The sequence below is a fragment of the Ovis canadensis genome, chromosome 17, assembly GCF_042477335.2.
Source record: "Ovis canadensis isolate MfBH-ARS-UI-01 breed Bighorn chromosome 17, ARS-UI_OviCan_v2, whole genome shotgun sequence".
NCBI lineage: Eukaryota > Metazoa > Chordata > Mammalia > Artiodactyla > Bovidae > Ovis > Ovis canadensis.
The window spans coordinates 82709516-82842936 of NC_091261.1; the positions used below are offsets into that span (position 1 = coordinate 82709516).

Consider the following 133421-nt stretch of genomic DNA (forward strand, 5'->3'; position numbering starts at 1 on the left):
TTCCCTGACCAGCGGCTGGTCCTGCGCCCTTGCAGTGGAAGCGTGCAGTGTCAGCGCTGGCCCGCCGGGGGCGTCCCCAGACTGCTTTTGCGCTATTAGCGGCTTCTCCGCGCGCGGTTCTCGGCTGTGGCAGCGCAGGAGTGGCCGCGGTTTGCGCTTAAGGTACGCTTGTTGCTTAGCTGCTAGGTCACGCTGGACTCTTTCGGCCCCGTGGACTGTAGCCCACCAGGCTCCTCTGTCCATGGGGTTTCCCAGGCAAGGATACTGGAGTGGATAGCCATTCCCTTCACCACAGGCTCTTCCTGACCCAGGGGTGAAACCCCCATACTCTGCACTGGCAGGCAGATTCTTGGAGGACGTCTGAGACTCAGAGCCAGGCAGAGCCGTCTCCGCTGGCCCCGAATACGGCCCCACAGTAGGCTGCTCGAGGACGCTGGATCCCAGTGATTCCAGGTGGGGAATGCTTCAAGCGTGTCCTTATTCCCCTGGGGACCAAAGACGTCCAGCTAGGAGGACCTGGACTGACACAGCTGTGGACTGAGCCGAAACTCTCTGCGGAAGCGCTATTCTGAAGATTATGACTCAAACGCTGAGGAAGCTAAGGTGACTGGCGGTTAAATGAGTCAGAACATGTATAATTTCTTAAAAATTTATTGACAAATAATTTTGCCTATAATAAAGCCCTTTACACGTAAAAATAAAGTGTGTACATGCAGAGAAAAAACGAGAGTAAACGCATCTCCAGGCCATGGCTGTGAGCTGAGGGTTGTTTTAATTCTCGTACACCTGATTGCCATCCCCCAATTTCTCCCATATACACGTGTTATGTGTATGATGAGAACACAAAGTTTGTATGTAAATAAAAGAGCATTGAGACATCAACGGAAGGCGGGGACAAAGGGTATTTCCAACAGTTTTCTTGAAGAACAGTAATAACATGTTCCATATCAAAATTTTTAAAGAGATGGGAATACCAGACCACCTTACCTGTCTCCTGAGAAACATCAAGAAGCAACAGTTAGAACCAGACATGAAAGAACAGACTGGTTCCAAACTGGGAAAGGAGTACGTCAAGGCTGTGTACCATCACCCTGCTTATTTAACTTATATGCAGAGTACATCATGCGAAATGCCAGGCTCAATGAACACAAGCTGGAATCAAGATTGCCGGGAGAAATATCAATAACCTCAGATATGCAGATGACACCACCCTTATGGCAGAAAGTGAAGAGGAGCTAAAAAGCCTCTTGATGAAAGTGAAAGAGGAGAGCGAAAAAGTTGGCCTAAAGCTCAACATTCAGAAAACGAAGATCATGGCATCCGCTCGCATCACTTCATGGGAAATAGATGGGGAAACAGTGGAAACAGTGGCTGACTTTATTCTCTTGGGCTCTAAAATCACTGCAGATGGTGAGTGCAGCCATGGAATTAAGACGCTTGCTTCTTGAAAGAAAAGCTGACAAACATCAAGTTTATTGAAAAATAGAGATGTTACTTTGCCGGCAAAGGTCCATATAGTTAAAGTTATGGTTTTTCCAGTGGTCATGTATGGATGTGAGAGCTGGACCTTAAAGAAGGCTGAGCGCCGAAGAATTGATGCTTTCAAGCTGTGGTATTGGAGAAGACTCTAGTCCCTTGGACTGCAAGGAGATCACCAGTCAATCTTAAATCAGTACTAAATATTCATTGGAAGGACTGAAGCTAAAGCTCCAATACTTTGGCCACCTGATGCAAAGGACTCACTCACTGGAAAAGACCTCGATGATGGGAAAGATTGAAGGTGGGAGGAGAAGGGGATGACAGAGGATGAGACGGTTGGATGGCATCACTGACTCAATGGACCTGAGTTTGAGCAAGCTCCAGAAGTTGGTACAGGACAGGGAAGCCTGGTGTGCTGCAGTCCATGGGGTCAAAAAGAGTCAGACACGAGTGAGCAACTGAACATTATGAAAAGGTGTTGCTCGAAGCGGTAAGATGCTGCCGTTGGCTGAGCGCGCCAGCAGCCCCACCGGGCAGGCAGTAGCAGCGTGTGTATATGCTAATTTGTATGTGAGTTTCTTTTAAACTAAGAAGTATGGTAACAGTCAAAGCTAGATTCTACTTGTTTTTTGCCAATGAAGTCGTCAGAGCTTCCGTTTGCCGCAGGGAAGGGCTTGCAGCCAGCCTCAGGGACGCTGGAGGAGCAGTGGGTCGGCGCCGCGGGCCCAGAAGCCAGCCTGGCAGGACCAGCCGGAGCCTCCAGGAGCGGGTGGCGCCCGACCAGTGCCGCCGGCTCTCAGCATCACTTTGTTCTGACACAACCAAAACCACACTGGAATGACGCAGCACGTGGTGCATTTCCTTTGTCGTAGACTGTCACCTCTGGCAGTCTACCGTAGGACCGTGTTGAGGAACGCAGAAAGATGGCGTATGAAGGACGGTTTATAATAGCGACAGCTTGAAAGTAACTTTCGCGTCCAACGGAACAGCTAACAGGACAGCCCGCCCTACCCAGAACCTCAGCTCCAAAGACAGCAGGCTCTGCTGGAGAGGCCGGCCATGCGGTGAGGACGCTGGGGGCCGAAATGACAGGCCGCGCACCCCGTGTTTGCAGAAACGTGAAGACGCACCATCAGAAAGCAGAAGGTGGCGCACCAAGGCGCAAAATGCAGCTTTATTGAGAATTATGGGTGTCGCTTCCCTTAATTCCTATTTTCTGAAACGTGGTCATTCAGCCTCCATACATACTTTAATGAAAGTGTGAGAGAGACTCAGGCGCTCTGTACGGACGTGAGCCGGCAGCTGGTCTCTGCTCTAAACTGAGCGGGATGGCCGAGTCCCAGAGGGACGCCACCTCTCCCCGTCTCCGGGGCCACCAGGTGCGCCTCCTCTCAGGGGCTGAGTGCGGTGCGGTCGGCGGCAGCCCCGCAGGTGGCCTCACCAGCTGGGGTAGAAAGCCCGCTTCCGCCATGGACGGGGTGGCCAGACGGGACGCTGGGCTGCACGGCCACTAACGCGTTAAGTGCGGCGAGTCCAGGGAACTTGCTTCTTCCCAAAGGCCCACCATCTGAGCCTACTCTCCCCTCCCGCAACAGCGTGTTCACTTAGAAGTAATACTGTCTGTAATTCTGTTTTCTCTCCCCTTTAATTATCATGTTAAAAGAGTTTACAGAAGAAACTCGGGATGGAAATCGAGGAGGCAGCTGTCCAAGGACTTGAGGACAGGGTCCCCCCTCACCTGAGAAGAGCGCCCCTCCCCGCCTTCTGAACATCAGCAGGAGGACAGGATGCCCTCGGCGCTCTCCCACCAGCTCCCTCTTCAGCAGCCCACGACCTCTAGGTGTGTTTCAGGTGGGTGTGTCACACACGTTAATTTCCGGGGTTGCTCCCCAGCGGGAAACTCCTGCCGCTCGAGGGCGGGGCCACACCCCGGAGCTCGGCCACGTCCAGGGCAGCGACCGGGCCCACGCTGCCCCCGCCCGAGGCTCCCGCGCCCAGCAGGCCGCCAGGCACGTAATAGGGGCTCAGAAAGCGCTGGTCCAACTGGACGGCGAAGGGCTTCTCGCCGCCGTGGAGCCTGCGGTGCTCTGCCAGGGGCCCGCTCCAGCCGAACACCTCGCCGCACTCGTGGCACTTGAAGGCCTCCTCGGCCGAGTGGGTCTTCTGATGTTTGAGGAGACAGTGGTTCTGGCTGAAGGCCCGGCCGCACCGGCCGCACCGGTAGGGCTTCTCGCCCGTGTGCACGCGCCGGTGCACGATGAGCGACGAGTGGCAGCTGAAGGCCTTCCAGCAGCGGCTGCAGTCGAAGGGCTTCTCGCCCGTGTGCACGCGCCGGTGCACGGCCAGGTACGAGTGGGAGCTGAAGGCCTTGCCGCACTCGTCGCAGCGGAAGGGCCGCTCGCCGCTGTGCGCGCGCTGGTGCACCGCCAGGTACGAGCGGCAGCTGAAGGCCTTGCCGCACTGGCCGCAGCGGAAAGGCTTCTCGCCCGTGTGCGCGCGCCGGTGCAGCGTCAGGCGCGAGCGGCTGCTGAAGGCCTTCGGGCAGTCGCCGCAGCGGAAGGGCTTGTCGCCGCTGTGCAGCTTCTCGTGCACCGTCAGCGACGAGTGGCAGGCGAAGGCCCGGCCGCACGCAGCGCAGCGGAAGGGCTTCTCGCCCGTGTGCACGCGGTGGTGGCGCGTGAGATGCGTCCGCTGGTTGAAGGCCTTGCCGCACTCGCCGCAGCGGTAGGGCCGCTCGCCCGTGTGCACGCGCCGGTGCATGCCCAGCAGCGAGCTGCAGCTGAAGGCCTTGCCGCACTGGCCGCACTTGTAGGGCCGCTCGCCCGTGTGCACGCGCCGGTGCACATTGAGGGACGAGCGGCAGCTGAAGGCCTTGCCGCACTGGCCGCACAGGAAGGGCTTCTCGCCGGTGTGCACGCGCCGGTGCTCCAAGAGGCTTGCGCTCCAGCTGAAAGCCTTGCCGCACTCGCCGCACTCGTAGGCCTTCTCGCGCGCATGCCAGCGCCGGTGCAGCGCCAACGCCGCGCTCCGCTGGAAGGCCTTGCCACACTCGCCGCAGGAGAACGGGCCGCTCCCCGCTCCCTGGCTCCGGCGCCGGCTTCCGGCCCCGGTGGACCGCACTCTCCCCGGCTGGCCTTCCGGGGAGGCGCCTTCTGAGGGAAGGCGGGGCTGGGCCGGCAGGGCGCTCTGCAAGCCAAGTGCCTCCTTGGACTCACAGTTGCCCCGCCAGCGCTCCTCGGCGGACCCACCACTAGCGTAGGCGGCTTCGCCTCGGGTCAGAGCAGTCGCCGGGCCCCCCCAGGTACACCCGTTGCCGAACCCAGGGTTGTGCACACCAGTCCTCGCCAGCCCATCTGCGATCGGCTCCCAGGGCGGCTCGTCCTTGTAAACAAGCGTCTCCTCCGCCTCAGGCCCGGGCTCCCGTCCTGGTTCTGGAAGGAAGGGAGAGGCCACCCTGAGAGCATGCGGAGGGGCAGCGCCAGGGCTCAGGGCGGGGCGTGCCAAGAGCGCAGGTGCTGGAGGGACGCAGGGGCAGGGCGGCGCGCATGGGGGCGGGGCGGAGGCGGGGCGGAGGCGGGGCGGAGGCGGGGCGGAGGCGGGGCGGAGGCGGGGCGGAGGCGGGGCGGAGGCGGGGCGGCCGGAGTCTCGAAGAAGCCAGGCCGCTCTGTAAGGAGCCGGAGAGCGGGTGGCGTCGTCCCTGGGGGCCGAGTCCACACTGACCGCCCACGTGTGAACACCCCACGTGCAGATGCTCCTGTCTCCCTCCGGCTCAAGGCAACCGGCTGTGTGCGTCCTGGTCACTGTGCTCCCAGCACGGGTGCTGGCACACAGTCGGTGCTCAATGTGTGCTCGGGGCGGGGCGGCAGGAGGGGCTGAGCAGGCGCAGAGGGAGCAGCGGGCCGCAGGGGCGGCGGGGAGGGGCTCCGCCCCCGCGCCCCGCTCACCTGGACCGGGCCCCGCAGGCCCGCCTCTGGGAGCCCGCCATGGCTCCTCGCCTCGCTCCAGGTGGGAGATGACGTCCGGCTTGCAGACCGGAGGCCCTGCGCGGGGAGGAAGCAGCGTGGCTCTGGGCGCTGGGTGTGCCAGCGCTGAGGAAGGGGGCTCAGAGGAGGAACCCATGCTGACCTGCGGGTCTGAGGACCCCAGAGAGACTGACGCCCCCTCCAGGGAAGGCTGGGGTCGCGGGGGCCTGTCCACCACCACCCCCACCTCCAGGCAGAGATGGCAACACAAGGGCCCAGGGCAGACACAGGAGGCCTGCCAGGCCCAGCCCCGAGGAGAGATGCCCGACCCGGCCCCCTCACCTTGGGCGCCGTCTTACCCAGGGAGAGAAGGTTCTGGTAGTTTTCCAGCATCACGTCCCGGTACAGGGCCCGCTGGGGGGAGCCCAGCTGGCCCCACTCCTCCTGGGAGAAGTCCACGGCCACGTCCTTGAAAGTCACGGGCTCCTGGAAGGACACACGTGTTCTTTCTCTCACCCCCACCTGCGATCCTGGGTGATGGAGAGGCTCAGCAGCGGAGACCTCGGGAGCCGTCCTGAGTGTGGCCGAAAGGCTGCGCTGCAGACAGAAACGGCCCCGGCCCCGGCCCCAGACAGGCGCCGCACTGCGCCCTGAGGGCGGACGGGACCCCTCCCTGTCCTTCCTGCTTGCCCCCCACTTCTTCCCGCCAGGGCGCCTGCTCTCCCTGGGCCCCGTCCCTGCCCTAACCTGCTCCTGCCCTCCCCCAACGCCGGCCCCTGCTCTGCGGTGCCCTCTTCGGTCATCCCAACTCCGAGCATCCGGCAAGGCCCAGTGACTGACTCTGCATGACTCTGGTCTGGAACTCCGGTGTTCTGGGCAAGATTAGCCGGAGATTAAAGGGTTCTCCGGGCTCACACCGAAACCTAAAAGTCTCAGAAAGATCCAACTGCACACGAAGGAATTTCCCCACATCCGAGAGCACGGAAGGAGTTAGACCCAGCACTCACTCAGACGCCAAAGGGGAGAAGGGGGGGCGGAGGGGGAGACGGGGGCTGACGCGCACACGCTGCTACGTGTGAACCTAAGTGAGGATAGCCTATGCTGCAGCTCAGGGCACTCCGCTCAGTGCTCTAAGGCGAGCTGGACGGGAAGGAAGCCCACCAAGGGAGGCTGCGTAGGCACGCGTGGCCGACTGCTCGACAGCAGACCAGCAGCGCCGCGCAGCGAGTGCGCTGCAGCAGAGGCTTCAGAAGCCCACTCCGTCCAGATCCAACCAAGTGACCAAAAGGGAGAGCCAATAAAACCAGAATTACGGTAAAGCAGAACTTGTTTACCTCAAAAGAAGGGGTTAAGGGTGAAACAATCAAGAAGATACAAGATGGAGAGAAGACACAGCGCAAGGGCAACTACACAGTCAACCCCAGCAACAACCGAGGGGCGCGGGCGGCCCGGACAGCCCGGGAAACAGGGGTGCGAGCGGCCCCAGCAGCCCGGGAAACGGGGGACATGAGCGACCCGAGCAGCCTGGGAAACGGGGGACTCGAGAACCCGGACAGCCCGGGAAACGGGGGACATGAGCGACCCGAGCAGCCCGGGAAACGGGGGACTCGAGAACCCGGACAGCCCGGGAAACGGGGGACGTGAGCGACCCGAGCAGCCCGGGAAACGGGGACGCGAGCGGCCCGAGCAGCCCGGGAAACGGGGGACATGAGCGACCCGAGCAGCCCGGGAAACGGGGGACTCGAGAACCCGGACAGCCCGGGAAACGGGGGACGTGAGCGACCCGAGCAGCCAGGGAAACGGGGGGACATGAACGACCCGGACAGCCCGGGAGACGGGGGGCCGCCAGAGTGCAGCGGAGCAGCAGAGCCCAGCCGCGCCGGGACGGTGCGGGGCACACGCAGAGACCAGAACAGCCTGGAAGGGGGCGGGACAGGGGCAGTGCACGCCGCCGGTGGGTGGGAGCTGAGGCGGCTGTGTCAGCAGCAAAGACTTCAGAGCAAGGGGCACCAGAGATGAAGCATGGTCACGTGACTCTGCAGTGATCTCACTACAGGATCAACTCAGGAAGAGCTCACAGGAGTCGCAAACAAAGCTGGACCTGTCAACAGAGCCTCAGGGCACACAGAACAAAGCCCGACAGGACTGAAGACAGGCTCCCGGTGGCGCCCGGCAATGACTCTGCTGCCAGGCCTCGATCTAGGAAGACCCCACGTGCCACGGAGCAACTGAGCTCGTGCGCCGCAGCCAAGAAGCCTGCCCACCCAGGCCCTGCTGCTGCTGCTGCGCCGCGTCAGTCGTGTCCGACCCCGTGCGACCCCACAGACGGCCGCCCACCAGGCTCCCCCGTCCCTGGGGTTCTCCAGGCAAGAGCACCAGAGTGGGTTGCCAGTGCCTTCTCCGCTAGGGCCCACACTCCACAGCTCGAGAGCAACCCTCACCCGCCACCACCAGAGACAGGCCCGTGCAGCGACAAGCACCCAGCACACAAAAATAGTTAAAAAAAGAAAACAGAAGCAGACAAACCCACAGTTACACAGATGATCTTACCACAATCTTCCCGTAACCAACACAATATTCAAGCAGAAATGTCAGAACACAGAACACCCGAGTAACACCACGACTCAGTGTTGACTCGGCATTTACAAAACACTCTAGCCAACAAAAGCAGACGTGCGTTCTTCTCAAGTGCACGCAGAACGCTTACCAAGATAAACCACACGCGGGGTGATAAAGTAGCCTCAGTGAATCTGAAAGACTTCAAACCACACAGTTCCCTCTCTGGCTGCAGCAGAATCAGGAACAACAGAAGACACCTGAGAATCCTCCGCCTACTCAGCACTGACAGACTCCGAAATGACACGGAGCTATTCTCCACTGACCTCCAGTAGCGTATTGGGCACCTGACGACCTGGGGAGCTCCTCTTTTGATACCCTATCATTTTGCCTTTTCATACTGTTCATGGGGTTCTCAAGGCAAGAATACTGAAGTGGCTTGCCATTTCCTTCTCAAACAAGAGATGGCAAGGGTGAACGTCGACATTCTAGGAATCAGCAAACTAAAATGGACTGGAATGGGTGAATTTAACTCAGATGACCATTATATCTACTACTGCGGGCAGGAATCCCTCAGAAGAAATGGAGTAGCCATCATGGTCAACGAAAGAGTCCGAAATGCAGTACTTGGATGCAATCTCAAAAACGACAGAATGATCTCTGTTCGTCTCTAAGGCAAACCATTCAATATCACAGTTATCCCAGTCAATGCCCCAACTAGTAACGCTGAAGAAACTAAAGTTGAACGGTTTTATGAAGACCTACAAGACCTTTTAGAACTAACACCCCAAAAAGATGTCCTTTTCATTACAGGGGACTGGAACGCAAAAGTACAAAGTCAAGAAACACCTGGAGTAACAGGCAAATTTGGCCTTGGAATATGGACTGAAGCAGGGCAAAGACTAACAGAGTTTTGCCAAGAAAATGCACTGGTCATAGCAAACACCCTCTTCCAACAACACAAGAGGAGACTCTACACATGGACGTCACCAGATGGTCAACACTGAAATCAGATGGATTATATTCTTTGCAGCCAAAGATGGAGAAGCTCTATACAGTCAACAAAAACAATACCAGGAGCTGACTGTGGCTCAGATCATGAACTCTTTATTGCCAAATTCAGACTTAAATTGAAGACAGTAGGGAAACCCACTAGACCATTCAGGTATGACCTAAATCAAATCCCTTATGATTATACAGTGGAAATGAGAAATAGATTTAAGGGTCTAGATCTGATAGATAGAGTGCCTGATGAACTATGGAATGAGGTTCATGATATTATACAGGAGACAGGGATCAAGACCATCCCCATGGAAAAGAAATGCAAAAACGCAAAATGGCTGTCTGGGGAGGCCTGACAAATAGCTGTGAAAAGAAGAGAAGAGAAAAGCATCTGAATGGAGAGTTCCAAAGAATAGCAGGAAGAGATAAGAAAGCCTTCCTCAGCGATCAAGGCAAAGAAATAGAGGAAAACAACAGAATGGGAAAGACTAGAGATCTCTTCAAGAAAATTAGAGATACCAAGGGAACATTTCATGCAAAGATGGGCTCGATAAAGGACAGAAATGGTCTGGACCTAACAGAAGCAGAAGATATTAAGATGAGGTGGCAAGAATACACAGGAGAACTGTACAAAAAGGGTCTTCACAACCCGGACAATCACGACGGTGTGATCACTCACCTAGAGCCGGACATCTTGGGATGAGAAGTCAAGTGGGCCTTAGAAAGCATCACTACGAACAAAGCTAGTGGAGGTGATGGAATTCCAGTTGAGCTGTTTCAAATCCTGAAAGATGATGCTGTGAAAGTGCTGCACTCAATATGCCAGCAAATTTGGAAAACTCAGCAGTGGCCACAGGACTGGAAATGGTCTTCATTCCAATTCCAAAGAAACGCAATGCAAAAGAATGCTCAAACTACCACACAATTGCACTCATCTCACATGCTAGTAAAGTAATGCTCAAAATTCTCCAAGCCAGGCTTCAGCAATACGTGAACCGTGAACTCCCTGATGTTCAAGCTGGTTTTAGAAAAGGCAGAAGAACCAGAGATCAAATTGCCAACATCCGCTGGATCATGGAAAAAGCAAGAGAGTTCCAGAAAAACATCTATTTCTGCTTTATTGACTATGCCAAAGCCTTTGACTGTGTGGATCACAATAAACTGTGGAAAATTCTGAAAGAGATGGGAATACCAGACCACCTAACCTGCCTCTTGAGATATCTGTATGCAGGTCACGAAGCAACAGTTAGAACTGGACATGGAACAACAGACTGGTTCCAAATAGGAAAAGGAGTACGTCAAGGCAGTATATTGTCACCCTGCTTATTTAACTTATATGCAGAGTACATCATGAGAAACGCTGGACTGGAAGAAACACAAGCTGGAATCAAGATTGCCGGGAGAGATATCAATAACCTCAGATATGCAGATGACACCACCCTTATGGCAGAAAGTGAAGAGGAACTAAAAAGCCTCTTGATGAAAGGGAAAGAGGAGAGTGAAAAAGTTGGCTTAAAGCTCAACATTCAGAAAACGAAGATCATGGCATCCGCTCCCATCACTTCATGGGAAATAGATGGGGAAACAGTGCAAACAGTGGCTGACTTTATTCTCTTGGGCTCTAAAATCACTGCAGATGGTGACTGCAGCCATGAAATTAAAAGCGCTTACTCCTGGAAGAAAAGTTATGACCAACCTAGACAGCATATTCAAAAGCAGAGACATTACTTTGCTGACTAAGGTCCATCTAGTCAAGGCTATGGTTTTTGCTGTGGTCATGTATGGATGTGAGAGTTGGACTGTGAAGAAGGCTGAGCGCCGAAGAATTGATGCGTTTGAACTGTGGTGTTGGAGAAGACTCTTGAGAGTCCCTTGGACTGCAAGGAGATCCAACCAGTCCATTCTGAAGGAGATCAGCCCTGGGATTTCTTTGGAAGGAATGATGCTAAAGCTGAAGCTCCAGTACTTTGGCCACCTCATGCGAAGAGTTGACTCATTGAAAAAGACTCTGATGCTGGGAGGGATTGGGGGCAGGAGGAGAAGGGGACGACCGAGGATGAGATGGCTAGATGGCATCACTGACTTGATGGGCGTGAGTCTGAGTGAACTCTGGGAGTTGGTGACGGACAGGGAGGCCTGGCGCGCTGCGATTCATGGGGTTGCAAAGAGTCGGACACGACTGAGCGACTGAACTGAACTGAAATAATACAGAGCTGAAGAAGAAATCACCAAAAAATTGTAGAAACTTCTTTGAACTGAAACAGGAAAATAAAACATATCAAAATGTTCAGCAAAAACCTAAAAAGGACCTAGAATGAACTTTATAGCAGTGAATCCTATGTGAGAACTGGTATCAAAACAATACTTAAGTTTCAACTTGAAGAAAGTGAAAGAAAGAAATAGCGAAGGCAAGAAGGTGAAGGAAAGAACGAATCAGAAATCCATGGAGAGAGGAAAGAGAATCCACAGAGAACAGCCAACAAGAGCAACGGAGGGCTCTTTGCATGACGGCCCCCCTCGCCGCGGGACCCAGCCATCCCACTGCCAGGCCCTCACGCCAGAGAGAAAGCACACCTGTGACCGGGGTGCCGCTATTCATAGCAGGCTTACGGTAACAGCCCAAACCTGGACTCAGCCCCTGACCGTTCATGAGCTGGTGAGCAGATAAACTAACGGTGGGGTACATATACAATGCTGTTATGCGTGGAAATTAAGTTTGTTGAAGCCCTAAGCTCCATGTTAGAATGTGACTCGAGCTGAAGATGGGGTCTTTAAAGAGGTTATTAGAATGGGCTCTGAGTAAGACTAGCGTCGTGATAAGGAAATGAAACTCGGACACAGATGCGCACAGAGGGAAGGACGCGTGAGGAAAAGCGCCGTCCACAGACCAAGGAGAGCAGCTCAGAAGAACCCACCAACACCCTGGCCTCAGACTTCTGGCCTCCAGAACCAGGGGACACGGCACGTCTGCTGCCTGAGCCACCAAACCTGTGGCATCTCCACAGGGCAGCCCAGCAGCCTAAAGCGGGTGGGGTCTCATTCAGCAGTCAAAAGGAGCAAGCTGCTGACGCACGTCAGGACACGGACGTAAGAGCATCACGCTGAGTGACACGGATCAGAAGCAGAATCACATGCACAGGGGCGTCCCTGGTGGCCCAGCGGCTGAGACTCTGCGCTCGGCCCCTGGTCGGGAGCTAGATCCCACGTGCCACGAGTCTGCATGCCACAAGCAAAGACCTGGTGCAAATAAAGAAGTATTTTTAAAAATCACATATGTAATTCCATGTGACATTCTCCAAAAGGCAAAATTATTTTGGTTGCCAAGGGGACAGGTGGGGAAGACGGACTGAAAAGGGGCATGAAGGGACTTTCTGGGTGACGCGGAAGCGCTGTCCCAGCTGTGGTGCTCACACAGCGGCATGCATGTGCGAAACTCTCCAAGTCCCAAGTGCATAAAACTCGAGCGCTCTTCTGTGTATAATCATACCTCAGGAAGTCTGACCAAGAAGGCTGCCCGCCAAAGAATCAGTGCTTTCGACCGTGGTGTTGGAGAAGACTCGAGAGCCCCATGGACTGCAAGGAGATCCAACCAGTCACTCGTAAAGGAAATCAACCCTGAATATTCATTATAAGGACTGATACTGAAGCTCGGATACTTTGGAAAGACTAGAGATCTCTTTAAGAATATTAGAGATACCAAGGGAACATTTCACGCAATGTTCCAACCAGCTCACCCTAAAGGAAATCAGTCCTGAATATTCACTTGAAGGACTGGTGCTGAAGTTGAAACTCCAATACTTTGGCCACCTGATGTGAAGAACTCACTCCTTGGAAAAGACCCTGATGCTAGGAAAGATTTAAGACGGGAGGAGAAAGGGACGACAGAGGATGAGATGGCTGGATGGCATCACCGACTCAATGGAGTTTGAGTAAGCTCCGGGAGTTGGTGACGGACAGGGAGGCTGGGCGTGCTGCAGTCCATGGGGTCGCAAAGAGTAGGACAGGACTGAGCGACTGAACTGATTTCATGCAAAAACAGGCACAATAAAGGACAGACCCAGCAAGGCTCTAGGAGACGCGGAAGACGTCACGTAGGGGCAGCGCTGCCCAGAACTGCACAGACAGTACTCCATGGCCGGCCGGCCACGGCGGCGTGCGCACTCACCCAGCGCCAGACGGCCCGGCGCGCGGGGCCTCGGGAAGCATCGCTGCAGACTCGAGGAGGTGACGCAACTCCAGCCGAGCTACTTCAGATCCTGAGAGACGCTGCTGCGCACTCGCTATGCCAGCAACTTCGGAGAAGTGAGCAGTGGCCACAGGGCTGGAAAAGGTCAGTTATCATTCCAATCCGAAAGAAGGGCCATGTCCAAGAATGTTCAGACTACCGCACAGTGGCACTCCTTTCACAAGCTAGCGAGGTGATGGTCAAAATCCTTCAAGCCAGGCTTCAACAGTATGTGAACCGAGAACCTCCAGATGCACAAGCTCAGTTTAGAAAAGGCAGAGGAACCAGAGATCAAACCGCCAACTTCACTGGACCACAGAAAAAGCAAGAGAGTTCCACAAACACCTGCTCCTGCTTCACTGACGACGCTAATGCCTGTCACCGTGTGGATCACAGCAAACGATGGAAAAATCTTAAACAGATGGAAATGCCAGACCACCTCAGGTGGTCTCTCCTGAGAAACCTGTATGCAGGTCAAGAAGCAACAGTCGGAACCTTACATGGAGCAGTGGACTGGTTCAAAGTTGGACAGGGAGAGCATCAAGGGTGTATATTTTCACCCTGCTTATTTAGCTTACATGCAGAGGACACTGTGAGGAATGCTGGGCTAGATGGATCTCAAGCTGGTATCCAGACTGCCGGCAGAAATAGCAACAATCTCAGATATGCAGATGATAACTCTATTGGCAGGAAACAAAGAGGAACTAAAGAACCTCTTCATGAAGTTGAAAGAGGAGTGAAAAAGCTGGTTTAAAACTCAAGATTCAAAAAACTAAGATCACGGCATCCAGTCCCTTCACTTCATGGCAAACAGATGGAGGAAAAATGGAAACAGTGACACACTCTATTTTCCTGGGCTCCAAAATCGCTGCAGATAGTGCCTGCAGCCATGAAATTAAAAGACAGTTGCTCCTTGGAAGAAAAGCTATGGCCAGCCTAGGCAGTGTATTAAAAAGCAGAGACGTTACTTTGCTGACGAAGGTCCGCGTAATCAACGTTATGGGTTTTCCAGTAGCCATGTGTGGATGCGAGAGCTGAGCGTTAAGGCTGAGCACAGAAGGACTGAAGCTTTTGAACTGTGGTGGTGAAGACTCCGACCCTGAATATTCGTTGGAAGGACTGATGCTAAAGCTGAAGCTCCACTATTTTGGTCACCTGATGCAAAGAACTGACTCACTGGAAAAGACCCTGAGGCTGGGAAAGATTGAAAGCAGGAGAAGGGGACGGCAGAGGATGAGACGGTTGGATGGCATCACCGACTCAGTGGACATGAATCTAAGCACACTCCAGGAGACGGTGAGGCACAGGAGAGGCTGGCATGCTGCGGTCCACGGGGTTGCTGAGTCGGATGTGTCTCAGCGACTGCACAGCAACAACCCTGATGGACTTCAGGGAGACAAAAAGGTGGGGTGAGAACACACGCTGAGCCCGAGGCGCTCAGGAGAGAAGCGAGACGGTGCCCGCGGAGAGGAGGCGAAAGGGGCAGAAACAAGACCTCAGACCGCGAAGCTGCTAACAGAGCTCTCAGCGGCCACGTGACTTCAGTGCGGGGGTGTCCACAGGCAAGAGCAGGATCTGAGCCACGTTGAGGCCTCTCTAGGGGCACTCCCAACCTACCTGCCCACACCCCGTGTGTCTTCATTTTGCAGGGCAGGGAGCAAAAGGGTGTGGAATCAAAGGCAGACTTGGTAATGCAACCGCAAAGGAGTCAGAACAGACCACGCAGGATGTCCCAGCAGGGAAGAACCCTCGCCACAGCACGAGACTGCTGGGGGAGGAGAGCACTTCAGAGAGAGGACCAGCAAGTCAAAGCCCTGGGAAGCTGGTGTTTCAGGATTAACATCTGCACAAGAAGGGGAGTGCCTCCGAGGTGGCGCTCTCAAAACACACCCCGCTTTTTCCTCCATTTCAAGGCTAGCTGCAGACATCAGAATGTCTCGGCCTACATGCTTCAGCCTGCACTTATCATGGATGTTCTCTACACAATCACAGTGCCATCGTCACACCCACGAAGTTAAATACTGACACGACGCGACCCGAAATACGTCTACAAATGCCTCTGACAGGGTTTTTGGGTCTGTGACCCACTAAGGACCATGGACCTATCTCACGTGCTCGTCATGTCTCCTGAGTGTTTTACAGAACATTCTAACATTACAGAAGCTGGGCCCGTCTCACCATACGTGTTTTACAGTCATTTTCTACCTTTCAAGTGACAGGTTAACAGAATTACCAAGTCCTAAAAATGACAAAGGACTCTCAACTCTTCAAGCCTTTCACCCATACTGTCTCTATCAACTGCACCTTTCTGAACACTGGGAAGGACAGACAGGAGTGGGCGGTGGAACAAAATGATGAGCAAAAACCCAAAGTCTGTAAAGGAGTGATTTGTGCTGCACTCAGCTGCAGAAGTGGAGAAGGCCACGGCCCCCCACTCCAGTGCTCCTGCCTGGAGAATCCCAGGGACGGGGGAGCCTGGTGGGCTGCCATCTATGGGGTCACACAGAGTCGGACACGACTGCAGTGACTTAGCAGCAGCAGCTGCAGAAGCGGCCCCAAGGCCAACTCCCTTCACAGCCCCCAAAGCCTCCGTAATTCGTTTTTCCACGAAGGCCTTGTGTCAGGAACTGGGTACAGAGAAAAAGCATATCGGGACACACGCTCTACCGTCACTCTGACCCCCAGCGCTGCAACCCAGCCCTCCCATCAGCTGTTCCACATCCTCCTACCTAACTTACTCCCAGGAAACGCCCCGAAACAAGGATGAACCGCAGCAAGCATCCCATGGGCCTGTGTATGGAGATGAGCCAAGTGGTCTCACGGGAGCTGCCACCCACTAGGTATGCGTGGCACTAAAACCGCCACCCAGCGCTCCTGGCACAGTGCTGGGCACACAGCAGTCCCGAGCGACGGACCGCGGCTGGGCTGCGCCAGGCTGGAAGCGACACTCGCCTGGAGGGCGCACTCGGGCGTCACCGGACCTGTCCCCCAACCACCCGGGCCCAGAGCCTCCTGAGGACTGGAGCACAGACACCCAGATCGGGGGCCCTGGATGACCAACGGCCTGGATGATGGAAGGACGATGCCAACCCTCCTCATAAAAAACGAGATGTTCAAAGAAAAGAAAAGACGAGACAGCCACTCACCTCAGACCTGGCTTCCAGGAGACCCTGAGGCAATGCATCTTCTGGAATCTCTCTGAGGGGACGAGCAGGCTCTGGAAAGGACGAATGAGTCAACGGGGCACCGGGCACCCCCGGCACAAGGACAATCAAGGGCAGTCAGAGGCGAGCCCCAGCTTCGGCACAACCAGAGGGAACCTGGGGCTAATCCTGCTTTCCGGCGTCTCGGACACCCCACTTACGGAGGAAACGCGCCGCCGTCCCCGTGCCCGTGCCCACCGCGAGGAGGCGGCGGCGGCGGCGGCCTGACTCCGGGGCGCTTCCGCGAACCCCGCCCGCCCCCCCCGTGCAAACCCAGGCCCGCGGCGGACGGGCCAACCGTACCTGCCCCCCGGGTCTCCGAGGTGTCCATGGCGCCCTCCCTCGACGGCCGCCCCGGCTGGGGCCGGGCTCCCGGGGCCGGGGACGCTCGCGCAGCCCCGCGGGGTCGGCGTCAGGCGGGCTCCGCAGGCGCCGGGCGCGTCCGGCTGCGCCCCCGCCCCATGGCGCGCCGCGCCAGCCCGTCAGTCACGCCTCCCGGGTCCGCGCGGGCCGACCAGGCCTCGGGCTTGGCCGCCCCGAGCTGGGGGTCGCGAGGGTGGCACAAAGGCGGGGGGCGGACGGGCGGACCCACGAAGCCGGAACGCCGAACCGACCCGCCTCCCACGGAGAGCGCGGCCGCCACAAAGGAAGGCGCGCGCGGCGCCGCGGGGTGCGCGCATGCGCGGGACGCGCGCGCACCACTCCCAGGAGCCTTTGCGCCGCGCCGGGGCGGCGGGGCCGGAGTGCCGCACAGCCTTCTGGGAAGCGTAGTTACGGGCCCAGGAACGCTGCGCCCGGCCCCGCCCCCCCCCCCCCCCCCGCGCTGCCGCTGGTGCTCAGTCGCGTCAGTCGTGTCCGACTCTGTGCGGCCCCATAGACGGCAGCCCACCAGGCTCCCCCGTCCCTGGGATTCTCCAGGCAAGAACACTGGAGTGGGTTGCCATGTCCTTCTCCAGTGCATGAAAGTGAAGAGTGAAAGTGAAGTCACTGAGTCGTGCCCAACTCTCAGCGACCCCTTGGACTGCAGCCCACCAGGCTCCTCCGTCCATGGGATTTTCCAGGCAAGAGCACTGGAGTGGGGTGCCATTGCCTTCTCTCTCCCCCTAGGCTGCGGAAATCACCTGCATCTGGGTGTGTGTGTGGTGTCTGTGTGTGCGATGTGTAGTGTGTGTGTGCGCGTGCGTGTGGTGTGTGTGGTGTGTACGTGATGTGTGCTATCTGTGCGGTGTGTGTGTGTGTCTGCGTGCGGTGTGTACTCGCGGTCTCTGTGTGTGACATTGTGCTGTTTGTATATGGTGTGTGTGGGGTGCATGTGTGGTGTGTGGGGTGTGTGTGGTGTGTGTCTGTGTCTGTGTGGTGTGTGTCCGTGTGCGTCCTGGCGCGTGAGCGTGGAGAGTTCCGGCTGGACGGCCTCTGAGTGGGGCTGATGCGGCTCCAGGGCGCCTTGCCCAGGGCCACCGGATCGGGAGGGCAGGGCCCGCTTCTGATGGGGCCTGGGGATCGTGGCCGCCTGACCATCCGCGTGGAGACCCCGCGCCGAGGGGCCGGGAGCTCTGGGGCTCCGCCGCCGCTGGGCCCGGCTGGGAGCCGCCCCGTGGGGGCCGGGTGCTGCGCGCGCGGGGCCGCTCCGGGAGGGCCGAGCGCCCGGGGCGCGGGCCCGGGCCTCCAGGACCTCAGGCTTCTCCGCGATGGAGGAGCTCGCCCGGGCGTCTGAAGAGGCCGCGGTGGTCGTGTGGGTCCGGGCCCTCGCCCTGCGGGGTGTGGCGCCGCCTCGGGGCGCGCAGTGCCGCCGGCGGCGAGTCCTCGGCCGCCCGCCTGTGCTGGAGTCGGTTCCCGGGGGAGGCTCCGCGCAGGTGGGCGCAGGAGGGCGGTGCTGTCTGCAGGGAAGGGAGAAGAGCAAAGACGCGCGGGCGCGAGCGGGCCTTGCTCCTCAGGCAGGAACACGCGGAGACCCCTCTTCACACCTTCCTGAGGAGCGTCGTGACCTGAGGCTCCGGGGGCAGCTCACACCGGCCCAGGGGCAGGAGGCTCCTGGCACGGGGGCGGGCAGGCAAGTCCCTGCGGCTGGCCGGACCTAGCCTGAGCTTTGTGCAGGGGGCGGGCAGAGTCCGGCCGAAGCAGAGGCCTCGAGCAGTGGGCCTGGTGGAGGCCCTGGGGCGGCCCACAGGGCGTGAGCAGAATGGCACGGCCAGCCTGTCGGTGCGGAGAGATCCTATGGGGACAGGTGGTGACCCCCGGCCATGGGGCGAGGTCAGAGCCACTCCAGGCCAGACAGTGAGGGCCGCGGACGCCAGGGCCAGGCGGACAAGGCCATCTCCAGGTACGGAGGCCGGCCAAGGTCAGCGCTGGGTGGTGAGTTGCTCCCTGTGGAGCCAGCTGACCCAGGGCGGCTCCCAGGGGATGCCGGGGCAGCCAGGGCCTCCAGGAGGCCAGGGCCCAGTCCCAGGGCCTGGTGGGCAGGGGGCGTTCCGAGGCACACTGGGCCCGGGTCCCGCCCCCACAGGAAGCCTCATTCCTGCCCTGGGACCCTGGGCGAGTCACTCCCCCTCTGACTCTGTCTTTAAAGGAGGTGCTGGTCTTGGAGGGGGCGGCCCTCGGGCCTCAGGCATCCTGGGCTCCGACGTGGGTCGGGGGTGGGAGAGACAGGCCAGGCCCCAGGGACCACCCGTGGCCTGTGAGGCAGGATGAAGCGGCCTCCTGTGTGCGTGGTGGGTCGAGCCAGACCTGCAGCTAAGCCTGCCCAGGCCCCGCGCCTCGATCTGCACCCTGGGTACTGCAGGGCACCACAGCCTTGCCTTCCCTCCTTGGAGGGCCCTTGGTTCAGACCTTGCCCAGCCGGCCTCACTTGCTCACCCTCCAGAATTCCCAGATGGAGAGTGCCACCCCCGCCTAGAGCCCGGCCCACACTGTGCCCTCCAAGACCAGCTCCGAGACCACCCCCCACGGTGGGTGCCCTGCTCAGAGGTCCTGTCCCCCTCGGGCCCCTGTGCCGTGTCCCCGCCGGCTTCAGGACCACCTGCCTTACCGTGTACACCGGCTCTGCTGAGAAGCGTTCAGGCACCTCCTCTCTGCCTCCTAGCGGGAGGGCACCTGCACCTCAGACACTGGCCTGAGGACCTTGACGTTACAGCCCCGTGGCTGCGCCCCCCACCCCCACCACCAGAACTCCTCCAGCAGGCGACACTCCCCTGGCTTCTGAACGCCCTCGGACCCCGGGAAAGAAAACCTCCAGGCTGGGTGGCCGCTCTGAAAACAGCACGTGGGGGGGGACCACAGGGAAATCCCAGGGCATGACAGCCCCCCTCTCTGCACGGAGAAGCCCAGAGCCCTCTCTGCTCCAAGCTAATGGGCAGCTACTCGCCCGCCGGGCCTGGTGGGAGGGCCAGTGAGGCCGAGCCGGGCTGGGGACGCCCAAGCTGGCGGCTGCCCACAGACATGGCTGGCCTGGCCCTGGCACTCGGCCGGGGACGCAGTCGGGCACAAGCTGGGCCTGTCAGCACCTCGGTGCAGGGACCCCCCTTCCCCGGGCAGGCCCCGCCCTGAGGAGCTCCTGGGAGGAACTGGAGAGCAGGCCTGGGTGTGGCCCCTGCCCCGAGCTCCGTCCCCCGCAGGGAAGACAACAGTGGGCACAGCCTCGTCTGGGCGCCCCGGCCCGCCCCTTGCCCCAGGCCTCGCCTTCGCCCTGGCCCTGCCCTATGAAGCCCGGGCTGGGGTCTGCACAATTGGCTTCCTGACGAACACAGCCTCTGGGGATCAGAGCTGCGCTGACCGCCTGGCCTGTTCACCCTGGCCGACACCTCTGCGACCTCCCAGGACCCACGGGTCCCCCAGGGCCTCTCCTCCCGTCTGTCTTTGCGCCTGTCACACCCGATCCGCTGGCCTCTGTCTGCCCAGGGCCCAGGCCGCCCACCCGCGCCCCTCACGGCTCCCACATTCCCACCTGCCGGTCAGCGATCCTGGAGTCTCCCCCACGCCCGCTCACACCCTCAGGGCCTCCCTGCAGCCCCCTCCTGGGGATCTGAGGGCCTCCTGGGTGCCACGGGCGAGATTGAGAGGGCAAAGGCCTGGGTCACACCAGCCGGGCTTGGCGGGCCTGGGGACGCCATCCAGGGCTCCTGTGTCAGCCTTATTTTAATTACGGAGAGGAGGTTGGGGGTGGGGTATGGTTAACGAGGCTCCAGGGAGCAGCTGGGCCAGATGCTGGGTGTCCCCGGGGAGCGGGGTGACTCAGCAGGAAGGGGGGGCTGGGGGGTGGACCCAGGGCTAGATTCTCCCCTCCCCCTGTACCTTCCAGGGTGACAGGCTCCAACAGATGGGCTAATGAGTGAATGAGAGGGTGACCTGGGCCCAGGGCTGCCCGTGGACGGGGTCGACTGCACCCCCAGTCAGACACACACAAGCACAGAGCTGCAGAGAGTCCCTGGGGGCGGCAGGAACATAGGCTCCAGCGGCCGTCTTGCCATCTCCCTTCCGAGGCCAGCCTGGATCCTCGCCAGGCCCTCCCCGCCCACAACTTGCCAGGGTGGCCCCAGGGCACCCACAGCCCTAACGAGTCCTTGGTGCCTGAGCACAACGTGGCCCGGGGGCCCACGGTGCCCTGTCCGTGGGCCAGGGGTGGGCAGGCACAATGGTGCGGATGCCACAGCAAGAGTGAGAATGGAGGGGCGCAGCGGTGAGGAAGTGAGGGATGGGGAGCCAGCAGGGGTCCATGAGGTGCTCGCTGGCCACGGGTAGCCCCACCTGGGACCCTCAGCCCCAGGTGCATTCAGCCAAGGGCCCCATCTGAGGACATCCAGCCCGCTCAGCACCACAGGGCCGTGCTGGGGACCCTGCTGTGGATAGAGGTGAACAGAACAGAGCCGCTTCACTGTGACTGCCAGGGTGCCGTGGGGGAGGGCCCCGAGAGACCCGGTGGGGGGAGCTGGTCAAGGAAGGTTGCCCTGCCCCCAGCAGGATGCGTTGGGGCAGCCAGGAGAAGGGGACCCTGGGGTTCCCCCCAGTCGGTCGACGCAAAGGCCTAGGGGGTGGAGAGGGCCGCTAGGAGGAGGAGGACGGGACCAGCACACAGACAGCGAGAGATGGCGCGACCTCCGGCAGCCCCCCCGCAGGCGGGGGCCCAGCAGAGCGCACCAGGGACCCTGCGGAGCTCGAAGGCTGGGGCGGCGGTTCACTGGAGTGAGGGGGGTCCAGACAGAGCCCGGACCTGGTGTGGGAGGAGGGGCTTCGGCCAGTGGGCGGGGCTGGGGGCCCGGACCGCGCTTGCCTTCCTGCCCGGACTGGGCCGAGACAGTGGCTTTGAGCCGAGGATGTGAGCCCGGTTCCCCGCGTGGCTTTGGGTGTCTCCACGTCCCCATCGCCTCTGTCTGGCGCCTGTCCATGCCCCTGTGGGGCCCCACTGGCAGCGTGGCCTCGCGGGCAAGCCCCGCACGCTTACACCTGCGGCGCTGTTCCCCTGGCTCCTTGGGTCTCGGGCCTGCCGGGGTTCCCCGGGCCCCAGGCCGGATCCCCCGAGGCTTACGGTCGTTCCCACAGCCGTCCCCCCGGGGCCCTCTCCACGGAGCGTCGCCCGGGCCCCATTGGTCGCTAGGCTGCAGGCTGGGGCTCAGGCCCGGCCGGGCTCTAGAAGCGGCGGTGGAGGCGGCAGCCAAGCGGATGGCGGCGGAGTCCCGGCGCCCATGGGTCCAGGCGCGCAGCGCTTACGGCGCCAGCGAGGCGCTACGGCGCGCGGTGGGCCGCCGGCGGGACCCTGGGCCGCAGCCCAATGGGCCGGGCCCCGAGGAAGCCCGCGGCCCGGGCCGCCTGGCTCGCTTGCGGGGCCAGCTCCGGGCTGAGGCGGCGGCGCGGGCCGAGGCGCCCCGGCTGCTGCGGCTGGTGGAGCGCGCGGGGGCCGCGGCGGGGGCGGCGGAGACCGGGGAGCAGGCGGAGGAGCGCAGCCGCAGCTCCGTGTGCTCCGTGTGCGGCGAGCCGCGCGGCGGGGCCACCTACCCGGCGGGCGTCCTGGAGGTGAGCGAGCGGCGGCTGCAGGAGGGCCTGGCGGCCGTACGCGCCGAGCTGGGCGCGGGGCTGGAGGCTCTGCGCGCGGAGCTGCGGGCCGAGCTGGACGCCCTGCGCGCGCTGCTGCCGCCTCCGCCGGCCGCCCGCCGCGAGCCCCGCGTCCCTCGAGGCCCGGCCCTGCTGCGGGCACTGGGCACCATGAACGCACTGGCCGCAGGCGCGAGGCCCACCGACGACGCCTCAAACGGCCCGGCCGACGGCGGCGCGAACCGGGCCCCGGCCAGGAAGAACCTCAAGAAGACCCCGGTGCCGCCCGGGGCCCCGCAGGGCGGCGGGGATTAAGTCTGGGGCGAGGGCCTGGGGCGGGCGCCGCCAGTCGCCGGGCTTTGCTACTCCGAAATGCACCGGGGCTCGTGGGGCGTGGCTCGGAGTGAGAAGCGTCCTCCGACGCCGCTCGCTAGCGCTCTGGCACCGAAAGGGGCTGGGGAGCGCGGCTGGTCCGGGCAGCGCTGGGGAAGGGCCGGGCTGGAGGTCTGTCAGCCTCTGGGAGACCGCGGAGCAAGAGCCCAGGGCCCCGCCCCGCCTGGGGGAGGGGTTGTACGTGTGTTTCCTTGAAGGGTCTCAGGGATGAGACCGGCTGTCCGGTGCTGGGCTGGCGAGCTTGACCCACACACCAAGTCCAACAGGCACCGGGGACAGATGGGCTGCAGGGACAGTGACCGGGACACCGGCTCCCCCAGGACAGTGTCGCTCCGGTGCACAGCGCATTCTCCTGCGGGCCCCAGACTGCAGCCTGACCCTAGCCAGCTTCACTCGCCCTGCGGTCCCCACCCGCTCCTGGACGCTAAGCCTCTGGTCAGTGCCTCCAGGACCATCAGCTTTGCCTTGACAGCAAGGCCACTCACGGACCCTCACTGCGGGCAGCCACCCGACTGCAGAGTCTCTCCAGTGTCCACCCACAGCAGCCTCCGCAGCACGCTTTACCCAGGGGCTGCCTGCCCAGCGAGGCCTCCGGCACAGAGCCAGGAGCTGGCACTGTCTCATCTCCCAGCCTCAGTGAAGTGGCAGCCAGAGGCACCACCGAGCCGCACCATGTCTGGGCTGGGCAGCCCACTCCTTTATAGAATAAATCGTGAGCTTGCAGGCACTGACTGGCAGGCAGCCTTTCTCCTTCCATCTCACCGTGGACTCAGACAAAGTGTGGGGTGGCAGGGTGGGCACGATCTCCCCTAGAGGGACTAGGGCAGTCTGGGCTTCTGGGTGAGGCTGGGGAGATCGGAGGTGCACCGAGGCTGTCCCTACCCCCAGCCACAGGAGGCCAAGGTCACTGCGTGTGTCCTGTACTGTGGGATGGGGGTCCTGCCTGTGTCCCAGGGCCCTGCCAGAGCCAGGCACCCACCGTCTGGGTCCTGACCCACCTCGGCTCCGTGACTGCCGGCTTGGGGTGACTCCGAGGTGCCCCAGGCATTCTGAGCTCTGGGTGCAGCCTCACTTCTGGGCCTCGGGGGACAGTGGCTGCCTGCTCCTGGGGGCGGGGTCCCTGACCTCTGCCGGGGACTCGACCACTGAGTGGTTCCTGTCCCATTCATGGAGACTTTGGTTCCTCTGGGGGCATCCCGTCCCGAATGTAGAGGCTCTTCATCCCTTCGCGGGGCTTCCTGGCCCTTGTGGAGGGTCTTTGGTGCCTGGATGGCGTCTCATCTCCTGTGTGGGGGTCCGGATCCTTGTGTAGGGGACTGTGCTCCTGTCGGTGGGGGGTCCTGACCCTGGGTGCTGACCCGTATGCCCATCACTCTCCAGGGTCCACGGGCCTGGAGGTGCGGAGTCAGCCTTGGAAGATGAAGAGCCCCAGAGGGGGTCCAGCTGGACCTGGTGACGGTCAATACTGATGGGGATTGGGCTGGGCCCCACGGGCTGGGGCCATCTCCTTCCAATGGGTGGGGCCAGGAGGAACAGGTTTGGGTCTCTAGGGGGACTCAGGAGACGTGAGGGCACAGAGGAAGGTGGCCCCCCCCACACACACCAGGCCCCACCGGACAGGTCACCGCTGCCCTTCCCGCCAACCTGGCCTGGGCAGAGCGCACGCAGCACTCTCAGGGCGGCCCTTCCGGCAGGTGCTCCCCAGGAAGGGGGCGGGGAGGGTCTCCCGCCCCAGGGGCCTCCACCACTGCTCCCACTTGGGCTGGCCACCCCGCGGGCTCCAAGTCCACCCGCTACAAGCAGCTTGGTGTTCTCAGCACACGTTAGGGCCCGGGAGTCGTAGCGCCAGGCACCCGCGGACTGACGCGGGCCATCCCGGCCTGAGCACCGTCCCAGCGCCGTCTCAGGGTGGGAGCCACGTCTTGGGCCTCCTCTTCCCCGACTCCACCTTCCTTCTCAAACGACGCCCCTCGCCAGGGGCAGGGCGTCACGTGGAGAAGAGAGAGCATCCCGCGAGGTGAGGATCGGAGACGAACAGGTGCAGAGTCAGAGCGCACACCGCCAGCAGCACCGCGAGGAAGGCGAGCGCCAGGGCTGGCCCACGCGGTGCGGCGGTGAGCAGCAGAGGACGCAGGCGGAGGGCAAGGGCGGAGCGTTCATCGGGAGGGTGGGCCAGGGGCGTAGCTGAGGCCTCGCGGCTCCAGGCCAGGAGGGGACCGCAGGGGCGGCTCCTCCAGCCGCGGAGACAGCTGGGCGGGGCCGGCTGCCCGCAACCACCGCCGGCCGGTCTCCACCCGAACGACTCGCTTTTATGGCCGCCCCCTCCCCGTTAGTCCCGGGTGGGGGTGCTATTGTCACGCCCCTTACAGACCGGGAAACGGAGGCTGGGGCCAGGAGCGACAGAAGGCCGCCAGCGCGGAGGGCGCTCGAAGGGGAGGGCACCTCGGGTCGCAGCGCCGTTGACTGTCGGGGGGCTGGCTGGAAAGCACGTCCCAAGACCACGGCCGCCGGACCAAAGGGTGTGGGAGGCCGCTGCGCCCCCACCCCTTTGGGCTCGGGCCCTGGCTTCGGCGGCAGCTCCGGAGGCCTCGGCACCCAGCGGATCCCGGGCCGTGGTCCGAGCCTCAGTCGCTTCGGAGGCTCGGCCGGCGGCTCGACCCCCGTTGCTGTCCGCGGTGCTAATGGGGACGCCGTCCGATCGCCGGCGTTCAGGCCGCCTCCCCAACCCCTAGGGCCCCCCCACCCAGGGCCTCTCCCAACCCCGCGCGCTGCCGGGAGGCTGGGTTAGGACGGCAGGAGGGCTGCCCGAGGCCATCTGCTGGGCGCCCGCTGGTCCCCACACCAGCCACTGGCGAGTCATTAAACAACAGAGTCAGAAAACAAGGGCCAGGGTTTCTGAGCCCCGCAGCTGTCCCGGCTTCCAGAGGCGGCTGGGGCCTCCCACCCCAGCTGGAGTCGCACCAAAGACAGCCCACACTTCTTCCAGAACACAGGTTTATTTGGCATTTGGATGAAATGGTTCTCACAGCATCTTAAGAAAAGAATTAGTGGCAACCCAACCAAAAAAAAAACCCAAACTAGGAACCCTCAGTGAGACGAAACGGGGACGGGCCTCGAGAGGGCGGGGTATGGACACTCACCAGGGACAGGCAGCTGGGAGCCCCCTGGCGCACAGGATCCTCAAGCAGGGCCGGCCAGGACTTGTCTGACCGTGGCCCCCGCGGCTGCCCCAAGACAGCCTCACCCGCCTGACTGGCCCGGCACCCTTCGGTCCCCACGTGTAATGTGCGCACGGGTCTGAGGCCTGGACCAGGCCCCTTGGGGCACCCACCTCAAAGCAAGAGTGCTCACGAGCCTCACCCGCACCAGCTGGGCCTGTAGTGACCGCTGTGCCCAGCACACAGCGGCGGCAGGATGCCCCTTCTGCTCCCTCTTCAGCAGGTCGGGCCCTCTGCGGGGGTGCAGGCCTGCAGGGCACACCGCCCCCTGCGCGGCGCAGCCTCCAGCCCTGGCTCCTGTGGGCCGAGCCATGCTCTGTGGGCAACACGGGCATCTCATGCCACCCGGGGCAAAGAGAACGGTCTCCAAGGGAGACTGTGCGGGCCCGGCACCACCCTCTCCTCACCCCCTCTCTGCTGCTGGCCTGGCCTGGCACCACCCTCTCCTCACCCCCTCCCTGCTGCTGGCCCGCCGAGGCTGCGAGGGGCCCAGGCGAGTCCCCGCGGCTGGCCACCGCCTGCAAACACATGGACACAGAAAAGGAAAAACCCAGACGCTCAACATAGAAAAGACACGGGCGTGCTGAAAACCGCACAGAGCCCACTCAATCTCCAAACCTCGGAAATGCTAAAGGGCTGCGCCAGGAGACAAGACCCCTGCCCAGAAGCAGGCCACAGGGGCCCTCAGTCAAGGCTCCCGGGGCAGGGCACCCAGCACCCTGCTGCTGGGCATGGCATGCAGCCACTGGGTTCTGAGGGTGGTGGCGCTGGGCAGACATCTGGCTTTCAGGTGGACAGCCCAGGATGTGAGCTTCAGCCCCGCCCCCCCCCCCAGGGGCACGACCCTTTATGGCACAAACAAGGTGGGGTGGGGCCGGGTCAGAAGGAGCGGGGGCACCCAGGTTCCAGCGGCGCCGAGGCCCAGGGCGGGACACCCAGGCAGGCTAGAGGCCTCGGCCTGGCTCCAGGGCTGCGGGGGCGCCATGCAGGCGCTGGGGGAGCCTCGGGGCGGGCACCGGGCTCCACTGAGCCCAGCGGGGGAGACAGCACAGAGCGGGCAGCCCCACCTCAGGGCCTCGGCAGAAGAGCCCCCGGCCAGGCCCACCGTGTGACGAAGCAGCTGGGGGCGGCCCCAGAGGAGCCTCCGAGGCACCCGCCCAGGTTGTTCCCCGTCCTCAGATAAGGTGTGCGCAGGCTGGGGCAAGTCAAGCCCAGCAGAGCCGCACAGCAGCCCGCGCGCCTCCGCCTCCTCTGTGAACTCTACCCGCCGTCCGCCGTTTAAAAAGACACAGGAACCAGAAGCTGCTCGTGTCTGAGCCCCCCCGGAGCCCCGGGGGCGAGGGGGTGTGTGTGGTGGTGGCGGTGCTCCCTGGGGACCACACGTGTGCCCGGCCCAGGTCCAGTCTGCCTCAGGTCCTCACGCTGCCCACGGGCACCAGTGTCTTTCTTAGGGCGGACAAGTGCCCGGCTGGTCGGGGCGGCAGGCTGTCCTCTACACCACGGTGTTGAGGGAACCTCGGCTGTGCCGGCTGCACCCTGGCAGCGCCTCTGGGGTGGGGGCGGCCCCACCCGGGCCGGGCTCAGGCGGCGCCAGGAGGGCGCTGCTGCTGTCGGCCGAGTCTTCCAGGTCGGCCAGAGGAGCCCCAAGGGTGCGCTCCGGGCGCCGGGGCACCGTGCCCTCCCCGCTGCCGTCTCCAGCGGTGGGAGGGGCGGCTTCCGCCGGCTCAAAGGCGTCATCATCTGCGGGAGGAGACAGGGGTCAGCGGGGCGGAGAGGCTCCAAAGGGCTCCTCCCCGCTAGCTGCGCCGTGCGGTGGCTTCGTGGGCAAGCGGGGTCCGCTGTGAGCAAAGCCCGGTGGGTGTGCGCGGCGGGGAGGCTTTGACAGCAGAACAAAAGGGGCCCTCAGGCACACGCACGAGGCCCGGGCTGGACCACAGGGACAGGTGAGGGCGACAGCCCACGCGGGGGTCCCCAGAACAGCCTGCCTGAGGGGGGCGCGGCAGCCCCGACTCCCACACGCGCGCTGGACGGGGCCCAGGGACCCAGGCTGCGGCCCCGCGCATGCACTCCCGCTGCCCCACCCAGAGGCGTCAGGGACCCGCTGCCCCAGGAGCACCCCTCCCTCTTCTCTGTCCCTGGCCCCTGCCGGCAGGCGGCGACAACCTCTCCCCAGGGCACAAGTCAGGCCCAAGTGTTTCCTGCCTATGGGGGCCGCACCCGAGGGAACGCTGCAGAGCGCGGGCCTTGCAAAGCCGCCTGCTCCGTCGTGTCTGTGCGTGTGTGTGAGCGCACAAACGGGGACTCGCTGGGGACTCCTGCGCGCGCCCCGGCCAGGGTCGGGCCAGGCTGTGGACGGCCATCCGGTGTCCCTCCGCTCCCCCCCGACGGCTGGCTTCCACAGCGTCAGAAAGACCAGACTCACTCATAGGCTCCCTTCCCACTGGACAGGAAGGCCCGCCGCGGGGCGTGGCCTCAGCTCGCCATATGTGCTCCCCGCAGGGCCCGGCTGAGGGGTCCCGGGGGCTCCCTTCCCACTGGGCAGGAAGGCCCGCCGCGGGGCGTGGCCTCAGCTCGCCATATGTGCTCCCCGCAGGGCCCGGCTGAGGGGTCCCGGGAGGGAGGCAGGGGCAGGGTGAGCCCGCCCACCCCTGCAGCGGGGCCACCTTAAGGGCAAGAATGGGGCCCACGCTGCGGCTCCCATGCCCCGAGGATCACCTGCGGGGTCGTAAAACACGCTGTCCGGGTTGATGGAGGCCTCGTAGGGTGGCGGCGGGTCATCGGGCTGGTCGATGTCGGGGTACTTGTATGCGGTGTAGGGCGGAGGGGGATCGTGGAAGTGGAAAGTCCCACCTTCCCCGTCGTCGGAAAGGTGCAGGGGCGTGAGGCCCGTGCCAAAGCCGTCGGGGCCGTAATCAAAGCCGGGGATCCTGCGGCCGAGGTTGAAGTGGTGCACTGGGCGGGGAGAGGGGCGCGGGGCCGTCACTCGGGCTGGACCCCCACAGGGGAGGAGCCGCGCACCCCGGCGACCGCCTGCCGACCCAGAACCCTGACCCCGCGCCGACGGCCCCGGCCTGAAGCCCACCCTGCAGCTCCGCCCCCAGGAGCGTCGCAAAGAGCCTCGCTGCCCACATGAGGTGGGCCCTTCACGCCTCCGGCCCGGCGTCCTGGATCTGCAGCCGGCCGCTCACCCGGTGAGGCAGGATCGCGGAAGCTACTCGGCGGGAGGGCGGACGCGCAACCACGTGCGCCTAGGGTGAGCCACGCCCCCAAGTGGCCCCCAGCCAGCCGCACCCACCCGGGTCTTCACGGCCTGGAGGTCGGCCCCCCTCCCACCACACGGACGCCAAGGGCGGGGGCGGGCAGCCCCGATTCCCTCCTCCAATGGGGGCCACGGCCGGCGGGCGCTGGGCGGGTGGGACACTCACGGTTCGCCCCAATCAGGGACTCGATGCGCTCTCGGCGCCTCTGGCGCAGCCGGTGGACCATGAAGAGCAGCAGCGAGAGGACGAGGAAGGACGACACGCAGCTGACGACGAGGCGCATCCCGCTGGCCATGGAGTCCAGCAGGCTGCCGCCATCTGCGGGCGGGAGGGCAGGGCTCAGGGGCCCCGCGCCGCCCCCCCCCAACGCCCATCTCACTGGGCTGAGCAGGACCGTGCTGGCTGCAGCGCCCAGCAGGCGAGCGTCCCCGGGTGGGAGCTGAGGTCAGCCGGGCCGTGTCAGCGTCCAAGCCTAGGCCTGGCCGCAGAGCTCTGCCCGCCCTGCACCAGTCCTCACACAGAGGCCCGGCTTACCCGGAGCCTGCAGCTGATCAGAGGGTCTGGGCGTGCCCCCTGGACCTGAGAGTCCGGGATCTCAGCCCCCACCACCCCTCGCCCGCCAGTGGCTCTTCTGACTCCTGACTTCCCGGTGCCCACTCTCCTGCTGGCCTCCTCTGGGGAGGGGAGCCGGGGCCTCCACTGCGCACCTGGGGTCTGGCAGGAGGGAGGTGGCCAGCCAGAAAGGACGTCCTCCCCCAGGTCACGGCCTGACCCCAGCAAGTCCGGCGGGGCCTGCTCTGCAGGGGAGGCCCCGGGCCCCCAGCAGCTCCCCGGGGCTGGACTGGCCCTGCACCTGCACCGGAGGCCTGGGGGCAGAGGCTCTGGTGGGCGCCGACCCACCCCGCCAGCCGGGAGTCCTGAAGTGCCCCCCTCTGGGAGGCAGCTGCTGCTGCTCTGCTACGGGCCAGGCCAGCACCTCTGCACTCCAGGGCACTGTGGCAGCGTCTGGTGACACCTCTGGTGAGCGTGCTGGGGACGTGGCTCAGCACCCTGGCGGCACCGGCCCAGGGCCTGGCCACCTTGCCTGACACACAGCAGGCCTGCTGGGCGTGGCGGGGGCAGAGGGCAGGGCCGGCAGCCCCAGGCTCCCACCCATGCAGGGGTCACGGGCATCGTGTCACAGCATTGCCCTGCCCCTGGACCCAGCGTGGAGACCAGAGGGCTTCAGGGCAGGGGTGGCCCGAGTGTGGAGGCTCTGGGCCCCCTCTCGACCCCCTGCCTCTGACGCACGGGCAGGCACCCAACTGCAGCGTGAGGACACACTGCACGGCCAGGCTCACACGGGCTCCTCACACACGCGGGCTCCTCACACACGCAGGCTCCTCAGGACAGCTGGGCGTCCTGTCGAGAGGCCGGCGAGCAGCGCGCAAAAGGGCACAGCCCCTTCAGACCCCGCCTGGCGGCCTGTGGTCAGCTCAGAGGTCCCAGCATGGGGTGCTCTCTCTGCAACGATGAATTCCTACTCGGCCCGAGGTGGACCCCAGGACACGGTCAAGGTCCCCGATGGCTGTCCCCAGCGCTTGGCAGCAGGAGGCACCAGCAGGCACACGCAGAGAGCAGCGTCCTCGGGGACAGAGGCCTCCCCCGCCCTGTTGGGGGCTTGGGCCCTGCCCGGCGGGGCTGCCTGCTGTTGTCTGGGCACAGGCAGCGGCCATCAGGCCCGGCCTCTGAGGCGGCTCTCAGACGGGCCCCTCCCCTCCGGGCCCAGAAGCTCAGCGGGGGGCGGCAGCCTGTTCCTCCCCAGGGTGGCCTGTTTGCATGTTGCTCCGCTGAGAGTCCTTCCATACGCTGCACACAAGAGCTTCGGGGTCTCATCTGTTTCTCTATTGGTGCTTTATCTCTTCATTTCCTCAAGGGTCTTCCACAAGCAGAAGTTTCTGATTTGATGAAGTGTGATCTATTAATGTTTCTTTTGATCTAAAAATGCTGTGTATCCCAAGGTCACAGAGCTTTTTCTTTTTTCTTTTAAAAGACTTAATTTTGAAAGTACGCTGGGGAGGCATCAACTGCGAGGCTGGGACTGACGTACAGACAGCATGATATGTTATCATCATATCAACGAGAACCTACTGGGCAGCACAGAAACTCTGTACGCCCTAAGAAGCTACAGGGGAAAGAACCTTAAAAAAGGGCAGTGTGTACAACTGACTCACTCTGCCCTACGCCTGAGACTGAAAGCATTGCACGCCAACTAAGCCTTGGTAAGATTTTTAAAAATTGAAAATGAAGAGTGTGTGCTTTCTTCTGCAAGCCTTACGACGGTTTAGACGGGTGTGTGAGCATCTCGGCGTTGATTCCACACCCAGCACGGGTGCAGTAGAAGGCTCACTTGATGGCTCCGGGATCTCCAGTTGTTCCAGCACGCCTGTTCCAGGTCCAGCCTGCCTTCACTGAATCGCCTGTCAGCTGGCTGCGTGCGTGGGGACTGTTTCGACTCTTCTCTTCCACTGGTCTGCGTGTCAGTCGCTGAAATCGCTGTTCAGATACTATGACTTCGCGGTAAGTGTCACATCAGGTGCCATGAACCCGCCAACTTTCTTCTTTTCTGAAACCGGTTTGGTTGTTCTATCTCCTCTGCCTTTCCACATGAAGTTTAGAATCAGCTTGTCAGCATCTACGAGTACTCTGCTGGAACTCTGGCTGAGACGGCACAGAAAGTGAAAGTGAAGTCGCTCAGTCGTGTCTGGCTCCTAGCGACCCCATGGGCTGCAGCCCACCAGGCTCCTCCGTCCATGGGATTTTCCAGGCAAGAGGACTGGAGTGGGGTGCCATTACCTTCTCCAGAGACTGCACAGAATCCATAGGTAATTTGTGGGAGAATCCCCTCCTACTGACCGAGTCTTCTGATCCATGAACATGGTATACTCACGCCTCTCTCTCATCAGCGCCTTACGATCGTAGCAGAGGGTGTGCCTACTCTATGAGACTGTCACCACAGTGTGAGCACGAGGCGGCGGCAGGACAGGTCACCACATACCACCCCGCCTGGCGCCCACCCAGGGGGCACCACCAAGTGGGGAGGTCTACTCAGGACTGTGGACAGCGCCTCATCTTTTGCTCAAGTTCCCCTCAGCACCACGTGCAGACACAGAAGCGCCCAGTGGGGGCTGGGGTGGCAGCTGGCCTGGGGGCAGGGGAGCTGGCCCTGGCCCCGCCCGGGCGCAAGCCTCACCTGGGTCCAGGCACACGAACTTGCAGCACTCGGTGGGGTCCTTGCGGTACTGCTGGCAGCCCTGCGGCCGCTCGCACAGCGCGGCCACGCACATCTCGGGCTCCCCGCCGTGGCAGGTGCAGCTCAGGCACGGGTCGTCCCCTTTGGGCGTGAAGTAGAAGCCTTCGTCCACCACGTTGTCCTTGATGTCCACACACGTCTGACCTGTGACAGGCACAGCGGACCTGCGCGTCAGCCGCCTGGGAGAGCCCTGGACCACAGGCCGGGGCCACCGGGAGCAGGCGAAGGGCTCCGGACACACGAGGCGTGGCGAGGCCTCTGGCCGCCACCGTCTCCTCACCGCACAGCCGGGCAGAGCCTCCGTCTACTCTGGGAAGGAGCGAGGGGTCACGGGGGACACTACCGCCCAGGCCCCAGGCACCCCCAGGGCAGAGGCCCCCGCCCAGTCGGGAGTGGCGAGGGGTCCCTGGGGCCCCGGGGGTCTGGGGCACTAAGAGGCCCCCGTGGGGTCGGGCCCTGGGGGGGGCCCCCCGCTCACTCCTCTTGCACAGGAAGGACGACTTGTCCTGGCAGCTCTCGGCGCGCCAGCTGTGCAGGTCGTGGTGGCGCAGCGTGGGGAAGTGGAAGCACTGCAGCTGCGCGCAGAACACGCCGTCGCCCTCCGCCGTGGCTGCCGCCAAGATGGGGTCCGGGGGCAGCAGCACCTCCGAGGAGCCTGCGGGGCGGACGGACGGCCGGCCGGCGTCATGGGGACTGCCGCCTCCATTCCTCTGCGCGCAGCTCTGCACGTGCCCGGGGGGCCCGGGGGCAGGGGCACGCTTCGGGGGTCGGCAGCGCCCGCGGGACGGGGGAGGACGCCCCTTCCTCCCCGGGGGACGCGGCCGGCACTCTGCGGGTGAGGGGCTGGCCCGGCAGCTGGGAGGGGTGGGGCCCCGCGGGCTCCGCTGTCAGCTGCGGCGCCCAAACCCCGGGCACCTGCCAGGAGAGCTCGGGCAGCAAGCCCAGCGCGCCTCACCTTTGGACGCCACCTCCCAGTGTCCTTCTAAGGAGCGGTTGCGGCCGGTGACGACGTACTGGTAGCCGACCCACAGCCTGCAAGAAGGGAGCGCGCAGGAGGCGTTGTGAGCACTTACGCTGGCCTTCACAATGGGAGCCTCAAAAGCACGAACGGCCTTTCCAAGGCTTCGTCCCTAGTTTTAATGAATGCATTAAAATAGAATTCTATACAGATTCACCGGCCGTTTTCGTCTTGGGTGACTCCGGCTGAGACCGCCCTTATCAGTGGATCTCAGCAGACAGACCCACGTTTAAGCGAAACCACCCCAGGGCCTGTGGGTGTGGGCCCTGCCCGGCCCTGGGGGTGCCCGCAGCCCCTGCAGCCCCACCTGCGTGTGCCCACCTGAGAGCACGGCCCACCCTCCCCCTTGTGCAAGCACTCAGCACCACCGCGAGCTAGGGGCTTCTAACGTCACCGGGCAGACCCCTGCAGCGCCCCCGCCAGTCACTGTGCCAGCCCCTGCCCTCGTGGGCTCTGGCCACCCTGCAGTCCACACCCCGTGGGAGGGTGCCCCAGGGCCCAGCCCGGCAGTGTGGGTGGGTCCTCAGCTCCCAGCTGCCACAGAACAAAGCCCTGAGCGCTGGGTGGGCCCAGAGCCAGGCTCAGAGCCAGCACGCGCCCTAGGCAGCCCTGGTTCCCCGTGGAGTTCCGGGAAGGGATGAGAAGGCCCATGGCAGGCACCAGGCACAGGCCTGGCCCAACCCAGGCTCTCAGAAGGGCCCGGTCCACCAGCACGTCCTGCGAGCCAGGCCCACAGAGCCCCCCACACAGAGAGGCCCATCCTGACTCAGGCCCAGACCCCGGGCAGCTGCATCAGAATCCCCGAGCGTAAGAGCGGGAAGGGCTAGCCCAAGGCACCACAGCAGGCACTGCCCCTGCCCTCCGAGAGCCACCGCCCGCTGGGCCCCCACCCGATCCCCTCCATACGCTCGCACGCCCTGGCGCCCGGGCCCCCACCCGCCGCCCTCCGTGCGCTCGCACGCCCTGGCGCCCGGGCCCCCACCCGCCGCCCTCCGTGCGCTCGCACGCCCTGGCGCCCGGGCGCAGCAGCTCACTTGTGCTGGTCCTGCCAGGTGAAGGTCCGTTCCGGCTGCTCCCACTCCTGGGCCAGCACGAAGCGCAGCTCCTGGTCGGTGGAGAAGGTGGCCAGGGAGCCGTTCAGGCGCTGGCAGGTCTGTGCGGCGTCCCAGTAGCTCTGCCCGCTCAGGTAGGCGCGGTAGCAGCTGGCTGTCCCCTCGTAGTGGTGCCAGCCCGCGGGGCACTTCCCTAGGAAGCATGCAGGGCGGGGCGGCCCCAGTCAGCACCCGCAAGGCCTCCCTACACCAGCACCTGCGCGGGAGCCTGGTGGCGGGGGGGGGGGGGGGACTCCGAGGTCGGGCGGGGGGGGGCTCTGAGGCCGGGGGGCAGGATGCTGAGGCCAGGGAGGGGGACGCTGAGGCTGGGGGGGATGCTCTGAGGCTTGGGGAGGGACTCTGAGGATGGTGTGGGGGACGCTGAGGCGGGGGGTGGGACGCTGAGGTGGGGGTGGGACGCTGAGGCTGGGGGGAGAATACTGGGGAATGCTGAGGATGGGGGGGACACTGAGGACGGGGGGGATGCTGAGGCTGGGGGGGGTACTCTGAGGATGGGGTGGGGGAAGCTCAGGCGGGGGGTGGACGCTGAGGATGGGGGGGTACTCAGGCTGGGGGGGTACTCAGGCTGGGGGGGTACTCTGAGGCTGGGGTGGGGGACGCTGAGGATGGGGGGACGCTGAGGATGGGGGGGACACTGAGAATGGGGGTGGACACTGAGGATGGCGGGGACGCTGAGGATGGGATGGGACACTGAGGATGGGGGGAACACTGAGGATGTGGGGGATGCTGAGGCTGGGGGGACGCTGAACCTGGGCGGGACACTGAGAATGGGGGGCACGCTAAGGCTGGGGGGGACGCTGAGGCCGGGGGGGGGATGCTCAGGATAGGGGGCGACACTGAGGATGGGGGCCGACACTGAGGATGGGGGGGACGCTGAGGATAGGGGGGACACTGAGGATGGGGGGGACGCTGAGGATGGGGGGGATGCTGAGGATAGGGGGGACACTGAGGATGGGGGGGACACTGAGGCCGGGGCGGTCAGGATGGGGTGCTGTGCCCCCTGGGCCAAGCGGTGGACAGCACGGTGGCCCCTGGGCGGGCGGCAGGAACACCCCGCCCAGGCCCGCGCCCGTCCGGGCCCTTCTGCCCAGGCGTCTCTTCTAACAGGCGCACGCTGCAGGGAGCTCACGAAGTAGCTTGCTACTAATTACGTTTTAGGCAGAGGCAGGGCAGCCTCCTCCATGGACCAAGGGCAGTCCCCCGGGCCCCAGGTGGCGAGCACCTTGTGGGAAAAGCCCCGGGGCCTGGTGCTCACCTCAGCTTCCCCGCCCGGCAGGGAGGCCCTGGGCAGGTCACCCTGCCGCCCCACCCACCGGAGGAGGCCTGAAGGGGTGTTTCGGGGGGACCTGTGGGGTGGGCCCCAGGTCATCGCCAGGGCAGGCCTGCAACTTACTGCTGAAGCGCACGGGCTGTGCCACGCTCATTGCGTGTGGGTGCGAGGGGTCGCCGCCACGCGCCCGGCCCGGCCTCGGGTCCGCAGCCTCCTTCCCATGGTAGGGACGGGCCTGCCCGCTCACTTCTGAAAGCAGAGAGCAGTGTCTGCAGACACGTCGGAGGGCAAGGTGCCGCAGGGAGCCGCCGGCAGGCAGAGGGCCGCGGGCGGGCGGGCCGGAGGAGCCGCTGGAGACTCCGTCTATTCAGGCTTCCTCAGAACCCTTCACACGTGCAGTTCACGCCTCACGGGTCACATGTGCGTCTCACTGAGTGCACCAGGAAAGTCTTCACTCTCCGCGCAACGGGGCCTCCGCGCTGTGCTTCCTAACAGGCCCCTGCGGGCCCAGTGCAGTTAGCCCTCCTGCGGAGCCCCCACAGCTCTGGTCCAGGGGTTCCCTGCAGAGCCCAGGCAGGATCCCTCTCTGCCTGCCCGCCCCTCCCTCACCCTCAAGGCCAGGGCCTGGGCACCCACGCAGCCCTCCCGCCCAGCAGGCCTGCAGCACGGCCCAAGTGTGAGCACGAGGCGCAGGGGGAGGCAGATGCCAGCTCTGTGTCTGATCCAAGGGTGCCTCGCAGGCCTGAGTGAGGAGGCCCAGGGGAATGAGACTCACCCAGGGCACCAGCAAGACCGTCGAGGCCGCATCCCTGGGGCGCTGTGCCCCACCCGTGGGCCCAGCAGAGGACACGGCTGCACGGCCCACAGAGCGGCCCCCCCCCGACACCCACAGACACACACACACACCAGACACCCACCTTGGTCTGCAGAGACATCCCCCCACACACACACTCTGGGCTTGTGCTGGGGTGAGCCCAGTGGGCGGTGGGAGGTGCCGTAAACCCTCCTGATTGTGGCAGCAAGACCCTAATTCTCCAAGCAGTGGGGGAGTTCGCGGTGCAAAGCACAGGAACCCTGACCACTGGACCACCAGGGCTTTCCCCGATGCTGTCTTTATTCAGTCCCTTTTACTTTTTCTCATTGTAGAATAACACACGTCCAATACAGAATATCTGAGAAGCACAGAAGTTTGGGAAGAGAACAGACCAGCTGTCACTATTCCAGAGGCGACTGCCCTCCCAAAGGCTCTTTTCTATACAGATCCTTCCTCGAATCAATCGGGACCGTGTCCAGCACGAGCTCACGGTTTGCGGTGTGAGCTTAAGACCACGACAGCTTTGATCATTTTAGGCACGGGAAGGTCACTTCTGCTGGCCCCACTCCTGTGGGATGTTCTCTGTTGGGCTCCCCACAGCTCCCGGCTGGTGGAGAGGCTGTGTCTGCACCCTGAGACCCCAGAGCTCTGTGCTGCCCACAGCAACGGCTGGGCAGTGCTTTCAGAGTTCCCACAGCCCGTGTCAGAAACAGAGAGAGCACTGCCACCCATCAACAGTGCCCCCAGGCCTGAGAGAGGCTCCAGCGTCCTCTTCCCACCCGGGGAAGACGGGGCTCCCTCCGGGGCGGGGGCCCCAGGCACACACCTGGGCGGCGCTGCTCTCCTCCTGGGGGGGAGGGGCTGTGACCAGCGGCTCTGAGGCAGGGCTAGGCTGCAGAGCCTGGGCCCAGGGTGGCAGGCAGAGGGGCTGGCAGGTCCCTGCAGGGCTCAGGGGTGCGCAGGGCACAGTGTGGGCATGCCTGGGGGCCGGCTCGGGTGTGAGGAGGCTCGCCCACGCGCCTGCACTGGACACTCCCCGCTGGCCGCTCCAGCGAGCAAGACCGTGCTTCCACTGGATCCCACCACGCAGAGTCCTGGGCGCCTGGTCAGGACTGGCCAGACTGCTCAGAGACAGGAATCTGGGGCACAGGGGAGCGGGAGGCCCAGCCCTGCCGGGAGCGCTGGGCGCCAGGTGGCCAGGAGGCAGCCTGTGGGGGGGCGGGGCAGGTGGCTCAGCGCGGGGAGCGTCCACACCAATCCTCTGCACATCCGCGCGCCCGAGTGTCCCCTCCTGGCTCCCCGCCCAGCGCCCCCCACCCAGCACACATGGCCGAGGGTCCCGGGAGCCAGGGGCCCTGAGCCCTGAGTGGGGGCCTCGCTCCTGCAGTGGGGCCGGGGCTGCTCCAAGCCTGGAGTCCAGCCCGAGCCCAGCCCTCTGAAGGGGCAGCGCTCCTCTCAAGACAGCCCGCCAGGGGCAGCAGGGGAGCCTGCAGGGCCCGGGGCGCTCGGCTGGTCGGAAGTGGAGAAGCCTTGCGGATAAAGGACAAAATGTGAGTCCACTTTGCGTCCAGACGCGCCTGTGTGGGCTCTGAAGGCGGCGCCCCGGGCTGCGGGCTCCCCTGCTGCTTTCCTGCCTCACACCAAACAGGCCGAGAACCGGGGCCCAAAATCCAACGCCTCGGTTAGCCGGCGCAGGCTTTCCAAAGCTAGAGAGCCCGCAGATACACGGTTACTAGCGGGCTTTCTGCAACTGACGCTCTCCACCCTCAGCCGGGAACAGGCACTGTGCTCGGGGGTCTCACGGTCTGGGGGGGCCCAGGGCCGCCACCTCTGTCTCGCTCCCGTGGGGACACACGCATGACGTGGACAACGTGTGCGGCACAGAGAGAAAAACTGCAGATGCGCAGCAAGCTCCAGGCTTGCTACTCCTGTGACGGCGCGGGAGCACCGAGGGGAGGAGGGGGAGGGGCGGAGCCGCAAGCACGCGGGAGCACTGCAGGAGGACGGAAGGGGCGGAGCCGTGAGCACACGGGAGCACTGCGGGGAGGAGGAGGAGGGCAGAGCCGCGAGCACGCGGGAGCACTGCGGGAGGACGGAAGGGGCGGAGCCGGAAGCACGCGGGAGCACTGCGGGAGGACGGAAGGGGCGGAGCCGCGAGCACGCGGGAGCACTGCGGGAGGACAGGAGGGGCGGAGCCACGAGCATGCGGGAGAACTGCAGACCTATGACCCCTGTCTGGTCTGCTTAGAACTGGTCAGAGCTGGCTCTTTTTCTGGACAGACCTCCTTTCGGTTTGTAGCAAGGCACGGCCTTTAGGGCTGACACCCGAACGGCGAAGGACCAGCCACGTGCAAGCATTCACTCCTAACAGCGACGCAGCCTCCCTGCAGGCCCTGCCACTTAGTGTTCAGCGAGCCCGTAGCTGGAAGACGCGTCTGTCCTGCCCGTCCCGGGGCTGCTGCCAGGCTGCAGCTGTGAGGAGCCTGGCAGCCCCTTCCCTGACGATACGGGCTCATCTTCTCTGCAGTGAGTCTTGTGAAGGTTAAGAGACAGAACCGCAAAGACAGTTTACCAGCCAAACTAGTTAAAAAGCAACCCGACGGAGTGAAGGTGAAGCTCCTGCTGACATTATGAGGTGACTCCTGAATCGGGTGCGTCCCACCCAGCAACTGTTGACAGCAGGGAGCTCCTGAGATGTGGAACCCAGGCAGGACATAGAGCCACGGCCCTGTAGCTGAGATCCCCCCGCGCGCAGGACTCCAAGAAGCTCGGCTTCCAGACACAAAGTGCTATTGAGAGAGGAACGCTCCACAGACAGCGTGTGGTCCACCTCAGAAGGCGAGAGGGCCGGCAGCAAGACGTTAAAGAAGGCACATCCACAGAGACAAACAGCAGCAGAGAGGACGACAGAGGCCTGACGACCGGAGGGCAGGACAGGCCGCGGCTCAGGGAAGGCGACCGGGGGCCCGGCCGCCCTTGCCGTTCCAGGACCCAGTCCCGTTAGCACCTGTCAGCCTCAAGCTTCGCTTACCGGACACGTAAGAATTCACATTAATGATGCCTCTCCAACCCCCCAAATAGAACAGTCTCCCCCCAACCCCACAGATGCACAGGGCTACTCACTGTGACACTGGCTATAACAGCAAACTAATGAGGCCAACGCAGAGCGCATCACGAGAAACGCCGGGCTGGAGGGAGCACAAGCTGGACTCAGGATTGCCGGGAGAGACAGCAAGAACCTCAGATACGAAGATGACACCACCCTTAAGGCAGAAAGTGAAGAGGAGCTAAAAAGCCTCTTGATGAAAGGGAAAGAGGAGAGTGAAAAAAGCTCAACATTCAGAAAACGAAGATCATGGCATCCGCTCCCATCACTTCATGGCAAATAGATGGGGAAACAGTGGAAACAGTGTCAGACTTTATTTTTTGGGCTCCAAAATCACTGCAGATGGTGACTGCAGCCATGAAATTAAAAGACGCTTACTCCTTGGAAGAAAAGTTACGACCAACCTAGACAGCATATTCAAAAGCAGAGACATTACTTTGCCCACAAGGTCTGTCTAGTCAAGGCTATGGTTTTTTCCTGTGGTCATGTATGGATGTGAGAGTTGGACTGTGAAGAAGGCTGAGCGCCAAAGAATTGATGCTTTTGAACTGTGGTGTTGGAGAAGACTCTTGAGAGTCACTTGGACTGAAAGGAGATCCAACCAGTCCATTCTGAAGGAGATCAGCCCTGGGATTTCTTTGGAAGGAATGATGCTAAAGCTGAAGCTCCAGTACTTTGGCCACCTCATGCGAAGAGTTGACTCATTGGAAAAGACTCTGATGCTTGGAGGGATTGGGGGCAGGAGGAGAAGGGGACGACTGAGGATGAGATGGCTGGATGGCATCACCGACTCGATGGACATGAGTCTGAGTGAGCTCCGGGAGTTGGTGATAGACAGGGAGGCCTGGCGTGCTGCGATTCATGGGGTCGCAGAGAGTCGGACACGACTGAGCGACTGAGCTGAACTGAACGAGAACTAAAGGCGCACACGTAAGAGCCTGGCTACATAAAACGTGGCACATCCTGAACCACTCAGCTTCACAGTGATCCAAGTCTATGCTCCAACCACTGCGGGTTCTGCGAAGACCTACAAGACCTTCTAGAATTAACACCAAAAAAGATGTGCTTCTCATCACACGGGTCTGGAATACAAAAGCAGGAAGTCCAGAGATACCTGGAGTGACAGGCAAGTTTGGCCTTGGAGTACAAAATGAAGCAGGGCAAATGCTAACAGAATTTTGCCAAGAGACCACGCGGGTCACAGCAAGAACGCTCTTTTCCAACGACACAAGAGGTGACTACACACGGACATCACCGGATGATCGATACCAAAATCAGGCCGGTTCTTTTCTTTGCAGCCAAAGATGGAGAAGTTCTACACAGTCAGCAAAAACAAGACCGGGAGCTGACTGTGGCTCAGGTCATGAACTCCTCACTGCAAAGTTCAGTCTTAAACTGAAGGAAAGTAGGGAAAACCACTAGGTCATTCAGGTATGACTGAATCAAATCCCTTATGATGACACAGTGGAGGTGACAAGCATCAGATCTGATGGTGCCTGAAGAACCCTGGACGAAAGTTTGGAACACTGTACGGGAGCCAATGGCCAAAATCAGCCCCAAGAAAAAGAAACGCAGGAAGGCAAGGTGGCTGTCTGAGGAGGTGTTACAAGCAGCTGAGCAAACAAGAGAAGCGAAAGGCAAAGGAGAGGAAAAGACACACCGAGCTGAATGCAGAGTTCCAGGGAATAGATGGGAGCGATAAGAGAGCCTTCTTCAGTGAACACTGCCAAGAAGCGGAGGAAAAGAAGAGCGTGGGGAAGACTGGAGATCTCTTCAAGAAAACTGCAGCTGTGAAGGGCACATTCCACGCAAGGCCAGGCACAACGAAGGACAGAAAGAGTGAGCATCTAACTGAAGGAGAAGAGGGTTAGAAGCGGGGGCGAGGATACACAGAACTGCGCAAAGGAGGTGGTCACGACCCGGATGCCCACGATGGCGCGCTCACTCTCCTAGGGAGAGTCCTGGACTGTGAGGGCACGGGGGCCTTCGGAAGCAGCACCACGGACAAACTAGCGGCGGTGCTGGCGTTCCAGTGGAGCGGCTTCACATTTTAAAAGATGCTGTCAAAGTGCTACACTCAGTATGCCAGCAAATTCGGAGAACTCAGCAGTGGCCACAGGGCTGGAAAAGGTCAGTGTTCATTCCAATCCCAAAGAGGGCAACGCCAAAGAATGCTCAAACTACCGCACAATTGCACTTACTCCACATGCTAGCAAGCTTATGCTCAAAATTCTCCAAGCCAGGCTTCAGCAGTAAGTGAACCGAGAACTTCCAGAGGTATCAACTGGGTGCAGGAAAGGAAAGAGAACCAGAGATCAAACTGCCAACATCCACTGGGTCACAGGAAAAGCAAAGGAATTTCAAAGCCATCGACTTCTGCTTCATTGACTACACTAAAGCCTTTGACTGCGTGGATCATAAGAAACTGGAAAACTCCTGACGAGACGGGAATACCAGACACCTTCCCTGCCTCTGGGGAAGCCCGAGGCAGCTCTGGAAGCTGTCTGCCGCGGCGGCACTGGCGCCTCCTCTCAGCAGCGCCCGGACTTGCGAGCGGCCGCAAGGGGGCTCGCTGTCGCCGGACCACCGCGGGCAGAGCGCCTCTCTGCCCGCCCCGCACCACCCGTGCTCTCGCTCTGTGGCACGCCTGACTGGCTCTTGCCCCTTCGCAGGCCTTCTTTATGTTTGCTAAACCACAATCCTCTCCGGGTTACACCATCTCCCTTGGAGGCTTGCCTGCTCACACCGTTTATCCGCACTTTTTGATAAAAGGGAGAGTTAACTTTAACCTGGTAAACCCGGTCATCTCCATAGCACCTATCTTTGGCTGTGCTGGGCCTGTGTGGCCGCCTGGCCTTCCCTCTGGCTGCGGGGCACGGGTGTCTCCCTGGGGTGGCCTCTCTCGTGGTGGAACCCAGGCTCCGCAGTCGTGGCGCAGGCGCTAAGCTGCTCTGAGGCGCATAGGATCTTCCCAGCGGAGGGACCGCACCCGGGTCTCCGGCGTCGCAGGCAGCTTCTCCTCCCCCGGGCCACCGGGACGCCCTGCTCCCATTTCCGAGTCGGCCTCTGTGACTTGAAAATGGCCCTTCCCTGCACCGAAGTCTTACGAGCACGCACCCCCCCTCCCCCCGCCTTCCAGGAGCTTGTCTCCAAGGAGCCTGGGGCTGATCTCTGTTCAGGGGCATCCAGGAGCCCAGCGCCCCAGCTGCAGCGCGGGGTCGAGGGCGCCTCCTGCCCGTGCTGAGCCTCTGGACCCCGCTTCAGGCAGCTCTTCCGTCTCACAGCCAGTCTGGCTTCCCTGTGCCAGCCGTGAAGGGAGCCGCGTGCTCGGACTCCTCTCCAAGTCCCCGCCTCGGGACCTGATCCTTCCAGATGTCTCAGCTGACTCGTCCCATTTCCCCCCAAAACCTTCCAGCGATGCACTGAGCCTACAGACCGATGGGCCGACGGGCAGCTTCATGGCGCCGAGCCTTCCTTGCCAAGAACGCCCTTTAGTCAAGTCTTCCCTAATGCCTCTTAATAAGGCGGTAACTTCTCCTCCATTAAAACCCCAACACACTGTTTACAGCCCGTTTGCATCAAAGGTTGCTCACTCAGAACAAGGACCAGGCAGCTATTTCCAGCAAAAGGGGTTTGCAACTGGAGCCTGTGCTTTCCACCAGCTGACAAGGCTGGAGGGAGCCCACAAAACAGGCGCCACCTCCAGCCGCCAAGCGCCCTCCGGGGAGGGAGGCGCCGCCGGGACCACCGCCCCCTGCAGGCCGGCCCCGCCCCCCGCCCGAGCCCCGCCCCCACATCCCTCACGCCTTCCCAGTGCCGCCTTCCCAGTGCCGCCTTCCCAGTGCCGCCTTCCCAGTGCCGCCTTCCCAGTGCCGCGGGAATGCACCCCGGGCTCAACGACACCAGCAGCCGCTGGGAGGGGCTCTGGGCACGGCGGCTGCAGCCCCCTCCCGGCCCCTGGGGAGCAGGCTGTCCGGAACGCCATCTACTTTTTGTCTTCCGAAGACACCGCTGGCACGACCAAGCCCCGGGTCGTCTTTCCCCGTCTTCTTGGTCCCTGTGGCTTTACGTCTTTAGCTGTAATTCTAGCAGGCTTTCAGCAGGACAATGAAATAGCCTCCCTCCAGGAGGCCTGCAGTCCAACCTCAGAAGCCTCCGGCCAGACATAGCTAGGCCCTCCCAAGGATTCACTGAAGCTCCCCCGCCTCTCGTGCGCACTCACCGGGACAGGCGGCCTCGTCGCTCCCGTCCTCACAGGTCGCCAGGCCGTCGCACCGCCAGGCCAGGGGGATGCACTGGATGGTGCCGCTGCGGCAGGCAAACTGCCCGGGGCTGCACCGCAGCTCTGTGGGGGCAAACACAGGGGCCCTGAGCACGCGGCCCGGGCGCTCCCAGGGCTCAGGAGGCGCGCAGGGCAGGGGCAGGGAGCGGGAGCGGTCACCGGGGCTGGAGCTCAGGCGGGAAGGTGCCCCGACCTCCAGGCACGCGTGACAGGGCACAACCTGCGCTTAATGGAGGAACAGAGAGGGGGCTTCCGGAAGCGCCTGGAACGGGACCCGACAGGGCCGACGGCCTGGCTGGGCCGGCACCTGCCTTTCGCCTGCCTGGGCTCCCCACAGGGGCGCCCAGGAGCAGGGTGGCCGCTGCCGAGTGACCCGAAGCCGGAGATCTAACTCTCGAGCCCTCGGGACGCAGCCTGCAGACTCCTGAGCTGCGGGCCGGCCCAGGGAGCGGGCAGCGAGGGCAGATCTGGCCCGCCACCTGCAGGAGAAGCAGAGCCTCGGCCCAGGGGAGCGGGGCAGCGGGGGGCTCACCGAACAGAGGTGAGCGGCAGGAAGGCAGGGCCCTCGGGCAGGAGCAGCAGCAAGGGTCAGACACTGCCCAGGCCAGGAGAACCTGCCCTGAGGACAACAGCCGGACCTCCGCAGGCACGAACGCAAAGCGCGGCTCTCAGCGTCCGGACCAGAGCCGCCTCAGTTACAGGCACCTCAGTTGCAGTTACACGCGCGAGCCGTGCCTGACTAGCGGGGAAACCTGACTCCAGGTCAAGGGCTGCCCTAGCTCTGCCTCAGTGAGCCCAGGACAGAGCCGGAGAGACCGCACTGTGTCCCAGGCATGCCCCAGAGTGAGGCTCGAGCGCACCCGCAGGAACGTGGAGAAACACGCTGAGCTCAAAAAGCCAAAACCCACAGCCTGTCGTCCGGTAAAAACTATCAGACGCGCACACGAGCACGGCTGCCACTCTGAACTTCTTCAGAGTTAGTAGGACTTCCTGACCGAAAGCTCACGGAAGGTGCCTGGGCCAACGGAAGAGAAGACGAGAGCCCGGAGCACAGCTGGCGCGGCCGCCGCCTTTCGACGGAGGTACCGACGGTTCAGTGGAGAGAGAACGTCTCAGCAGGTGGGGGGGAAAGGACTGGAAAGGGAGACACACATCCGAAGAGGAAGCTGGACTCCCAGACAAGAAGCAGGCTCGGGGCTGCCACGGGGCGGGGTTGGGGCTGGGGTGGCAGGCGGCTCAGTCCTGCCGCCACCGCGCCCCTGCTTCCTGCACTGGGCCCCAGGGCGCGGCGTGCTCTCAGGGAACAGGAGCGCGGGGCTCCCGGACGCAGGGCCCTGGGCGTGCAGCCGCGCGGCGCCGCTGGTGAGCACAGCGCACTGCATGCAGGGCCAAGCCTGCAGCGTTTCCAGGGGCATCAAATGCTAGACGTTTTGGAAAAACAATGAGGCAAGAATCCTCTGCCTCCCTCTGAAGAAAGGTATTTTGAAATCTTAGCTCTTTTTGGAATAAAAGGCTTCCCAGGTGGCACAGTGGTGGAGAATCTGCCTGCGATGCGGGAGATGTGGGCTCGATCCCTGGGTCAGGAAGACGCCCCGGAGGAGGGCATGGCTGCCCGCTCCAGCGTTCTTTCCTGGAGAGTGCCATGGACAGAGGAGCCTGGCGGGCTGTGGTCCCCGGGGCTGCAAAGACACAGACAGGGCTGAGCAAGTGCACAGCCAGCCGACAGTGAGACAGGCAGGTCGCTGCTCCCCAGGCTCCGAGTCTGCCCTTGAGGCTCCTCCAGCTGAGCTCCTGCGTGTGGGCATTCTGAGTCTCAGTGCCCCTGAGGCAAGCAGAGCAAGACACAAACCCAAGTGACAGCCGCACACAGGCCCACACCGCAGCGGGCAGGTGGCGTTAGGTCCCCAGCACCTGCCACGCCTCCCCCACAGGGCTGCCCTCTGAACAGCAGCTTCTGGAGGGAAAGTTTTGATAAGAGGTCTAATGGAAGGCGCCCTGCGGGCAAAAGAAGGCTAAGCAAAGTTCTCATAAAGGCTTGTTTAAGACAAGAATGACTCAGAGCTGCGCTGACTGACCTACAGGCCGCTCAGCACTGCCAAGTGAAAAAGCAGAACCCACGTGCCCAATACCCAACTCCATTCGCGCAACACTGGAGTTCCATATACGTGAGCCTCTCTAAGTGTGGGAGTCTGTGCTGGGCTTTCCCACAGCTCACCCCGGCCTGGACCCCTTCCCATGCAGGGCTGGCTGGAGAAGGGCCCCGCAGACGCCTTCCAGGCCCCCCGCCCTGTCCCACCATCCCTGGGGCCCCACGGAGGAGCCAGCAGCTCGTAGACGCTGGGTGCACCGGGGGCCTGGCACCTTGCGCCTCCCGCTGACCCGCCAGTGGGCCCCTGCCCAGTGCCCTAGTCCCGGGCACTCCCCACAGCGCCCAGCGCCTGAGCAGGGGGCCCAGGGAGGTAGGTGGCGTGCAGCAGGGCAGGGCTCAGGGTCGACGCGGAGACCCTCATCGTCCAGCGTCCACACAGACTCTGCTCTCTGACCCACCCTCCCGGCACGGAACTGTCCACAGCTGAGGACAGCCAGCCAGCCAGCTGCCAGTCGCCCAGCAGCCAGCCTACAGAAAAGGACGGGAAAGGGGCTGTGGGATGGCGTGCCAGGCAGAGAAGCGAAGCGCGGGAGACGGGGCTGGCCGGTGTGCCCATCAGAGGGGCGGCCCGTGCCCCGTGCCGCCGGGGACCTGACGAGCCCTCTGCGGTGAGCAGCCTTGCCCGCCCTCGCCTCTCAGGGCAGCTCTCGCCCCTGGGAGCAACCCCCCGGCCTGAGCCCCGGGCCAGCTGGCTGGGTCCCCACCGCCCTCACTGGGCAGCTGCGAGGCCCACGGGTGCGGGGAGCCGACACTCTTTATGTCCAACAGAAGGAGCCGTTTGTGCGTCGGCTCCGTCACCGATTTCCGAGCGCCCGCTCTGTGCCAGACCAGGACGGAGCCCCAGCTGAAACGTGCCCAGAGGCGAAGTGCGCCCGCAGAACAATCCCGGCCCTGTCCACGGTGCGGGGTGTCTGGGGCGTCCGGCCAGGCCCCCGCCTCCAGCCGCAGCTGGACTCACCGAGCGCACACCAGGCGTCCGCACAGCCAAGCCACAGAGCCGGCCGCCTGGGAGTGGGGGGGCTCTCCCGGGAAACGCGCCCTCGCGCACCCACCTCTCAACACTCACGGATCTAGGGAGCATCTGTCCTACATCGACAGTTCTCAGAACCAGAAGCCGAGTCACGCTGAGCCTGTGTGCCTGCAAACCACGCCCAGGTCACAGGAGAGCCAAGGACAGCGAGGGGCGGCTCCACGCAGGGCTCCACGCTCTCAAGCCACCAGCCTGCACTCGCCTCGACCCGGAGGCAGGCCCTGACCTCAGCGCCCCTCTCCCGTTGAGGCCCCGCTTCCACAGAACAGCCAACGCCAGCTACGAGCCACCCTGGAAACTAAGACGTGGTCTCGGGTGACAACTGCCTGCAAGGCTGCCCGTCACCCTGCAAACACCCAACTAGTTTGAAGTTGGCTCGGCAGCCTGACAGGGGGCGGCCGCCTCTGCACTGACTCCACACCCAGCACGGGGGCAGCCCCGTGGGAGCCGGCGGGGGCGACGCTGGGCACCAGGGCAGGGCACCCTGACGGCACGGCCGCTCCCGGGGCTGGGGGTGAGAGGATCAGGGAGGCAGGCTGTGCGGACAGCACCCTGGGTGAGGGGGGCAGAGGGGCGCGTGCCCAGACACAGCCGCCGCACGGGCTCCACCCCCGAGCCTGGCACCAGCGGGCCCCCGGCCTGACCCCGGCCCAGCGCGCCCTCACAGGCTGCCCCTCGGGGAGCAGGCCACGACGCCCGCCCCTCGCTCCCCAACAATCGTGCGTGCCCGCATCAACGCTCACGCTCACACGTGCATGCGCGAGGGGGCTGGGCACGGTAAGGCAGAGGAGGGCAGGCGATAGCAGGGAGGTCTGGGCAGATGGTGTGCCGGGCTGTTTGAGCTCACTTTCTCCCTGCAACTCTTCTGTAAGTTTGAAATTATCCCCAAGCAAAAGTTTCTTCCCTAAAAAAAAAAAAGGCTAGTGAGGTGGGAAAGAACACTACGCTACCATCCGAGTTAGAGTGAAACCGAGTGGCCAACCCAGCGCTCTGGAGGCCCACGGGACCAGCTCCGCATGGTGCGGGTCAGGGCTGAGCGCGGGCTCCAAGCTGGGGTGGGGGTGCCTGGCCAGCTCCAGGACAGACCCCACGGCGTCCAGCCAGTCTGTGAGCCACGGCGCACGGGCTCGGGACATACCCACCCGCCCCCTGGCCCCCAGCGCAGCTCTGCGGCATGCTGACCACGTGTCAGGGCCGCAGCGGCAGGCGGGAAAGGACCTGAACCAGCAGGCAGCCCCTCCCCGGGCCCAAACCCAGCCCTGCGGCTTCCCGCTGCAGCCTCAGGCCCATCGCTGGCCTCTCCTGGCAGGACAGCACGCGCGTGCCTCAGCTCACCCGGCAGGGAAAGTAGGAGTGGCAGAGGGGTCGCCCAGATGCAGCTGGGGCTAAAGCCACACAGGGTCTCCTTCCACAGCTGAGACGAGAGACAGTTTCTCGAGCGCGCCTAACCCCGCACTCCCAGAGGACCAGCTGCAGACAGAGCCGAGCCACTGGGGTGTCCAAGTCAGAGGCCCCAAGGTCCCTCCAGCTCCGTCACCTCTGGCCAGAGGCCCCAGCCTCCCTGCCTCACCAGCCGCCACTCCTGGCGCACCATCACAGCGGGGGCCCAGGGGAGGGGAGTTCTGGCGCTCAGACCAGGGCGCTCGGATGGGGGACGGGCCGCAGACCCGCCGGGAGAGCCTCGGCTGGCTCTGGGAGCAGGGGGCCCGAGGGGAGGGCGGTGGGGCTGCCGGGGAGAGGCCAGGCCTCGGGACCAAATCCTCCCCAGAGCCACCGGGGCCTCCAGCTCTATCCTGCGGCCCTCTCTGTAAGACGGAGCTAGCAGCAGGACCACCCCCACAGGGACCCCCCCGAGAGCCCTGGCACCCAGCGCGTCCTCAACCACCAAGACCACACGCGTTGCCCAAAGGCCTGGCTGGGCGCACTCCTGCAGGCAGCTCTGTGAAAGGCCCAGCCTGCGCCCTGAGGGGCCCCGGGCGCTCCACCTGGCAGGGGCCCTCCAGGGAAGCAGGGGTGCCCCGTTTCCCCCTCCTCACTCCCCAGTGGGGGGTCTGAGCCAGGACTCCAGGCCCTGGGGGAAGACTCCACTTGCTGCTGAGCCGGAGTCAGGAAGCCAGCTGGAGCGCCACGTTTCTCAGGGCAACTCCAGACACCGACAGGGGTCACTGTGAAGGCCCGACCTGGGCAGCCACGGGCGCAAAGAGCAGCTCTGCTCCCCACCCAGTCGCTTCCCTGCCCCAGCTCGGGCCTGCTGCGGGCCACCGCTCCGCTTCCCACCTCTGCCGCAGCCGGCTGGGGAACCGATTTCCCCGCCCCTGCTTTCAGCTGGAGAGCACGCCCACGAAGAGGGCAGCTTCTCTTCAGGTGAGCATCCCTAGCGACGGGCAGGCCGGCCAAGATGCTTCCTGAACTGCTGCCGGCCGGCTGGCAGGATGTGTGGACAGACGGCAAAGCAAAGGGAGTGGGGACCTCGGTCACATCCCCCGCTGGACCCAGAGCCTCCCCGCCACCAAGGACACAGGCGCCGTGTGGCTCCGCCCCTCGGAGTCCAGCCACATAACAGAAGACCCAGGACTCGGAGGGGACGACTGGCGCCTCCCCACAGGTGTAGACATGTTTTCTGAAGAACGTAATAACAAGCACGCACAAACCCGTCGGCTCTGGCCTCTCACAGCCCATACAGCACCCTCCTGCACAGGTGCCGGCTCCAGTTTCTACCAAGACCACCCCGCAGCCAGTCACCCCGCCGCCCCAGAAGCATCACTGGCCCCTCCAACTCCAACTGAGTGAGGGGTGCCCTGGCTGCCGAGGGAACCCGGGGGAGGAGGTGGGGCGCTCGGCGGCAGATGGCGAAGGGCAGCGAGGTGCAGCGCGCCCGGGCCGGGAGCCCGCTTGGGGCCTGCACCCAGCCGTGCTCCCCGACCTGCTGGGGACAAGCAGTCCCGACAGCACCCACGAAATGGGCCCCTTCCTCCACTAAACAGGGTCAAGAACCTCACTCTGCAACCGCGTCGATACAAAAACGAACGCATTTATGCGTGCGCGTTACAGCATCGGGCTCCTTCCCGCTGAGTTTAGAACCCCTGCAACCCACCGGGGCACGGCGGGCCCCGGCCTTCTGCGCCGGACGGGAGCCCTGCGTTCGGGCTCTTGATTTCTCGCGGACAGAGGTGGGGGGGGGGTGCACATCGGAAACAAGAGGTAAGGCTCGAGCGGGACCTTCTGCGGCCCGGACCCCAGCTCCCGACCCGGGCTCTCCTCGGAGGACGCCCGCCTCGGCGGCGCCTCACGCGTCCGAGGGACCCGGGCGGCCAGGGCTTCCAGGCGCCCGGGCCGAGCCCGCCGGCCGCCCCCCGGCGCGCACCTGGCCGCAGCGGCTCGGTGACCGTGAGCACCAGCAGGAAGAGCAGCAGGAACGCGCCGCTGTCCGCCTTGGGCACCATTTATCCTCCGTTCATCGTCCCCGGGGCGGCCGCGCAGGCCGGGCCGAGGGCTCGGGCCGGGCCGGGGCCGGGCCAGGCGAGGGCGCCGCGGGGAGAGGGCTCCGGGGGGCCGCGGGCGGGCGCGCGCTCTCGGCCGCCGCCTCGGGCTCCGACTCCGGCTCCGCGCAAGATGGCGGCCGTCCTGCTCGGCCCGCACCGCCCCGCCCCCGCCCGCGCCGCCGCCAGCCAATCAGCGCCGGGCGGAGGCGGGGCATGCGCATTCCGCCTGCGCAGTGACTGAGAGGGGCGCGGCCCAAGGGCGGGGCGGGGGCGGGCCGGCCGGGGCGGGACTACGGGGAGCCGCGGGCTCCATTGGCTGACCAGAGAAGGGCGGGGATCGGGGGCGGGGCCTCCTGGGGGCCTGCCGGAGCAGGAGCTGCGGAGGGGCAGGAGCGGCGCGGGGGCGCGGCTCCGAGGGAGCCCCCGGGCGGGGGCGGAGTTGGGAATCCCTGAGAAGGGCCCTTGCAAGAGTGCGTCCCAAAGTGGCGCTTTAAAGGCCGAACCGCTGCGGTGAGGGGAGAGGAGACCTGGAGAACCTCCGAGGTGGCCCCGGGAGGCGCTTCCGCAGGTGCCGCTTCACCGGCGCGTGCAACTGGAGTGCTGCATACCGACGAGCAAGCAGGCTCGAGGAGGGTCCCGCGCGGAGAGCCGACTGGGACGCCCGGTCCCCTGGAGGGGGGGCCCCCTGCACAGTGGGGACCGAGCGAGGCCGGGGGGAGACGCTGGCTCAGCTGCCGCCACAGCAGGCTCTTCCGCACGGAGGGAAGCGTTGGCCGCGCACCTGTCACCGCGGGAGGGGACCCAGCAGATGGAGTACCAGCGAGGGAGGAGCAAGCCCTCCGAAGGACAGACCACCGGCCACCACGCGCAGCAGGCCCGGCCTGGGCGTCAGGGTGGTTAGAGGGTGAAGATGGGAGCGGAGAAAAGAGGGAGGGGAGAGGCGGGGATGGGCGGTGCACCCAGACCGTCAGCAGCTGGCTCCCCAGGGGCAGTCACCCCAAGCCCCTCAGGGCACGCTCCTCCTGAGCGCCCCAGGATCCCAGCCTGGGACATTCAGGGTCATCTGAGAGAGGCACCCGACTGACCCCAAGGCTCTGCCAGGCCTGCCTGCTCCTGCCCTCCCGCACCATCCCGCCCTCCCCTACAGCAAGGCCCAGAGCAGAGAGGACCCACTCCTGGCAGGAAGCGTGGTTCCCATTCAACACTGCCCTGTTTGCCTGTCCTCAGAGGGCATTTCCGGGAGCAGCTGCTGCTCAGAGGAGTCCAGACCCACCTTCTCCCCCACCCCCAGACCTGCCCTTGGAGCCCAGCCAGGGCTATGGCAGGGCAGGCCCCCGGGAGGGGCCTCACAGCCAAGGGCAGAGACCCGGTCAGCTGTCCCCCAGCAGAGCTGGCCAGAGAAGGTTCAGAGGAGAGCAGCACGGGGCAGTGAAAAGTCCAACCAGACCACGCAGCAGGAAGGCGGAGGGGACCCTTCCTGCCCCAGCCCCCTTCTCAGTCCACCTGCCTGTGTGGACACCGCGGAGGATTTCCAGGGCCACAGGGAGCAGGAGGAGGTCAGGGAGGTTTTCTCCAGCCCCTTTCCTGGGGCAGATGACCTAGGTCACTGCCTTGGTCAAGGTGGCCCTCCGGGCACCACTGTCCCCGGGTTCCAGAAACAACTGTCCTTTCATCTAAGGGCCCATCACCCACTCGGGGTTCTGGACACGGCTCCATGTGGGGATGGGGAGATCATCCTCTTGTTAAACCCTCGCAGGCAGTCCTCACTTGAGCGTCTCCCGTTTGCTGCTGAGACCTAGATGGTTGGGACGGTTGCCCGGACTTCCAGGGATGCCCTGGGGTGCAGGAAGTCAGCCCATCGCCCCCCTGCCCCCAGCAGCCCCCCTGCCCCAGCAGCCCCCCTGCCCCCAGCAGTCCTGGCTCTGGTGTGGAGGCTTGGGCGAGCCGACGCAAGCCGACGCAGTCCCCGCGGCCCCTCCTACCTCGGCCCCCCGCGCTCCGCGGGCGTCCGTCTGCTGCAGGGTTCCAAGGTCGAGCGGCTCAGGCTGGAGACCCATTCCGCAGGGCACTTCTTCTTTATGACTTCACCCACTGAAGTCACCCAGGAAACAGTGCCGAACGTTCCACCCCAGAGTCTTGGCCTCTAGGAGGCAGGGACGGGAGACCCGGGCATCCCAGAGGACTCTGCCCACAGTGTAGATGAGGACGCGCTGGCTCATGTCCCGCAGGGATGTAGAGGGCAGCCTCAGGGGCACTGGGCGCTCCCGGCACCATGGATGACGCTGCCGTCCTCAAGCGACGAGGCTACATCATGGGGATCAATTTGGGAGAGGGCTCCTATGCCAAGGTCAAGTCCGCCTACTCCGAGCGCCTCAAGTTCAACGTGGCGGTCAAGATCATCGACCGCAGGAGAGCCCCCACCGACTTCCTGGAGAAGTTCCTGCCCCGGGAGATCGAGATCCTGGCCATGCTCAACCACCGCTCCATCATCAAGACCTACGAGATCTTCGAGACGTCCGACGGCAAGGTCTACATCGTGATGGAGCTCGGCGTGCAGGGCGACCTCCTCGAGTTCATCAAGACCCGCGGGGCCCTGCAGGAGGACGACGCGCGCAAGAAGTTCCACCAGCTGTCCTCGGCCGTCAAGTACTGCCACGACCTGGACGTCGTCCACCGCGACCTCAAGTGCGAGAACCTCCTCCTCGACAAGGACTTCAACATCAAGCTGTCCGACTTCGGATTCTCCAAGCGCTGCCTGCGGGACGACAGTGGCCGGCTGACGCTGAGCAAGACCTTCTGCGGGTCGGCGGCGTACGCGGCCCCCGAGGTGCTGCAGGGCATCCCCTACCAGCCCAAGGTGTACGACATCTGGAGCCTGGGCGTGATCCTCTACATCATGGTCTGCGGCTCCATGCCGTACGACGACTCCAACATCAAGAAGATGCTGCGCGTCCAGAAGGAGCACCGCGTCAACTTCCCGCGCTCCAAGCACCTGACGGGCGAGTGCAAGGACCTCATCTACCGCATGCTGCAGCCGGACGTCACCCGGCGCCTGCACATCGACGAGGTCCTCAGCCACTGCTGGGTGCAGCCCAAGGCCCGGGGCCTGTCCTCCGCAGCCGTCAACAAGGAGGGCGAGGGCTCCCGGGCCGCCGAGCCCCCGTGGACCCCCGAACCCAGCTCCGACAAGAAGTCCGCCACCAAGCTGGAGCCCCGGGAAGAGGCGCGGCCGGAGCCCCGGACTGAGCCCAGCCCCGAGGAGGAGACTGCGACGGCGCAGGTGTCCCAGCAGTCAGAGGCCGTGGGTCTGCCCAGCGGGCAACCCAGCAAGACCGAGGAGGGGGCGCCCCCGCAGCCTTCAGACACACATGCCTAGCCCACCTGTTGCGGCCCGGGCGGCCGGCAGGGAATGAGGCCGAGCTCAGGGCCCCGAGCCCGAGCTCCAGAGAGGCCGCGGGACCAGCCGAGAAGCAAGAGGGTCCCAGATGTGCCGCTATTTTCGTCAGTTTCTTCCCCTCCCTTTGAACTTGGTAACTCACGTGGCTAAAGAAGCAATAAATCACTATATTATTGCAGCCCCCGAGGTCGCTGTATGTGCCCTGCTGGCTTCGGTCACCCGGGGAGAGGACCCTGCACCCCCGTGGCCCCCTCCGTGGGCCACACCGCACTTCACCTCCCGCCGGGGAAAGAGCCCCATGTATCCAGCGCTGACGATGGACTCAGGCCCTGGACTGGGGAGAGCTGAGTGAGGAAGACACTGCTTCAAACGCGGGGCCCACAAGTGCCAAGCTGGGCAGGGAGGCGGCGCGGCGGCTGCAGGCCGGGAGGTCGGGGCGGGCATTCAGGGCCCTCAACCGCCCCCGAGGCTGCCTGCCTGTGGGGGCCTCCCTCGGGGCCCCTCCCCTCCTCCTGGCCTGGCTCCAGGGTCTGCCCCACACCCAGCCAGCATCCCGCTCCCCGCAGCGCCCGGAGCATCCCCGCCGGGCCCACCCCGAGGCCTGCGTGTCCCCCAGTCATTGAGCAGGGCCTCCTGCTCCTCTCTGGTCCCAGCTAGCTGTCCCGGGGCGACGCTCCCGCCAGCGTGGGTGAGCGGGTGCTGGCAAGCAGGAGTAGCAGGCCTCCTCTCACGCGTGGCCGGGGTGTCCACGGGGGGAGCAGGCCTGCAGGGGCACCGCTGGCCACGGGAGGCCCCACCCACCGAGCGGCCCTCACCTGGCTGCGCGCGGCCGCCACTTCCTCTTCCGATCTGCCTGTGCCCGGACACGCATGCACCTGTGGGTCTGACACGCCAAGGGAATGGGGCCTGCAGACACGGCCCCTCCTCCTGCCCCTGCCGGCGTCCGGAAGGGCCCTGCCCCCACCCAGCCCCTTCACAGCTACAGCCACGCACCCCTGGGCATCACAGTGTGGCCACCGCCTGGACCCCATCCCCATGTTTCCATCACCTCCCATGGTAGCCGAGGCCCCCCTCCTGCACCCAGTCCAGCTCTGCTGCCTGCAGCAAGGATCTCCACGCCTGGCCCCTAAAGTCCTCCTAGGTCTGGCCTCCTCCTGGCTGCCCGGCAGCTCGCCGTGGACCCCAGCCCTGCTGGTGGACCGGTCCCTGAGCCCCTGCCCACCTCTCCAGGCTCCGCTGAGGGGCCGCAGCCTCCACACACGAAGCCTCTGGCGGCCACTGCCCGGACAGGCAGGCGAGGGCCCAAGATGGAGCAGTCCTGGGGGTGGGGTCACAAGCCTGCACCGTGGGGGAGCGGGATTCCAGGGTGTGCAGGGCCAGCGCGGATGCATTCGCCCCAGGAGGCTTGCAAACTCCCCCTCGGGTCAGCAGTGATCATGGGGGCCTGGGGGCAAGGCTGCGGGGAGGGGCCTCGGGAAGGAGCAAAAGCTGTGTGTTTCCCAGGCGGGGGCACAGGTCAGAGGGGGCAGGTGGCCACCTGAACCCACCCAGCGCGGAGCAGGCCCCACTGCGAGGCCTTCCCGAGGTGGCCTGGGGCACCGGTCTATCCTTTGAGCCGCCCCACTGCCCCACACAGGCTCAGCCCCCGCAGCGATCCCCGGGACCCTCGTTGGGGCCTCTGGGCCAGCCGTGCGCCTCCCGCCCCGCACGCTCTCACCACCTGGCCCTGCAGACCCTCAGTGGCACCTCTGTCCCCATCCTCCACGGGGTCTGACCTCAGCCCTCAGCCTCCGCGAGTCCACAGCTGTGTGTGCCCGCCACGGCCCAGCCACAGGGCACTCACACCCTGGGTGATGCTGAGCCACCTTGGGCCCTGGGAAGGCAGGGCCCACTCCGGTCACCCGGGGCCTGAGGCCAACCCTCAAAGCTCCAAGGGCAGCGTCCCAGAGCCTGCGGTCTGGCACTCATAGGCCTGCAGCCAGGAGCACCCTGAAGCCCGTCCAGTCTGACCCCGCCCCGGGGGCTCCGGCAGTCCAGCACGCACGTTCTGGGCAGGGCCCCTGCGGCTCGCCCGAGTCTGCAGGCCTGACGTCCCTGGAGAACCAGAGGCCACAGCGTCCTGGGCGAGGGAGGGCGTGGGGAGCAGGAACCGCAGCAAAGGGCAACCCCAACAGAGTCCTGGGGGCGAGGGAGACAGGCAGGGAGGGCGCCTGGCCTGGGGGGCCTCGCGGCTGGCCCCCTATAGTTCCACTGGTTCCTACCGAAGCCCCCAGGAGACTGCAGGCGTCGGGCAGGTCCCTGCCGCTGGCCTCGGGGCCCGGCTGCCCTGCCCGGGGCCTTCCGCATGGACTTCCTGCAGGGAGCTCTGTGCGCCCGCCCGGGCGTGTGTGCGTGCTCCCCTCCCAGCAGCTGGCGAGCCCCGCTGAACCCCGGCACGGGGGTTCTGGGTCACCGCCACCCACCCAGACACAGGACGCCCCCTCCTCCGAGCACCCGTCCTGGAGACAGGCCGCGAGGGCGCGTGAACACGACTTGCGCCCACAGGGGCCTCGGCGCCCGGGCAAGAACAGAGCAGGCGGACGCCGTTTCCAGATGCAGAGACTGTCTAAGGCGCGAAGGTGGCACGCCTGCCCAGGATCCCGGTGCTCACAGAGGCCCAAGTGACGGAATTCAGGGCGCCCTCCCCAGCCCCCAGCCCCCGCCTCGGGCCCCGCCCACTGTGTGCACGCCCCACCCACTGTGTGCACGCCCCACCGGCCTGCCCCCGCCAGCCGCCTGTTGCCCGGTCACAGGCTCTGGCCGCCCTTGGCTACGTGCTCCCGCAGGACCTGTCTTAAAGCGGGGCTCGGTCCCAGCGGCTCCTGCAGCCCCCGCCCCCCGCCCCTCTCCTCCACGTCCCGACCCCGGTGCCGGGGCCCATCCATTCCCACAACGCCCACCTCCCCCAGGCCCTTCCCTGCCTGCACCTCAACTCTTCTTGCCCTCGGAACGCCAGCCCACCAGGGCTCCAGGCCACGGGGCTGGGCACTCACAGAGTCCGAGCTGCCCTCCACCCTAGACAGCCACCTTCGTCCCCCGGGATCCAGGCGGCCCCTCCCAGGCCCGGCCCAGAGGTGGTGCTCATCCCACCTCAAGGCAGTGGCGGGGAGGCAGCCCTCCCTGGAGGGACAGGATCCGCTGCAGGGGCCTGGCACGCTGGCTGGACCTGGGCGGCCCCAGCCTGACTCAGCCCAGGGCGGCACGGCGAGCCCGCAGCAGTCCTGGGCGCCGGCTTCCTCTCTTCCGGCGGGCCGCAGGGCTCTGCCAGCCCAGTCAGCCTTCCAGGGCTCCGGGGCCCGTCCCCCACCCAGTTCCCACCCTGGGCAGCCTGGCTTTGTGACTTCACAGGCTGAAGTCACGCGGGGACAATGCTGGGCGTTCCACACCTCCAGGTGCAGGCCCAGCCTGGCCAGACGGCTCCCCGCAGCGCAGTCGAGGACGATGTCCGCTGGCCCGCGTGGGGGGGGGATGTAGAGGGCGGCGGCGCGGGCCGCTCCGGGCGCCATGGACGATGCCGCGGTCCTGAGGAAGAAGGGCTACATCGTGGGCATCAACCTGGGAAAGGGCTCCTATGCCAAGGTCAAGTCCGCCTACTCCGAGCGCCTCAAGTTCAACGTGGCGGTCAAGATCATCGACCGCAGGAAGACGCCCGCCGACTTCGTGGAGAGGTTCCTGCCCCGGGAGATGGACATCCTGGCGACCGTCAACCACCGCTCCATCATCAAGACCTACGAGATCTTCGAGACGTCCGACGGCCGCATCTACATTGTGATGGAGCTCGGCGTGCAGGGTGACCTCCTCGAGTTCATCAAGTGCCGGGGGGCCCTGCACGAGGACGTGGCGCGCAGGATGTTCCGGCAGCTGTCCTCGGCCGTCAAGTACTGCCATGACCTGGACGTCGTCCACCGCGACCTCAAGTGCGAGAACCTCCTCCTCGACAAGGACTTCAACATCAAGCTGTCCGACTTTGGATTCTCCAAGCGCTGCCTGCGGGACGGCAGTGGCCGGCTGACGCTGAGCAAGACCTTCTGCGGGTCGGCGGCGTACGCGGCCCCCGAGGTGCTGCAGGGCATCCCCTACCAGCCCAAGGTGTACGACATCTGGAGCCTGGGCGTGATCCTCTACATCATGGTCTGCGGCTCCATGCCATACGACGACTCTGACGTCAAGAAGATGCTGCGCATCCAGAAGGAGCACCGCGTGGACTTCCCGCGCTCCAAGCACCTGACGGGCGAGTGCAAGGACCTCATCTACCGGATCCTGCAGCCGGACGTCACCCGGCGCCTGCACATTGACGAGATCCTCAGCCATGCGTGGCTGCAGCCCCCCAAGCCCAAGGCCATGCCCTCCGCCTCCTTCAAGCGGGAGGGCGAGGGCAAGTACCGGGCTGACTGCAAGCTGGACCCGCGGCCTGAGCACCGGCCCGACCACAAACTGGGGGCCAAGACCCAGCATCAGCTGCTCGTGGTGCCCGAGACCGAGGACCGTGTGGAGGAGCGGCTGGCCGAAGCCTCCAGGGGCAAGGACCCCCACGTCTCCGGGGCCGAGGTGGGGAAGGCAAGCACCGAGCGGTGCTGAGGGCCCGGGGGGCGTGCGTGGCGCCGCGCGGCCCCGGGGGCTGAGTGGGCGGTAGGAGCCGAAGAAGCCACAGGTGCAAGAACGAGTAAAGTCCGTCAATTAAACCGCTATTTTGATTACGTTCTATTAGCTTCCTTCCACTTAGTAGCAGAGACCTTAAACCCTGACCACCAAATAAACCACAGTGAACAGCAGAGAGGTGCGCGGAGTCTTTTTCTCTGGGACTCAGCACCCACTCCCTGCGGCCAGGGGGCTCCGGGGAGCCGGCCTTGTGGGCATGGAGTCCGCGGCCTCCCACCAGGCCCCCGCTGCCCTCCCACCCCGCTCGCGCCCCTCAGGCAGCCCGTCCTCAACGCCCGCCCGCCCTTTGGCCCTTCAGAACTTCTGGCGGCCCCCCTCCCGCCCCCTGCTCTGCCTCTCACTCGGGCCCTCCCAGACCTCCAACCCCACTTTCTGGGGCTCTCTCAGGCCCACGCCCACCCTTCCCTACTGGGACGAAGCATTAAAAGCAGCCCTTTCCTGACCCCATGGCCCCAGCCCTGCGCCCTTGGTGCCCAGCCAGGGCTCAACGTGGAGGAGCGCAGACCAGCTGGACCCCAGGGAGCCCGAGGGCGGCCTGCTGGGGCCTGCCTGCTCCCAGCATGACGGGCTCCAGTCTAAGCGGACCCCATGTGACCCCATGCTGCCTCTCTGAGCACGACCTGACCCCACCTGAGGCTTAAAGAGCCCGCCAGGACCCAGCCCACTTCCTGGGGAGCTGGCCCCAGCAGAGGAGCGAGGGGGCGGGGTCAGCCCTGCCCCGGCTGGAAGTCAGGCGCTCAGGAGGTGACGGCTGAGGCCACTGGGAAGGGCCTCCCGCAGGCCTGGCCTGGCCAGGGAGCCTGTGGACCTGCAGGCCTGATGGCTGAGGGCTCTGACCCCCGAGGGGAACGGAAGTAGGGGTCACAGGGAAACAAGGGGCCAACTCAGCTTGGAAGGCAGGCCCCCTGCCTCGTCGGCGCCACCGGATGCCACGCAGGAAAGCCTGGACACCCCAGCCGCCGAGGTTACCGCCCAGCGGCCCTGAGCGGGCGACGCAGACACAAGGGTGGCCTTGGGGCAGAGAGGCAGCCCTGTCTGGCCAGAGGCTCTCTTTAGTGACAGGTAGAGCGGGCAGGGTTCTACAGAACAGGGTGTCAGCCGGGCAGGCCCAGCACCCCGGAAAGCCGGAGTCCCGTGATGGGCGGAGAGCTGCCCTGCAGGTTCTGTGGAGCTCCAGGCCCAGCCTTAGAAGAAGTCTGAGGCCTTGCGCCGGGCAGGGAGCTGTAGCAAGTTGTCCGTGATGCAGGCTGGGTCCTGGCTGAGCGGGGTGCGTGTCGCCGAGCCGGGGGCTGGTGTGCTCGTCGGGGTCTGGGGCCCGCTGGCCGGGGTTTTGAGGTGGCTGGCGCGGGCGGGGGACGGGGTGTAGCTGGCCCGCAGGGCTCGGTCCGTGTACTTGCTGGCCGTCCTGCTCACCAGGCGCTGCAGGGCTGGGGACATGGCGGGGCTCAGGCCCTTGGGGGTGAGGCTGCAGTGGGGAAGGCGTGGCAAGAGGCAGGGTCAGGCCTGCCTGGCAGCAGGCCCCTCAGTCCCTGGGAAGATGCCTGGGGGACACGCGCATGTTCTACGCTGGGATCCTGAACGGCCGCGTCCTGGGCCGTGGGGCTGCAGGGGACCCTGACCGTCTCCAAGTGGGGCGATGACCCTGACTCCATAGGCGGATGGGAGCTACGGGGGACAAGGCGTAAAGACGTTCCCTAGAAACGTGCAAATAGGGGGGCTAGGCACGTGTGAGGGGCACTGCAGACGCAGTGGAAAGGGCCCAGCCCCCGGTGCCGAGCGTGCGGCCACAGCGCGAGGCCCGCCCCTCACCTGGCCAGGTTCTCCGTCACCCTCCGCAGGGCCTCCTGCTTCTTGGCCCGGTTCTTGGCGGCGGCCTCATTGGCCATCTTCAGGCCCAGCCGCTCCCTGCGGCCTGGCTCCAGGATCTAGAGGATGGCAGACCAGGCTCGTCGCGGGGCGTCAGCCTCCCCAGCCCCAGCCCCCTGAGCGGCCCACTCCCGGGCCGGGTTCTCGTGAAGCCGGCACTGCCCAGCCAGGCGCTGGGAGCCCCGTCCAGGAAAGGGCCTGTTCAGTCTGCTTCCCCACGGCCAGCAGCTGCGACGGCACCTGCGTTTCTTCAAGGAGCTTCAAGGGGCGCGTCCTGGCCCGAATCCCCACCGGCCTCGGGCTCCTCTTTCGCTGGCACAGCGTGCTGGCTGCGTCAGCGCATCACGCACCCTCCCACCGTCTGGGGGTCGGCCTGCAGTTGGACCTGGACGGCTCCCGCTGCGCTGAGAGGCGCCAGGGCCCAGCGCCCACACCCTCTGCTGATGTGTGCACACCCCTTTCCTGCCTCCCTGGCGTGCGGGCCCGAGGCTCACGCTCACTGTCTCGACGCTCAGCGTTCCCGTCTCCCTTGAACCTGTCCTGCCACGCACTGAGCACCTGGCTGCTCCTGTCTCCACATGACCGCGAGGAGAGGGCTCCGGGGCCCCCTGGCCCCGGACCCGCCTGGGACCCGGCATTGGGCTCGGCCCTGACCCGCTGGCCACGGGGGCGAGCTCTAGCGCCTCAGGGCACACAGCGGTGCCCCAGGCTAAGGACCTCGCGGGCGAGGGGGACCACTGCTGTACGGGCGAGCACACGCTCCCCGGCCCCTGGCCCACAGCTCCCTGCTCCCAGAGCTGCTGCTGTGACGCCTGCCGCCACCGTGACTGCGTCTCCGCACCTCACCGGGCGCTGCCAGCCCGAGGGGACCCCGACCTGCTCTGGTTCTTTGGGGCCTCGGAGCAGGTGAAGTGACCCTGGACCCTTCGGCCCCAACAGTGCCCCCAGGCTCCGGGGGCCTCCCCCACAAACCACGCGCGATCAGGCACCCGCCTTCCCAGAGCCACGTGGGCCCGACCAGCCACTTGCTGGCACCTTCCTGGGCCTCCCATCCCCAGAAACCACCTGCCACCCTGCTCCCCTGCCCACCTGGCCCACAGAGGGTCTCCCTTGTAAGTGTCCAGCCTCGGGAGCCCCCCCCCCGACTGCTCCTGGGACCTTGACCAGGGCCTGGTCTGGGTCCACTGTGACCAAGTGCTCAGCCGGGCCGCCTTCCCGGACGCTGGGGATTCGGGGCCCCTCCCCGGCCGCAGGCTGCAGCACACGGGGAAGCTCCTGGCCCGAGACCCCCGCCTCTGAACGGCCCCGTCCTGCGGGCCTGCAGGCTCACAGGGGCCACAGGGGCGCCCGACCCGACCCAAGCCCCGCCCACGGCGGTCCTCAGCGGAGGCCCAGGTGCCACGAGCAACCACGGCGCCCGCCCCAGCGTAAGCCCCGTCCGCCATGCACAGCCATGGGAACGCAGCAGACCCCGCGTCCACCCGTGCGACCCCCACCGTGACCCCCACCGTGCTGACCCACCTTGAAGGCTGGCCCCGGCGTCCTGTCCACGTAGGGCGTGTCTGACCCTTCCACCCTCAAGGGCGTGTTCTCGACTTCCCCCCAGGTCATCAGCGGGGACTCGTTCACACCTGCACGAGGAGCGCCCACGGCCGCCTCAGGCCAGGGGCCACCAAGGCGGGCCTGGCCCCCTCCTTCCCAGGGCGGGGCCCCGGGTGCGTCCGGCAGTGAGAGGGTCCACGTGGCCGGCCCAGAGCCTGGCCTGCCGGGCTGAGCCTGATGGAGGGGCCTCCAGAGAAGCGGGGCTGGGAGCTGGACCCTCAGGCTAGCACAGGGCCAGGGAGCCCCGGGTGACACCCATGGGACCCCGCCCCTAGGAAGGAGGTCCGGAGTCCTCCAGGCAAAGCCCTCCACCCCGAGCCTGGCCCGACCATGGTGCCTTCCCAGGCCCGGAAGCCAGCACACGCCCAGGAGGCCGCCCCGAGCCTCGTGACCTCCCTTAGGTACATCAGCCCCGCGTGCCCACTGGCGTGAGACCCTCGGCTGAGGAAGGTCACCAAGACTGACAAGGACCCCCGGCCGACACCCAGCGGGAGCACAGGTGGGCGGCCTAAGAAGCGTGCACGCCCCCAGGGTCCCTCGGCCCCGTCCTGCCCACCTGCAGGGGCCTCACGCAGCTTCCAGCACACTGAGCCTGGCTTCCACACGCGGGGCCACACCAGACGGGGCCCACCCGCTGCCCCCAGCACCACTGCTCGCCAAGCCAGGCTGTCCTTCAAGCTCAGGTGAGGCACAGGGACCACCCCGCAGGGCAGCTGGCCCCAGGCATCTGAGGTTGGGCCCATCTGAGTGCCCAGGGCCCACAGCCCTGCTCACTCCCGGCACTGCACGGATGGGACCCTGGGCCACGGGGTGTGGGCAGGCCCAGGAGAGGCCGCGGCCAGCTAGGCAACCCCCCACCCCAGCAGAGGGCGCGTCTCTCACCAGGGGCAGGAGAAGGCGTGGCGACGAATCCGAAGCCGCCCACTCGGGGAGACTCGTGCGGGATGAGCTCCTTGCCGTCCGGACCCACCTTGCCCTGTTTGTGCTGGAGCCGGGGGGAGCTGGGGTCAGGGCCAGGCCGTGCTGTGGGCTGAGGCGCCGACGCTGCGCAGGCCCAGGGCAAGGGAGGACCCCGCTGGCCTGAGCCTGTCGGAGCAGCGGTCAAGGGACGCGCCCCAGCCGTCCACGAGGGCCATCCAGACGCGTGCCACCTTTGGGGGCCCCGACCTCAGGCCCGGGGCGGGGAGTGGGGCAAGGCATCTGTGAAGACCTCCCAGACAGCACCCCCGCCCCAGCCTCCCCTCCAACCCCGATCACTGAAGTCGCGGCCCTGAACCACTCTCGGGGTTGGAAGCTCTGCAGTCTGCCACCCGAAGAGTCTGGCTCCACGCCACCTCCCTTTTCTCACACCTCTGCCCCACGGGCTGGCACACACTTGACTCACCGGTCTAACCAAGTCAGGCCCTGACTTCAAACCCCCAGAGAGAGAACAGACCCAGCCTCGCCCACGCTGCCGAGCCCTGCTGAGCCCAAGGACGCCTGAGCAGAGAGGTGCTGGCCCGGCCCTCACCTGTGCGTTGAGGGCGGCTGCCTGCTGCAGCTGCGACCTGCTGAGGGCCTGGCTGAAGGGATCCCTGAGGAAGCGGGTGTTCTTATGCACCACCTGCCGCGGCTTCTTGAACAGCTGCTCCTCGTCGGGGACGCCTGGTGGTGACAGCAGAGCCCTTGGCGTCGCGGGAGCAGGCCCAAGGGGGGCGGGCTGGTCCCCTCGGAGCGCAGCCTGGGCGCAGCCAGGGTGGGGTGCACACCCGTGCTGACTCCGCCCACAGACCGCCCTCTCACCCCCCCCATCCCCCGCCGCCGAGAATCAGGGCCCCTGAAGGCCCAGAGCGTAGGAGCAGCAACACCCACCCCAGAGGCCGGTCCACCCCGGAGGCCCTAGCCCACGCTCACCCTCTGGGTAGTACATGAGGGAGTTCTTGGCCTTGTACTTCCAGGTCTCCACTCCGGCCTGGCTGCTCTCGACCGCCTGCTGCTCGGCCGAGGGGAGGGCGAGACTGTCCTCCTGCCTCTGTGTCACGGGGGAGCAAGGGTCAGGGCGGCCCCGAGTCCCGGCAGCCCGCCCTGAGAGGGCACCACCGCCCCGCCCCAGGCACCTTCTCAAACTCCTCCTCGGCCTGGTAGAGCCACGCGTGGCGCGCCCGGCCCCTCTCCTTGGCCACCTCCATGATCTCCCGGAAGGAGGCGTTGTCCTCACTGGTGTACCGGCTCAGGAAAACGTCCAGGCTGGGCAGGGGCTCCGCCGCCGCCTCTTCCGCAGCCTCTCCTGTCCAGGGTGCCACGGCATGAACGCCACTGTGTGTCCGTTCAGTCCCAGGAACCCTCTGCCTGGCCACGGGTCTGTCTGTGAGACCCCACACCGCCGGACAACACCCCCGGGGGTGAAATCAACACCCCCAAGCCGCCCACCTCCCCATCTACCGGAGGCTGGTGAAGTGTGTGCTCTGGCTCGGGCCAGGATGGGGTGTTGGGCATTAACAGCCACGAGATCACGGTGGGTCCCCTGCGGCACAGTGAGCGGCCGGGAGACGGCGTGCAGGATTTCCAGGGCACAGGCGCCAGGAGCTCCCCAGGCGAGCCCGCCAGCGCCAAGGCCGCTCACTCACCGCCACCGTCCTCCAGGCCACGGCCCCGGGCCCTGGCCTTGCCGCCCACCATGCTGGGGCCTGTGTGCAGCTCAGGGGTTTCAAACGTGGCTGGCGTGACATCTGGGGGACAGAGGGGGTGGGGTCAGGGGCCTGAAGGATCGGTGCAGCAGGCAGCCACGCCCGGCCCCCGGGACTCCTCTCACAGGGTGGCGGGGGCTCTCGGGAGGCCTTGCCCAGGGCGGAGCCGAACTTGATGGCAATTTGGCGCATCCGCTCCAGGTCTCCATTCTCCTCAGCCTCCAGGTACTCCTTCTGTGCCTGCAGCTTCTCCACGTCGGGAAAGAAGTCCCTCTGGATGACCGTCTGGAGGCCCTGAAAGACAGGTCAGAACACAAGTCAGAGGCTCCATCTGCCTCCCCCGGCCGCTTACCCCACAGGGTACGTGCTGAGACCGCAACCTCGATCCACCCCAAGATCCCCAGAGCTTGGGAACACTTCCCTCTTTTCTTGTTTTGGCCACGCTGTGCACTTTTGCGATATGGGATCTTAGTTCCCAATCAATGGCTAAACCCGGACCTTCAAAGCCTCCTGTCTCTCTGCTTCACCCTCCTCTGCCGCCTTCGCCTCCACATCAGCTCAGCCTACCTGGCTGTTGCACCTTCACCCCGCCCACGGCCTCCGATTTCCAATCCGAGCCTTTCACCCCACCACCAGCACGGGTGGAGATTCCCGGCTCCAGACCTCCAGCCAGACTCGCCCCTGAGCTGCGCGTCTGCGCGCCCAGCTGTCCACTAAGACCACCTGCCTGCCCAGCCCACTGGCCTCCCAAACCTGAGTGACCGCCTCGCACCTCCTGCGTGGCTGCGGTGGGGCGCTGGCAGGAGGCGCACCCGCTCATCGATGCTGCCACCGTGGCAGCCGGCTTGCGGGGGCCCCCGGCCCTAGCTCCCACCACCACCGCTGCCCAAGAAGGCCTCTCCGCCGCTGTCCAGACCCCTGCGGACCCCCTGACAAAAGCTTGTCTCTCCGGCTCCTCACCGCGTGCACACACCCACCCCTGCGGCCCCCCGACAGCGCGGACAGCTCGCCCGACACTCCGCCAGCTCGGCCCCCGCGTGTCCACACGCCGGGGGCGAAGACTCAGGCTGCCCCACCGCCTCGGGGGGGAGCGCGGCGCGTCGGGACCCGGCGGGGAGCGCGGGGCGGGGAGCGCGGGGCCCGGAAGTCGCGGGCGTCCGCGCCGAACGCTACCTCAATGTACTCCTCTTCGTCCAGGACCCGCTGCCGGCCCGTCGCAGCCCCAGCCTCGCCGGCCGCGCGCTTCCTCCGGGGCCCGGACGCCGCGGGAAGCAGCTGGGAGCGGGCAGGCGGGCCCGGCGACGCCATCGCCATCCCAGCAACGCCCGGGCGGCGCAGGCGCGGCGGGGCGGGGGCGGGGCGCGCGAGGTGCGCAGGCGCCTGATCCAGCCGCCCAATGGGAGAGCCGCGCTTGCCGACGTACTGACGTCACAGCGAGCCCTGCGCCTCATGGGAGCTGTGGTCTTCGTCTCGCCCCGCTCTCGTCTCTACTCTCTGGGCTGTGGACGCCAGAGGGCGCTGTGGTAGGGGCTAGGAGCGTTGTGGCTCCCTCTAACCCTGAAAACTCCAGTTCTGCGGAATCGGAAGGCCTTGAAATTCCACTTTCTCGCAAGAAATCACTATCTGGGCTTCCCTGGTGGCTCAGGTGGTAAAGCGTCTGCCTGCAATGAGGGAGACCCGGGTTCGATCCCTGGTTCGGGAAGATCCCCTGGAGAAGGGAGTGGCAGCCCACTCCAGTATTCTTGCCTGGAGAATTCCATGGACAGAGAGGAGCCTGGTGGGCTACAGTCCACGGAGTCGCAAAGAGTCGGACACGACTGAGCGACTTCACCCTAACCCTAATCACTATGTACACTGCTATGCAATTAACAAAGACACATGCTTCAGAAACGTTGGGTATATCTGCGCTTCAAAGTTTTTATTCAAAGTTTGTGCAAGAAAAGAAATGTCTGGTCTCTAAATGCCGGAGTTGGCTTCCCAGAAAGCTGATCCTTATTGAAATGGACAAGAAAATTGTCTGAGCATTTTCCAGGAACAATCGTTTCTTTCCAAAAGGAGGTTGTAAATTACCGCAAGCAAGTTCTGCCCCAAAAGGATTCAGTACAGTTCAGTGGGGACTCCACGGGATGGCTCCTGCCCTCGTGGAGCTGAGTGTGAGATGCAGACCACCCCACAGACAAACAGCGGGCAGGTGCGAGGAAAATGAATCCCACCCAGGGGGCATCTTACCCACGGGGCATCTACCTAAGGGACGTCTACCTAGGGGACACTCAGGAGACGGTCCCCTGGAAGGAAGCAGTTGCAGACCCAAAGGACGGACAGCACTGCTGCCCACGGGGAAGGGGAGCGCGTGTGCGAAGGACCAGTGGGAGGAGGCCCAGTGCAAGGCACAGCGGGGTGGGGCCCACACTGGAGGGCCAGGCTGCACCGGCCTTGTGGGCCACGAGTCGTGGGTCACAGGTCGTGGGTCACAGCGAGGAGCTTTGTCTTTGCTCTGTGAGCCGTGGGAACCCTGGGAGAGCTGTAGGCAGGGGAGGGGCAGGTTCAGACTTGCGTGCTGGGTTTTATGAGGACGAATCACAGAGGAATCGGAGTGGGTGCAGGCGGGCCAGCTGGAGGCAGCTGCAGTGGCCAACGCAGGAGGGCACGGTGGTTCTCATCAGGTCGGTGCAATCGAGGCTGGGAGAAGGCGGATTCTGGGATTGTTTGGGGAGGTCATCGCGTGGCCTGGGCTTCATGGGGGGCGGGGGGCAGGGTGTGTGCAGCCCTGGCTCACGTGCCTGGGACGCCTGGCAAGAGCCGCCGGGGACAGAGTGACTGGGGAAGCCCTGGGCCTCCAAATGGAGCTGTCAGAGGGACCGCTGGACACAACTACCCAGCACAGGGGACAGGCCTGGGGGCAGGTGTGACCGTGGGACGGAGCTGGGACCGGAGGCTGAGGGTGGAAGAGACAGACCAGGGCGCGGATAAGATGAGCGGGAGAGTGTGGGCTCGGCCTCGAGGACACCTGTGTTCCCGGCAGCTGCTGGTGGCTTGCCCGGCAGCTGGAGAGAAAGGAAAAACCAGGAGGGCAGCATGGCAGCTGGTCCCTGGAGCGAAGAGCTCTGATCACAGGTGCCCCACACATTGACAAAAAGTCAGTCAGCCGGCAAGGGCTGGGACCAGGCGGGTGGGGCGTCCCAGCGTGGGGGGAAGCCCCGCAGGCAGGCTGTGCGATCTCCAGGGATGAGGCCAGGAGTCCCGGAGACGGCTGGAAGTGTGCGTCCTGTGTGTGTTGGGGGGGCGAGGGCTGCTGTCCTGGTGGGGACCCCAGCGCCCTGTGCTGTCCAGGCTCACCTGCCTTGGCGCGTCCTGGGAGCCGCAGCCCTGGCTTCTAGACCTTCCATGGAGGAACTGTGCTTCCGGCCAGATGCCGCCCACCCCCACTCCCTGCAGGACCTGCGAGGGGGCAGAACAAAGTCCCCACGCCAGATGGAGTGGGTGTCAGGTGCCAACTTGGGCACTGAAGCCTTGTCTTCACGTTGTCCTTCACCCTGGGGGCAGGATGGCAGGGAGCACAGCAGACACTCTCCAAGCGGGTGGGGGAGCCTCCCCAGTTGAACTGGCCGGGCCCCACAGGGTGACACAGGCTGCCCGCTGTTATGGAGGCAGACACACCTGCATGGAAACCTCCAGAGTGAGGAATCAAGGACCCCCGTCCCCCGAGAAGCAGCTCCCGGAGGCCAGTGCAGGTAACTCTGGAGCCGTCAGCAGCTCTCCCTCGGGGGCTTCTTGGGTCCGGATAGGAGCCGCGCGGAAGCCGCCGCGCGCTTCTGGTGTCGCCACTTGGCCCGGCGGTTCTTGAACCAGACCTGAGGGGGAGGAGCGCTCAGGCGGGCCCAGCGCAGGCCCAGGTCGCTCGCGGGTCCCAAGTGCACCGGCCGCGTCTTCGGGACGCGAGTGCGGGCGGACGGGGGCCTCCGGGCGGCTGCTCCATCGTCTGTCCTCTGCTGCCGAAGGCCCGGGGCCGGAATCCCTTCCCCCGCCTCCGCCGGCCGGTGCCCCTCGAGCAGCCCCGCGCTCTTCTGAGCCCCCCGAATTCCAGGGCGCGGACGCGGGCTGGATTCGTCAGGGGCGGGTGGGGTGTTTAAAACTAAGGGAGCCTGACCTCCGCCGCGGCCCCGCCCCGCCGGCCGCCTCTGAGCCCCCGGGCCTCGGCGCCTCCGCCCGCCTCGCAGAGTTGGCTCTCCCGAGGCGGCGGGCACCCACCTCCACGCGCTCCTCGCGCAGGCGGATGCGGCCGGCCAGGCGCTCGCGCGTGCCCACGTCGGGGTACTGGTTTTGCATGAAGAGGGCCTCCAGCGCCCGCAGCTGCTCCTCGCTAAAGATGGTGCGGTGACGCCGCGTGCGCCGCGGCGGGCCCGGAACCCCCGCGCCTGGCTGCGCCCCGGGGCCCCCGGGGGGCGCGACCCAGGGCAAGGGCGCCGCGGGTGCCAGCCTCAGCGGCCACGCCAGCCGCGCGCCTGCGGGGCGAGGGCGCGGTGAGGCGCGGCCGGGGGTGCTGGGCTCCCCTCGCCCGGCGCCCTCGCCCCGCGGGCCTCGAGCGCACCCACCCAACCCGCGCGCCCCGAGTGCACTCACCCAGCCGCGCGTCCGTCCCCGGGGGCCCGCGGGGCCCGCAACAACAGCAGCAGGCGCAGCGCGCGGCCTCCGGCGCCCCGGGCTCCCCCGGCTCCGAGGGGCTCTGGCGGTCAGGGGCCGGCGGCGGGCGGGCGGCCCGGGCTAGGGGGCTGCGCTCGGGCAGGCCGGAGAGGATGTGCTCGATGGAGAAGGGGCAGGGCCGCCCGGGTGCCTCGCGGCCCGCCGCGCCCCTCGCCGCCGCCATGCCGCCCGCCCTCCGCCGCCGCCGCCGCGGGAATATATCCGTCGGGGGGCGGGGGCGTCCGCGCCGTAATCCCCGGGCCGGGCGCCGCGTCCACTCGCGCTAATCCCGCCGCGCGGCCAGGAGCGGGCTAATCCCTGCGGTGGAGGCGGGAGGGGCGGCGGGGAGCCCCCTGTCCCGATCCCTTGCCCCGGACCCGCAAGGCTGGCGGGCGCGCGCAGGGCCGCCCCCACGGCCCGCCGGCCCCGGCCCAGCGGCTGGAGGACACCCCGACCCCGCAGGCCCTGGGTGCCCGGTCCCGTAGCCACAGCGCCCAGGGCTGGTTCTTCGTCCTCTTCCGAGCCCTACAGGGGCGGAGGAGCGAGACTGGAGAAACCCCCCAAACAGCAGTGTCCTGAGGTCCGACCTCAAACGGGGCCCAGCACCCTGGGCAACCCCGCCGGCCGCACTCAGCCCGACTGCCCGCTCGTACTCAGAATCTGGATCTCAACCTCGGGGAGGAGGCGGGGCGCAGGCAGAAAGCTGTCTCTGCCCATCCCCAAACCGGCAGCCCGTGCCTTCGGTTCTCTGCCTTCTCTCCTGGGTGACGGAGCCCGCCGGGCGCTACTGGGGACGCTGCAGAAACGGACTGTCTGCCTCCCTCTGTGTCCCAGAACCCACCCCCGATCCGTCACCACCCCCGGCGCTCCGCAGAGCCAGGCTTCCCGGGAGCTGACTGGTGCCCACAGCCCCAGTCTTCAGCACCCCTCGGGGCCATTCTGTCCACCGTCGCTGGGGACCGACCCGCACTTTGCCAGATCCCAGGAAGCCTGTCGCACCTCATCTAGGCAGCCTGGGACAGCTGGCCGGGACTTCTGCTTCAGGCCGTCTCCAGACCGCTGAAAAGTCAGCGTGCGGTTCACAGGACAGGGCCGCAGACAGCCTGGCTTCTGCCCCAGCTGCCCCTTCCTGGCTCCCTGAGAGGTGCCTTCAGCTTGACCCACCCTGTACCTCAGTTTCCTGACCTCTGAACAGACACCATTGCGACCTAACTCCCAGATGCTTTGTGGGCTCAACCAGTCACTGTGTGTGAGGTTCGATCCCCGCTGGGCAGAGGCCTCCGAGAACGGAGGTACCGTGAGGGGGCGACACGCAGCCTCCTGCCTCTCCTGCCTCACGCGCCCCTCCTCAAGCTCCCTTGTTGATCCCACTCTGGTGTCAGTGAGGACTCTAGAACTGCAGCCACAGAGCCCGCTGACTCACTGTCGGAGTCCTGACGCAGACTGCCCGGGACTCACTAATCTGGAGACTCCAGGGAGGAGCCACCACCTGAGTGGCCCACCTCATGGTTGCAAGACGGCTGCCACCACCCCCAGACCTCCCATCTCTTCCCGTGTATCCCTTTGGATCACCCTAGAAACGTCTCCCAGCCAACTTCCCTCACAGAACCAACAGATCAGAGAGGTGCCTGGGAGTCAACAACACATCAAAGTCACTTCCCCAAGGATGGGGGCTCCGGGACCAGCGGCCAGGAAGGCTGGGTCCTGGGATTCCTTCAGCCCTCTCCATCCTCACCCTTGGTGACCTCCTACAACCCGGAAGCTTCAGACATCACCTCTGCAGCAAGGACCCCCCAGGTGATACCTCGGGCCTGACAGCTCCCTCTGCTCCAGGCAGCTCCCTAAGCACCTGCTCCATGTCCCATTTCAGGACCAAGGAACATTCAGTCACTGTGCTTGGAAGACACTCAGGATCTCCTGGAAACCTCCGCCCCCTGCCAGTACTCCCCACCTTGATAAATGGGTTACCTACACACCTGCCCACCTGGGTGGACATGCCACCTCTCCACCAGCCCACCGGCCCAGTGTGATGCTCTTCAAACCTATCAGCAAATCCTTGCACGCCTCCCTTCAAGAAGTGAAATCTAATCCCCCTTTTTTGTACGTGCGCCGGCTTAGTGACTACCTTCTAACCACTAGGAGGCAGAAGTGACCCTGTGGTTTCTGAGGCCGGGTCCTGCAGCTCCTCTCCATCTGGGGACGCTCGCTGCAGCAGCCACAGGAACTGGACACGCAGACCAGCTCCAGCTGAAGGACCGGCCCCAGACCTGCGCGGGGCAGCTCTGACGTTGACCCCTTTTAAATTTTGTCTATGATGTAGGTAAAGACCCAACTTTCATTTAGTTGTCCCAGTCCCATTTGCTGAAAAGACTATTCTTTTCCCCGTTGACTTGTACCCCCCCAACCCAGCTGCGAATCAACTGACGTAAACGGGAGGACTTGCTCCTGGGCTCTGAGTCCTCCTCCGCTGACCCGTGTCTGCCCGTGCCGCCTCTTTTAACTGCTTTATCCCTCATCTGTTACTGGCTGCCCTGGCTCTGTGATGTTTTGCAGGGGCATCTCTCTAGTTGCGTCGAGTGGGGCTTATTTCTGCAGTGCCTTCTCGTTGCGGGGCAAAGGCTGTAGGCACGCAGGCTTCAGTAGTTGGGGCTTGCAGGCTTGGTTTCTCCCAGCATGTGGGGTCTTCCTGGACCCGGGGTCAAACCCGTGTCCCCTGCATTGGCAGGTGGGTTCTACTGTACCACCAGGGAAGTCCTTACCCGTACTGTCTTGATTACTGGAGCTTTGCGGTTGAGACTGAGATTTGGAGGTTTGAGGTTGAGAGGTGAGAGTTCTGCAGGTTTGTGGGGGTTTTTTTTCCACATTGATTTGACTGTTTTGGTTTTCGTGAACTTTCATGTGAATTTCAGGGCCAGCTCCTCAGTTTATTGGAAGAGACCAGCTGGAATTTTGATAGAGATTACATTGAATCTGAGGATCCATCTGGGGAGTCTTGCCATCTAAACAATGTTGCACTTCTTCCAGTCACTTAGGTCATCTGGAATTTCTTTCAGTAATGTTTGTAATTTTCAGAGTACACATTTTTTCCCCCACTTCTTTGATTAAAGTTATCCTTCGGCATTTTGTTCCTTTGGGTACTATTGTAAATGGAATGATTTTATTTCATTTTTGGACTGCTCACTGCAAGTATATAGAAAGAGAAGTGATTTTGTACATTGATCTTGTATCTTGTAACCTGCAGAATTTTACTCTAATAATTTTTTGTGGATTTAAAAGGTCTTCTATGTGCCAGACAGAGGCACTTGTGAACAGAGACTTTCCTCTTCCTCTTCAGCGCTGATGCCTCTGCTTCGTTTTCTTGCCTGAGCTCCTGGCTAGTGTGTGCTGCGCAGTCGTGTCTGACTCTGCAACCCTGTGGACTGTAGCCCGCCAGGCTCCTCTGTCCATGGGGCGCTCCAGGCAAGAACACACCGGCCTTCCGACGCACTCCTGGCCACTCTCCTGGCCTGACCCCCTCTCTCTGCACACAGATCCAATCACGGCGCTCCCCTGCTCAGGATGAGAGGACCAGCCGCCTCTTCGCGGTGCTCCTCCATCCCCTGGACCCCACCTCTATCCCGCTGCCCCCTCCCTCCCGTTGCCCAGGAGGCAGACCAGCTCCGCCAGCGGCCCAGCTCTCTCGGCCGGGTCCAGCGGCCTTCCCTGCTCAGCCCACCGGCCCCTGTACAACCTCTCCACGGTCCAGCGGCTCTTGGCCGCCCTCACTTCTGTCTCCCGGACTGAGGAGCGGACCAAGTTGCTTCCAGGACTGGTCAAAACCGGTCGGTGCCAAAGAGGCGGTGGATGGTGGGGGCGGGGCCTCCAGGGAGGAAGGCAGGAGGGGGGAGGAGCGGGGCGGGAGGAGGGAGGCGGGAGGAGCACCCGGGGCGAGCGCCGGGACCTCAGTCCCGAGAAACCGCTGGCTTCGGACAGTCAGAGGCTGGGGCGCCAGGCGGGCCCAGCATGGCCCAGGGCGAGTTTGGGAGTCAGGTCCCAGCACGTGCCGACGTGCGGCTAAGGGGAGACGGCGAGCACGGCTCTTCTGCCGCCAGGGAGGGTGGAGGCGGGGGAGGATCCCGGGCGCAGCTCGCCGACAGCGTAGGCAGCCGGGACGGGGGTGGGGCGCCGCCTCTCCGTCTCCCCGCGGCGCGCACCTCGCCCCCTCCCGGCCGGGCGGCCAGGCCATCAGAACTCCCTGATTGCTTTCTTTCATGCCGGTGCCTTTCTCTGCAGAGAACGCCCGCTAATGCCTCCTTTATCACGGAATTAGGGGATTTAGGGCCGACGGCACAAAGGGGCCCTCGACAGCGGCCGTAATCAAGCGCGGATCGGCCGATCTCGAGCGGGCCCGGGAAGAAAGCGAGCGCGGGGATTAGTGCCGCGGGGCCGAGATAGCATCGCGCGGCCGCAGGCTGGGGCCGCTGGGGAGGGCCGGCCGCGCCGCGGAGAAAGGCCGGCTTAGCCGCCGGGCGCCGGGGATTCTGAAGCCATTAGCGGGGATTAGCACCCGGGTTAATCTGCTTTGGCCGCTCAATTGTCAGCGGGCCGCTCGCGTGGTGGACCCCTCGGTGGCGTGGCCGCGGGACCTCTGCAGTCCAGCACGGGGGCCGGTCTCGATTTCCCCAGCGGTCACCGGGCCAAGCCTGGCCCCGAGTCCCAGAGGGCGGGATGAACCCCTCGGTCCCTCAGACCAACGGGCTCCGCGTGCACTTGGCCCAGAAGGCTGGAGTGGGGCCCGGCTCTTGGCCGCAGCCTGTGCTGGGGACCAGGGCGCACTGGCCCCTGCCCATTCGCGAGGCCCCCGCCTTTCCGGCCAGCTCCTCCTCTGCACTCCCGGCTGGCCCTCAGGTGTGGTTCTGCAGCAAGGCACACCCTCCCCACCCCGCAAGGCCAGGGTGCCGGTACTGTAGACCAAAGGGAGGCTGCCCGAGGCCAGGAAGGAGCCCCTGTCTGCAGACCCTCCGTCCCTCCCGCGGTCCCACCCCAGGATACGGACCCCCAGCCCCGGCGGACGTGGTCTCGCTAGCTGCTTCCCCAACCCCAATCTTCAGCTCCCTCACTGAGGGGGCCGGGGGTGGGGGCTGTGCAGACTTGGCTCTCATAGGTCGCAGGCAGGCTGTGTCTCTGCCTGGGTTTTCCCATCTGAGGAGCGGGGCTGGCCGGAAAGAGGAATGGTGCGGGTGTGCTACAGCTGTTTGCTGGAGGGGCGCACCCCCGGCCCCACTAACGACGGGCTCCGGGGGTGGGGGACTCGGCGGGGTGCGCCTGCACCACGAGGCTGCCCCAGCCTCCTCCTCCTCCCTGGCGATGGGATGGGGCATGGCCCCCGCGCCCCACTCGAGCCCGCGCGTGGGAGCAGGTGCCCGGACTGCAGCTGGCCAGCAGCGGGGAGGCTGGCGGTCCTCGCGGCCCCACCCCGTGACCCTGTCCTTTGTCCCTTGGCTGGCACTAGGGACTCGGGAGCCAAAGGTTGCGCGGGAGGGAGACACGGGCGCGAGCCCCGGGCCAGCGTGTCAGGGGCGCCCGCGGCGGCGTCCAGCGGGAGCAGTGGGTCATCGGGGAGGGTGGGCGATCGCGGTAGCGCCGGACAAGCCCCAAGCGTCGGGGGTCGGCCAGACAGGTACCGCACGAGCGGAGGTCCAAGCGCATGCGCGGGTCCGCGCCGCCCGGCGCGCCATGACGCCATCAGCGCGCGCCGCCCGACTTCCGGGCGCCGGCGGCCCCGCCCCCACAGCCTCGGCCCCGCCCTGCGGGCGCCAGCGGCCGGCGCGTCGCTCCCGCGTCGCCGGTGACTGCGCCCGGGGGTGGGGCTCCTCCCTCGCGAGCGGGCCTGGAGGGCCTTTTTCGTGTCTGCGGGCTTCCGGGTCGACCTTGAGCCGACGGCCCCGCGGGCGCCGTTCCCCCCGCCCCGGGTCACACAGCTGTGAGGGGGGCGTCCCAGGGCCGTCGGCTCAAGCTCGACCGGCCGGAGGGGGCCTCCTGGAGAGCGGCCGCGGGCCGACGGGCGGCGGGTCCGAGAGCTTGAGCCCGAGGCCGGTTTTCAGCCGGGGGCTGGGCGGCGGGCCGCCGCAGGCGTCTAAGCACAGGGGCTGGGATGGCCCTTGCCTGGAGGCCACCTGGGAGGCAGCCTCTCTGGCCGCGGGGGCCCTCAGGCCCGGCCAGTGGGGGAGTAGATGGGTGTGGCCGGCCCGGGCGACGATGGGCGGGGTGGCATCGGGGCCTGGCCCAGTCCACGCAGGCGAGGTGGTGCTCGGGTAGTCCCAGGTGGGCGTGCGAGGAGGCGAGCTACCAGGCCACGGCCAGGGCCCGCCGTGTTTTCCCTGGGTCACGCGCTGGTCGGCCTAGGCCACGTCTGTCCGCGGCCCTAGCTGTTGTCTCTGGTCCTCCCGCGGTCCTTTTCTGTCCCTTCTCTGCTGTGGCCGCCTCTCTCTCTCTCTCTCTTTGGCCCTGTTCCCAGATCTTGAGGCGGCAGGTCCTCAGGCCCCCGGATTCTGTGCAGAGAATCTGAGAACACGTAGGAAGTAGAATGTCAGTGAGGAAAGTAGTCTGGCATCCTCAACTCTGATTGCCTGCTGTGAAGGCTGAGGACAACCCGAAACGCGGAATTCTCTTTGTTGGCCGGAAGGGGAGAGGACCCGTGGTCAGGAGCGATTGTGTGTGTGTGCTAAGCTCTGACTGCCGTTCATCACCTACACAAGGACATGGAGAAACCCAGGGGATGCCTGTCGGGTAGTGGTGGAGGGGAGGGTTCAAAGAGTCGGGCAGGGGGCCCTGCCTAGAGGGCGGGTAGGACACCCCTCCTCAGCCACACAGTTGTGAGATGGGGCTGGGAGTTGGCCAAGACCTGCCCCTGGGATGGCCACCATCTCACCCTTTGCTCCCTTGGCCTGTCTCTGAGGCCATTGTCCTGGGCACACTTCCTGATGACCCCAGGCTCAAGACGATGCCAGGTGGTGAAGGTTGCTTAATGCTGAGTGGCTTCCAGCTGGGCTCAGAGGTTTCTGGCTGTGGGCCGGATACCCTGACCCAGAGTCTGCACTCAGCTGACAACTGTGATAATGCAGGCACAGCTGCCCCAGCGTTCTCCCCGACCCTGGCCTGTGTGCCCAGGTTGGCCAGGGTGGGGCGGGGAGAACCACCCTGGAAGTGGAGTTTTCACCTCTCTGCTGCTCAAAGTTCTGCCCACATCACTCTGCCCCTTGGCCCAGGGCTGCAAGGGCAGCGTCCCCTGCCACTGGTTTCCTCCCTGCGGCTTCCCAGGCCTTGATGAAGTGCCCGGGGCTCTCTGCAGACACCTGCCTGCCCCTCTAGCCACTCTGCACTAGGTCACTTCCCTCCGGCTTTGCTGACATTGTCTCAGACAGTGCCCCAGCCCCGCTTCCCTCAGGTCTCCGCTGCAGGACTGAGGCTTTCAGTAATCCCACCTTCTGTCAACAGGTGGTGTAGGTGGGGGTCAGGTGGCTTCTCCACACTCACAGCCCCAGGGGACGCAGGCCCAGGTCCACCACCTTTTCCAGCTGGGCCCCCTGCTGTCCACCTTGTGCTCTGGCACAGGCGAGGGGGCCCTGCCCCTCCTGGGCACAGGTCCCAACACTTTCCTTCTGGCTGAGTGCAGCCCAGCCCCTTCTTCCTTATGAAAGGAGGTGGGGACAGGGCTGGGGGTGCTGGTAGGCCATCTGAGCAGACGCCACTCCTGAGGTATCTGTGGCAGCGTCCCCTTGGGCCCAGCGCTGGGGCCCCCCACATGCAGGAACTCGCTGGGAGCCCGGGGCCCTGCTGAATCTCCCCGCGGGCTCCCTCTGCAGAGTGTGTTCTGAGCACCCTGCCGACACTACAGTGCTCCTCGTAGCCCACAGGGCTGGGCCATTTCACAGGTCGGAAGTGGAGGTTAGGCAGCTTGCCTCAGCCTGTGAGCAGCCAAGCTTTGTTGCCAGGCCCTTTCTCCTCCCTCTCCTGTGAGGTGAGGGCACAGTTTGGTCCCTGCACCCGTCAAACCCACCCTTGGCGCCCAGATCTACCTGACTCCAGGGATCCAGGCGCTGTGGGGGCTCTCCCCTGAAGGGAACAGCTCCACGAGTGGGGCTTGGCTGCTAATTGAGCCAAGTCCTTTGTGTTGCTTTTGCTGCGGGGTCACTTGGACCAGAAGGTCCCTCTGCCCCCACACAGCCTGGGGCACCTCCTCCACTTGGCTCGCAGGTGGTTTCCAGCCAGATCTGCGCCAGGGGGACCCTCTGGTTCAAGGCTCTCTGGCCCCTGTGCTGGGCTGGGCTCCCAGCTGTGCCTGGGCCCTGGGGGGAGGTGGGCTCCGGGACGGGGGACACCTTACTCGGAAGTTCAGTGCTGTGGGTTAGGGCCTCAAGTGCCCACCACCTCCCAGCCTTGGCGAAGCATTAAGGGCCTCCTGCTCAGTCTCAGGGCCCCAGAAGATGGTCACCCCAAAGCAGTTCCGTGAGGAGGCCACCAGGAAACCATGAGGGGGTGAGGTGGGCCGGGCCCCAGGCTGCAGGGTGGACGAGAGCCCCTTCTCCAGGCCCGACCACCTGCTGCCCGCCAGATGACCCCCAAGGACATGCCCTCTGGCTCTCCTGCAGGATCTTGCCTCCTGGTCACAGGCAAGGCCTGGCGCCAGGCATCCCGGGGGTTGGCGCCATGCCACAGCTTGCTTGCCCACCAGCCCGTCTGGCCCCCTGGCAGTGTCCTTTGTGAGGCGTGGGCACCACTGCCCACCCACACGTGGGCTCACAACAGGGACAGGAGGCTGCGACAGGGCCCGGTTTATTGCCTTGGAAGGGCGGTCCTGAGAGTGGGAGGTGCCACCCTGTCCTGGGCGGAGGGAGGGCCCGAGGGCCACTAAGGCCAGTGGCGGGAAAAGCGGGGGCCACGCAGCCCCTGGAATGCAGTGAGGCCAGGCTGAGGCCCGGAGGCAGCTGTGGTGGGCCGGGGCACTGCCCCTGCTGCCCAGGGTGGAAGGCACCGGGCTGGGACATGACCCCGGCCACACGGGCACCCCGGGTCACAGGACACGGAACACAGAACACGGGCACACAAGCACAGGGACGAGTGGGCACAGATCCACAGGCCAGAGGCACACCCAGTCTCAGCTGGACACACAGACACCGTGGTGGCCACACACGGACCGAGGACACCGAGGCCACGGAGTGCACGGGACAGGGAAGGGGCCTTTTGGCACGACTGCACTGGAATTGTAAGAAGGGGGCGCTGGGGGCGGCCCGCGGGGACCCCAGGGCTCAGTCCGTCTTCCACACTTTGTTGAGAAGCTTCACCACCTCGTCGTAGATGATGAACACGATGGCCACGTCCAGGCAGACCCGGCCGAGGCGCGGGACAGTCCCCTTGTAGAACCTGGGGAGGGGGGCGGTGGGAGGACAGGTGAAGGCGCGGCTGTGGACGGGGCGGGGGTGGGGGAGGCGTCAGAGACTGAGAAAGCAAGAGCGGACCCTTTTGGGGATGCTCAGAGCAGGGCACCGGGGTTCGGGTGGCGTGGGTGGAAGGGGGGGAGGGCCTGGGGTGCAGAAGGCAGCGCCGCCCCTCGCCCACTCACGCCTTGAGCCCCTCGTTCCTCAGGATCTGCAGGCCGCAGTCCCACGTGTTCCGGTACTTGTGTGCTTCCAGCCCCTGCAGGACACCAACAGCCAGGAGCCTCGGTAACCGGTCCCGCCCCAGGCCCCGCCCCGCCCCCAGGGCCCCGCCCCGCCTCCAGGGCCCCGCCCCCACCTGCATCCGGGTCTTGATCACGTCCAGCGGAGTGTTCCCGAAGACACTGGCTGCGCCCGCGATGGCTCCGAACACACCAGTGATCAGCGGGTTCATGGGTTTGCTGGGGTTGTCCCCTGGATGGGGGTGAAGGCTGGGGTCAGACGGGGATAGCGGGCGAGGGCAAGGCTCCAGACCTGGGGGGGGGGGTCTTGGGGCGCAAACACACCTCGGTACCAGTTGCGCAGGGAGGTCATAACGAAGAAGCGGATGGCCTGGTTGGATCCCTGCTTCAGCACGGTGGCCGTGAGGCCTTGGTACGTCCCCTTCAGCCCTGGGGCAAGCAGGCACGGCCGTCACACCGACGGCCTCCCGGACGGACGCAGGAGCGCCAAGGCAGGAGGCGCCGGTGGTGGCCCTGGGCAGCCTGGCCCACGTCCCTGACCTCCCCCACCAGAGGGCAAGGCCGAGCGGCTCACCTTGTTCCCGCACGATCTCCCTGACCCCGTGGAAGAATCCTCGGTATTTAGGGCTGGCAGACGTCTGGTCATGGATGAATTTCACCTGAGGAAGAGGCGGCAAGGCGCTGGCTCCCAGGGGTCAGGGTGCGGGCGCACCTGGCCGCCTTACAGAGGAGCCTCTGCCCTTATGTTTACTAGTTTTTCAAACGACTTAGGCAGCAGACACGCGTTACCTTGTTTTGTGCTACGTTTTTTTAAGGCAGTGTTATCCTCCCACTGCCTCGAGGAGAGAGTCCAGCCCCCAGGAGGCTCTTCCGGCGGGCTTTCTGCGCCGGGCTCCCCGGGAGACTCCTGCCCACCTCGACGGTCTCCGCGGGGCAAGACCCCTAACCACCTCGACAGTCTCCGCGGGGCACAATGCCACCACCCCGCCGCGCCAGTGCTGTCTCAAGCCTTGTCTCCTACGGGGACCTGCCTACCTTGATGGTCTCCATGGGGCACACGACCACCACGGCCTCGGCCACTCCGGCGCCCAGGCCGCACAGCAGCCCGCGCGTGCTGTCCAGCCGTCCCTGGTCGTCCCGCATGTGGTTGCTGAGAAATTCGAACGTCCCGAACCTGGGGCGGGAGGTTGAGGCGTGAGACGGGCCGCCGCGGGGCCGGGGCTCGCTCCCTCCCTCCCGCGACCCCCGGGGCCCGAGCCGCCTCACCTGACGGCCGCCTTGGGGATGGAGCCGTAGAGCAGGGAGCTGAGGCCGCGGTACAGGCCCAGGACGCCATGGCTGCGGACTGTCTGCCGGACGCAGTCCCCTGGGGGAGGGGGCGGTCAGCGGCCCCGCCGGCCCCGGCCGGCCCGCCCGCCCCCGCCGGCCGCCCCCCCTCACCGATGCCCCGGTAGCGCGGCGGGTGCGAGCGCTCGTCCAGCTGCAGCTGCGTCTTCACGTACTCAGTGGGGAAGGTGATGCAGATTTCAATGCCGCCCGCCAGGCCGCCTGCGGGGAAAGACCGGGACCCGGACGGCGCTGAGAGCCCCTCCCCCGCCCGGACTCTGCCCGCCGCCCGGGGACCGGGCCCGCGCCTCCCCCGCCCCCGCGGTCCCGGCGGGGCGTCCGGAGGGCGGCGCCTGCCCGGAAGCGCGGCGGAGCCGGTATCCCGGGCCCGCCTGGAAGCGCAGCGGGGTCGAGGTCCGAGTGCGCGGTGCGCGCGCCCCACCTGCCAGGATCGCCTTCCCCGGGTGAGTGAGTGCGGCCTTCCCGGGCGCGGGCGCGGCGGCCGCCAGAGCGCGGGGTGCGGGCATGGCGGGCGGGCGGGGCGGGGGGCCCGGCGGCGGCGGCGGCGGCCTCGGGTCCGAGCTCTAGCGCTCGGTCGCGGCGGCGGCGGCGGCACCGGTTATGGGCCGGGGCGGAGCCGCCGCTTCGGCCCAGGGCTCCGCCCCGCGTGGTCCGAGCCCGGCCCCGCCCCCAGCCCGCCCCGAGCTCGCGGGAACGTGCGGCCGGGCGGTCCTGCGGCCGAGCCAATGGCCGCGCGGCCCTGCCCGGCCCCGCCCCGAGGACCCGCCCCCGGCCGGGCGGCCCCGCCCCCGCCCCGAGGATCCGCCCCCCCTCGCCCGGGGGGCGGGGCCTCCTCTCACCCGACTCGCCGCGCGGTCGCCGCGCCCCCCCCAGGACTCGGGGCTCCGGGGAGCGGGGACACGCCGACTTTCATTTAACGTGCAGGGCTCACGCACTGCCCAGCGGGTCCACAACGTGACCCGGAGGGGCAGCTCCCCCGGCGTGGAGTGGGCAGGGCTCCCTGCCCCGGCGCCCGGGAGTCCTCGCGCTCCACTCCCCAGGAGGGCGGACTCCAGCCAGAGGGCCCGGGCGGGGGGGAGTCCACCTCTTGCGGTTGCTTCGAGCAGCCCGTGGCCGCCCCGGGCTCCGGCGGGGCCACCACTCACTGGACTCCGGCAAAATAAACTACGCCCGGGCGTTCCCCGCCCCCCCCCACCCCCCCCCCGAGTTGTCTGTGCTTCCTGGTGAGGCGCTCCTTGGGGAGGTTAGGGACCCGTAGAGGGCAGAGCTGCGCTCGGGAGCCCGCGGGGGAGCCGGCGGCCGGCGAGGGAGAGGCCCCGGTGGTGAGCAGAGCTCCTTCTGCCCCTGAGCAGCCAGGGGCCCAAGGAGCAGGGTGTCAGGCCAGCCCTGAGCACACAGAAGCCGCAGGGACATGGGCCTTGTTGTGGGGCCCCACCCAGGCACATACTTAGCCGAGCCTGCTGGGTCCAGGCATGCCCAATCAAAATAGTAAGAAACAGGCTGACCCTTCGTGCTGGGCAGAGAGGAGATGTGGTGGGAGGCCTGAGGCTCGCGGACTGCCTGCCCACACAGCTGGCAGGTGTCCCTGCTGCAGCCTCCTACAACCACCCTGTCTGAGCGAGGGCACGCCGTCCACGCCGCTGCCCAGAGCCAGGCCAGCGGAGCCTCACTGCATGAGGGGGCCAGCCGGGGCCGGAACATCGGCACTTGCAGCTGGGCAGCTGCCGGGCACGAGGGGCAGCGACCCTGGAGCACTGACCCTTCCAGTTCCGCAGGCCTGCCCCGCCTGGAGCCCAGCTAGGGGAGGGCGCAGCCAAAGGGTTCCCCACTCTCCTCCCCTCCCCTCCCCCCCGGGGAAAGGGGACTGGGGCTACCAGCTGCCACCTACCACGCAGGAGTGGGGTGGGGCCTCAGGCTTTCTGGGGTGCCCAGTCTGGCCATCTGTGAAGAGCGAGGAGTGCTGAGTGCCCATACAACAGGCTGTGTGCGTGCCAGGGGCACGCAGGAGTACACAGCCCACGCGAGAGGAGAGCAGAGGACAGGCGCCCGGGCTACCCACCATGACGTCCGCAACCAGGCAGAGATGGGGTGGTGGCCTGATGAACCCCAGCCTCCGCTGCGGTCTTGGGCCTTCAAGCGGGCACTAGGCCACCAGGGCACTGGAGCGGTGGCCTTTGACCAGGGGTCACGAGTGCAGCACTGCCTGGCTTCAGCCAGCCCAGGCCGCCCACCCCTCCTGAGACCAGCCACCTGGGCTAGGGGTGGTCACGCACCGTGTTCTCAGGGCAACAGCAACTGTGTGCCTGGGACCCCACACATGCACTGGGTGAGAAGACTCATGTCCGGCGTGTGCCCAGGTCTGGGAGGGAGCTGGCCGGCTGGCCAGAGCAGAGCCAGCCCCACCCTTGCTCCACGGGAGCTGTGCCCACGGCTCCCCGGGTTCCCAGAGGGTGCGCCCTCAGCAGGTGGGGGGCCCAGGGCCTGGGTCGCTGCTGGCAAAGGAGGGGCCCCTCAGCACTGTCCAGTCGGCCTGGCCGCCCTTCAGCTCATCCCAGAGCAGCTCCTGTCCTGCTTTCCGGCCGCTTCCCCTTTGGTCTCCACAATCGCCGGTGATAACCCTGTTCCTGACGTTCAGGCCCCAGAGCAAACAGTTCACCTGGGCTCCGGTCACCCCACCGCCTGTCCACGTGCACGCGGAGATGGCCACCCCCGCCCGCCACAACCAGCACCAGGCCCTGACCTCCGGCTCTCCTGACCTCCGCGTCCCGCTGCAGAGACCCCTCTTGAAACACAGGGCGAGCCCCTCCCTCGAACATCCCCCGTCTCAGACCCTGGATTTCTCCCGGAGTTGCCTTGACAGTCCCTCCCTGTGAAGCACTCCGGCCCCCACCCGGCACATGTCACCCCCTCCAAACACTACCCCCTGTCAGCCAACATCGCCGAACACGGATCCGACCCAAGAAGGTTTTCTGTTTTGCCCACTGATAACCACTGTCTGGAATAATGCCTGACACGCAGTAGGGGCTGGAATGTTTGCCAAACGGACAGTGTTTCAGTTAAAAGCCTCAGGGCGGCTCAAACACCCTTCCTGTTTGCTTTACCGTCTGTTTCTAGGACTTCTGCAAGGCAGGAGAGCGCCTGCCACCAGGCCTCAGTGGTAGCCACCTGCACAGGCCCCCAGCCCTGCAGCTCATTAAGGCCCCTCCAGACTCGTGCCCCCACTGCTGGGGGGGAGGCTGGGGCTTGGAGTCCATGGGGAACGCTTCCCAACAGTCCCCTCCCCAGGCTGCCCGGACCAGGCCGCTCCTGTGACCACAGCCCCATGGAGGCCCATCGCGCCAGGCACGCGCACCGCGGTGTCTCCTGGCCAGCTGTCCAAGGCTGAGTCCACGCACAGCACCCGTGGGAAGGCCCCACCCTAAAGGTCCTGGGCCCCTCCTGGACTCGGGCGCGGCCCCCGTCCCCAGGGCCCCGCGGGGGTGGCTGTGTCTCCGTCAGTGCTGACCCAGTGGTCTCAGCACATCGCCCAAAGGTGGTCCCCAGGGTGGCCCCCGGGCACCGACTGGGCTCCTGAAGGTCCAAGGAGCCGAGAGAAGGCAGGGCACCTCGAAAGCCCAGTCCTGGCCGGCGACAGGGCACAGGCTGGCTCAGCTACACACGCACCACACAACCTCCGTGCCTTCAGCGCCGAGGTGCCAGCAACATGGGCTCCAGCCAGAGGGGCACCCTGGATGCCTACGTGGAGACGTCCCCAGGGCACTGCCAGAGGCGGAGGGCCGGGCCCCACACAGGGACCACCAGCTCCGGCGCTGTCCCACGCAGCTCCCGGACAAGCCAACGTCAGGGCCACACAAGGTTGGGGGACAGAACCCCCCACTGACCCCCAGGCGGGGCAGGCAGTGGAGACAGGGCTAAGGAGCGCCCTGAGCCTCAGGCCCGGTCGGCGGGCGGGGCCGGGCGCAGGGTCTGCGCTGACGATGACCTAAGCGTGCTCGTGCTCCGGCCCGGCTGCCCGCAGAGGCACCGGCAGGAAGCCAAGAAAGAGCCCCTTGTCCTTCTCTCATGTTCTTTAGAACTATGTTTTATTCTGCGGAAATGTTTAGGACTTTAAGTCCCGAGACGGCGTCCCAAGAAACCGAGAGCTGCTGTGAGCAGGCGAGGGCAGGTTAGGGTCTGTAACAAAAGGCAGGGGGTCAGAACGTTGAAAGGTCACTGTGAGTCAGAACCAGATAACCAAGATAGAGAATTTGGCTAGCGCTTCTGTGCACGTGGGACGTGCAAGAGCCTGGAGCCCCTTGTCCCTGAGCAGGAGGAGGCTTCTGCTCCAAACGGCCTCAGGGGCCACTAGGATGGTCATCTTGGGGTGACCGGGAGGGCCCCCCACCAGCTCAGCCTCCCCACCCCCAGCCCCAGAAGCAGGAAACACATGGAAAAGGCTTGGTCTCTGCTCGTGTTTTCTGCGTGAGGTGTCACCAGCCCCCGGGGACCCTTGCGGGCACGCATGCACACACCCACGCACTGACGCCTGTCCTCCTGGGTTCATTCTGGACGGCAGAGCAGGTGGCCTCCGGGCACCTACACTGTTTTAACTAAAATCTTGCTGTTGACTGGATGCTTGGTTTCCACGTTTTAGGACACAAGGCTTCAGACATTCACTGATGCAAGGTCGCTGCACGTCTTCTCAAGCGTTTCCCACACGCGAGATCCCTGGCAGAGGGCTCCACGACCCGCCTGCGTGCTCAGCACAGACGCCAGTGAGGTGACACCACCCCAGACACTGCTTCACGCGTGGGCATCACGTGTACACGGATGCACGCATGATCTGTCCTGTCCGACCCTGTGTGACCCCATGGACTGCAGCCTGCCAGGCTCCTCTGTCCATGGGACTCTCCAGGCAAGAGTACGGGAGTGGGTTGCCATTTCCTTCTCCAGGGGATCTTCCCGACCCAGGGATCAAAGCCTCATCTCCGGCATTGGTGGGCGGATGCCTCTCCACTGAGCCCCCTGGGAAGCCTCTGCCCGCTCATGAGTTCCCTGCTCTGAAGACAATGCCTGGAGCCACGTAACCAACACGGGAGTTCCCCGGCCAGCAGCTATATCTGGTCTCATCACACCTGCCCCTCAGTTTGCAATGACCCAGCTGAGGACCCGGCCTCCCGCCTCCCGAGGAGGAACCGGTCGCAGTCCTGGAGGCCACATCTGGCGGGGCCCAAGGTCAAGTCTAAGCAGAGTCTGAGCTCTCTGTGAACTATTTTGCTTTCCTTGGATAACAGCCTTTATACAGACACATCTTGAGTGCTTTATCAAGAACCCTCTCCATGCTTTTAGAAGCTGGGGTAGCCCTCTCTGTGGTCCTCAGCCCTGTGCCCGCTGGCCCAGCCCGCGGTCGGCCAGGGCAGGTCGGGCCCTTGGGAACGGGGTCTCGCTTCCTTACACATTCTGTCGTGTTTCCACAATGAGCTCATCGCTTGCTTCGGCGTTTTCCACCAGGCTCCCTCGAAGCTTTGGTGCATAGGTTCTCCCGAAGAGGATGTGTGTTCACCTCCTGCAGAAATCGGAGAGGAGAGGGCACTGCCTGGCAGCAACCGTTTTAAATGAAAGTCCTGGGACGTCCCTGGGGGTCCCGTGGTTGAGGATCCACCTTGCGATGCCGGGGACACTGACCTGATCCCTGGTGCCATGGGGGAGCTCAGCCCTTGTGCCCCCACTACTGAGCCCGAGTGTAGAGCCGGGGGCCTTGAAGAGAAGCATCACAGTGAGGCCACGGACCACAACCGGAGAGGGTCCCCCGCTCACCACGACTGGAGAGTGCTCTCCTCTCGGGCAGCGAAGGGAAGGCTGCACCCAGCGAGGAAGACCCAGTGCGGCCGAGGATAAGGCACCTGATTGAAAACCTGAAGCCTTAACTGGAGGATTTTTTTTAGACATGACTTTTTACTAAAACCCACGCAAAGGCAGGCTTGCCAGGGCCTCTGTCCCCACACCCTGCACCAGGCTGCAGAGCGCTGTGTGCATTCCGCCTGGTCTCGGGCACAGGGCTGGGCCGGGCCACCACAGCGGTGCTCACCCCAGGGCTGACCGGTTCAGCGGGGGCCGTCCCTCCTCCTCCCCGGGCTGACCGGGGCACCCGTTGCCCGCCCTGGCCCGCAGGCCCGGTTCTCAGGCTGCTCTGCTCACTGGGGGCTCACCGATACACTCCGCACATTTCACGGTTTCTGGGGACAGGCCTGCGAGCATCCCGTCTGCCTGCACAGAAAACCATGCCTGTACAGCTGCCAGTCACAGAAAGAGCCACGAAGGGGGCAGGGCCCTGAGGGTCCGCGAAGGACCGGCGTGTGTAGGGAGGTGGCACGTGGCCAGGCCCACCTCTAGTGCCGTTCCTGCCGAGTGTCCACAGGCAGACACCCACCCAAGGAGGCCGGCCGGAGGCAGGGCAGACTACCCTGGGCACCTTAGCTCCGGCAGGCAGGATCCAACCCGGGTGTATGCGCCCACTCAAGCGTAAGCTCATGGCCCGTGATTTACTTGGCAGCAGTTCCGAGTTCAGGCACACACACAGCCCCAAACACGGCTGCACAGGCCTCTGCGGCCTCTCTGGCCTACAAGCCACACCTAACATTAAAGCCTCACAGCAGGATTTAGGGCGAGGAAGGGCCAGCCTCTGCTCGACAGCCTCTGAGGCTGACCCACTGGATACTGAGCAGGTGTTCATGCTCAGTCCTGTCCCACCCCTGGCGACCCCACGGACTGTAGGCCACCAGGCTTCTCTGTCCATGGAGTGAGTTGCCATTTCCTCGGAACTTCCCAATCCAGCGATCAAACCTGAGCCTTCTGCCTCTCCTGCACCAGCAGGCGGACACTTGGCCCAGATAACTGCGCTGGGGCGATCGCTCACCCAGAGCCAGACATCCTGGAGTGTGAAGTCAAGGGGGCCTTAGGAAGCATCACACGAACAAAGCTAGTGGAGGTGAGGGAATTCCAGCTGAGCTGTTTCAAATCCTGAAAGATGATGCTGTGAAAGTGCTGCACTCAATATGCCAGCAAATTTGGAAAACTCAGCAGTGGCCACAGGACTGGAAAAGGTCAGTTTTCATTCCAATCCCAAAGAAAGGCAATGCCAAAGAATGCTCAAGACTACCGCACAATTGCACTCATCTCACACGCTAGCAAGGTAATGCTCAAAATTCTCCAAGTCAGGCTTTAATACTACATGAACCGTGACCTTCCAGGTGTACAAGCGGGGTTTAGAAAAGGCAGATCAAATTGCCAACATTGGTTGGATTATGGAAAAAGCAAGAGAATTCCAGAAAAACATCTACTTCTGCTTCACTGACTATGCTAAAACCTCTGACTATGTGGATCACAACAAACTGGAAAATTCTTTAAGAGATGGGAATATCAGACCACCTTACTTATCTCCTGAGAAATCTATATACAGGTCAAGAAGCAATAGTTAGAAGTGAACATTGGAACAACCATTTCAAAATTGGGAAAGCAGTATGATAAAGCTGTATATTGTCACCCTGCTTATTTAACTTACATGCAGAGCACATCATGCAAAATGCCAGGCTGGAGGAAGCACAAGCTGGAATCAAGATCGCCGGGAGAAATATCAGTAACCTCAGATATGCAGATGACAGCACCCTTACGGCAGAAAGTGAAGAGGAGCTAAACAGCCTCTTGATGAGAGTGAAAGAGGAGAGTGAAGAAGCTGGTTTCAAACTCAGCATTCAAAGACTAAGATCATGGCGTCCGGTCCCATCACTTCATGGCAAATATAGGTGGAAAAAGTGGAAGCAGTGACGGATTTTATTTTCTTGGACAAACTCACTGTGGATGGTGACTGCAGCCATGAAATTAAATGACACTTGCTTCTTGGAAGGAGAGCTATGAGAAACTTGGGTGGCATGCTAAAATCCAGAGACACCACGCTGCTGACAAAGCTCCCTAGGTCCAGGCTGCGGTTTTTCCACCGGTCGTGTACAGATGTGAGAGCGGGACCGTGGGAAACCTGGGCGCTGAGGAGTGGACGCTTTCGGACGGCGGTGCTGGAGGAGACTCTTGAGAGTCCCCTGGACTACGAGGAGATCCAACCAGTCCATCCTAAAGGAGACCAGTCCTGGGTGTTCACTGGAAGGACTGATGCTGAAGCAGAAACTCCAACACTTTGGCCACCTGATGCGAAGAGCTGACTTATGGGAAAAGACCCCGATGCTGGGAAAGATCAAAGGCGGGAGGAGAAGGGGCCGACAGAGGCTGAGATGGCTGGATGGCATCACCAGTGGATGGGAGTTTGAGTGGACTGAGGGAGATGGTGCAGGACAGGGAGGCCTGGCGTGCCGCAGTCCATGGGGTGGCAGAGAGTGGGACACAACTGAGCAACTGCACAGCAGCTCTGACGACGGCTTCACACTGAGGAGGGACGGCGCAGGGAGGCTGGGCCGAGGCCACAGAGGAGGGAGAGGCGGGAAGGGCAGTGAGCCCCCAGGTTACCCGGCGGAGTGAGCCCGAGGCCCGCGGGCTGAGGGGCGGATGACCCTGCGCCTGGGAGCGTGGGGGTCTCTCGGAGGCTCAGCCGCTCGCTGACCCACTGCCCAGCAAGGGCAGCAAGATGCTGCGCCGGGGCCCCTGGAGACGGCCGGTCCCGCCCCGCTCTGGGCTCCAGGGGGGCCCTTCACCCTGCCTAGCCCCCTCCCCGAGCTCTGCTCTCCTGGACCCGCTCTGGCTGCCAAGGCAGGCAGCACACAGGACCCGGTGACCGCAAGACAGTCGATCGTGGCAAAGGCCCGAGCCGTTCAAGGTCACGCTGGGGACAGGAGACGGTGGGGAGGACTGGAGGAAGGGCGGGCAGGGCACGAGGGGCCAGCCCGTGCCCGTCAGGATGTCGTGTGGGCGGGTGCCGTCCCTGACACGCCCGGGAGAAACCACAGGCGGAGGATCCGAGACACGACGCGGGGCTCTGGGAGGCCGCGGGGGAGACGGGGGTGAGCCTGGGGGACAGTGGGTCTGGCTGGATAGAAGGGGGACCGCCACCCTCCGGGCCTGCGCCAGGCCAGGGCAGGGGCTGGGGGTGAGAACGAAGGGACCCAGGCCCCTCCCTTGCAGACCACGGCCCCCGCCCCGGCCTGTTCCCTGCAGACAGCGACAGCTACGCAGGCGAAGCTGTTCAGGCCAGGGCTGGCGCCTTCAGACCGAGGCCTGCTCCAGAACCCACCCTGTCCCGGGGCCCCCAGCGCAGGTGCCTGCCGGGCACGCCCGCCCCCACCTGTGCCCTGTGCTTCTGGCCGGTGCACCGTCCAGACTCCCTGAAGCAGAATTACCTGCTCAGCCGTAGAGACCCACTCTCCTCTCCTGGCGCCAGACGGAACTGCGCAGGAGACGACAGCGCCCCTGTCTCAGGCCTGCACCGGCTGCGACGGCCCTGGGGCCGCGTACGTGCACGTGTCTTTGGTGGGCTTCAGGGACGAAGTCGACAGAGCGTCTCCTTTTAAGACTGCTCAGATGGCCGGGGGAGACGCTGGGGGACACCTGACGGCGTTCTCCGCTTGAGGACCCGTGGCTGCGCCAGGTCCCTGTGGGCGTCTCTGCCTGCTCTGCCAGGCTGCTGGCGGCTGTGCTCCTGCCGCGTGGGCTCTGCTGCTCAGGTTTCTCCAGTCGCGGCGCTCGGCTTCCCCCTGCGCGGCCTCTCCTGCTGCTCCGAGCAACTGCTGGTTACAGGGCCCTGTCCAGGGACAGCAGCTTGAGGGGCCTGTCAAGGAAACCCTCGCCCTCCACCTGGGAATTAGCATTCATTGCACCACAGGACCAAATGGTCACGAAACACCCTCCAAACCATGCTCGAAATTAAGACTGAGGGGAAGGCTGCCACGCAGGGAACGCTGCCCACCAGCAGTTCTGCTACACAAGAATCAAGCCATCACCCCAGACTCAAGTCAGCTACGCAAGTAGCTGGCGTGCCTGAATGGAATTCAGGGCAGGTATCTGGACGAGGCACTTTGTGCCATGGGAAAACTGGCAGAACCGGCCCCCAAGAGACGTAGACATTTTCAGGAGACAATTTTTATGAATGTTTATCACCTTGTCCCATATTTTTGCTGTTCCGTTGTTAAATCATGTCTGACTCTGCAGTTCCAAGGACTGTAGCCTGCCAGGTACCTCTGTCCATGGAATTCTCCAGGTAAGAAGACTGGAGTGGGTTGCCATGTCCTTCCCCAGAGGATCTTCCTGACCCACGATCGAACCTGTCTCTCCTGTTCAGCAGGCGGATTCTCTACCACTGAGCCAGCAGGGAAGCCCCTTCCTATAATTTCAGTTCAGTTCAGTTCAGTTCGGTGGCTCAGTTGTATCCAACTCTTTGCAACCCCATGGACTGCAGCACGCCGGGCCTCCCTGTCCATCGAGTCGGTGACGCCCTCCAGCCATCTCATCCTCGGTCGTCCCCTTCTCCTCCTGCCCCCAATCCCTCCCAGCATCAGAGTCTTTTCCAATGAGTCAACTCTTCGCATGAGGTGGCTAAAGTACTGGAGTTTCAGCTTCAGCATCATTCCTTCCAAAGAAATCCCAGGGCTGATCTCCTTCAGAATGGACTGGTTGGATCTCCTTGCAGCCCAAGGGACTCTCAAGAGTCTTCTCCAACACCACAGTGCGAACGCATCAGTTCAGCTGACCAGTTATAGCCCCATAATTAGAAAAGCGCCAACACACGGTTGAGTAAGAGCGTGTCTTCCTGAACAGCAGTGCCCGTCTGCCCTGCTGGGGGCTTGGTCGCATACACCCTTTTACCAAATCAAGTACATACTGACCTCCCTTTTTTCTCTTTTTAAATTTTTACTTTTTTAATTAAAAAAGGTTTTTATTGGGTTGGCCAAAAAGTTCATTTGGCTTCCCAGTAAGATGGTCTAGTAGCGCTTGTCTTTAATTCCACTGGAGACGATCGTGTTATACTGTCCCATAATACCTGTGATAGCAGCGTGCATTAAAAAAAAAGACAAAAAAAAAAAAAAAGACCAAAAACACCGCAACTGGCGAATTTCTGTGTAGCTATTTTGATACTGAAGATGGAAGAAAAAACTACATTTCCAGCACATTATGCTCTATTATTTCAAGAAAGGTAAAAACATAACTGAAACACACACAGAAGATTTGTCCAGCGTAGGGGAAGGTTTTGTGACTGATCCAATGTGTCAAAGTGGCTTGCAAACAGTGCTGGAGTAGGGGCGCCTTCTTACCCCAGGGAGTCTTCCTGGTCCAGGGACTGACCCTGCGTCTCCTGCACGGGCAGGTGGATCCCTCACCACTGAGCCACCAGGGATGAAGGTGATGTGCACGGGCGGGAGGGGGTCCTCCCTTACGAGCTCTTTCTGGAAAGCCAAGCGACTGATTCCAGCAAGCACTGCTCCCAGTCAGGCCACTGAACACTGAACAAAAGCGTCTGGAATCAGTCGACAGAAAACACATAATTTTCCATCAGGAAACCCAGGACCGCGTGTTTCCCCGACGAGCAGGTAAAAACTGTCGCAGCTTGGTCGGGAGCTCTGGCTCACCCGCCGTGCTTACCAGACATGGCACCCTTGCAATTCCACTTGTGTTGGTCTTAACAAAGTTCTCTCTTTAAAAAAATTTTAAACCATCTTTCTTTCTTTCTGGATTTGACAGGGCCAGGTCTTCGGTGCAGCACGTGGGATCTTCAGTTGGGGCATGTGCGGTCTAGTTCCCTGACCAGGGATCAAACCCAGGCCCCCTGCACTGTGAGTGTGGAGTATTAGCCATGAGACAGCCAGGAAGTCCCTACAAGATTCTCTTAATGGAAAGAATTTCAGTTCCCTGTGAAAAGACTGTCAAAGGGAAGGGGAACAGTTCTTTGCTCAAAAAATTAAACAGTTTTGGGAGGATGGAATCCTGAAGGGGCCTGAAAAATGGCAGGAGGTAGTGGAATTAAATGTTGAAGACACTGTTCAGTAAGGTTGTTGGTGACTATGAAAAACGTGTCTTTCATTTTTTACTTAAAAACCAAAGGAACTTTTTGGCCAACCCAACACAAAGCCAAGCCCAAGCCCAGAAAGCTTGCACTGCAGGATTCTTCCAGATAATCCAAGAAGGCGTGTATTCAGCTATAAATAACCAATCTTTCACAAACAGTTTCAGAGAATAGGAGGCACCACCTCCTATGTCATTCTGTAATGCCAATACTAACCTAATTATAAAGTCAGATGAAGACATCACAAGGAGAGAAGCTACTAAGTAACTACCACAAATACACGCTGGCGATGCCGCTAAACTAGTGCTGAGCCACGTCTAAGTCACTTCAGTCGTGTCCGACTCTGTGCGACCCCATAGACAGCAGCCCACCAGGCCCCCCGTCCCTGGGGGCAACACACAAAACAGTGACCAGGACCGAGGGGGATTCAGCACAGGAAGGCAGGGCTGCTCAACACCAAACATCAGCTCACGGGACTTGCCTGGGGTCCAGCAGTGGCGCGTCTGCCTTCTACTGCAGGGGACGTGGGTTTGACCCCGGGTTGGGGAGCTAAGACCCCCCCATGCCGCAGCTAACCCAGCCCACCATGACTCCTGAGCCTGAGCCGAAACTACAGCCCAAGGGAGCAAAAATAAACGATAAATAAATAATTTAAAAAATCTATTCACAGGATACATCAGAGGAATAAAGGACAAAACCCGTGTGACCATCTCAACAAACGCAGGAAGAGAAGCCCGACACTTTCCTGACAAAATCTCTAAGCAAAATATATGGGAACTTCCTGGCCAAGTAAAGAGCTCGTCTACCCAAACGCACAGCCAGCGTCATATTGGATGGTGAAGATGGAATCCGTCCCCGAGGAGCAGAGACAAGCCAAGGGCGTGCGCTCTGGTCCTCGCCACGTCTGTCCAACACTGTGCCGGGTTTTCCAGTTGACGCAGTGTTGAAACAGACAGACATACAAGCCGCACCGAATCCAGGTTAGAAACGGCACGAACACGGTCTACACGCAGTCAACCATGAGACCGTGTGTCAAAACTCGAAACAAAGCCACTACAATGCTCTGAGAACTAAGACCTGAGGTTAGCAAGTTCACAGAATACAAACAAATACAAACGAAGTGCATTCCAACACACTAGCAGCAAACAATCTAACACGGAGTCAATAAAACAACCCCGGACGAAATAATGTAAGAAGATAGCAGAACGCAAAGTTAACGGAAGAGCTTCGGCATGGTGCGCTGAAGTTGCAAGACATCACTGAAATAAATAGAAAGACGTTCCGTGTCGCGTGTCCAGAAACTCAGTGTCACCAAGACGACAGTGCTCGCCAACCTGATTGACAAATTCAGCTCTGTCCATATCAGTCTCCCACTAGGCTCTTCATAAGGGTGACAAATGGATTCTAAAATGTATGTGGAAATTCAAAGGCTCTAGTTTCAAAGACTGTTTTGAAAAACGCAGTTGGAACGCCAGCAGCATCTGACTGCAAACTTACTATAAAGTCAGTCAGTCATCGGCAAAAGGCTGAGCACACTGATGAAGGAATCAGGCCAGAAGCCCAGAAATCAGCGTTCACACTCGCTGTCGATTCATTTCACCAGTGGTGCCGAGACACTCAATGCGGAGGGACAGCCGGTTCAGCACACGGTGCTGGGCAGCTCAGCGTCTGTGTGCAGCGCTTTGGGGGGAAAGGAAAGAAAGAAAACCCTGACACCCTCACCTTGTACCACACACAAAAGTTAACTCGAAATGGGCCACATACCTGAATGCAGGAGTTAAAACTCCAAAACCAGGAGAGAAAAGCGCAGAAAATCACCACGACCTGGGGTCAGGCTAGCACTCTCAGGCTGTCTCAGACAGGACTCCAGAAACATGACCCATTAAAAGAAAAAAACTGATAAGATGGATTTTATCAAAATTAAAACTTTAGCCCTTAAAAAGATACCATTAGGACAACGGCGCGACAAGCCACAAACCGGGAGAAAATACACGCACGTCACATGGTTGATAAACAGCTCACTTCCAGAATATACAAAGAGCACTTCACGTTCAGTAAGACAAGCAAGAAACAGGCAAAAGGTTGAGCAGACTCTTCTCCAAGAAGCTGTGTGAACGCAGCAGTGATAACCACGTGAAAAGGCGCTGAGCACCACTCGCTGGCGCTCAGTCGCGTCGGACTCTTCGTGACCTGTGGCCTGTAGCCCGCCAGGCTCCTCTGTCCACAGGATTCTCCAGGTAAGAAGACTGGAGTGGGTTGCTATTTCCATCTTCAGGGGATCTTCCTGACCAGGGATTGAATTCACTTCTGCTTGGCAGATTCCTGACTGCTGAGCCACCGGGCAAAGCTAGGGCGTTAGAAAGCTGCAAGTGACACCCGCTTGTGAGGTCCTAGCTCACAATCACTGTAGCTGCTGTAGTAAAAAGGCAACACCAAGTACTGACCCTCACACACCGCTGGTGGGAGCACAGAAAGGCACAGCCACGTTGGAAAGCGGTCTGATAGTCTCTTCAAAAGCGGAACAACTTTGCCATGGGCCCAGCAATTCCATTCCCAGGTATTCACCCAAGAAAAATGCAAGAAGGTTTGCAAGAAGCCAGGGGCCATAGCTGCAGTAACCCTAACACCCCCAAACTGGAGCGAGCCCAGACGGCCACACACGGGCGCGCGCAGAAGATGCGGCCGCAGCTGCAAACTGTTATCCAGCGACAGAGAGGAACCGGCTCCCGGGCCTCAGACACCCGTGCCCCGTGAAGGGGGCCAGACGTAAAGCGTGTAGATCACACCAGTGCATTTCTCTGAAACGCCCAGAAAAGGCAGCTCTGCAGGGGCAGAAAGCTGCTGGGCTGGCGGGCGGGGAGTGCGGGTGACCCACACAGGAACAGAGGGACCCCGGGGGCAGCCGGGGCTCCACGAGTTGATGAGCTGACTGCTGTCCGCTGAGCTTAAGGGAGCTCGAGGGCCTGCAAGTCCTACCTGAGTAACGTGGCCAGACAGAGGCCGGGCTGCAGGAGCAGGTCCAGGACGGGGCAGTGCTCCAGCACCTCCACCCCCACCCTCTCCAGCGGGCAGCGTCATCCAGCTGGAATCCCGGTCAGAGGACAGGCTAAAAATAACCTGCTTTACACTCGTGGCACAAAATACCTAGCTGCAAAAAGGAGAATCCACCTCAGGTGAGACCGAGGTCCTCCAAGTGACCACCGGGGAGCCATCCGCCGCCCGCCCCGCGCGCCCCGCCCGCCCTGCAAACACCGAGAGACAGAGGTAAGGGCCGGGCAGTGCTTCCTCAAACAGCAGGAACGCCCGGGCTGCGACGGTCACAGGCTCTGTACAAGCGTGTGAGGACAGACGGGCGCTGCGCCGTGGGGCCTGGGTTTTCTAAATGATCGCTTTTTCTTGGTTTGGGGATCAGCGTTTGGTTAAGACGACGGACGATACTGTGATTTCGGCTCCAGACACCATCAGCAATGTCCACACCTCCGGAGCCCGGAGGGTCTCAGACACCAGCGACTGCCGAGTCCAGTTCCTCAGGTGGGAGCTCACACACACCCTCATGGAACAGGGAAACGGCCGCACAGATTCGGGACGGCGCCTCATCACCCGAGAACCCTGGGCCCAGGAGTGAGGCGGGCAGCCCGAGAACCAGAGCGCAGGCGGCACCCCGCCCCGCTGGTGCCGGGGAGAGAGGCGCCCCGAGGGCTCAAGCCCAGGCTGCCGGCCCCCGCCAGGCCCGCCCCGAGGACCCAGGGCCCGCCTCAAACGGGACAGCAGGGAGGCCCTTGTTTCGGCCCGGCAACACCACGTGGGCTCAGGAGAACACACTTCACGGGCCACACTCATCGGCAAGGCTCCTCCGAGGCAAACGAAGGCCCGTGGAGAGCGGGGATCCTGAGGCCTTTCCCGGAACTCACCGGGAATTCGAGGACTAGCTCAGTCCGGGACAGCGTCAAAGCTGCGTCTGTAAGTGCCTCACGGGCCTCTCAAAGACACCTCTCCATGTATTCTCTATTTTAACACCAACACCTCAGACCCTATATTTATCCGGATTAAATGTCAGCTCCTTGGATCCCAGGCTGTCGGGATCTGCCTGGATTCTAATTTTGCCCGAGAACTTTGCCACCCAGCTCTGGGGCGCCCTTCCTCAGCCAGCCCAGGTTGCGGGTATCTCCCCAGCCTGGAGGGCCCGGCAGGCCTCGGGCAGGAGGTGGCTCAAGAAAGCGCAGAACAGCCTGAGGGCAGCGGGGACACGCTCCCAGACGGGGTGACGGGGTCAGCAACTGCCGTCCCGCGGAGGCTAGCAAGCGACTCTGTCAAGTACACACTGGGATCTGTGTGGCCCTTTAAAAGAAAGAGCGTCAAACCGTGTTCAGTTACAAAAGCAAAGGCCAGGAGCGTATTTTCACTGCGATACTTTACATCAGGTTTTGAAGATTATAATGCTTACCTCGGGCTTTCCTGGTGGCTCAGTCAGAAAAGAATCTGGCTGCGACGCAAGCGGCTCTACGGTTCTGCCCCTGGGTCGGGAAGATCCCCTGGGGTGGAGACAGCAGCCGGTGTCCTTGCCCCGCTGGGCTGCCGTCAAGAGTGCGGTATGGCCGTGACTGAAGCGCCGCCACCGCCGCGATGACCTCAGTAGCTTCCCGCGGGTGAGAGACCCCGTGGCCGCACAGCGTGGTTTTCATTCACACCTTCTACCTAGGGTGATTCTTCCAGGCACAGGAGCTGCTTTACTTGAAGCTCCTTCCAGACACTTCTGCCCCGGCAACAGGACGCCAAGGAGCCTGGGGAACTTAGCTAGGATTACGTAGGACATGATACCTCTATCGACCAATTAACTCAGAGGAGACGGACGCCGCTGCAGTTCTGAGCCTGACCGTGCGCTCTGCGGGGATGCCTGGTTTCCCCAAGAGGCCCGACTCGGGTCCATCTGCTGCTCGTCCACACCCGCCACACGCACACTGTCAGTGCAAGCGGCCGGCCGGGCTCCACCTCCAGCACAAGGACCGTCGGTCTGCCACCAGGTGAGATTCAACAGGTCACAGAAGGCCTCACAAAAGGCTTCAGAGACACGTGGAGAGGCAGCTCTGGGACTCGGCAAGGCCGCTGCTGTGTGCAAAGTCAGTGGCAATGTAAACCAAGCGTTTACATTACCTGCTAGAAGGGGTTTTGCGTGGACAGGATGCTTGCTAGGGAATATGAACCAAGCGTTTACATTACCTGCTAGATAAACCTCTAGCAGAGGTTCACAGCTTTGTCTGGAAACCAACACTGCTGAGCACAGACTCTGATCCCCACCCGAGGTGGCCCCTTGCGGTGCTGATGAGCCCCAACGGTCGGAGCGGCGCTGACCAAGCCCAGAGACGTGAGAACTCGCCACCGCCTGCAGCCAAAGTGGAGGGGACACCTCATCACCGCGCAGGAGCCTGTCTCACGTGGCCTCTGCTCGCTGCGCCTGAGAAGCCGCGGTTCCCGCACATGGATACCTGTTTCCCCACTGGCCTCTATAACAAAGTATTGTTTCTCCTCTGAGGAACTTTAAAAACAGGAAAAGATCAATACTCTAACAATCAGATCATTCGTAAAGCGTCTGGAATTATTTTTCAATACGTGGCACAGAAACCAAGATCTAGAGGAAAATCAATTTAAACAAACGGAACTGGGGTTTCTTGTCTCCCGCGTCCGCATACCGCGCATCTGGAGAACGCACGTCGCCTCTCCAGCGGGGTTCCGTCCGCGGAGGCTCAGGCGGACACAAAGCGGGGGGCAAGGGAGGGCGGCGGGCGGCGCGCGCCGGGCGGACCCCGCACCCGGCCGCCGGGAGAGCGCCTTCCCCCCTTCCCCGAGGCGAGAGCCGGCTCCGGCCCGGCCGCGGGGTCCCGGGCTCGCGGTGAGCACGGCGCGGGAAGGGGCGTCCTCGGGGGAGCCCCCAGGCCACGGGCGCCGAGGGGACCCTCACCCCGAGGTCGCCGCCAGGGCAGAAACCGGAGGCCGAGCGGCGCGTGGGGGGCCGCGGGGCAGCGGCGCGCGTGGGGCCGCCCGCCGAGGGGCCGAGAGCCGACGCGCGGCTGCGGGAGGGCGTCTCCGCCGCGGGCTGGGCGGAGGACGAACCCGGGGCCGCACGCTCGCGCGCGCCGGGAGGGTCCCGGTCCGCGGCCCGCCCGCGCCGGGCGGGGGCTGCGGCGCCCACAGCCGCCCGGGCCCCGAGCGCGCCGCGGCCCCGCGGAGCCCGGCCTCCCCGGGAAGGTCCTGGAAGCCAGCCGGCGGAAAGCAGCCCGCCGCCGGGCTGCGGCCCCCCCGCCCGCTCCAGCGGGAGCCCGTCTGCGCGGCCCCTCCGGTACCCTGGGCGGGCGACGGGGGGCCGGCAGCCCCGGCGGGTGCCAGGGTGTCTGCGCGCGGGCTCTCCAGGGACGGGGTTCCAGGCGGAGCCTGCGCCCCAGGCTCGAGCCCCCGTGTGCAGGAATGGGGGTTAAGGGGGAGGTCTGGACCGTGGAGCTCGGTCACGCCCTTCAATTCAGGCCCGGATGGCCCGAACACTTCGCAAACGAAGCCTGCGGAGTCCGTGTGACGGGCCCTGTGCCAGGCGCTCCCCGGGGGCGCGCCCTTCCTGACTCTAGGGGGCTGGGAAGGTCGCGGGCGGCCCACCGCAGCCGGGGTCACGGGTGGCCTCGGTCCGTGGGGCGCAGTCCGCCGAGCCGAGGTCCCGCGTGCGGAGGCTCCGCCTGGCTCCCCGGGGATTTTAAGAAGTGAATAGGACCCCGTGAATAACAGTGACGATGCAATTATTTGCACAGCAGCTTCACATTCCAGCAGCTCAAAGCGCGTTAAAAAAGAAATCAGTCTGTTTACTTTCAAATTAAATCTCTTTCCAGGAGCCGCGGCGACCTGCGCAGACCGCGGGGCTGGACAACTCCTCTTCCGACTAGCTGGACTGTTGCCGTGGGTTGGACCGCATTTCCCAAAGCTGTTTTGGCAGTAATGCCTGTGACGCCAAGGACTCTTCACCCCGAATGTTACAAAAACCCTTCAGTATCTGTACTATCAGTTCAGTTCAGTTCAGTCGCTCAGTCGTGTCCGACTCTGCGACCCCATGAACTGCAGAACCCAGGCCACCCTGTCCATCACCAACCCCCGGAGTTCACTCAGACTCACGTCCATCGAGCCGATGATGCCATCCACCCATCTCCTCCTCTGTCATCCCCTTCTCCTGCCCTCAATCTTTCAGGCTATTTTCCAACGAGTCAGCTCTTCGCATCAGGTGGCCAAAGTATTGGAGTTTCAGCTTCAACATCAGTCCTTCCAATGAACACTCAGGACTGATCTCCTTTAGGATGGACTGGTTGGATCTCCTTGCAGTCCAAGGGACTCTCAAGTGTCTTCTCCAACACCACAGTTCAAAAGCATCAATTTTTAGGTGCTCAGCTTTCTTTATAGTCCAACTCTCACATCCATACATGACTACTGGAAAAACCACAGCCTTGACTAGACGGACCTTTGTTGGCAAAGTCATGTCTCTGCTTTTCAATATGCTGTCTAGGTTGGTCATAACTTTCCTTCCAAGGAGTAAGCGTCTTTTATTTCATGGCTGCGATCACCATCTGCAGTGATTTTGGAGCCCCCCAAAATAAAGTCTGACACTGTTTCCCCATCTATTTCCCATGAAGTGATGGGACCAGATGCCATGATCTTCGTTTTCTGAATGTTGAGCTTTAAGCCAACTTTTTCACTCTCCTCTTTCACTTTCATCAAGAGGCTTTTTAGTTCCTCTTCACTTTCTGCTATAAGGATGGTGTCATCTGCATATCTGAGGTGATTGATATTTCTCCCGGCAATCTGGATTCCAGCTTGTGTTTCTTCCAGTCCAGCGTTTCTCATGATGTACTCTGCATAGAAGTTAAATAAGCAGGGTGACAATATACAGCCTTGACGTACTCGTTTTCCTATTTGGAACCAGTCTGTTGTTCCATGTCCAGTTCTAACTGTTGCTTCCTAACCTGCATACAGATTTTTCAGGAGGCAGGTCAGGTGGTCTGGTATTCCCATCACTTTCAGAATTTTCCACAGTTTATTGTGATCCACACAGTCAAAGGCTTTGGCATAGTCAATAAAGCAGAAATAGATGCTTTTCTGGAACTCTCTTGCTTTTTCCATGATCCAACAAACGTTGGCAATTTGATCTCTGGTTCTTCTGCCTTTTCTAAAACCAGCTTGAACATCTGGAAGTTCACAGTTCACATATTGTTGAAGCCTGGCTTGGAGAATTTTGAGCATTACTTTACTAGCATGTGAGATGAGTGCAATTGTGCAGTAGTTGGAGCATTCTTTGGCATTGCCTTTCTTTGAGATTGGAATGAAAACTGATCTTTTCCAGTCCTGTGGTCACTGCTGAGTTTTCCAAATTTGCTGGCATATTGAGTGCAACACTTTCAGAGCATCATCTTTCAGGATTTGAAATAGCTCCACTGGAATTCCATCACCTCCACTAGCTTTGTTCATAGTGATGCTTTCTAAGGCCCACTTGACTTCACATTCCAGGATGTCTGACTCTAGGTGAGTGATCACACCATCGTGATTATCTTGGTCATGAAGATCTTTTTTGTACAGTTCTTCTGTGTATTCTTGCCACCTCTTCTTAATATCTTCTGCTTCTGTTAGGTCCAGACCATTTCTGTCCTTTATTGAGCCCATCATTGCATGAAATGTTCCCTTGGTATCTCTAATTTTCTTGAAGAGATCTCTAGTCTTTCCCATTCTGTTCTTTTCCTCTATTTCTTTGCATTGATTGCTGAAGAAGGCTTTCTTGTCTCTTCTTGCTATTCTTTGGACCTCTGCATTCAGATGCTTATAGCTTTCCTTTTCTCCTTTGCTTTTTGCTTCTCTTCTTTTCACAGCTATTTGTAAGGCCTCCCCAGACAGCCATTTTGCTTTTTTGCATTTCTTTTCCATGGATATGGTCTTGATCCCTGTCTCCTGTACAATGTCACGAACCTCATTCCATAGTTCATCAGGCACTCTATCTCTCAGATCTAGGCCCTTAAATCTATTTCTCACTTCCACTGTATAATCATAAGGGATTTGATTTAGGTCATACCTGAATGGTCTAGCGGTTTTCCCTACTTTCTTCAATTTAAGTCTGAATTTGGCAATAAGGAGTTCATGATCTGAGCCACAGTCAGCTCCTGGTCTTGTTCTTGCTGACTGTATAGAGCTTCTCCCTCTTTGGCTGCAAAGAATATAATCAACCTGATTTTGGTGTTGACCATCTGATGATGTCCATGTGTAGAGTCTTCTCTTGTGTTGTTGGAAGAGGGTGTTTGCTATGACCAGTGCATTTTCTTGGCAAAACTCTATTCATCTTTGCCCTGCTTCATTCCGCATCCCAAGGCCAAATTTGCCTGTTACTCCAGGTGTTTCTTGACTTCCTGCTTTTGCATTCCAATCCCCTAGAATGAAAAGGACATCTTTTTTGGGTGTTAGTTCTAAAAGGTCTTGTAGGTCTTTATAAAACCGTTCAACTTCAGCTTCTTCAGCGTTACTGGTTGGGGGATAGACTTGGATAACTGTGATATCGAATGGTTTGCCTTGGAGACAAACAGAGATCATTCTGTCATTTGTGAGATTGCATCCAAGTACTGCATTTTGAACTTTTTTGTTGACCGTGATGGCTACTCCATTTCTTCTGAGGGATTCCTGCCCGCAGTAGTAGATGTAATGGTCATCTGAGTTAAATTCACCCGTTCCAGTCCATTTGAGTTCGCTGATTCCTAGAATGTCGACCTTCACCCTTGCCATCTCTTGTTTGACCACTTCCAATTTGCCTTGATTCATGGACCTGACATTCCAGGTTCCTCTGCAATATTCCTCTTTACAGCATCCGACCTTGCTTCTATCACCAGTCCCATCCACAGCTGGGTGTTGGTTTTGCTTTGGCTCCGTCTCTTCGTTCTTTCTGGAGTCATTTCTCCACTGACCTCTAGCAGCATGTTGGGCGCCTAGTGACCCGGGGAGTTCCTCTCTCAGTGTCCTGTCTTCGCCTTTTAATCTCTTTCCAGGAGGAGCATCGACCTGCGAACACCGCGGGGTGGACTACAGCAGCGTCCTCTTCGGACCATGTGGACTCCTGCTGGGGGTGGTGCCGCGTTTCCCGAAGCTGTCTTGGCAGCCGTGCCTGTGGCCGAAAACACCGTCCCCCTGCGCGGTGCCAGGCCCCCCCAGCGCTCGCGCTGTGCCCTCCCGTAGAGCGGCGCCTCCCTGCCCCACCCCCACCACCCCGGGGTGGGGTCGAAACTACAAATTCACACCCTGAAAGAAAAAGAGTTCAGGGAAATTTTAGTTAGGCAAAATGACAGGGTATTAAGTTAGGACCTTGCCCAGATGCGTGAAGGAGCTAAATGTCTGAGTTGAAAAGGATTCTAATGTTCTTACTGCTGGTAACTTGCCAAGTAATCCTGGAAAAAAAATCTCTCTTATCAAGATACACATAAATACATGTATATGCCTATGTGGGCTTCTACACAGCTCAGGAAGAGCAACCACCAGAGAGAAAAGCGGGCAGAAGCGTTTGAGCACATAACGCATGGAAGAGGAGTGCGACTGCCTGTCAAACATGGGACACGAAAGCCGGCTCCACTTACGGGCCAGAGACGGATCCCAGCTGCTCTCCAGTTATCCTCGCAGACCCTCCTCCTACAAACAAAGCCCCCAAGGACGGTGCGCAGCTCACGGGTACGCGAAGGCTGGATGTGCAGTGGACTGAATGGCCAGCCCTCCGTCCTCCTCCCCTGGGGCGGCGCGTTCGTCCACCCTCGCAGTGCCTTTGTGATGAGCTGGGCTGTCCCTTCACCCCTGGGGTCCAGGCATGGCTCCATGGCTTGAGATGGCGGATGTTAGCAGGATGACCCCAGCAGAGGCCTGAATGTCCTGCACGCCTTCCACCGTGGCACCTCCGCTGTGTTCCCAGTAGCCGCTGCCACGCTAGCCCAGAGCTCAGACCGGAACATGTGAGGCCTGGGAGCCATGGATGGAGCCAAGTCCATCCAAACCCCTACCGACCCACAAGCCTGTGAGTGAGGGGAAAAAGCAGCTTGGTCTTAAGCACAGATGATGCGGCTGTGCCGTAGGCAGCGTTCGTGGCCCTTCAGCCGCAAGGTCACGTCTGACTCTGTGACCCCATGAACTGCGGCACGCCAGGGTTCCCTGTCCTTCACTACCTCCTGGAGTTTGTTCAAGCTCATGTCTACTGAGTCTTCCTACGTATATATCCCTATGTGAGAAATGCAAACAGGTCCACACAACAGCTCGTGCACAGATGTTTAAAGCAGGACTGTGCATAATCACCAGAGGTCGGAAGCAACCCACGCGTATGGCTGGCTGGCTGAGGAATACCCCGACAACGGAACGTTCGTCCACGAGGAGGGGAGGGCTGGCACGTGAGCGGGTCTCGTCAACATCACGCTGTACGAGAAGCCAGTCACAGAACACCACGTCTGTTTATAGGGAATATTTAGAAGCAATATAGGAAATGTTTACATTTATGAACAGGAACATTCAGAAGAGCTAAGTCCATGGAGACAGAGAGCAGACAGGTGGTTACTTAGGGGCGGGGTGTGTGTGATAAAAGGGCGTGGGGTCCCCTTTTGAAGCGATGGAAACGTTCTAATAGAGACGACGGTGATGGCTGCACGTGTGGCTATTCTAAAAACCACGGAATCGTACATTTTAAACAGGTGAGCTACATGTTATGAGAATTTTATCTCAGTAAAGCTGTTTTTTTTAGTTAAGGGAAATATGAGATATCCTCATATGATGAAAAATGTTCTGCTTCTTTAAAACAAAACCCAAACTTAAGAATAAAACACCTAGGCCCTTTCATGTGCTCAGCCGTGTCTGACTTTGTGGCCCCGTGGACCGCAGCCAGCAGGCTCCTCTGTCCGTGGGACTTCCCAGGCGGGAGTACTGGGGCGGGCTGCAGCGCCCTCCTCCAGGGGGTCTGCCTGGCCCGGGGCGGAGCCAGGGGGCCTCTTGTCCTGCCCACCTGGAGGCAGATTCTTTGCCTCTTGAGCCAGGCCCCCTGGTGGAGCGTGTTCCACTGTACCAGGAGCCGCCCAGCGGTTTCTCAACACGACTGCCCTGTGCCCGCCTGTCAGCAGCGTGTGAACGCTCCGGCTGCTCTGCAGTCGCGGTATTTTGACTATTTTCTTACATTTACACTCTAAGAGGCATGTGTTATTGTGGTTTTAATTTGCATTTTGCAATGACTGATGCCACTGGCCATCTTCTTTTTGTGCTTATTTTAATTGCCATCCATGCGTCTGGTGAAATGTCCTGTAAAATAAGTTACTGAAGGACAAAAATTAAATTTCACAAAAATCAGATGCTTAAATTAACAAAAATGAGATTGAGAGCGGAAGAACAACTGAGAAACGACCTGCCACACACGAGCGGGCCGGGCTGACAGAGCCGACACAGAGACACGCCGGGCAGGTGCCCGCCCCCGGGCTGTACAGCTGCCCGTGGCCCCAAGCTGAGTGGGGAGCGCGCGCCCACCACCTGGAGGCTGAGGCCGGGAGGCACCCAGGGCAGTCGGGTCAGCACAGGCAGGGGGTCCCTGCCCGGGAAGACACAGACCCCATGCTTTGCCTGCAAAGGAGGCCAGCAGGCGGATGGGAGCTGAGGAACACCAGTGGGCAGGGTGGGAGGTCAGCGGCACGGTGTGAGCGGCGGGGGCGGGGAGACGGACAGAGGCAGGAGGCCGCCTGGAGGGGCGCAGGGCACGGGGTGGGGCAAGCTTCTGGCCTTCAGGTACTCGAGTGTCTGTTCTGTCCGTCGCCGCCTCCTCTGAAGACTTCCCTGCAGGTGCACGAGGCTGTCTGACGCTGTCCCCTGGCTCCCGACGCCCTTTCCCTTCCTCCTTTGGGTTTCCTGTTTTGGCGCCTTTTCACTGCTGTGCCTTGAAGGTCACGGATCCCTTCCCCTGCAGGGTCTGCTGCCATCGCCTGTCCCGCGCCTTTTCCGTCTCCGCGCCACCGTTCTTCACCTGCAGAAGTCTGCTTGCGGCTTTCCCAGCTACAGAGTTGTCGTCACTTTTCGAAAGAAGGGAGAGTGTTATAGTGACTGGTTCAATGTCCTTTTCTGCTGGTTCTGACATCCATGGAACTCCCGGGCCAGTCTTGCCTGAGCAGTCAAGACTGACTCTTCTCGCTTTGCCCTGAGCTCCTCCTTTGCATGCCTGGTAATCTTCATGTGGACGCCGGACACCATCAACTGTCCCCTGCGGCACGTTGGGCACTTCTGTATTCTTACAGATCCTCTTGAACTCTGCAACGTAACTAACTTCTTGGAAGCAATTTAGTCCCTTTGGGTCTTGTTTTTTGTTAGATGGATCTGGAAGTGTTAGTTGCTTAGTTATATCTGACTCTTTGCAACCCCATGGACTACAGTCCACCAGGCTCCTCTGTCCATGGGGTTCTCCAGGGAAGAATGCTGGAGCGCACTGCCATCTCCTGCTTCAGGGATCTCCCCGAGCCAGGGATTGAACCTGGGTCTCCTGCATAGACCGACGGATTCTTTACCATCTGAGCCACGTGGGAATCCCAGACGGATCTGGAGCAGACGGATCTAATTATTCTCCAAAACGGAGGAAGACTTCCCGAGTCCTCTTCTGCCCCAAACCTGTGCGCTGAGTTCTAGTCCAGTGGATAGGAATGGACAGCACCCGAGGCTCTGGGTGCCGACCCTTCTGGACGGTTCTGTGGCCATTTACAGGAGCACTGATCCGCACGTGGCTGGATGTGCAGAGGCTAGGCTCTGGGGTTCCGTCCTCGGAGCCCCCTCCTCTCCAGGGCGCTCGGAGCCACGTCAGGACTCCAGGGTCCTGCTGGGCCCTGCCTCGGCTCCCCCCCCTCCCCGGTGCGGCGGCTGGCGGGAGTTGGGCAGTCCCAGACGCGTCTCATTTCCCACTTCCCGGGGACCGCTGTCCATGCTGTACCCGCCACCTCGTGCCCTCCGACTGCCACCTTCAGTGGTTCCAGGCAGAAGGGTCAGTGTGGCCCCTGCCCGTCTGTCTTGGCTGGAAGCGCACGTTTCCGACCAGTCTCCCCGCCCCGTCCCCTCTTGTCTGAGGAGTGGTTGTCAACAACGCTGACTGTCAAGGATTCTTCGAGGGAATGGGTGTGAAGTGCCATGACTTTGCCTCCGCGACCCTGGCCGGTCCTCACAAGCACGTGCGTCTCCTTAGCCTCATCTCCCTTCGGCAGCTGGCGCGTGAGGCTGGGTCTTTGCTGGCTCAGGCCCGGGCAGGCGCTCTCAGGCCGTGCGCTGCGGCTCCCGTAGCCTGGCTTCGAGGCGCCCGTGCCCGAGGGCGGTGCGCATGCTGACTTTGTCGGGCACGCACGTGAGCCCGCTTCTCTTCAGCCACGTGACTTCCCAGTGAGACAGACGGTGGGACGACCACCTGGCGCGGAAGCAGCCAGATGGCATGTCAGCAGCCAGAACCGCCAGGCCTGCTTTCCCGCCGCGAGCGCGGACAGACATGGAGGTACCGACGGGGTGCGGCGCCAGGGAAGGAGGCGCTCAGCCCTCAGCAGTCTCCGTGGTTCCAGCCGTCTCCTCCTGTCGGTCAGCGCTGGGCCTGCCGCCTAAGAAAACCCTGATATCTGTGTTTCCTGATTTCCGTGGTGCCTGCAGACAGAACCCAGGACCTCTGCAGCTGGCCTGGGAGAAGACGTGGACGAGCCGGCCTGCCAGCTTGTGAGATGCTACGCAACGCTTCGCATGGAGGGGCCGGGGGTCAGGTGACATCACGGATCCCTTTCTGGCTGTGCCCTGCCATCACTTCCCATTTCAGGACAGGGGTCCACGGTGCGGGGAGGGCCTGGGAGTTGGAAGGAAAAGGCTGGGGAAATCAGGAGCGTTTGGTATCCAATGCGTGTCCATTTATTTTACACTTACAAAAAAGAAATCACCCACCCTCTGCCCCATCCCCCAAAAAACAAGTCTCTTTTTACAAACATTGAAAAATTAAAACCAAATGAAGATAGACAAGTTAATTTCAGTACAATTATTTTTCAATGTAGCTGTCATAATTAGAGTTTGAATTTCCTACAAGTGACCGATGTCCAAGTGACTTGTAGGGAAATCCTGATTATTGGCCATTTTACAAGGTAGCAAATTCTAGTACAAAAATAGTCCTTGGGCTGGGACAGGCTTTCCTTTTACATAGGTCTCTCAGGTCAGTCTACTGACCACGTAATCCGCGTGCCTCCTGGGGCTCTCCCTCCACAATGGCTCATCCACCGTAGCTGAAGCAGCCTGGCGCCCCCCCACGGTGGCGGGCCCGGTTCCACCCGGGGCCACGCTGGAGATGGCGGGCCCGGGCGGGCTGCGCTGGCCCCGGGGCTGCAGGCAGAGCCCAGCTCCGCTCCGGGCCTGGGAGGGTGGGCGCGCTGCGGGCAGGGCCGCCCCCTCCGTGGGGGCAGCAGCCTGGGACGCGGCTCCGAGTGCGATGGCCCGCCTCCCGCGGTCTCGGCGTCCCCGGGGCCCAGCGAGGGCAGCCGTGGGCCTTGTGGCGGGGGCGGGCGGGCAGGTTACTTGTCCCGGAGGAGCTCCAGCTGATCCTGGCACTCGGTGAACAGACGCTGGAAGCGGAGGTTCTGCCCGATGACCGGCAGCAGCTCCTTCAGCAGGTCCCGCTTGCGCAGACCCTGCGGGCACAGGAGAGGCGGCTGAGGGGGCCACTCGCCGGGAGGGGGGGCGGCCGAACGCGGAGGCGCCGCGCGGCAGGCGCGGGAGTCCCAGGCGGGTCCCGCTCGTCTGGGCCCCCTGTGGCCGCTGGCTCGGGCACCGCTGGTCTCTGCACTCACTAGTCAGTGGCCAGAGGAGCCTGGCCTTCCAGGGCGGGACGGGAACAGGCTGCGGGGCCGCCTGCAGGGGCCCCAGGTCAAGCCCGGCAGAGGAGGGGCCTTGGCCTCTCGTCCAGGGGTCTCTGCCTTTGGCACTTCCTCCACCCCTTCTGCCCGGGCCCTCGTGCGACGCGCACTGCCAGGCGGGGCCTCCATCCACAGACCCCCCAGGAGCATGGCTGCGGAGAGGGGAGAACCCCTGCGGGCAGTGCTGACCCCCTGCGAGAGGACCCCCGACGAGGAGACAGAGACAGGCACCCACTGCGGGCAGCGCAGCACACCCCACAGGAAGGCGGCTCCGGGGCCTGGCCGCTGCGGGGGCCACACAGGGCAGGGGCCGAGCAGGGCGGGGGGCCGCGCAGGGCGGGGGGCCGCGCAGGGTGAGGGCCACACAGGGCAGGGGCCGAGCAGGGCGGGGGCCGAGCAGGGCGGGGGGCCGCGCAGGGCGGGGGCCGGTGGGGAGCAGCCACCCCCAGCAGGGGAGCGGGGCGCACCACTGCCCCACAGAGGCCTGTGGGCGCCAGCACACAGCCCAGCATCCACGAAACGGGCTCCACAGGAGACACAGATAGTTACAGAGAACACGGGCGCATTTCACACGGGTAAAGGCTGAAAGGCCCCACCGAGGGCTGATCAGGTATCGTGGAAAGGCTGATAAGCAGGCATGCTGGCCTAAGACACCATTTTCAGGTGAACGGCAGAAAAATTCTCAAAGTTTCCAAAGATTAGGCACATCGTACCTATAAAGGAAGGCGTGCCAAGATCCACAATAAAGTGTTTAGTTTTTTCTAACACACGGCTTGCAATATCTTGGTTCCTGAGCCGGGATTAAACCTGGGCCCGCATGTAGTCCTAACTCCTGGACTTCCAGGAAATCTCTTTTTAATGCCCTGGAAAAGCCTTGCCTGCTTTTCAATCCAGCTAAACAGTTATTCACATGAGATTATCATAAAAATGCTTTACTCAGGCTCGTAACACCTCAGAAGGGCTACCCCAGGAAAGACCCACTCTGAAAATGTTTCGGAGGAAATGCTCAGAGTGGCAAGGGCCACGGGTCGAGGCCCGTCATCTCGCTGAAGCTGCTGCCGGTCTTTAACACGCACACAGGGAGACGGGAGGCATAACCGGCTTGAACTAGGCGATGGAAAAACAGCCTGTCAGATCAAACAGAGGCCGGCCACACGGGCGCTGGCAAGAAACACACGGACACGCACACAGAAAGGCTGGAGTTAAAGGAGGAGGAAGATGCGTTGCTAAATAACAGACGCAGTCTTTCACAATTACCAGAAAATGCAGACTTTGTGACAAGACCCGCCGCTGGAGAGTCTGCAAAGACCCCCAGCACGTGCCGCCCCAGCCCCAACCGTCCCGGGCAGCAGCCAGACACAGCTCACGGCCACCTTTCCGCTCAGGACACAGGTCCTGAGGTGGAGACCTTGATGGATGAGGCTTCCCTAGAGGGCCTGGCAGGATAGCTCAGGCCCCGGAGGGCGGCTGCTCCGTGCCCACCCTCTGCTTACTGTCTGCCCCACCGTGCCCGACCACTACCCGGTACACGTGGAGCTTTGATCTCTGACGGCAAGAAACCTGGGGTCCCTGAGGTGCACTGGGAGCTTCTATCACTCGTCTCCCAACATACAAAGAGCTGCTGCAAATCAGTAAGGGAAACAAATGACGCCAAAGTATTCCAACAGGAAACACAAGTGGCTCTGAAACACGTGAGATGATGGCGCCCAAAGGAAGCCTCCCAGGGCCCGTGGGCCCCACACCATCGTGCGCAGCGCCCGCCAGCTGCCTGACCTCCTGGGCACCAGTTCCCCGGGAACGGCCAATTCTCATGGCGAAACTAGGCAGGAAGGCGGAAGGCTCACTCAGCTTACCCCCACCCCACCCCCAACACCCAGACCGAGACAGGAGAAGTATTTTTCAAAAAAGGCGTCAGTTCAGAAGAGAGCGGGGACTTTCCCGGCGGTGCAGCGGTGGGGACGCTGGACTTCCCCTGCAGGGGCTCGGGTTCGACCCCCGGTCAGGGAACTCAGGTCCTGCAGGCCATGCAGCGGGCCTCTGCAGGGTCCACGGCCTGCCCTCAGGTCACACGCCCTCTGCTGACGGTGTCCCGGCCCAGCTGGTGCACCCCCGCCAGCAGACCCCCCGGGCCCCACCCCCACTCTGCAGACTCGGCCGCTCACTAGCCCAGGGCCCCCAGACCAGACGGCGCCTCACTGCTGACAGACGCAGACCGGAGGCCCCGCGGCTGTGCTGAGAGGGCTTCCGCCAGGACGGGTGGGCACCGCACCCTCACTCTGAGGCTGGGCCCCGTGGTGGAGAGGGCACTGGGAAGCTCTCAGCACCCGGCTCAGGCCTCGCCCCACCTTCCTGGGGGGCAGGAGGTCTGCACCTACCACCACCGTGGACTCCCACTGGCTTCCAGAGGACGCGTGGACCGGCCCCAGGAGGTCCTTGCATATTTCACGGAGTCGGTATTCAAACCCTAGTTACAGAAACACAGAACCAGAACACGTCACATAGGACCAGAAAGCCGAGCCCAGGCCACGTTACCACAAACGCAGAGCCCAAGGGACCACCGCTCTGCACACCACCTACGGCCTGCTGTCTCGGCTCTGGCCCTGACCTGCCCTCTCCCTGGGCACAAGCCCGTTCTGGTGTGGGCAGGGCTGCGGGAGGAGGGGTCGGCAGGGGCTCTGCTGGAGAGGAGGGCAGGCGTGGGTCAGGGGACGGGGTTCCTGGGGCAGAGACATGGATGGGCCCCGGAGAGCTGGGCTGAGGGCCATGCAGCTGCTGGACAGCAAGCGGCCCTGCTGGGCGGGACGGGCTCGAAGGAGGGAGATAGCTGTGGGCCTACGGGGCTCAGAGGGGCAGGGGGCGCAGAGGCCTCCGGGAGTGACCTCCACGTGTACCCTGGCCCAGCCTTTCCGCTCACAGCGGGGCTGGCGCCACCTTGCTGACCAGGCTGCGGGCCCTTGGCAGGTCTGGCTGGGGCGGGGCTCACCTTCGTTCACGAGGTACCGCGCGTACAGGAGCAGCCAATGGCGGTACTCGTGGCTGGAGCGCAGGGCGAGCGCCGCGGCGACCTGGCTCTCCAGGTGGGCCAGGGTGGCCTCCTGCTGCACCACGTGAGGCACGGAGAAGAGCCGGGCTGCCTGCCGCCCCGAGCTGCGGGCAGAGCGCAGTCAGCAGGCTTCCGGCCGGCTGGCCCCAGGCCCTGCTCCGCACTGCCCAGCGGGCCCGCCACCTGCCTCTCAAGCGACAGAGCCTGCCCGTGGGGCAGAGGGCAGCCAGGGTGGGCCTGGCAGGGACCGCATGTGCACAGCCGCCCTCGCCCAGCACCTACGTGGAGGCACGGCCCTGGACTATGGCTAAGGGTCCTGAGCACAGCATGGCGTCCTGGGGCGGCAGGCTGCTCCTGAAGTCCGCACACTGCGCCAGCGAGTCCTGCTTGTCAGAGACCAGGTTCCTGGGGACACAGGGGCAGGCGGGGCTCAGGGAAACTGCAGACCCAGCAGGCGCAGTGCGGGCCGGTGCCCTGCAGCAGGGGCCTCCTGGCGCAGGTGCTGGGCAGAGGCCCGGCCGGAGATGCCGGCGGACAAGCCCCGGAACGCTCACGTGCCCCCCCGACGGGACCCCAGAGCGCGGACAGAGGAGTGCAGGCCCCGGGGGGGGCACTCACCACGTGGACAATGACGGGCTGAAGCAGTAGGCCTTGCCGTCCGACAGGTTCATCACGGGGATCCCGTGCTGCGTCAGCAAGATCTGAGACACCGTCATGTCGCTTCCTGGGGAGACACGCAGAAGGTTCCCGTGTGTTCCACTCAGCGGGCACCAGGCCCCTCAGCAGCGGGCCGAGAGCCTGCTCGTCCCCTCGGCTGGCAGGGCCGCCGCCCCAGCCCTGGCCTGGGCCGCCCCAGCCCCCGAGGGCCCCGAGCACACCTGCCAGGATGGAGTGGAGCGACTCCTCCTTCACCACCACCTCCTGCCTGTGCACGTCCCAGACGGACAGCGTGGCGGCGGCGGTGAGCGCCATGACATAGGCGCCGGTGCAGTGCAGGGTGGAGATGGGGGACGGCAGCAGGATGGGGGGCAGGAGGCGGCGGCCGCAGGTGGAGAACACCGACAGCGTCCGCTTCTCACAGGCGACGCACACCACGTCCCTGGGGGCGGGGACGGGGGCGGGCGTCAGGGGCCTGCCAGGCCGGCTCCTCTCCCCAGGCCACCCGGGCTGTCCTGGGCTCACACGAGCTGGCCCGGGAGAAGCTGTGCAAGGACCAGCGCCCTGACAGTGAGCACCCGTGGTCCCCGCTGAGAAGAGCCAGAGCGGCCCCGGAGAGCTCTGCCGGGGGCACACGCGGCGGGGGCGGGGGGAGGAGGGGCACACGCGGCCAGGGCCGGGGAGGGGCGCCAGCCGTGGGCACTGCTGCGTCCCCTCCTCCAGGTGGCCACGGGGCACTGGGCTGTGCCTGGCCCTGCAGGCTCTGCTCCCAGTGGCGCCCCCACCTCGCGCCAAGGAGTGGCGGCGGGGCCTGGCAGCGGGCGGCAGAACTGGGCACCCGGCCGGGGCCTGGCTGGCCACGCGGCAGCAGCCTCTGGCCACCAGGGAGTCCATGCTGACACCCCTGCCCTGCCAGCCTCGGACCAGAGCCGGGGGAAGAGTCCAGCAAAGGTGGGGGCCGCAGACACCTGTGAGGGCGTTGCCCGGGCCTGACAGATGAGCATGCTCGTGAGGGAGCGTGCACGGCTCAGATGGGCCCTCCCTCCAGAGGAAGCGAGTGCGGGGCCCCTCCAGCGGCCCTGGAGCCCGTGGGAAGACACTGTGGGGCTGAGCCCCGAGTAGAGCTCCCCTTGAAGGGCAGGACCTGAAAGGGCCAGCCTGGGGGCTGGGAGGACTGTCGGAAAGCCTTGCTCACTTCCCTGCACAAACACTCGGTTCAGAGACGCAGCCAGTGACGGTCAGAGGCAGGCAGTCAACCTGCACACAGGGCCTGCAGGAGGCTGGCCACGATGCCCGGGGCGGGGTTCCCCTCCTGAAGCACGCGGGGGACAGTGCCACCTTCGAGGTGCCCAGGGACGCAGCGGGTCGGGCGCAGTGCAGGGGCCGCCCTGTGTGCACTGGGGCAAGGCCCTGCCCTTACCCGCTGCCGGCGGCCGTGAGGATGCGGCCGGGGAGCACCGTCTCCCACTCCTTCCCCTCGCGGCTGCATTTCAAACGGCTCAGCTTCAGGCTGCCTCCGGCCGCCACCTCATTCTCCACCTCGATGTACATGGAGGGGTCGGAGCTCACCTGGGGGATGCGAGACAAGCCTTCAGGGGAGCTGGCCTCAGAAGCGGGCCCGGGGGGCGGACAGAGCTGCCACCACCGGCTGTGGGGTCAGGAGGAGTGGTCACGGGGACAGGCGCCTGGAGTGGGTGACTGCCGGGTCTCTGCCTGTCGAGTGGACACGCCGGGCCGGAGCTGAAGACTGATGCCTCTTTATCCCGACACCCCCGCTCAGGAAAAGGGGCGCAGCGGCCACAGGTGATGGGCCAAGAGCATGGAGTGTGGCAGGGCCCAGCTCGAGCGCAGAGCTGGGGCACATGGCCTTCAACAGCTGTGGGGTGTGGCAGGCGCAGAGGCAGGCCGGCTCCTGGAGGAGGTCTGGGAGGCCCGAGGTGCCCGGCGTGCTCGCGAGAGCCCACTGTCCCTCCAGGTGAGCGTGGGGCGATGGTGCGGGTTGGCGTCAGCCCCACACAGGCAGACAGGAACGCCGGCACTTGGGAGGCCCCAGCAGCTGAGCTGGGCGGAGGGCTGGCCAGGCCCCCAGAAACCAAGTAGTCCCACCTGGCGCTACGGGGAAGGCCCCAGGGTGGGGGACCGGCTACTCGTGCAAAGAACCAGGGGCCCCACCCGGAGACCCCGAGGGGAGCCTGGGCAGGGCGGCATGCCCCACCGGCACGGGGGTCCCCAGGGTGAGGGGACGGCGTGTGAGGCTGGGGCCTCTGGGCCAAGGACCACCAGCCCCAGGTGCGCGCTGTGAACAGACCTCACACCCCCTCACGGCCACCTGTGTCGGGGGCGCGACATGGACGGCCCCGCAGGCGGGTCGGCCCCCCAGGCACCGAGCCCAAGGCCCAGAGCCAAGACCGAGAAGGCTTCTGGGAGAAGGGACCCCTGGAGTGGGTCTTAAGGAGCTGGGCGCCCAGGGGGGCAGCAGGCCTCGGAGGGCAAGCCACGGGGTCCCCAAGGAGGCCAGCCGCTCCGTAAGACCGGGTGGCTGCTCGGATCAGCCACAGCGCCCCCGAAGGTGGAGGGCTGCGTGGGAGCAGCCAGAGTCGGGGGCCGCTCGGGCTCGCGGCCCAGGGCGAGCTCACCTGGAGGGTGAAGGCTCTCTGGGGGCCCGGCATCGGCAGCTTCAGCGCAGGCGCTGGGATGGACACACACACAGTGTCCTTCTCGGCGGTGAGGGCAGCGGGGGACTGCAAGAGCAGAGGTGTCCCTGAGCGCGTGCCAGCGCTGGAGGGCAGCGCCAGGCGCGGGTGAGTCCCCGAGCGAGGCTGGGCCTGCAGCCCCGGCTTCTCCTCCCTGAGGACCGCAGGGCAGCTGCACGGCACAGAGGGGCAGGCCGCTGTGGGCACGAGGCAGCTGCCCTGGGGGGCTCGAGGACTCCGGGGGGTGGGGCGGCCCCGGCCCGGAGGCGCCCCCGCCAGGCTCACCTGCATGGACAGGGCCATGGGCAGGAGCCGCGCGTCCTTGCGCGGCCGCCCCTTCTTCTTCTTCTCCACGGCCTCCCCCTCCAGCTCCAGCTTGCGCTTGGGCAGCGAGGAGGGCTTGGCCGCGGGCGCCTTCTCATCGCTGTCGCTGCTGCTCTCCAGGACGTCGCGGGGCCTCAGCTCCTTCACCAGGCTCTGCTCTCTCAACCTGCATGACACAGACCCACGGCGTTTCCCCGGGACTGCTAGCCACAGGGTAGCCAATCGAATCCCTACTTGTCCCCGAAAGCTGACAAATGAGACAAGTTAGGAGAGGGCTTCCCTGGTGGTCCAGGGGCCGGGAGGCCACCTGGGCACGCAAGGGGCAGGAGGACCCCGTGAGCCGAGGGGTAACTAAGCCCGTGCGCCTAGAAGGCGTGCTCCCAACCAGCGAGGGCACTGAGCAACGAGGGCCCAGGGCAACCACAACTACGCACGACAAACGCGCACTTTAAAGAGAGAAGGAAGCTACCAAATCACGAAAACGTGTGGAAGCACCCTAAACACGTTAAGAGAAAGAAAGCCCCACGAAAAGGCCGTGCCGTGGCTGATGACACCTTTTGGAAACAGCACGCCGCGGGCACAGTAAGAAGGCTGGGGCCGTGCTGGGAGCAGGGGAACCGCGGGGCGGGCTGCGCGGGAGGGACCCCGCCTGCACGCGCGCACACTGGCACTCCCTTGCGTGCGCTTGGGTCACGGGCTCAGGTATTCTCTGCCGCTGTCAAGGGGGAGGGCGAGGATGGCGGGCCTGACGCCTCATCCCGCAGGCCCTGCTGGGGCTGTAAGCGTCTAACAAGCTGGAAGGGACGGGGGTGACAGCTCCTGAGGGAGCCAGCCTGGTGGCCTCGGGGCCCAGCTCACCCTCCCGCATCGGGGTGGGAGGCCCCTCGGCACCCCTCACTTCCTGTTCAGCGGCACGTCTCATCTCACCACTTTCCAGAGCGTCCAGCAGCGCGAGGCTACAGGTCCACCACCCTGCTGACCGCACACCAAGGTCAGAGGCCACGCTGCCTGCAGTGCCCCATGCCCTTCCCCGAGAGTGGGCCCTGCCCAGACACGCTGGTTCCACACTGGGTTCAGCCCTGGGGCAGCGCGGGTGCTTCAGCTCCACGCCGCCGTCCACGGCAAGGACCGGTCTCGCCACAGCTGCCGCCTCCTCTGGGCGCCAGCTGGCCGAGGGGCTCCTGCAGGTCTCAGGCCCCTGTCCCTGACGTGCCGAAGGGGACGCAGCTCCAGGAAGCGACTGGCACCTCGGCCTGGGCCAAGGAAGGTGGCCTGGCCCCGCTCGCACCCCTCCAGCCCTTGACTCGCTGGACCGGGCAGTGAGCTCCGTGCCTCAGTGGGCTCGCTCCGAGGCCCCCCTGGGGGCAGAGAGGCTCCAGGGCAGTTGCAGAGGCTGGAATGCTCAGGCGGCCGGCTCGGCAGGGTCCTGGAGCCCCGGGGGGGGGGGCTGCTGCCTGTCCTCGGGGAGGCGAGGATACGCTGTGGGGGCTCAGAGGCCTCCAGTCCCTCACTGTCTCGGCTCTCTACCTCCTGGCTGGTGCGCGAGCAGGAAGCCGGCATGCGAGGCTGGGACCCGCCTGCCCCCGTTCCCGGGGCCCACGCAGCCACCACCTACCTTTCCGCGGCTGCCGGGGTCACGCTGGCCGAGGCAGGCGTCCCCGGCGTGGCTTTGGAGCGCTCCGTGAACCGGGAGTCGAAGGCCTTCATAGGTTCGATCTTGGACGGGGTTGTCAGGACGGAAGGGGATGGGGTGGTGGGAGCAGTGGCCGTGTTCACGCTGGGGTGAGGGGGGGAGGCCGTGTCACACAACCAGCGGGGCTGGGAGCCTGGGCTCTGCGTGCCGTGGAGCCAAGGAGCCAGGCACGAACGTCAGACTTCCATAAGCAACTGCCCTGACTTCAACATCTCCACATGCTACCTTCTGGAAGGCGGCCCCTGCCATTTGCGAAGCTGTGAGCAAATGCCTGGCGTGCCCCTCTGCACATTCCGAGAGCTGCTGAGGGCACAAGGCCGGGACGGCAGCTCCACAGGCCCTTGCTCACCTCGGGCCCGTCTCCACCCCAGCCCGCTCTGCCCAGAGGCCTAACCGGAAGCGCATGGGATCCCGAAGCCACCAGCCCCTCCTGCCACTTCCCTGGCCAAGCGCGGCACCTGGGCGGCTCCACGTGCCTCGGGGACGGTCAGGCGCCCCCCGCCACCCGAGGTCCAGGCACATCCCACATGCTGGTCCGAAGCCGCGGGGCTGACCCGGGCCAGACCTGCAGCCCCCACAGGACCTGCACAGGCCCGCACCCTGCCCTTCCCCAGGCCCCTTTGCCCCGGCAGCTGGCTTCCTGGGGGGCCTGGTGGACCCACCACGTGCTCCCTCCCCCCCTGGTGCTGGCCTCCTGGCCGCGACTGTCGCAGAGGCTGTGGTAACCCAGGCCCCAGAGTCACAACCGTCAGGCACAGGCCAGGGCAGCAGCTGGGTCTGGGCACTCCCGGGTGGGAGTCCTGGCCTCTGTCTGCACCAGGGAGAAGCCAGCCTTTCATCCCGCGCCCCCCGCCCCTCCTCAGGGGTTTGCGGCTCCGCTCTTGTGGCCGTGACCCTGGGGCTTGGCTCAGCCTAAAAGAGATACTTCTGGAGACCTGCCTGGCAAGGCCCTCGGGGCCAGCTCCTCAGTCACACTTCTCTGCTCCTTCCCCACGGCCAGCACGGCGTCCAAGCAGATGCATCCCAAGTGTGGCGGGAGCCGGGGCCGGAGGCACGAGCAGACCGGCTGAAGCAGGGCTGGCCCTGGGGCTGCAGATGAGCCCGTGGACCCTGAGCACTGACTCCTCTTCTGAGCGGGCCCCTTATCTGAAGCCCAGCCCGTTCCTCTCTTCACCTGAGGCCGCCCGGTGTCCCCAGGACCTGCCCCTGGCCCCGTGGACTCACCCGTCCTTACTGGCAGCGTCGCCCACAGGCCGGGTGCCGGCCGCCGGCTCGGAGGAAGGCTTCGAGGAGCTGAAGGGGACGGGCGTGCTGGGGTCCAGCGGCAGCAGTGGCGGGCCGCTGTGGGAGCTGAGCATGGGGCCCGCCAGGGAGCCCGAGAGCGGGATGCTGTTGAAGAAGGCCGTGGAGAAGTCCCTGTCGCCGAGAAAGGGAGAGTCAGCCCAGGCCACGGGCGCTGCGCCAAGCACTCACAGCCCCTCGACACCCCGGTTTCTGGTCCAGGGGCAAGGCACTCTCAGGCAGCTTTCACGCAAGTGACAAAGAAGTGAAAAAGAAAGGGAAGCCACTTCGCACACTACATTCGGTCAGACCCGAGATGAGCTGGTACTTTATGTGCCGCTAAGAAAGAGAAAAATCGCAACCGCTAGCTGACTGATGCCTCTGACTTTAGGACGCACCCTGACCTGAGGGTTAACCAGGCAAGCATGTCTTGGGGCTGGGGAACGGCACAGGGGCCTCCCTGCCGTTGCGGGCGGCCTGAGGAACGGCTGACGGTCTCCTGGCGTTGCTGTGGCAAACGGCAGGGCTCTGCGGAGGGCCCTGGGGCACCTCGCCCGCGCTCCCCACGGGGCCGCCGTCTGGACTGACGCACCCCCCAAGCACGTGCCGAGGACAGCGCAGGGAAATCACAGGCTCGCCCGCCATGTGCCCCACCCTGACTTCACACGCTACGGGCGGTGAGGTCCCAGAAGGAACTGCAGTGAGCCGTGGGGCGTCCAGACGGCTCTGGACAGCCGTTCTCGGGGCCCTGCTTTGAGGTCCACCTCACAAGCTGTGTACGGCTGCCCATTTCCCACACGCTCACCACCGGCTTCATCAATTTCTTCACCTCTGACTGCCTGAGAGATGAGAGTGCTATGTTACTGCAGTTTTCTTACTGTTCGGCCGCTCAGTCCTGTCCGACTCTCCGCAGCCCCACGGACGGCAGCACGCCAGGCTTCCCCGTCTTTGACTATCTCCTGGAGCTTGCTCAAACTCATGTCCATGGAGTCGGCGATGCCATCCAACCGTCTTACCCCGTCATCCCCTCTCCTCCTGCCTTCAATCCTTCCCAGCATTAGGGTTTAGTTTACAATTGTTTTGATGCAGGGTTGAAAATTTTTCATCTAGAAATATCTGACACTCTTTTCCTGTGAACTGTCTGTTCATTTCTGTTTTTCTATTTTTCCATTTTTCTGTTTTTCATCCCATCAACACGTACTGAGCAGCGACCGTGTGCCCAGGGCAGGGGGTACCGCGGCGAGGAAGCCGGCCACGGTCTCTGCCCACACGAGTGTGACCCGCGTGGCCAGCCAGCCAACTGAATCTGTGATCTCAGCACTACCATTGTAATGAGTGCTCCAGGGTCGCTCACGCTAAGGCATGTAAACACGCTGAGGCATGTAACAGCAAGTCTTGACCCACAGAAAGACCTTATTCTATCTGATTACTAGTCTGTATTATTAAGACCTACTTACCATATTTTTAACAATTCCTATATGGACAGGAAATATTTTCCCGAGGATGTTGTTTTGACTACTTACCATGTAATTTTTCTTGCAAAACACATTGTATTTGTGTGGTCTAACTTCTGCTTAATTTGTAGGAAAGATTTTTTTTTTTTTTTACCTCTGAGGTTATTACCAAAAAAAACTGAGATGTTCAGAATGTTATTCTCTGAAAAATTTCTGAGCTGTGCCGAATTGTAAGTTGTGAGATAGGGCTCCAATTTTTTAAAACTTATCTTGCTGAAGTGTAACGGCCGTAACACGATTGTGTCTGTCTCTGCTACGCAGCAGTGACCCAGGCACAGGCGCGTGCACTCTCTTCCCCATCACGCCTTATCACAGGGTGCCGAGTGCAGCCTCCTGTGCAAGGGTGCCCGCCCCAGATATAACCGTTGCTCCTGCTAACCCACAAACCCCCACGACGTCCCTCCCCGCCCCCTCTGCTTAGCGACCGCGCCTCTGCTCTCCGCCCTGCGGTTTGCTTCTGCTGTGTAGAGACGCTCCCGTAGGTCACACTTTAGATTCCGCACGAGCGATGTCCCCCGGCATGTGTCTGCGGCTCACTTCACGGATCACAGTAATCTCTAGGTCAATCCACGTTGCTGTAGGCGGCACGTTTCACTTTCATACGGCCGAGGAGCATTCCGTCGCATGAATACCCTGCATCTTCATCCACCCATCTGCTGATGGACATTCAGCTTCTCCCCCGGCTTGGTTGCTGTGAACAGCGCTGCAGCCAACACCGGGCTGTGCTGTCTTTCTGAACGGCAGCCTTCCCCGGCTGTGCGCCCAGAGAGCTCGCTGGGCCGCACTAAGTTCTCGAGGAACAGCCTGTTTCTCGTAGTGGCTGCACCAACTGACCCTCCCACCAACGGTGTGGGAGGGTCCCCCTTCCCCACACCTTCTCCCACGTTTGCTCCCTGCAGACTTTTTAACGACGGCCATTTGGACCAGTATGAGGTGGTAACTCAGTGCGGTTCTTACGTTTCTCTAACCGTTAGCGGTGCTGAGCATCTTTCCATCTGGCTGCTGGCCATCTGTGTCTCTTTTAGAGACATGTCTGTTCAGGTCTTCTGCCCACATTAGGAGTTTTTAGACAGCTGCGCTGCGTGCGCTGTCTGTGTGTTTGGAGGTGAAGCCCTCGGCTGCATCCTCTGTGCGGGTTTCCTCCCAGCCCAAAGACGGTCTTTCCATTTGTGCACGGTCTCCTGTGAGGTGCGAAAGCTTCTAAGTTTCATTAGATCTCATTTGTTTTTTTTTTTTTTTTTTGATGGTTGAGTATGGTTTATTAAGCTGGGCCTTAGTACAGACACTGGGGCTTGCCCATGGTGCTCTTAACGTACAAGGCCCTGACATTCTGTCAATGTTTCTTGAGCAATGACACCAGGAAGCTGGCACCAGCTAAGTGGGTGCACACAAGCTCGACACCTGTCGTCTTCACTTGGCTGACAGTCAATGCCAGATAGAGCAGCTTCTTTATCTGGAACTTGATCGTGGACTCCATTTCATCAACTTTGGCCACCACGTTCCCACTGCAGGTCAGCAAGGAAGGGAACTGGCCAGCCCTGTTCAGGCCTGGGCCCAGGATTCGTGGGATCTGCTTGATCAGAGACTGTGAAGCCAAATGCTGAACGCGGAACATGAAAGTCGCTCAGTGGTGCCCGACTCTTTGTGACTCCATGGACTCATGGAATCCTCCAGGGCAGAACACTGGAGTGGGTAGCCTTTCCCTTCTCCAAGGGTTCTTCCCAACTCAGGAACCAAATCCAGGTCTCCTGCATTATAGGCGGATTCTTTACCAGCTGAGAGCCATAAGGGAAGCCCCCAAAGGCCCAATGTTTCCTGGCCAGCTTCTTATTCTTGCTGAGTTTCTTCATCACCTCGATGTCCATAGCTGCGGCTGCATTGCACCTGTCCCCCGGACACACTCGGAGAGCCTGGGGCGCAGAGTGGGCTTGAGCCCAGTGGTGCCCGAGAGGCGTCTGTCCCGAGGGGCAGTTTCAGCCTGATCTGAAGCTCCCCCGTCTCCAAACACATCTGCTGGTTCCCGGGCAGGACTCCCTGCACCGCCTCAGAGAGGGCGTCAGGGAGACTCTGCTGCTCGTGGCTCCTCACACCGTGATAACCGGGAAAACAGGAGTCATTTGTTTATTTTTGCTGCTATTTCTACTCCCTTAAGAGAGCGCTGGGAGAGTGTGCATCAGAGGATGCCGGCCTGCGTCCTCTTCTAGGAGTTTTGCGGTGCCTGTGTGTGAGTCTGTGAGCCATTTTGAAGTAATTCGTGTGCTCGGTGTGGGGGAGCGCCCTGGCTCCACTGATTCACACGTGCCGTCCAGCGTTCCGAGCACCACTTACTGAAGCGGCGTCACGCCCCGCACGCAGTCTCGCGCTAGCTGTCCCGGAGCGTCACGCCCTGGCTCTTCGCCGTGCCCATCCTCCTGTTTGCGCGTGAGCGAGCCACGACTGTGACTACAGCTTCCACGCTTCCATCTCCAGCGGGCTGGTCTCTCTGATCAATCTTTCCCAGAACACTTCAGCCGCTCCCGTGTACTTTCCTACGTAGCTGCAGAGTCAGTTTGTCTCTTGCTGAAATCCCTGGTGATCTGTTGTCCGTAGGCTGCGAGAGGTCTGTCATCTTCACGACGCTGAGTCACCCTGTCTGGGAAGCGGTGTGCGTTTCTAGCTGTTTCTGTGAAGTTTCTTTTAGGGCTTGCAGTAGAGTTTGAAGTTTTTTCTTCATGGAGGTCTCCTGTGCTTGGGACGTTCCAGGCGCTGCACCGCGGAACACGGCTTCTCTCGTCACACCTCCCAAAGGTCACTGGTGCTGCCTGGCGGCGCGTGGCTGGTCACACCCGGGCCCCTGGTCTTCTTCTACTGACTGTGGCAGCGCTTCCAGTTGGCTCTCTTGTGGGTCATGTCACCCCTGACTCACACCACGCTTGCCACCTCCTTTCCCTTTTTTCTCTTGTCTACCTGTATGAGCTGGCATCGCTAGAACAAGGGCAAACTATCACAGCAGACTTTCGTTCAGTTTTCAAATTTAATCTGAAATAAGTTTATCAAGTTTAATAAACACCTATCTATTCCTATTAAAGTTTTAAATAAGAATGATATTGGACTTAATAAAAATGCCTCTTAAGCATCTACAGAGATGACCAAATAATTCACTTTGATCTACTGAAAGGCAGGAGTAAAATAAGTTTCCCCAAATCGTCTGAACCATCTCCCTTTCCTGAAATAAATTTTGCTTATTTACAGTGTATTAGCATTTTAACACGCACTCCAGTGTTCTTGCCTGGAGAATCCCAGGGACGGGGGAGCCTGGTGCGCTGCCGTCTATGGGGTTGCACAGAGTCGGACACGACTGAAGCGACTTAGCAGCAGCAGCAGCATTTTAGCACATTATAAGGCTCAATTTGCTAGTTCATTTAGGATTCTACACTGACATTGGGAAATGAGATTGATCAGAAATTCACTACTGTATCTCTGTCACATTTTGATATGAAATTTCAATATAGTGTTCATTAAAAAAAACGACTTTGCAAGTTTTCCTTCTTTTTCTAAGCACTAGGGGTGTTTTCAATATTATTAGGTTGATGCAAAAATAATTGCGGTTTTGCACTTGAAATTTGTGCTCTGATCCTGGAACATATTCTAAACAAAGCGGGACTATGTTAAATGTCATTTTCACGCGCACTGCTCACTATCTTTTCTAGTGACCTATTATTTGCTGTGCATTTTATATTTACTTTAGACTATGGAACGATGTTAGACACAAAGAAAGTTTGAGAGATTTTCTTATCTGAGTTCAAAATGGGTTGTAGAAGCAGTGGAGACAACTCACAACATTGACACCACGCTTGACGCAGGACCTGCAAACAAGCGTGCAGCGTGGCAGGTTTGCAAAGGAGGCGAGCACCTTGAAGAGGAGCGAAGGGGCGGCCGCCAGAAGTTGCCAAGGACAGCGGAGAGCGTCACTGAAGCTGACCCTATTGGAACCACGTGAGGAACTGTCCAAGAACTCGACTGCAACCATCCCACGGGTGCTCAGCACTTGAAGCAGATGGGAGAGGTGAAAAAGGCCGGTGAGGGGTGCCCTGTGAGCAGACCGGAAATACAGCAGTCGTCGTTTCGAAGTGCCCTCACTTACTGCACAAAACGGAAGCCATTCCTCGACTGGACCGTGACATGTGACACAGAGGGCTGTATACGAGAGCTGGTGACGACCAGATCAGTCGGCGGACCGAGAGGAAGCACCAAAGCGCTTCCCCAAACCAAACCTGCACCAAAAAAGGCCACGGTCACTGGTGGACGATCTGCTGCTGGTCCGATCAGCTACAACTTTCTGAATTTCAGCAAAACCACTGCATCTGAGAAGCATGTTCAGCAAATCAATGGGATGCGCTGAAGACTGCCGCGCCTGCAGGTGGTGCTGGCCGACAGCAAAGGCAGAGTTCTCCATGTCAGTGCCCGGCTGCACGGCACACAGGCAAGGTCACGGCGCTTCACCTCACCGGCCACTCGCCTGACCTCCTGCCAAGTGAGGAGCACCTCCTCAAGCACCCCGACAACACCTGTGCAGGGAAAATGCTCCCAGGCCAGCAGGATGCAGAAAGTGCTTTCCAAGTTTGTTGGGTTTTTATGTTACAGGAATTTCTTGTCGGCAAAAATGTAACTGTTGACTGTAATGGTTCCTATTTTGATTGATAAAGATGTGTTTGAGCCTAGTTATAGGATTTAAAATTCACAATCCAAAACTGTAATTACATTTGCACCAACCTGATACTAGAATGATTTGTTCTTTAAAGTTTGTTGGAATTTTTCCGTGACGTTGTCTTAGTCTGGTGGCTTTTGGTAGGCTACCTCTGTGACAGCTGTCCTCCGTTTCTTCTATGAGACTTCACCTCTGCAGATTTTCTTCAGTTTTGGTAACTTTTGTTTTCCTCAAAATAATCCATTTTCAGATTTATTTGCCGAGTTCCACAGAGCACCTTTCCTCCTTTCGGTTTACTCTCCACCTGCGGCTGCTTCCCACGTGTCCATCTTAAATGCTCGCACTTTCCCTCTTCTCTTGATTGGCTGAGGTGACGATTACCTAGTCTGCCGTTACTTGTTTCCACGTGCCCGTCAAGAGAAGCAGTCATTCAGATCAAAAGCACCAAGTCTGTGCAAGAAACACGTGCCCCAGGGCAGAAAGCTGGCGCAGGCACCACCCTGCCTCCTCAGCAGGACTCAGGACAGAGGTCCCAGCCTTGCCTCCCACCCACACAGCCCTCCCTCCCGGGGCTCTGAGGTCTAGCTCCACACAAGCTGGGTTTCACCTGGTCCTGAGGAAGGCGGGTGGAGTGGTGTCCGGGTAGGTTCAGGGGAGAGACTCCTTCAAGAGGAGCCACGCTGGGTGAGGGTCCCCCTGGGCGAGGAGTCTGGAGGCCTGACCGCAGGAGGGGGTCCGTGCGTCGGTGACTGAGGGTCTCCGTGGCCCTCGGGAGGTTCAGAACAGCTCCAGGAGGAGCGCGGGAGGAGCGCGGAGCGCTGCTGTGCACGATGCCCGTGCAGACGGGTAGAGGGGAGCAGGTCACCTCCGCCCATGGCCTGCTCTTCACACTTGCCCTCCGAGTCCTCACTGTGGGGAGGATGACCAACCCAAAAGCCAGCCCAACTACAGATGCCACCACAGCAGCCGACGCCCACCGAGCCCATTGCCTGCCTGGGTCCCGCCCTGCACGCCCGGTTCTGGGAAGCGCACCGAGGGAACAGTCAGAGCGGTGCTCAGACGCACGGACAGGCGCGGCCCTCCGCATGCTCCGCACGCCCACAGTCACGGGGCTGGCTAGGTAAGGCACGGCGCGTTCACAGGCTGGCACCTGGACCCTCTGCAAGCTAGTGCCTCGGAGGACCAGCTATTAAAGTGGACACGAGGTCAAGAACCAGGAGCAAACGGAGGAAGCGGGCCGCGCGGGGCCAGCAGCGACTGCATCTGAGCCTGGGCCGTGGGCGACGCTGCTTTCAGCATCACACACACGCTTCTCTCCCGCTGAGAAAGAGGGTGCTACGAAAGCGTACGAGACACAAGAGAGCCGGCCTGACTTTTCTTGCCCTGGCGTCTTCAATGAAGCGGGGCCAGCTGCGTGGACATGGCAAAGCCACGGAGGCGCCTCGACAAGCCCACCTGCAGCGCCGCCAGGGGGCAGGGCTCTGAGAAGCGGGCTCAGCTCGCCCCGTCCGCCCACGAGCCTGTGCCGGCTGGGCGGCGACAGAGCTGCCGCGGAAGGAGAGAGGAAGAGCGCCCAGAGCAGGCGCGGGGAGAGCGAGTACCCAGTGTCCAGCTGTGCTATGCAGAGCGGCGTGATTCTCCTCCGACCGTCTGCAGTCCGCGTCTCAACCTGCTTCTTTAGAAGGTTCTGGCAAAGGAGAGACAAACGAAAGGAGACGCGTCAGTGCCTGTGAGCAGGCAAGGGCTTCAAGGACGCGAGCCCCACGCTGTGGCCTTTCGGACGCAACCAGACGGAGCCGCTGGTTCAGGATGTGTGCTCGACCTCACCCTGAGGGGCAGTGGGTCCAGCAGCCCCTTGCCTCCACCTCCAGTGCCCACCTGACTGGGCCTCCAGGCAGTGAACACGTGCCGGGCCAACCATGCAGCCACAAGCACAGGCTCCACGCGGAGTCACCTACCGGGCGAGACCTGACCTCCTGTCTCTAAACCATGGTTTGTAAAAGCTTCCCACCAAAGGCTCATAACCGAGGGCTCCCGCCGCACCCTGTGTGCGCTCCACCGGGGGCGGGGGGCGCCCTGCACGAGCACCTGGGGATGGCTTTAGCCCCCAGCTCCGTCGTTGCCCTTCCCACCCCCCCCACCCGCACCCGCACCCCAGGGGAGCACGGCGCCCAGGGAAAGACAAGGAGCTGACAGTCTCCAGAGGGCAGGGCCCGAGGCCCACTGCCCTGGGTGCACCGCTCTGGAAAGGCTGTGGGCAGTGTCCTCGGAGCGCCAGGCCCAGCCCTCACCTTCCGAATGTCCTCCAGGCTCTCCCCATTGACGACGCCAGCGACCGAGGGGGCGGAGCCTGTGTCCCTGGCCGCGGGCGCGGCGTCCCTGGCCGCGGGGCCCTTGTGGTCCAGCTGCTGCTGCCTGTGCTGGTACTGCAGCATCTCGGGGTTCTCGATGACAGCGGTGGACAGCTGGGCCTCGGTCATGATGGCCAGGCTCTTGCCGTAGGTGGCCTGGTGGATGCGGCTCTGGGGAAGGCCGATTGAGGGGTGTGACGCTGCCCACCCGTGGGCAAGTTGTGAGTAGCTCCCCACTCAGGGAAGACGGGGCCCCGGGCAGGGTCCCTGAGCCCTCCCGCGGCCTGCCTGCTGCTGACTACGTGTCAGGAGCGGCCCTGCACCCTCCTCGGGCGCTCACAGCCTTCAAGGCGTCTACACCTGGGGATGCGAGTGAATGCCTGACCCTCTGGCAGGTCTGACGCAGAACAAATAGCAAGAAACTCGCTGAACTGAAATTGAGACCCTCGGGTTGTAACACGAGGCTCTTAAACCACTGCAAGGACCCAAAGGCTTCTTAGGAACCAGATCCCAGACCCAGAACCTCCTCCCACAGCCAGAGGAGCCCCGCGAGGCTGGAGGTCCCCACCTGAGAGCGAGGGAAGGCCTGGCGTGCGGGCCAGGGGAACCTTTCTCGTCACGAGCAGGGCCCGCCCACCTTCCCAGACCTCAGCAGTGCTGGGCCGCAAGCCACCCATGGGACTGGGGACAGTGGCCTCAGCGCATGGGTGTGGCTGGGGGCACAAGCGGAAGGTGCACGCTGGGTGTGCCAGCGCCCAGGACAGAGGCCGCGGGAGACCTGCCAGCAGGACGGACCCGGGCAGGGTGGCCTGGGGCCACGAGCCCCTCCCTGGGCCCTGGAGCCTCAGGATTCAGAGCTCAGCCTTAGCATGCCTCCAACGAAGGGGCCCTGCCCGCGCCCAGGCTGGTCACAGCTCTCAAGGGCAAAGGGAGGTCACCCGGAGATGCTGACCGGGGGAGGGAAGAGCTGGGTCGTGGACTCACTCGCCCCCCACGGGTCAGGACTATGGGTGCCAGGCCAGCCCAGGGCCCTGAGCCAGGCAGATCCCAACGCCCAAAGGGTGATGTCGTAGTGGGGTCCCCACAGAGGCCTCCGAGGGGCTCCCAGCAACACTGGGCCCCTAGAGAGGAGAGCTGGCGTGGACCTGCTCGAGGGAAGTGAGCTCCGAGCTGAGGCAGGGAAAGCTGCGCTGGCCCGCGCAGGGCCCCAAGGACGCGCCGGCACAAGTCCTGGGCAAACCACGCGCGCAAGAGGCCCGGCCCAGCCACAGGAGGCTCCCACTTCTGCCCGCAGACCTCAGGCTAACCAAGGAGGGACGTGCTCACGGGCTAGCAAGCTGGAGCAGCCCTGACTGGACGGGGTGGAGTGCATGGCCCTGGACCTGGCAGATGTGGGTGCCAGGAAAGGGGCCCTCCCTGTCCTGATGGCCGACCCAAGGCCGCATCTGCCCAGGACATGAGACAGACGGGTGCCTGGCAGCCCCTCCGCGTTCCTGGGGCGGCTGTCGGCTCAAGGAAAGACGCCCAGGCCTGCTTGTGACTGAGACAGATTCTGGATGAACAGAGCCTCATCTGTGAGGGCGACAGGCTGGACGAGGCTGAGCCCAGGGGCGCTTCAGGAAGCGTGCAGGGCCCAGGCCACGGGGCTCCTACCTTCTCCTCCTCGCTCAGGGGGTCCCCCAGCTCGTCCTGGGAGAAGTCCAGAAACGCCACGGAGCCGTCCATGGAGCACACCAGGATGCCCAGCCCATCCAGGGTCCTAGGAGAGACGGCCGTCGGCAGCCAGGAGCAAGCCCATCCCGGAGGGCTCTAGGCCCTCCAGTTCTCCTAACGCGTACACTGGGGGTCTGTTCCGGCTGGGACCCCGGGCCCAGCCCCTCAGCCCTGATCACAACACGAGGCCTCAGGCTGTAGCTGGTGCCTCCCCCTCCGCCAGACCATGCCTCGAGCCGAGAGGCCAGCTTACCAGGAGATGTCCATGATGGATTTGTCGAACAGCTCGTGGATGACCACCAAAGGCCGTTTCAGGCACGTGAGCTGGAAGGCAAGTGAACGAGTGAAACCTCCCCGCTCACTTGGCTCAGAGCCACCACCAGACAAAGAGCCTCGGCCCAGCTGCGCTGACACACAGGGCCACCTCCAAGTCCGCTCAGCCCACCACCAAGACCCCAGCGGTGGGCCCCAGCCCGCCGGATACACACAGCCGGGCCAGGGAGACGGCTGCACACACACCACACCACCAGCGACGCCCGGGGGTTCCGGAAGGCCTCTCGAGCAGGGATGGTGCCAGGGCCACAGGGGAGGAGGCGGCCAAGGCAGGTCCCAGGACAGCACAGCCTCAGGCAAGACCAGCCCCCTGGGCGTACCCAGGCTCTGCAGGAGCGGTGGTCATGCACCTCACGGGCTCACACTGCCCTGGACCAGGCCCAGGGTCGCTGCTACTAACCGCTTTCTTCTGTGTTGGGACACGCAGCGTACTCTCTTAAAGTCAGGCACTGGACTGCCCACGGAGAGTGTGACGCAGCACGTGTCACACACATCCCACGCAAGCCTGCGTCTGAGGCCGCGCTCCCACCTGACCTGCATGCTCACGCCCCAGGGCCCCCACGCGGCCGAGCACAGGCCCCCACATCTAGCAGGTCGGGCCCCCACATCTAGCAGGTCGGGCTCCCACACATGGGGCTGGCCCGCCTGCCCCAGGGCCCGGGAACCCACCTCGCGGGCAGGAGGCCCTGTGGCCAGCCCGGTCCTGAGGATGGGGCTGGACCCTGAGCCTGGAGCCCATGGGAACCTCGCCCTCTGAGTCCTCTCTCCAGAGAGACCCAGCCTGGCCCTCTGCCCACAGTCCCACCTGCAGGCCCTCGGAAGCGGGGGACCTGTCGACTTGAGCTCCGGCAGCGAGACTTTGCTCAGAGCACCAGGTCGATGGAGCTCAGGGAGTGCGCGGCTAGACAGCCCACGACACACCCGGCCCAGATCTGGGGCAGGGTCCGGGATTGCTCTGCCATCAACAACTGTCCCAAATGCAGCCGGGGATAACCTCCAGTCCTGCAACTCCAGACCCACTGTCTACAGCGGTCAGCCGTGAGGAGTAGACTACTGCTGACGCGGCGACAGCGGGACGGCGCAGACGATAACGCCCGGGCCACCGCATTTGTGTGACGCCCCAGACAGGAAGGCCCAGGCACACGGCAGACACTGCGGAGTGGCGCCAGGCTACACGGAAGCCACACGTGACCATCTGCACGCTGCAGGTGGCTGCCCCCGGGGGCTCCGTGCCGATGCACAGGGTCTCTTAAAGGAAAGGAAGGCCGGCGCCACGTGTCAACTGCAGCCTGGCTGCTGACGATGCTCCCTGCGCCTGGATCCAGGGTCTGCGGCAGCGGGCCAGCCTCTCCTGGCCAGGCCCTGCGCAGGGCAGAGCCCACTGCCTGCCACCAGAGTGGGGTCTCTCCTCTCCCTGCCGCCCCCCGCCCCCAGCCGCGAGCTCAGGGGTGCTCGCCCAGACGGACAGCCCCGCCCCACCCCCGGGGGCCTCACCCAGACGGACAGCGAGCGGTCCTTGCTGCCTACGGCGCAGCAGCAGTACGGGCAGCTGGGCTTCGCGGAGCCGCCATTCTTCTGCTGCTTCTTGAAGATCTTAGGGTTGAATTTCTGAAGCCAAACGACAAAGGCGAATCAGTAACTAATCGGGCATCAGGCAGGCGCCCTGCAGTGACGGTCCCCAACCTTTCCGGCACCAGAGACCAGTCTGGCGGAAGATGGTCTTCCACAGACCGGGTCGGGTGGGGTGGCTCACGCTCCTGAGATTCTGCAGGAGGCAGAGGGCAGGTGGGGTGCGTGGAAGGGGGGCAGCTGTGAACAGATGGTGATGCTTCGCTCGCTCACAGTCCCCTTTCTAACCTGCCACACGGTGGTCCTCAGGGGCTGGGGATGCCTGCCCTACACCAAATTTGAGACGCACACAGGTGGCCCAGCGGGGTCTCGTCCCAGAGGCAGGCAGATGGCCGGTGTGGGGAGACGGGAGAGCTGCATTAGAGGCGTGGGCCCTGGGCCTGGAGGCTGGGAGGCTTTGGGGCGAGTGTCCCGCGGAAGCACCGGGCCAGCCACGTGGCGAGCCCTGCAAAGGAGCCAACCCCCGAGCCCCCGGCTCTAACAGAATCCCCCCGAAGCCGGGGTCACCAACACAGCTGCTCTTAGCTGTTTAAGACACAGAGTTCAGGCCAGAACATCTAACGTTCATCACCAAGCGCGGGAAGGATGAGCCTGTCTGATGGACACAGGCCTGAGAGCAGGCTTCTGGACGACTCCCTGCCCCGTCAGCCTCAGACGCCCTCTGCTTCCTTTGCTCGTGGCCCACAGCTGACCAAGTCAGGCTCACACAGGCTGCTCCACAGCCTGCCTCAGGCCTGTGAGGACGCTCCCCACGAGTCTGATCGCCACCACCAGGCGGGTCAGCTGACTCACAGCGCGGTCTTGGCGCCACGCCGGCCGCGGATGGGTCTCAGGGAGACTGGGGAGTGGGCCACTTGTCGGGGCTGCCAGCCTGAGTGCCCTCGGGCAGGCCCACACACGCGAAAGGGCCAGGCTGGGCACACGGTAGTCCTAACAAAGCCTGACCCAGTGACACTCATCATCATGTCCGTCTGCCGTGAGACACACGGGGCGTGCCCTGTGATTAGTTTAGAGGAAAGAAGAACCGGACGACAACGTGTGCTGGCCCTCGGAGGCTGCCGCCTCAGCCCCACCCGTGGCCTGTGCCCGGGGAGCACGGCCTGGCCCCAGCTGCGAGGGTCCCGCTCGGGCGGCACTGTCGGCCGCCAGCCAGAGGCCCAGCAGACTCACCACGACGGTCACGGCTTTCCGATGCCCCACGAAGTCCATGTTGGTCTTCCAGCCTTCCCGCTCGATGATCTGGGCGGTGGGGCCGGAGTTGTTCATGGCGTGGGCGGACACCAGGTAGTGCCCGTCCGGAGACCAGCTGAGCCGCAGCACGTGGGTCGTCCCTCCACACTGCAAGGAGCACCTGTGCTTGAGTGGAGCCCAAGGCCAATGCCGAGACCAAAATCCGCCCCAGGACTCAGGCTGAGCGGCGCCGCGCGGCTCTGCTGCGCCCTACTGCTCAGCGCACAGGCTGAGGGCCGGCCAGACGGCACCTGTCCACTGCTTCTGACCACAGACCCTCCTCCGCCCAGCACCGGGGAGCCCACGGCGGTCTGCAGAGCAGGGGCTGTGGCCGCCGCGGAGCCCTGCTGACCCTCGGGGGTCTGGCTGCGAGCCTGTCCTGGCACGGCAGCAGGGACGAGGGTCCAGCTGCTCTCCTGAGCCCTCTCCTCCCTGCAGCCTGGAGGTGTCACCAGCCAAGGAGAGGTTGGCGACGTCCGCACAAACTGCCAAGGGCACAGCAGAGAGGCCCTGCTTCCCGACCCAGGCAGCCCTGGCACCAGGCCTCTTGCAGGGTGAGGTGATGCTGCTATAAGAGCAGCTGCTGAAGCTTAGGGTCAGCCCTGGGCAGCCCGAAGGCCGAGGCGGCTAGGACCCAGGCTATGCAGGCGTGGAGGAAGGCCCACCAGGCAGAGCCCGAGAGCAGGGTGGGGACACCCCTGCACCAGGACGGCCGGACACAGGAGCGTGCACACGCGGAGGAGCCGGGGGAGTGTCTCCCAGACCACGGCGACCCCCCACTCCGGCCCCGCGTGAAGGCAGGACTCCAACGAGGCAAGGGAGAGCAGCGCGCGAGCCACTGCAGTCGCCCGTGTGGACGCTGCGCACGGCCGCCAAGGCACCCGCAGAGGCCGCCCGCCCCCAGGGCAGCGGTCGACAACCGCACGTGCCTGCCCGGCGCGGCCTCCACCCTGCCTGGGGGCAGCGTGCTGCTCTCGCTTCAGCGCCAAGCCGCACAGGCCTCGCCACTGCAGGCGGCTGTTTCACAGCTCCCGGGAAGGGAACAGCTCTGGGCTCCCCCAGGGCTGGGCTCCGCAGCTCGGCCCCGCGCCAGAGGCGGTGCGGGTGCGGGTGGGCGGGGGGCTGTGGGCCCTCACCTCGTCGAAAGGCTTGGTGATGCTGGTCTCCAGCTGCCAGTCCAGCGTCCTCCAGACCTTCAGGCTGCGGTCGTCAGCTTGAGAGGCAATGTATTTACCGACAGGATCCCAGGTCAGGCCCTTCACCAGGCCAGAATGGCCTCTCAGAGTGGCTAGGATTTCTGTAGCACAAATAAGAAGCGTTGGAAAGACTTCACCAGGGGAAAACTCTGTCTAGAAACACAGGCAGGGGGCCGGCCGGCCAAGAGAGGGGGCCTCAGGAGCCGTCCCGGCCAGCCCCCAGCCCCGGCCGAGCCCCTTGTCCTGCTGGGAGCGCAGCCCTGCGGCTAGGCTCCCTTCTGGACAGGAGGCCATCCGCCAGAGCCGCCCTGACCGCGCGGGGGCAGGCCCTGCGCCGTGGGGTCCCTGCTCGTCCTCAATGAGGACGAGGGTATGTAGGACGGGACCCG

At 63.1% G+C, this 133421-nt stretch overlaps 10 protein-coding genes and 3 long non-coding RNA genes across 17 annotated transcripts in view; 6 read left to right on the plus strand and 7 right to left on the minus strand.

Annotated features, from left to right (window-relative positions):
* Positions 1 to 635: 635 nt before the first annotated feature.
* Positions 636 to 17145, minus strand: ZNF74 (zinc finger protein 74). The gene is made up of 5 exons (XM_069558460.1): positions 16731 to 17145; positions 16371 to 16441; positions 5801 to 5927; positions 5424 to 5519; positions 636 to 4910 (listed from the first exon to the last, which is right to left on the minus strand). Exons 1-5 carry the CDS (start codon positions 16756 to 16758, stop codon positions 3349 to 3351), a joined length of 1884 nt encoding a protein of 627 aa, XP_069414561.1. The 5' UTR covers positions 16759 to 17145; the 3' UTR covers positions 636 to 3348.
* On the minus strand, positions 16840 to 19864 carry LOC138422307 (uncharacterized). The gene is made up of 5 exons (XM_069557030.1): positions 19798 to 19864; positions 19453 to 19517; positions 18502 to 18620; positions 17810 to 18304; positions 16840 to 17185 (listed from the first exon to the last, which is right to left on the minus strand). Exons 1-5 carry the CDS (start codon positions 19862 to 19864, stop codon positions 16840 to 16842), a joined length of 1092 nt encoding a protein of 363 aa, XP_069413131.1.
* Positions 19865 to 21960: 2096 nt separating this feature from the next.
* LOC138422888 (protein FAM246C) lies at positions 21961 to 23564 on the plus strand. Its single transcript, XM_069558461.1, has one exon. It carries the CDS (start codon positions 22080 to 22082, stop codon positions 22761 to 22763), a length of 684 nt encoding a protein of 227 aa, XP_069414562.1. The 5' UTR covers positions 21961 to 22079; the 3' UTR covers positions 22764 to 23564.
* A 2254-nt stretch (positions 23565 to 25818) lies between these two features.
* Positions 25819 to 51043, minus strand: DGCR2 (DiGeorge syndrome critical region gene 2). Of its 2 annotated transcripts, none has more exons than XM_069558327.1 (10): positions 50757 to 51043; positions 44154 to 44276; positions 36135 to 36260; positions 34664 to 34874; positions 33567 to 33643; positions 33090 to 33266; positions 32552 to 32755; positions 29485 to 29637; positions 28775 to 29011; positions 25819 to 27799 (listed from the first exon to the last, which is right to left on the minus strand). In XM_069558327.1, exons 1-10 carry the CDS (start codon positions 50833 to 50835, stop codon positions 27552 to 27554), a joined length of 1635 nt encoding a protein of 544 aa, XP_069414428.1. In that variant the 5' UTR covers positions 50836 to 51043; the 3' UTR covers positions 25819 to 27551. The 2 variants fall into 2 exon arrangements, with proteins under 2 accessions (XP_069414428.1, XP_069414427.1); XM_069558326.1 differs by having other exon boundaries at positions 34664 to 34882; positions 36134 to 36260; positions 50757 to 50997.
* A 288-nt stretch (positions 51044 to 51331) lies between these two features.
* TSSK1B (testis specific serine kinase 1B) lies at positions 51332 to 54449 on the plus strand. The gene has a single exon (XM_069558531.1). The coding sequence runs from the start codon at positions 53147 to 53149 to the stop codon at positions 54248 to 54250; it is 1104 nt and encodes a 367-aa protein (XP_069414632.1). The 5' UTR covers positions 51332 to 53146; the 3' UTR covers positions 54251 to 54449.
* A 2418-nt stretch (positions 54450 to 56867) lies between these two features.
* TSSK2 (testis specific serine kinase 2) lies at positions 56868 to 59007 on the plus strand. Its single transcript, XM_069558532.1, has one exon. The coding sequence runs from the start codon at positions 57815 to 57817 to the stop codon at positions 58886 to 58888; it is 1074 nt and encodes a 357-aa protein (XP_069414633.1). The 5' UTR covers positions 56868 to 57814; the 3' UTR covers positions 58889 to 59007.
* On the minus strand, positions 58988 to 66438 carry ESS2 (ess-2 splicing factor homolog). Its single transcript, XM_069558530.1, has 10 exons — positions 66277 to 66438; positions 65229 to 65397; positions 65044 to 65145; positions 64534 to 64703; positions 64331 to 64448; positions 63948 to 64081; positions 63320 to 63422; positions 62357 to 62466; positions 60779 to 60894; positions 58988 to 60434 (listed from the first exon to the last, which is right to left on the minus strand). The coding sequence occupies exons 1-10, from the start codon at positions 66415 to 66417 to the stop codon at positions 60155 to 60157; spliced, it is 1443 nt and encodes a 480-aa protein (XP_069414631.1). The 5' UTR covers positions 66418 to 66438; the 3' UTR covers positions 58988 to 60154.
* A 557-nt stretch (positions 66439 to 66995) lies between these two features.
* On the minus strand, positions 66996 to 70056 carry GSC2 (goosecoid homeobox 2). Of its 2 annotated transcripts, XR_011250051.1 has the most exons (5): positions 69724 to 70056; positions 69352 to 69605; positions 68761 to 68954; positions 68440 to 68541; positions 66996 to 68147 (listed from the first exon to the last, which is right to left on the minus strand). XR_011250051.1 is itself a non-coding variant. In XM_069558468.1 (3 exons), exons 1-3 carry the CDS (start codon positions 69965 to 69967, stop codon positions 68850 to 68852), a joined length of 603 nt encoding a protein of 200 aa, XP_069414569.1. In that variant the 5' UTR covers positions 69968 to 70056; the 3' UTR covers positions 66996 to 68849. The 2 variants fall into 2 exon arrangements, 1 of the variants encoding a protein (XP_069414569.1); XM_069558468.1 differs by having other exon boundaries at positions 66996 to 68954.
* Positions 70057 to 78581: 8525 nt separating this feature from the next.
* Positions 78582 to 81523, minus strand: SLC25A1 (solute carrier family 25 member 1). Its single transcript, XM_069558465.1, has 9 exons — positions 81210 to 81523; positions 80882 to 80989; positions 80708 to 80807; positions 80477 to 80615; positions 80016 to 80100; positions 79766 to 79870; positions 79558 to 79673; positions 79385 to 79458; positions 78582 to 79185 (listed from the first exon to the last, which is right to left on the minus strand). Exons 1-9 carry the CDS (start codon positions 81292 to 81294, stop codon positions 79071 to 79073), a joined length of 927 nt encoding a protein of 308 aa, XP_069414566.1. The 5' UTR covers positions 81295 to 81523; the 3' UTR covers positions 78582 to 79070.
* A 216-nt stretch (positions 81524 to 81739) lies between these two features.
* LOC138422893 (uncharacterized) lies at positions 81740 to 86075 on the plus strand. Its single transcript, XR_011250052.1, has 3 exons — positions 81740 to 84212; positions 85422 to 85547; positions 85721 to 86075. It is a non-coding gene; the product is annotated as an uncharacterized lncRNA (long non-coding RNA).
* A 5220-nt stretch (positions 86076 to 91295) lies between these two features.
* On the plus strand, positions 91296 to 100895 carry LOC138422894 (uncharacterized). Its single transcript, XR_011250053.1, has 4 exons — positions 91296 to 92292; positions 92444 to 92535; positions 93436 to 95002; positions 99635 to 100895. It is a non-coding gene; the product is annotated as an uncharacterized lncRNA (long non-coding RNA).
* A 2501-nt stretch (positions 100896 to 103396) lies between these two features.
* LOC138422895 (uncharacterized) lies at positions 103397 to 107809 on the plus strand. The gene is made up of 2 exons (XR_011250054.1): positions 103397 to 104488; positions 105742 to 107809. It is a non-coding gene; the product is annotated as an uncharacterized lncRNA (long non-coding RNA).
* HIRA (histone cell cycle regulator) overlaps positions 107674 to 133421 on the minus strand; it is a 46267-nt gene continuing 20519 nt past the window's right edge. For all 3 annotated transcript variants that reach the window (XM_069558462.1, XM_069558464.1, XM_069558463.1), the window contains 18 exons: positions 132973 to 133133; positions 131777 to 131944; positions 130472 to 130585; positions 128898 to 128968; positions 128585 to 128690; positions 126872 to 127102; positions 126182 to 126267; positions 118323 to 118514; positions 117021 to 117182; positions 115367 to 115571; positions 115025 to 115129; positions 113809 to 113957; positions 112610 to 112830; positions 112350 to 112455; positions 112014 to 112136; positions 111672 to 111835; positions 111064 to 111152; positions 107674 to 108463 (listed from right to left, as the gene is read on the minus strand). In XM_069558462.1, coding sequence (XP_069414563.1) covers positions 108347 to 108463; positions 111064 to 111152; positions 111672 to 111835; positions 112014 to 112136; positions 112350 to 112455; positions 112610 to 112830; positions 113809 to 113957; positions 115025 to 115129; positions 115367 to 115571; positions 117021 to 117182; positions 118323 to 118514; positions 126182 to 126267; positions 126872 to 127102; positions 128585 to 128690; positions 128898 to 128968; positions 130472 to 130585; positions 131777 to 131944; positions 132973 to 133133 — 2570 coding nt within the window. In that variant the 3' untranslated portion in view covers positions 107674 to 108346. The remainder of the gene's footprint in view (positions 108464 to 111063; positions 111153 to 111671; positions 111836 to 112013; positions 112137 to 112349; positions 112456 to 112609; positions 112831 to 113808; positions 113958 to 115024; positions 115130 to 115366; positions 115572 to 117020; positions 117183 to 118322; positions 118515 to 126181; positions 126268 to 126871; positions 127103 to 128584; positions 128691 to 128897; positions 128969 to 130471; positions 130586 to 131776; positions 131945 to 132972; positions 133134 to 133421) is intronic.

Excerpts from the sequence above, each read along its gene's own strand:
- LOC138422307 (XM_069557030.1), bottom strand. The coding sequence starts at position 19,864 with ATGTCTGTGGGCAGCCGCCAGCTTGGGCGTCCCCAGCCCGGCTCGGCC. Across the intron at positions 18,621-19,452 it reads CAGCAGAGCCGGTGTACACG|GCTGGCCGTGCCATTCTGCT; the intron begins GTAAGGCAGGTG and ends CCGCACCGACAG. Across the intron at positions 18,305-18,501 it reads CTGCACAAAGCTCAGGCTAG|ACAGCACCGCCCTCCTGCGC; the intron begins GTCCGGCCAGCC and ends CCTTCCCTGCAG.
- DGCR2 (XM_069558326.1), bottom strand. The coding sequence starts at position 50,835 with ATGGTGCCCAAGGCGGACAGCGGCGCGTTCCTGCTGCTCTTCCTGCTG. Across the intron at positions 32,756-33,089 it reads GTCCTTCCTGTGCAAGAGGA|GTCAGACGTGTGTGGACATC; the intron begins GTGAGCGGGGGG and ends TGCCTGTCACAG. Across the intron at positions 27,800-28,774 it reads CGTGTTTTACGACCCCGCAG|ATGATGACGCCTTTGAGCCG; the intron begins GTGATCCTCGGG and ends CTCCTCCCGCAG.
- ESS2 (XM_069558530.1), bottom strand. The coding sequence starts at position 66,417 with ATGGCGATGGCGTCGCCGGGCCCGCCTGCCCGCTCCCAGCTGCTTCCC. Across the intron at positions 65,398-66,276 it reads ACGAAGAGGAGTACATTGAG|GGCCTCCAGACGGTCATCCA; the intron begins GTAGCGTTCGGC and ends CCTGTCTTTCAG. Across the intron at positions 62,467-63,319 it reads CACGCCTTCTCCTGCCCCTG|GTGTGAACGAGTCCCCGCTG; the intron begins GTGAGAGACGCG and ends CTCCTCGTGCAG.
- LOC138422888 (XM_069558461.1), top strand. The coding sequence starts at position 22,080 with ATGGCGGCGGAGTCCCGGCGCCCATGGGTCCAGGCGCGCAGCGCTTAC.
- TSSK2 (XM_069558532.1), top strand. The coding sequence starts at position 57,815 with ATGGACGATGCCGCGGTCCTGAGGAAGAAGGGCTACATCGTGGGCATC.
- TSSK1B (XM_069558531.1), top strand. The coding sequence starts at position 53,147 with ATGGATGACGCTGCCGTCCTCAAGCGACGAGGCTACATCATGGGGATC.
- GSC2 (XM_069558468.1), bottom strand. The coding sequence starts at position 69,967 with ATGGCGGCGGCGAGGGGCGCGGCGGGCCGCGAGGCACCCGGGCGGCCC. Across the intron at positions 69,606-69,723 it reads GGGGACGGACGCGCGGCTGG|GCGCGCGGCTGGCGTGGCCG; the intron begins GTGAGTGCACTC and ends CTCGCCCCGCAG. Across the intron at positions 68,955-69,351 it reads TGCGCGAGGAGCGCGTGGAG|GTCTGGTTCAAGAACCGCCG; the intron begins GTGGGTGCCCGC and ends CCTCCCCCTCAG.
- ZNF74 (XM_069558460.1), bottom strand. The coding sequence starts at position 16,758 with ATGGACACCTCGGAGACCCGGGGGGCAG. Across the intron at positions 16,442-16,730 it reads CTCGGAGACCCGGGGGGCAG|AGCCTGCTCGTCCCCTCAGA; the intron begins GTACGGTTGGCC and ends CGTCCTTTCCAG. Across the intron at positions 5,520-5,800 it reads CCAGAACCTTCTCTCCCTGG|GGCCTCCGGTCTGCAAGCCG; the intron begins GTAAGACGGCGC and ends CTCCCCGCGCAG.
- SLC25A1 (XM_069558465.1), bottom strand. The coding sequence starts at position 81,294 with ATGCCCGCACCCCGCGCTCTGGCGGCCGCCGCGCCCGCGCCCGGGAAG. Across the intron at positions 80,616-80,707 it reads ATCCCCAAGGCGGCCGTCAG|GTTCGGGACGTTCGAATTTC; the intron begins GTGAGGCGGCTC and ends CTCCCGCCCCAG. Across the intron at positions 80,101-80,476 it reads GCCCCATGGAGACCATCAAG|GTGAAATTCATCCATGACCA; the intron begins GTAGGCAGGTCC and ends CCTCTTCCTCAG.